General features: G+C 44.2%; 1 protein-coding gene and 2 non-coding genes across 4 annotated transcripts; 1 reads left to right on the top strand and 2 right to left on the bottom strand.

Annotated features, from left to right (window-relative positions):
* Nucleotides 1-73268: 73268 nt before the first annotated feature.
* On the top strand, nucleotides 73269-138894 carry YPEL2 (yippee like 2). Of its 2 annotated transcripts, none has more exons than XM_040244200.1 (5): nucleotides 73269-73421; nucleotides 96669-96982; nucleotides 129126-129169; nucleotides 130186-130294; nucleotides 134144-138894. In XM_040244200.1, the coding sequence occupies exons 2-5, from the start codon at nucleotides 96866-96868 to the stop codon at nucleotides 134231-134233; spliced, it is 360 nt and encodes a 119-aa protein (XP_040100134.1). In that variant the 5' UTR covers nucleotides 73269-73421; nucleotides 96669-96865; the 3' UTR covers nucleotides 134234-138894. The 2 variants fall into 2 exon arrangements, with proteins under 2 accessions (XP_040100134.1, XP_040100136.1); XM_040244202.1 differs by lacking the exon at nucleotides 73269-73421 and adding an exon at nucleotides 82857-83092.
* Nucleotides 95804-95875, bottom strand: TRNAY-GUA. The gene has a single exon. It is a non-coding gene; the product is annotated as a tRNA-Tyr (tRNA).
* On the bottom strand, nucleotides 104892-104963 carry TRNAE-UUC. Its single transcript has one exon. It is a non-coding gene; the product is annotated as a tRNA-Glu (tRNA).
* Nucleotides 138895-144179: the final 5285 nt, after the last annotated feature.

Genomic DNA, 144179 nt, shown 5'->3' with positions numbered 1-144179 from the left:
CCATCTAGTCACCACAACTGTAAAGATAAAATCGCTGCAGTGCATTAGGAAAAGACAACAAAATATAAATCGTAGTGTGTTGCCCTAAGTGTCCAGGAGCGAGTAACGAGAATGAGAGCAGAACACGAAATCTGGTGCAATGGGGCAGGGGGCCTGCCGCCTCTGTTGGACTGAGGTGCAGAGTCCACTCTGAGTCCAGCTGTTGCTCCTGACTGTAGACTACAAAACTTTGCTTGATCTATCTTTCCCAAGACACTGCACTGACATATTCCAGATCTCCTTGTTTTTCGCCAGGCCGTTCCCTCGTGGGGTGGTCTCGGGAACAGTCAGCAAGTGTGTAGGTGGTGTTCATACCTAACGCCAACCCGCTGTTCCAAGGTCCACGCTTTCATGACCCCAGTCATACTCCCTTCTGGGTCTGGCCTTGGGGTCTGTAAGAAGGCTATTATTCTAAGAAAAACGTGAAAAATGTTTTTCATCACTGTTGATACATCATCAACACAGTTTCTTGATATATGCTGTTTTTCCAGGTGCTATTTCTATGAAATTTCTCAAGGCTGTGAGTGTACATTATTAGAAATTCCCACTACAGTAGTGTGTTCTAGTATGAGAAACCATTAACACAAAATACAATATGAATGATTATGCTTTGAGTTATACAACATGGTGGCCCTGGAAAGGTTTTAAAAAAAAAAAGAGAGCTCCACCATGGATAAAAGTAAAAATTTCCTTTTCAGTTAAGGAGAGAGAGCCATGAATACAAGGTTGAAGAATTCATTGTGAATTGAAAGTTGTGTGTCAAGTAGGTGGCTAAACTTAAGACGTTAAGAACTGAAATGGCTGGGCAGTAATATAACATCATCATTTCAGTACCACAAGGAAAATGTAAATAGCAGTCAGAGGCCAGGCACCAAAACAAGATCAGGACTAAAGAGGTCAAGGAGGCAAAGAGTTCAGGATGCTGGGAGCGTACCAAGACAATTCATAAAGCTAAAGTGATGTTTAGCTTTCCTGCCTCTTCTGTATATCACTGACAGGATAATGTTTGAAGAGTTGGGTCATCCTATAATCTGAAATAACGTAAGCCCAGACCAGGTAACTGTCCAGACACCAAGGCAGAAGGCTATATGGATCCAATTAACATGAGATTGCATAAAAATCTGAGAGTAGTTCACCAGATGGAAACTTGCAGCAATCCAGGCAGGAAGTAATAAGGGTCCAGATGAAAGGGGTGGCCATGTAAGTAAGGCAACAATCCATCTACACATCTCTGTAAGGGGAGAAGTAGTAAGAGCTGGTGACTAGGTGAGTTTAAAAGGAGAAGGGGAAGTTCACTACTGACTCCAAAGCTGCAGGCAAATGGGGAACTTGGAGACGGGGAAGCCATTGGGTGGTAAAAATGGTATGTTTTGGATACTCTGAAATGACAGAAAAGCATTTGAATTTAGGTATATTAGCCTTAAGGATGAAAGGATAGGTCTGGAAGAATAGATTTAGGAGTTTTGTGTACATTTTAGGTACTGTGCAGCTAGCACTTCAGATGTGATTTTATACAGTTCCTTCTCGATATTCTGCTTGCAGTTTGAATAGGTTGCTGTGCCACCAGAGGCTGCCTGCATTGTGAATAGCATGATTCATTCTATAGTGAGGTTGAATGATAACATTCTTTCCTGCTCATTCATGTCCTTTTCTTTCAAAACTCTATCAAAAAGTTTTCTTTTAATAGAGAACTCTTAGCAAAACAGGCATAGTAGTGTACCTAGGTCAATATCAATCTCCCAATCCACACCCCCCGCCCCCCGCAACTTGGTATCCAAACGTTTGTTCTCCATGTCTATGTCTCTATTTCTGCTTTGCAAATAGGTTCATCTGTACCATTTTTCTAGATCCAACCTATATGTGTTAATATACGATATTTGTTTTTCTCTTTTTGACTTACTTCACTCTGTATGATGGTCTCATGTTTTATATTATGTGACTTTTACCACAATAAAAAAATGTTCTAAAAAACAGCCATAATTTTAACTCATTGCTTATGAAAAACAATACAAATACATTGGTCTTGTTCGTCCACTAGTTGTTTTTTTTTCCTTCTTATTGTATGTATATCATCCCATTAAAATTCCTGTGTCAGTCCTACAAGGTGGGTGGTATTATTTTGTCTTTTCTAAAAAGGACTGGAGGCTAAATGCCTCTCCAATTCACAATGCTAATCAGAGTCCAGTCTGATACTCAAACCCATGCAGTCTGACTTCAAACCATCTGAGTCTAATCACTGTTTCACTTTTGTGTTTCTAAAATCTTTTCAGTCTCATAATCTGGAGAAATGTGTGCAAATATTTGGAAACAAATATGCACGGACTAGTTTATCGTTTCTTGAAGCCCTGAGACTGGGCCTTCTGCTGGGATGGTTATGCTAACACGGGACTGAGCAAGTAGAGCTGAGCAGGTTTCACAAGAGTTGTTCCCCTTTTTTTCTGTTTCCTATGTGAGTTTCACATAAATTTTGACTTTCAAAAAGAATCCTGCAAAAAAAAATTTTTTTGCTTCTATAATCTTTGATTGAAGATCTTTCTCTCTTCAGCCTTAAGTAGAACCTCCTTCTCTTCTTTCCTCATTCTAAGCCTTTTTCAATCAGTTCCTCAAGGATTTATGGTCCTTTATGGTCAAATAGGAAAAGGAGTACATCAAGACTGTATATTGTCACCCTGCTTGTTTAACTTATATGCAGAGTACATCATGAGAAATGCTGGGCTGGAAGAAGAACAAGCTGGAATCAAGATTGCCGGGAGAAATATCAATAACCTCAGATATGCAGATGACACCACCCTTATGGCAGAAAGTGAAGAGGAACTAAAAAGCCTCTTGATGAAAGTGAAAGAGGAGAGTGCAAAAGTTGAATTAAAGCTCAACATTCAGAAAACTAAGATCATGGCATCTGGTCCCATCACTTCATGGGAAATAGATGGGGAAACGGTGGAAACAGTGTAAGACTTTATTTTCTTGGGCTCCAGAATCTGCAGATGGTGACTGCAGCCATGAAACTAAAAGATGCTTACTCCTTGGAAGGAAAGTTATGACCAACCTAGATAGCATATTCAAAAGCAGAGACATTACTTTGCCAACAAAGGTCCATCTAGTCAAGGCTATGGTTTTTCCAGTGGTCATGTATGGATGTGAGAGTTGGACTGTGAAGAAAGCTGAGCACCAAAGAATTGATGCTTTTGAACTGTGGTGCTGGAGAAGACTCGAGTCCCTTGGACTGCAAGGAGACCCAACCAGTCCATTCTGAAGGAGATCAGCCCTGGGATTTCTTTGGAAGGAATGATGCTGAAGCTGAAACTCCAGTACTTTGGCCACCTCATGTGAAGAGTTGACTCATTGGAAAAGACTCTGATGCTGGGAGGGATCGGGGGCAGGAGGAGAAGGTGACGACAGAGGATGAGATGGCTGGATAGCATCACCGACTCGATGGACGTGAGTCTGAGTGAACTCTGGCAGTTGTTGATGGACAGGGAGGCCTGGCGTGCTGCAATTCATGGGGTCGCAAAGAGTCGGACATGACTGAGTGACTGAAGTGAACTGAACTGATGGTCCAAAACTTTTCAAGAACAGTCAGTGAGTTGGGGATATGAACAGGTAATTCACAAATATTAACCATCAGCAAACAAAAAAAGTTTCACCTCGTCAAAAGCCTATAAATTAAAATGACATTGAGTGAGATACCAATTTCTGACTCTTACAAGGGCAGGAGTGAAAGCCTGTGAAAACAGGCACTCATGAATTGTAGGGGGGAATATAAATTGCAGAAAACTTTGAGGATCAATTTGACAGTATCTTTAGATATATCCTTTCATTCCAAAATTCCACTGCTAGGAATATCCTATGAAAATAACAGGATAAGTACCCAAAGGAACACATGCATAGTGAAAAATCAGAAACAACCTAAATATGCAACATGAAGGGACTGGTTGCATAAATTATGGTAAATCCAAATAATGATATTATTAAAATATTGATGTCCTATATCTACTGATGTAAGATATTATTAAGTAAAAAGACTAAATCATAAGACCATTTACTGTGTGATCAAAAAATATTTATATATATCCATTTAAAAAGTCAATGATAGCTACCCAAGTGTTAGTTGTGGTTTTTATGATGATGGAATTGTGAGTGACTTATTTTTACTTGTCTAAATCTTCTAAGTTTTCTACAACTGAGATTAACTTTTTTTTTTTTTTTTTTGGCTGTGCCTGGACATGCAGGATCTTAATTCCCCACCAGGGATTGAGCCTGTTGCCCCTACATTGCAAGCACAGAGTTTTAACTACTGTTTTATTTTTAAAATAATTTTAAGGCAATTATTTTTAAGATAATTTTTTAAAAGCCCTTCTAGCTAATATAGAATTGTTGATGTTCAGGCCTTAGCAGATAACTCTTCTCCAAACTCTTGAGGAGAGAAACATTTAACTGCCAAAAAATCCAGATTGTCTGCTTAACCACTTCTTTGCAACAAATCAGGAAAGAGGGATTATGGCTTTGCTTTGGATATGATCCAGAAATTATCTGGACCTTTTTAAAAAATTCATAATTCCACAACTCAGAAACATTTTTTAAATTAATTTTTTGCTTTATTTTCTTTGATTTTTTACAGTACATAGTTTGGGAAGTTTCTTTTTTAATATTTATTTTTTACTTGTTTGGCTACACTGGGTCTTAGTTGCAGCATGTAGGATCTTTTTAGTTGCTGCATGCAAACTCTTAGTTGTGCCGTGTGCGATCTAGTTCCCTGACCAGGGATCAAACCTGGGCGCCCTGGATTGGTGACACAGAGTCAGCCACTGGACCACTAACTAGGGCAGTCCTGCTTTGGGGGATTACACATGGTCTTGTTCACACCATATATGTACTTTTTGGGGTTTTTTTTTTTTCCTACTTAATATCACATGAACAGCTTCCCATGTTTTAAATTCTGTTTTTAAAAAGTAGAATGCCATTTAACCAAGTAGATGTGCCATGATTTACTGAACTATTTCCCTGTCGTTGGAAATTTGTTTCCAATTATTCATATTATAAATAAATGCTGTGATGAACATTCTTATATACTAATACGGATATCTCACTCCCTCACATCCAAACAGTCATGAGATCCTAGATATCAACTATATTTACTTCTTTTCAACCCCACTGTCACCATCATCTTGTTGTACAGAACATCATCATCTCTAGACTGAAACAATACAACTTCTTTCTTTTTTCTAATTTTGAAAGTGAAAGTGAAAGTCATTCACTTGTGTCCAATTCTTGTGACCCCGTGGACTATATAGGCCATGGAGTTCTCCAGGCCAGAATACTGGAGTGGGTAGCCTTTCCCTTCTCCAGGAGATCGTCCCAACCCAGGGATTGAACCGAGGTGTCCTGCATTGTGAACTGATTCTTTACCAGCTGAGACACAAGGGAAGCCCAAGAATACTGGAGTGGGTAGCCTATCCTTTCTCCAGTGGATCTTCCCGACCCAGGAATTGAACTGGGATCTCCTGCACTGCAGGTGGATTCTTTACCAACTGAGCTATCAGGTTTTAATGTAATTGATTTCAAATAGGTAATATATTCACTGGTTCGTAGAGTACAAAAGTGTATACAGTGAAATTCCTCTTTCCCCTTCCTATCCTCCAATCACTGAATTCCCTCTCCTGAGGAAGAAGGAAATCAATATTATCACATATTTATGCAGTAGGTATTTACTGAGCAACTCCTATAGGTCAGTCACTTATTAGACCTGGAGCTATTAATATAATGGTAAGCAAGACATATGGAAATAGTATATAGACTCATAGATCTTACATTCAGTTTGAGAATACAACCAAAAATTAATTTCAACTGAAGCAAATATTACGAAGAACATAAACGAGGGACTGAGATAAGGAATAACAAGTCAAGTTTATTCTAGGTAAAATGGTCAAGGTAGCCCTCACCGAGAAGGTAGCATTTACACTGAGATCTAAAGCAAGATGAATGGACCAACTAAAGAACAGGAGGAAGAGCACTTTGAGCAGATGGAAGAGCTTATGCAAAGGCCCTGAGGCGGGAAAGAGATAAAGGACAGAAATGGTATGGACCTAACAGAAGCAGAAGATATTAAGAAGAGGTGGCAAGAATACACAGAAGAACTGTACAAAAAAGATCTTCATGACCTGGATAATCACGATGGTGTGATCACTCATCTAGAGCCAGACATCCTGGAATGGGAAGTCAAGTGGGCCTTAGAAAGCATCACTACAAACAAAGCTAGTGGAGGTGATGGAATTCCAGTGGAGCTATTTCAAATCCTGAAAGATGATGCTGTGAAAGTGCTGTACTCAATATGCCAGCAAATTTGGAAAACTCAGCAGTGGCCACAGGACTGGAAAAGTTCAGTTTTCATTCCAATCCCAAAGAAAGGCAATGCCAAAGAATGCTCAAACTACCGCACAATTGCACTCATCTCACACGCTAGTAAAGTAATGCTCAAAATTCTCCAAGCCAGGCTTCAGCAATACGTGAACTGTGAAATTCCAGATGTTCAAGCTGGTTTTAGAAAAGGCAGAGGAACCAGAGATCAAATTGCCAACATCCACTGGATCATGGAAAAAGCAAGAGAGTTCCAGAAAAAACATGTATTTCTGCTTTATTGACTATGCCAAAGCCTTTGACTGTGTGGATCACAATAAAATGTGGAAAATTCTGAGAGAGATGGGAATACCAGACCACCTGACCTGCCTCTTGAGAAATCTGTATGCAGGTCAGGAAGCAACAGTTAGAACTGGACATGGAACAACAGACTGGTTCCAAATAGGAAAAGGAGTACGTCAAGGCTGTATATTGTCAACCAGCTTATTTAACTTATATGCAGAGTACATCATGAGAAATGCTGGACTGGAAGAAGCACAAGCTGGAATCAAGATTGCCAGGAGAAATATCAATAACCTCAGATATGCAGATGATACCACCCTTATGGCAGAAAGTGAAGAGGAACTAAAAAGCCTCTTGATGAAAGTGAAAGTGGAGAGTGAAAAAGTTGGCTTAAAGCTCAACATTCAGAAAATGAAGATCATGGCATTCAGTCCCATCATTTCATGTGAAATAGATGGGGAAACAGTGGAAACAGTGTCAGACTTTATTTTGGGGGGCTCCAAAATCACTGCAGATGGTGATTGCAGCCATGAAATTAAAAGACGCTTACTCCTTGGAAGAAAAGTTATGACCAACCTAGAATATTCAAAAGCAGAGACATTACTTTGCCGACTAAGGTCCGTCTAGTCAAGGCTATGGTTTTCCAGTGGTCATGTATGATGTGAGAGTTGGACTGTGAAGAAGGCTGAGCAATGAAGAATTGATGCTTTTGAACTGTGGTGTTGGAGAAGACTCTTGAGACTCCCTTGGACTGCAAGGAGATCCAACCAGTCCATTCTGAAGGAGATCAGCCCTGGGATTTCTTTGGAAGAAATGATGCTAAAGCTGAAACTCCAGTACTTTGGCCACCTCATGCGAAGAGTTGACTCATTGGAAAAGACTCTGATGCTGGGAGGGATTGGGGGCAGGAGGAGAAGGGGACGACAGAGGATGAGATGGCTGGATAGCATCACCGACTTGATGGACGTGAGTCTGAGTGAACTCCGGGAGTTGGTGATGGACAGGGAGGCCTGGTGTGCTGTGATTCATGGGGTCGCAAAGAGTCGGACACGACTGAGTGACTGAACTGAACTGAAGAATAAAAAGAAGAGGAGAGAGAAGGGGCTTCCCTGGTGGTCCAAGTGTTAAAAATCCACCTGCCAATGCAGGGTGCTGAGTTTGATCCCTGGTCTGGGAAGATCCCACATACCACAGGATATCTAAACCCAGCAGAGTCCATGCTGTGTAACAAGAGAAGCCAACACAATGAGAAGCGCATGCACCACAACTGGAGAGAAGCCCCAGGAGCAGCGAAGACCCAGCGCAGCCAAAAATTATAAATAAACAAACACTTGTTTAAAAATAAAAGAGTAGAGGGATAGAACATAGTGAAGAGGGTGGCTTTGGCTTTGCATGGGAAGAAGACTCTTCCTCCATCGTAAATGGAAAGAAAGAAGGGACAAATTGAAGGTGCAAATAAAAGCAGGGCTTTGTTCTTTATTGGTGGGACGATTAGATTTTTCATCCAATGGTTTCTAATTTCTTGATGACAGGTGAGCCAGGGGCTTTGCTAAAACTGAGACTAGAGAATGGGGTGCAAAAGTTTTGAGAAAATAGGAGGCTTTCTGTCATAGTCATCTTGGGAAATGGGAATGTGTTCCTATTAGAGAAACATAATGGGGCTCTTGGGATGCTCTGAGTGAAAACTTGAGGCTTGAGATTCTGCCTTGGACATGAAATGAATTCAGCTGTCATTTTTTGAGTCACCAACAGAAGAGTTGATAATTTGAATTAGAAAAAAAAAAAAAAAACTCTTGAAGAAAGTAAGTGGGGAAAGAGGGAGGCAAGCATTACGCCTTAGAGTATGCTCAGAGAGAAAGAGTGGGGACTGAGAAACAAGAAGTAGAGAAGCACAGTGTCCTCAACCACAGGAAAGCAGAGAATTTAAGAAAGAAAGTGTTGGGAATTCCCTGGTGGTCCAGTGGTTAAGATTCCACACTTTCACAGCTGAGGGTCTGGGCTGGATCCCTGGTCATGGAACTAAGATCCTGTTAGCTGAGAGGTGGAGTTTAAAAAAAAAAAAAAAAGGCCTAAACAATTTTTAAAAATAAGAAAGTTGTGGGCTTACCTGGTGGTTCAGTGGTAAAGAATCCACCCGCCAAAGCAGGAGGTACTGGTTTGATCCCTGATCTGGGAAGATCTCACGTTCTGCAGGGTCACTAACCCCAAGTGTACCAACTCTTGAGCCTGCGCTGTAGAGTGTGGGAGCTGCAACTACTGAGCCCACATGTGGCAACTCCTGGAGCCCAGGCATCCTAGAGCTTGTGCTCCACAAGAGAAAGCAACACAGTGAGAAGCCCTCACACAACTAGAGAGGTGCCACTGCTCACCGCAGCTAGAGAAAAGCCCACACAGCAACAAAGACCCAGCACAGCCATAAAAAAGTAAATTCATAAACAAGAAAGTGGTTATCAACAATGACCCAATCAGAACATTGAGGTCTAGGAAGGCGAGGGCTGGACAGGATGACTGCATCTGATTTAAAAGGCCTCCCTAACTGGGGTTCATTCATCCCTAGAGTTGATGGAACTGATACCAGACTGCAAAGGGGTGAAGCGGACTGAATGGCACTAAATGAGGCTGGTAAAAATGAGCCACGTATGCAAAGAAACTGGAGAACCAAGACATTTGAAAAGGCAGCAGTGTCAAGCGAGATATGTCCTAAATGAAGAGGTTTATAAATGTGTGATGGAGAAGGCAACGGCACCCCACTCCAGCACTCTTGCCTGGAAAATCCCATGGACGGAGGAGCCTGGTGGGCTGCAGTCCATGGGGTTGCTAAGAGTCGGATACGACTGAGCAACTTCACTCTCAATTTTCACTTTCATGCATTGGAGAAGGAAATGGCAACCCACTCCAGTGTTCTTGCCTGGAGCATCCCAGGGACCAGGGAGCCTGGTGGGCTGCCGTCTATGGGGTCGCACAGAGTCAGACACGACTAAAGCGACTTAGCAGCGGCATAAATGTGTGAAAAGGAGGAGATAGTGGAGACAGGCTGGAAATATTGGAGAGAAGAAGATGTGAGCAAAGATCCTTTTCAAGACTAAATAGGCTGTAATTTATTCAACAAATATTTATGAACGCCTTCGCAGGCAAGGAGCCTGGATGATAGATATGTGTGAACCATGTAGAAAAATTCTTGCCTTCGTTGGTGTGCATGGCCTAGTTAGCAGCTAATCAAGAGCTGAGAGAGGAGGAGGGAAAGGTATCTTTCTCATACTTCAAGGTAGACTGGGAATATAAAACACTGGGATGTTTTGCACTTAGTAGAAAATAGGAGAACTAAAGGTAGTGTATTAGTCTGCTCAGGCTGCTGTAGCAAAATACCACAGACTGGGGGGCTTGCATGACAGAAATTTATTTTCTGAGGCTGAACGTACAAGACGAAGGTACCAGGAGGTGTAGCAGGGGAGGGCTTCCCTGGTGGTCCAGTGGTTAAGAATCCACCTGCCAATGCGGGGGACATGGGTTTGATCCCTTGTCCGGGAAGATCCCCCATGCTTCGGAGCTCCCGAGTCCACACACAACTACCGAAGTCCTAGCACCGCGGAGCTTGTGCACCGCAAGAGAAGCCGCCGCAATGAGACGCCTGCGCACCAGCGACCCACGGTAGTCCCTGCTCGCCACGGTAGTCCCCGCTCGCCACAACTAGAGGGACTGATATAGGAAAACAAGTCTGGCCAGGGATTGTCAGAAACTGCTGTGTATCTCCCAGTTTCCTAGGATACTTACTTGGAAATGTACTTAGACTGCTGAAACCAAATAAGCCTATAGGTTGCTAGAGAAGGGGGGGAAAAAGTAACCAACCAAATGCCTTTTTATTTTGTGTGTGTGTGTGTGTAATAAAGTTTTATTAAAGTATAAAGGAGATAGAGAAAGCTTCTGACATAGGCATCAGAAGAGGGCAGAGAGTACCCGCTTGTTAGCGTTAGCAATGAGTTTATATACTCTCCAATGAATCCAAAGAATGTCTGGAGGTTGTACAGACCTCACCAGACCTACTCCCATAATCTACATTTTAAAATAACAGAATTAGCCAGAAGGTTTAATCCAGAGACTGTCCTCAGGCAGAATACATTATTGTTAAATAATCCTTAGGAATGTAGAGAAGGAAATAAAGTTTGTCCTTTCTTCCTCCTTGAGAATTCCAGACCCTTCTCTCCTTGGGGACCCCTAGACTTCTTGTCAACCTGCCTAGGAAATGACTCTCTCATGCCTCCCTTTTCTCTTAGGAGAATTATGTTGCCTAGGGAAAAGGGGCGTCATTCTTGTTCCATAACTGCTTCCGAGCTGAGAAGGGGCATTGTCCCTAAATTGGTGAGGCAACATATTCTCCTAATCCTCATATTGAGGATATCTGATCCAGGGGCCCTAAATAGTAGTTGGAGGAAGGTGCAGCAGGAGCAGGAGTTTGAGCAACCATTTGGAACTTAAACGCTTTCATGCAGCTAGAAACAAATCCAGTTACACAGTTACAGATGTAAGGCAACACAGTCAAAATTAAAAGTCACATTATGTCCATAGTTAAAGTGCAAAGTGTTGCACCAGTCCATTTTAGGGTTGGTAGATGTCATCAGATGAAGAAGAGGCATCGCATGTGATTGTTGTCGAAGGTATTCACAGACTTGAAGAAAGTCCCTTCCTTGAAGTGGAGATGTCCACCACAGGAAGCCTTCCACTGATGAAGAGAATCTTTATAACCTCCTTAGCCTGTTCACTATGACAGAGAGAAGCCTCAGTCCATCCAGTAAAAGTATCTACCCAAACTTGTGAGCAAGAATATGCATTAGCTTTTGGAACATGAGTAAAATAAATTTCCCAGTCCTCTCCAGGATACATCCAGATGGGGAAGAGATTTTGCTTCCAAAACCTGTTCAGCAGTCACCACAGCATAACCTGCTTTACGCTTTCCATCCTGAACAAAAGAACTGGCATCTCTAAATATTTCCATGTCAGGATTGTCTAATGGGGTATCCATTAGATCTTCCTGAGAGTTCAAAGGAGTGAGGCTGGAATTGTTAGCTCCCATCTTGTCCTGAAGGATCCTGGTCGAGCCCCCAAGATGAAAGAGTGTTGTTGAATCACGACGCCAGGATTCTTGGCCCCGGAGGAGAAGAATTCAATCCGGAGCAAAGGCGAGGCTTGATCGCTCAGAGATTTTGTGTAATAAAGTTTCATTAAAGTATAAAGGAGATAGAGAAAGCTTCTGACATAGGCATCAGAAGGGGGCAGAAAGAGTACCCGCCAAATGCCTTTTTAAAAACTTAAATTCAAATTAAGCTTCAAGTAACAGTGAGTTCAAAAGTTTTGATAATATGTTACATTTATATAACTAGGTTTTATTTACTTTAACATGCATTTTATATTCTCATGTGTTTCTCACAATAATCTGGTAGAGTAGTTGATACTACAATATCAAATCTCCATTTTTTTGATGAAACTGAAATGGGGGTAATTTATAAAGTCAGCTAGAATTGGTGTAATTGGGTCTTCTTAACTTTTGTGCATGCTAAGTCACTTCCGTCGTGTCCGACCCTTAGTGACCCCATGGTCTGTAGCCCACCAAACACTTCTGTGCATGGGCTTCTCCAGGCAAGAATACTGCAGTGGGCCTCCATTTCCTTCTCCATCTTAACCTTTGTACCCACTCTGATTCTTTAAATTTATCTTCAATTCATTATGATCCTACCAAAAGTAAAATTTCCAAATAAAAGCTGCAGAAAAGAAAATTTCCACACATCAAATGTATGTATTGTTCTTCGACATGACATTTTTTTTTAATTGGAGTTGATTTAAAATGTAGTATTAGTTTCTACTGTATAGGAAAGTGAATCTGTTATTCATATATCTATTCTTTTTTAGATTCTTTTCCCATATAGGTTATTACAGAGTATTAAGAAGAGTTCCCTGTGCTATACAGTAGGTCTTTATTAGTTATCTATTTTATATGTAGTAGTGTTACTTAAACAATGTGACGTGGAGATAGGAATCAATAATTGATGTTCTATCAGTGACCAAAACCATTAAACATGGAAGCAGATGGAAACCTACCACCACTTTTCTGAGCAATTCAGAGATCTCAGATAAAAATAAAAACTAACATTAAACATTTGTGAATCTAACACCCAGGATTGACAACTGTTAATATTTTATTACATATGCTTTAATTTTTTCTTGCAGAAGAAGTCAGACCTTACAGGTAAAATGTTACCTGCTGGGATCCAGCCCCGGTGGATCCAGGGAATTCGAAGCGGGGATGGAGTCGGCGATTAGGAAAGAATTACTTAATTAGAGATATAAAGAGAGATTAGGAAAGAATAGTGTAGAGGAGAAAATAGAGGAGAAAAGAGGCTGTATTCCTTGGTTTACATAGAAAGCCAATAAAGCCCCAAGACAAGGGGCTTGCACCGTCTACGTAGGCCACAGTCACCTGCTTGAATAGCGGAGGGTGCACCATCTTGGGCTCCCTCTCGCGTGGGTCTTAAAAGCCCAGGCAAATAAGTAGACACGGTGAGCCTCTATGCGCCAGATGGGAATTTAGCCTGAAAAGGGAGAATAAGAAAAGAACGACATGGGGGAGCCAAGCATCGGTGCAAGACCCACAAACTTTATTTTCAAAGGCAGCTTACATACCCGAAGTTGTACATAAAGAAATAATGGAATATGCAGAGTTATGCAGGGGCAGCAGTCCTGATCCTTATTGAGATCAGGCTTTCTTTTTGCATACCTTCCCGTATACAAAAGGTCTTAGGTGATTTACATTATCTTCTGGCCAAGAGGCCTGTTAACATTTTTATGGCTATCTTCCTAGATAAATGTCTATCAACCAGAAAACTCATTTTCCCTTGAAGTGTTTTTTCTTTAATCTGCATCACCCTCAAAGTACTAAATAAAGTTACATTCCTGTAGAACAAAGGTGCAGTGGGTTATAACAAAGAAAGTACTTAACTCAAAGATCTAATGTTGCTAATGCCAGGGCTACTACCTGTTTTTTCTACATACCAACTATATCAACAAATAAAAGATATGAAAACTTGGCAGCAAGTATTGGCTCAACAATGAAACCCTTAATCAGTCCTATTCTAATGATTTTGACTCCTCAGAAGCGCCTACATTCCTAGGATGTTTTAACCTTCCTGTGCCTCTCGCAGTTGGGAGGCTGTAAACAATCACATGCGTAGCTGCAAGAGTCCAGATAAACCTGTCAGGCAGGCTAGAAAACCATCAGAGGGGTTTTGGGATTGAAACACTCTTATTATGCCCAGGAAACTTATTATCTAAAAGCTGTAAATTAACTTTTTCCAGAAAAAGGTGGTGGGGGGACAGCCCCCTGTTAATGTCAGAGGAGTGGGTGGAAAGCATAACACAGTAAAGCAGGCAGACTCTGGTTTTGGGGGTAGATGCTCGAGAAAGTCCAGGGGGACCCCTGAGGCCTGATCCCACCTTTGCGTTTGTCAGGCCCCTTTCCTCATGACCTTTGCAACAGGCGAGATTCCCTATGCTGGCTCCCAGCAGTTATCGGATCCCTATGCCTACCTGGAGTCTCCTTCCTGCTTGGCCAGTGGAGAGCCCCAGTATGAGATGAGACAGAACAGAGAGAGTGCATGGTATTGCTCTCAGGTTCCTTTCCATAAAACCAGTTTGGGCTGGCTGAGTCCTTTATCTGAAGGGCAAGCTTACTTCGAGATGGCTCTGTCTCCAGAACCCTTTCCTCTCAGGTTCCAGTAACAGCCCCAAGTTTTCTTCATTCTCTGGGTGGTAAGAGCACTATGACTAGTCCTCGGACATTTTACTATCCTTGTGGTTTCCTCATACCTTTGTAAATTAGCACTCATTAAACAATACTCAGACTAGTCTAATTCAACTAGGCATGTGTTTCCTATTCATTCCCCAACCGATTCACCTGGGAAGTTAGTCAGAAATGCAGATCTTCAGACTTCCCTGGTGGTCCAGCGGTTGAGGACACAGTTCCTGCCAATGCAGAGGACACAGGCTCTTCGTCCTGGAAGATTCCACATGCCTCAGAGCAACTAAGCCCGTGTACCACAACGACCGAGCCAGAGCACCCTAGAACCCGTGCTCCCAGCAAGAGAAGCCACCACGATGAGAAGCCCACACACCGGAACAGAGTATCCCATGCTCGCCACAACTAGAGAAAGCCGAAGACCCAGCACAACTGAAATTTAATAAATGAATATTTTCAATGCAAAATTTCAAGGCTTCCCCCCACTTTTTTTTTCAGCAAAGTAATTTAATAAATTTTTTATTTTATTGAAGTATAGATGATTTACAGTGTGTTAATTTCTGGCACAGAGCAAAGTGATTCACTCATATATATATATACACACACACACGCATATTCTTTTTCATATTCTTTTCCATTATGGCTGATTACAAGTTGTTGAATATAGTTCCCTAGGTTATACAGTAAGGCCTTTTGGCTTATCCATTCTATATGTAACAGCTTGCTTCTACTAATCCCAAACTCCCAATCCATCCCTCTGCTCCTCCCCTGCAGCCACTATGTCTGTGAGTCTGTTCCTACTTAATAGGTAAGTTTATTTGTGTCATATTGTAGATTCCACATATAAGGGATATCACATAGAATTTGTCTTTCTCTTTCTGACTTCATTTAGTATGATGATCTCCAGGTCCACCCATGTTGCTGCAAATGGTATAATTTCATTCCTTTTATGGCTGAGTAGTATTCTGCCGCGGCCAGCACTGCAAGGTTTTTCCCCTACCCGGGAGACACGGGAAACGGAGCTCGATCGCTGAGAAAAGAAAGAGACTGAGACAGAAAGATGGGGTTGAGAGGATCAGACCAAAATGGCTGATGGCTGATAGTCTCCTTTATTTCAGTAACAATATTTATAGTGCAGCCTACGTGACATATGACATTTCTCAAGCAGTATTTACAACAATCAATAATCAATCAACAAGATCACCGGACTCCCTTTATTGTATACAGGCAAACAATACTTGTTTCTGAAGAATGGCAATTGCTTAGACTCCCCTGGAGCTATAAGGTCATGATGACATTCTCAGGAGGGGCGGGACAGGGCGCTTAAGGAACAAGTCCTTAGGGCTCGGCAAACAGCAGCTCCCAGGACTTAACCCATTACGGGCAGTCCCCCGCAGTATTCCATTGTGTGATCTATGGCACATCTTCTCTAGGTATTCATCTGTCAATGGACATTTAGGTTTTTTCTGGGTTTCAGCTATTGTAAATAGTGCCGCTGTGAACACAGGGATGCGTGTATCTCTCCGAATTGCTTTTATCCAGATATATGCCCAGGTGTGGGATTGCTGGATCATATGGTAACTCTATTTTTAGCTTCATGAGGAACCTCCATACTGCTTTTTCCGTAATGGCTGCACCAGTTTACATTCCCACCAACAGTGTAGGAGGGTTCCCTTTTGATTAGATTCTTTCTGTACCTCAGCTTGTTAAATGTTATGTTAACTCTTTCATTGACCAGTTTGAAAACCAACCTTACTGTTTTTTAAATTTATTTTCCTTTTTAAAGAAATAATAGACTTGGTTTTGTGTGAGCAGTTTTAGGTTCACAGGCAATCAAGCCAATAGCGTAGAATGCCCTTATATACCCTTTTCCCCTTTCTCAGTTTCTCCTACTGTTAACACCTAGCATTGTTGTTGTTCAGTCACTCAGTCATGTCTGACTCTTCGTGACCTCATGAGCTGCAGCACGCCAGGCTTCCCTGTTGTGCCCTATCTCCCGGAGATTGCTCAAACATATTCATCGAGTTGGTGATGCCATCCAACCATCTCATCCTCTGTCGTCCCCTTCTCCTCCTACCTTCAATCTTTCCCAGCATCAGGGTCTTTTCCAATGAGTCAGCTCTTCCAGGAGGTGGCCAAAGTATTGGCACTTCAGCTTCAGCAACAGTCCTCACTTAATTCACTTAGTTATTCATTCAGTCAACAACTCTAAGTGCCCCCATGTGCCTTTCATTGGGCCAAATGTTATGGATACAGAGGTAACAAGACACAGTTCCTGCCCTTAAAAGAAGATATTCAACTGAGAGGGAAGCAACTTAATCATGGCTAATTAGGATGCGATAGAAAATTGAGGAAGCAGGTAGCAACTTCAGTGACCAGGGAAGGCCTCCCTGCAGAGGTGGCCTTTTCAGCCTGAAGCATGAGATAAAGCCTGAGGGAATAGTGCTTTTGGCAAAGGAAACCACAAGTGCAAAAAGTGGGAGAGAGCTTGGTGCTTTCAAGGAGCAGAAAGGAAGCCACTGTGCTTAGAGCCAAGTAAACTGGAGATGCACTGTAAACTTGGAGAGCTAAGTAGAAATCGGGGCAGGTCATGGTAAAGTATCTGTATTTTATTCCAAGGGTGCTGAAGTGCCATTAGGAATTTTAAGTAATAGAAGCATGCATATTTTTAGAGATTATTCTTGCTGCTGAGCAGGGGTAGTTTGGAAAAGGACAAGATGGAAATAGAACCACAAATAACAAATGTCGGTGAGAATGTGGAGCAAAGGGAACACTTCCACCCAGCTGATGGGAAGGTAAATTGATGTACCCAGTGTGGCAAATAGTATGGAGTTTCCTTCACTCCTGGGTATATATCCAAACAAAAACACTAATTCGGTAAGATTCCTGTACCTCAATGTTCATAGCAGCATTAGTTACAATAGCCACGATACGTGAGCAACCTAAGTGTCCATCAACAGAGAAATGGAAAAAGAAGGTGTGGTAGGGCTTGCCTGGGGGCTCAGTGGTGGAGAATCCGCCTGCCGATGCAGGAGACATGGTTTCATGTCTGGGGGGATCTCACATGCTGAAGAGGGATTAAGCACGTGTGCCACAACTGTTGAGCCTGTGCTCTAGAGCCTGGGAGCCACAACTGCTAAAGCCTGCACACCCTAGATCCTGTGCTCTGCAGCAAGAGAGGCCATGGCCATGAGAAGCCTCCCAGCTCAACAAAGAGTGGCCCCTACTCTCCACAACCAGAAAAAAGCCTGAGCAGCAACCAAGCCCCAGCACAGCCAAATACCTAAAATTATTTTTTTTCCAAAGATGTGGTATGTGTATGGACTTGGAGGGCATTATGCTTAGGGAATTAATTTGGAGGAAGATACTGAATGTTATCATTTATAAGTGGAAACTGAAAACTAAACAAATGACTATAACAAAAAGAGGGAACCTCCCTGATGGTCCAGTGGCTAAGACTCTGCACTCCCAAAGCAGGGGACCCAGGTTCGACCCCTAGTCAGGGGACCAGATCCCACGTGCCACAGCTTAGAGCCTATACGCCACAACTAAGACCTGCTGCAGCCAGAGGAATGACTGAGTGAATAAATAAATAAGGAAAATGCAGAAATAGAGATATGTCAGTGACAGTGAAGGCAGAGAGAAGTGGCTGGATTTGAGAGCTATTTTGGAGGTAGCATCAGTGAACCGAGCAGATGAAGAAAGGAAAACTCTAGGTTGGTGGGAAGGTTTCACCTCCACAGCTGGACAGTTGGATGGTGGAGCCATTTACTGAGACGGGAAAGATATTTCTGGAGGGAATACGGAAATTGCGACTCAAGTCATTCTTTGAGAAACATTGTCCAGAGCCCAAGAATGCAAGCTTAAAGCTCTGCAAAATAACTAGACAACTCCAACCCTACTTTGGAAAAAGGAGCGATGTTAACTTTTCTCCAACACTTTTTATATGCCAAGGGCTATCATACCTATTATGTTATTTAATCTTTATCATCAGTTCAGTTCAGTCGCTCAGTCGTGTCCGACTCTTTGTGACCCCATGAATCACAGCACACCAGGGCTCCCTGTCTATCACCAACTCCTGGAGTTCACTCAGACTCACGTCCATCAAGTCAGTGATGCCACCCAGCCATCTCATCCTCTGTCGTCCCCTTCTCCTCCTGCCCCCAATCCCTCCCAGCATCAGAGTCTTTTCCAATCAGTCAGCTCTTTGCATGAGGTGGCCAAAGTACTGGAGTTTCAGCTTTAGTATCAGTCCTTCCAAAGAACACCCAGAACTGATCTCTTTAGAATGAACTGGATCTCCTTGCAGTCCAAGGGACTCTCAAGAGTCTTCTCTAACACCACAGTTCAAGAGCATCAGTTCTTCGGCATTTAGCTTTCTTCACAGTCCAACTCTCACATCCATACATGACCACAGGAAAAACCATAGCCTTGACTAGACAGACCTTTGTTGGCAAAGTAATGTCTCTGCTTTTGCATATGCTATCTTGGTTGGTCATAACTTTCCTTCCAAGCAGTAAGCGTCTTTTAATTTCATGGCTGCAGTCACCATCTGCAGTGATTTTGGAGCCCCCAAAATAAAGTATGACACTGTTTCCACTGTTTCCCCATTTATTCCCATGAAGTGATGGGACCAGATGCCATGATCTTAGTTTTCTGAAAGTTGAGCTTTAAGCCAACTTTTCCACTCTTTTCTTTCACTTTCATCAAGTTTTTAGTTCCTCTTCACTTTCTGCCATAAGAGTGGTACCATCTGCATATCTGAGGTTATTGATATTTCTTTCTCTTTTTTTTTTACAGTACATGCATAATTCAATTTTATTTAGTGGAAGAAACTTTCCTTAAATCCCTTTCAAGGCCTTAAGCTACACAGAAAGAAGAGAGCACCTACAAACCCTGGCGAGGAGATGGGCCACGTGCCTTGTGGAATAGTGTTTAAAGCACCCACTCTGCTAGCTCAGTTGGTAAAGAATCTGCCTGCAATGCAGGAGACCCTGGTTCAACTCCTGGGTCGGGAAGATCCCCTGGAGAAGGGAAAGGCTACCCACTCTAGTACTCTGGCCTGGAGAATTCCATGGACTGTGTAGATCATGGGGTAGCTAAATCAGATCACCACCTGAGTGACTTTCACTCACTCCAGGAGACAGTTAGGTTGCTGCAGACGTACCAAGTCATCTGGTCAAAAGGCATATATTGGGTTGGCCAAAAAATTCCTTTGGTTTTTAAGAGACACATTTTTTGTTTTCACCAAGAACTTTATTGAACAATGTTAATCACCATTTTGTTCCATCACCTTCTGCCAATTTTCAGGCAACTTCATAATCCCATCTTCCCAATACTTTATCCTTTTAAGCAAAGCAAGCTGTTCCAGGTACCTTAACAGTCTTCCAGGGAATTGACATTTTTTTCCATTAAGAGAATTTTGTCAAGACCCAAATACGTGGAAATCCGAAGATGCAATGTCTGTTGAGTACAGTGGATGAATCAGAACTTCCCAGTCAAGCTGTCACAGTTTTGCCTGATATCAAAGAAACGTGATCTGATGGCAGATGACGCACTGTCTGTTGACTAATTCCAGATACTATTTGTCGAGCGCTACTTTCCCTTGGTCTAACTGGGAGCAGTACGCTTGTTGGAACTGTTTGGTTTTCCAGAGGAGCTCATAATAGAGGACTGACTCCCTTCCAATCCCACCATATCTACATCACCACCTTCTTTAGATGAAGACTGGCCTGAATTAAGTGTGGTTGGTGGTGGTTCATTTCACTTGCTCCATGATCTCTTCTGTTTTACCTCATGGAACAGTATCCACTTTTCATTGCCTGTCACATTGCCCATTTCTGTTCTAAAAATGAATGTTTTCATTAAAGTGGAGGATCATGTGCAGAAGTACGGTCAAGGTTTCTTTTGCTTAACTTATGTAGAACTCAAACATCAAAGGGAATAACATAATCAAACTGGTGCAACTGATTTTCAAATTTGAGTTGGATATTTTGAAATATGTTGGCTATCTCCTGCATGGTATAATGGCGATTGTTCTCAATGTCTCGATTTGATCGCTATCAACTTCAACTGGTCTGCCTGACTGTGGAGCATCGCTCAGCAAGAATCGCCAACTTCACAAACCTCTTTTGACACATTCCATCAGGCAGAACACCTCCATACACTGCACAAATCTTTTTTTGCATTTCAGTTGCATTTTTACCTCTCTTGAAATAATAAAGCATAATATGTCGAAAATATTTTCTTCCATTCTCAAAGTGAAAGTGAAGTCGCTCAGTCATGCCCAACTCTTTACAACCCCATGGACAGTAGCCTGCACCAAGCTCCTCCGTCCTTGGGATTTTCCAGGCAAGAGTACTGGAGTGGGTTGCCATTTCCTTCTCCGGTTATTGATATTTCTCCCGGCAATCTTGATTCCAGCTTGTGCTTCTTCCAGTCCAGCATTTCTCATGATGTACTCTCCATAGCAGGGTGACAATATATAGATAGCGTTGACATACTCCTTTTCCTATTTGGATCCAGTCTGTTGTTCCATGTCCAGTTCTAACTGTTGCTTCCTGACCTGCATACAGATTTCTCAAGAAGCAGGTTAGGTGGTCTGGTATTCCCATCTCTCTCAGAATTTTCCACAGTTTATTGTGATCCACACAGTCAAAGGCTTTGGCATAGTCAATAAAGCAGAAATAGATGTTTTTCTGGAACTCTCTTGCTTTTTTGATGATCCAGCAGATGTTGGCAATCTGATCTCTGGTTCCTCTGCCTTTTCTAAAACCAGCTTGAACATCAGGAAGTTCACGGTTCACGTATTGCTGAAGCCTGGCTTGGAGAATTTTGAGCATTACTTTACCAGCATGTGAGATGAGTGCAACATGTGGTAGTTTGAGCATTCTTTGGCATTGCCTTTCTTTGGGACTGGAATGAAAACTGACCTTTTCCAGTCCTGTGGCCACTGCTAATATCCTGTGATATTATGTCTACTCTATAGATGAGGAAACAGAAGCTGACATGGGTTAAGTGACAAGTAAAACACTGCAAGCTTGTAAGGTGGTGAACCCGGTGAAAGTGAAATTGTAAGTCGCTCAGTCGTGTCCACTCTTCTTGACCCCCTGGGGTGTGGTCCATCAGGCTCCTCTGCCCATGGGATTCTCCAGGCAAGAATACTGGAGTGGGTAGCCATTCCCTTCTCCAGGGGATCTTCCCGACTCTGGGGTCAAACACTGGTCTCCTGCATTGCAGGAAGATTCTTTACTGTCTGAGCTATCATGGAAGCCTGGAAAACCTAGTATGCAAACCTGTTTCTTCACAGACGAAGTTCAAAGCTCTTTCACCACACAACACTGCTGTAAATGGCAGATTCTTTCCTCATAGCCTTTGTCACTGAATTTCTTAAATATGACCATGTATCCGGTTGTGTTTTGCAAAACTGCTAAATGTTTCTTATTTCCGAATCTTATTTCTTATTTCCACATCTTATTTCTTATTTCCACACCTGGTAAAAGGAATTAAATTAGCTCTTATGTAATTGCTTTCCTTTCTCTTGCAAGGAATAATCTTGATTAAACAAATTAATATTTGATTTACATCAGTGCTGGGCCTCTTTCAAATGTCATATGGTGTTACACAGGGGATATTTTTTTTTACTTCCTCATTCTAACTATTTTCACCATATTATGAAATAAAGAAATTTGAGCTTTAAGAAATCCAAGAGTCTCACCATTTCTCTCTTCTGTGATCTTTGAGGTCAAATGTTAAATCTTACCAATGAAGACACTACAGTTCTGTGTACTTAAGTAACGGTTATGATGAACTGTTCAACACTTTACAAGTTTTTGCCCAGTCCCTTCTCCTCTGTGGCTGATTCATTTCCCCTCTTCTTGGTTATATTCCTGCAGTCATCATGTTGAGTTAGGTCTTGTGATTCGGAAATAAGAAACGTTTAGCAGTTTTGCAAAACACAACCGGATACACCTGGTCCTTTTAATGACTAACAGCAATCCAAATGTGACCTACCAAAAACCTAGATAAATGATGTCATCTTGGAAGAAAAATTCATCTTGGCTCAGGTAGGAAATGCTGAGAACTACAGCAAGCTTTTGCTTCTGGAAAAAAAAATTTGTCTTTTTCCAAGTCACCAGTTTTTAGAATAACTTCACCCAAACACTTGTTTTAAGAAGTTATCAAAAAAAAAAAAAAAAAAGAAGAAGTTATCAAGAACTTCCCTGGTAGTCCAGTGGTTAGGAATCTGCCTGCCAGGGCAGGAGACACAGGTTTGATCCCTGGTCTGGGAAGATTTCATATGCCTCAGAGCAAGTAACCCCATGTGCCACAACTACTGAGCCAGCACTCTAGAGCCCGCAAGCTGCAAGTACTGAAGCCTAAACACCGCTACTAGAGAGTAGTCCCTCTTGCTGCAACGAGAGAGAGAGCTAGTCTCTGCTTTTGAATATGCTGTCTAGGTTGGTCATAACTTCCTTCCAAGGAGTAAGTGTCTTTTAATTTCATGGCTGCAGTCACCATCTGCAGTGATTTTGGAGCCCAGAAAAATAAAGTCTGACACTATTTCCACTGTTTCCCTATCTATTTCCCATGAAGTGATGGGACCGGATGCCATGATCTTCGTTTTCTGAATGTTGAGCTTTAAGCCAACTTTTTCACTCTCCTCTTTCACTTTCATCAAGAGACTTTTTAGTTCCTCTTCACTTTCTGCCATAAGGGTGGTGTCATCTGCATATTTGAGGTTATTGATATTTCTTCCAGCAATCTTGATTCCAGCTTGTGCTTCTTCCAGCCCAGCATTTCTCATGATGTACTCTGCATAGAAGTTAAATAAGAGATTACAAAAGTGAAGTGAAAGTTGCTCAGTCATGTCCTACTCTTTGTGACTCCAAGAACTGTATAGCCATGGAATTCTCCAGGCAAGAATACTGGAGTAAGGAGCCTTTCCCTTCTCCAGGGGATCTTCCCAACCCAGGGATCAAACCCAGGTCTCCCACATTGCAGGTGGATTCTTTACCAGCTGAGCCACAAGGGAAGTCTAAGGGAGCCTGTAGTTTCTGCTAAAGTATACTACCTTACTCATTTGAAGACAAAATGCAAAAGTCTATCTGTGTGTAATTGGCCAACTGACATTTTATTAAAACTCCATCCAAAACAAACAAAAATTAATATAGTAAATTTTGTGTTATGTGTATTTCATCACAATTAAAAATTAAAAACAATTTTAAAGTTATTAGTAGGTCCAATAAGACTGACAATTTGGAGAGATAAATGTTTATTTCATCTGCCTTTTGGTGTGTGGGGGGGTGTGGTGTCACACTGTGCAGCTTCTGGAATCTTAGTTCCCTGACCAGGGATTGAACCCCAGCCCTCAGCAGTGAAAGCACTGAGTCCTAACCAATGGACCACCAGGGAATTCCCATTTTGTCTGTCCTTAGACAGAATTGGGATAAATGGAAATATTTTAGATTTTAATACCTTTAGAATTTTAGCATTTACTGATCATCTATTCCAAAATTATCCAAACAGAAATACTTCTATCCCTGATCAAAGAGTATTTACTCTCTAATTATGTTCTTCTAGCAACTGGGAGCTTTTATAACGATGGGAGGCAACTCATTCCAGCTCCTTGATGCTCACTTTGGTTTATAACTCAAATTTCTTATGCTTTGCTGCTTTGTCCACATCTAATCTACAAAAAAAGATCATCTTGTTGCACTCTACACTTTATTAATGAATATACTTCTGGTGTCTGTGTTCTAACTTACATGACTTTTCTGGCATATGTTTTCTAGTCTTCAGGAAATATAATAGGGTAAAAATATTATACTTTTAAAATACATCAATTACAGACCATAGAGTAAAAAAAAAAAAAAAGGATCACCCATTCTTCATTTAGCTTCATATCCCAAAAATGACAATTGTCTGTCATGTGTTTGGAATATTTTCAAGTATAAACAAATCATTCCATTGTATCACAAATTATATCACACTATTCATATTGTTCTATAGCTTACTCTTCTCTTTTTGTGGTCTATTCTGTGTTAATTATCTAAACTTATTCTGTTCATGGGATATTTTGAGTCATTAATGTGGCTTTCCTAGTGGTTCAGACTGCAAAGAATCCACCCACAATGCGGGAGACCTGGGTTTGATCCCTGGGTCTGATCCCTGGGTCTGGAAGATCCCCTGGAGAAGGGAACGGCTATCAATTTCAGCATTCTTGCCTGGAGAATTCCATGGACAGAGGAGCCTGGCAGGCTACAGTCCATGGGGTTGCAAAGAGTCAGACATGATCGAGTGACTAACGTTTTTTTTTTTTTTTTTTTTTTTGGTGAGGCATTAGTGAAAACATATATTGTTATGACCATAATAATGCATTGGGAAGGATTTTCATGATACTGCTCTGTCTTGCCTCTTCCTTATTCAAAAGTGAAAGTTTCCTTACAAAACAAGTTTTGATTTGAATAATATCTAAACCTGAACTCTGATTAAAAATAAATTTAAAATCTGGCAAATTGCTTTTGAAGAGTTCCTATGGGAGAGTATCAGAATTAATGAGCTTTTACTGTATTTTGAATTTCTGGTGTCTTTTTTTGACTTCTTGAAACTGTTAGCACTAATTCTTGAAAAAATTCCCAACCAACAGAAATCCTGTAGCCTCACTGGTACCCTATTTTTTTCTGAGGATATTAATTGCTTCCTTCTGCAGAATCAGATAGAGGTCACTTTTTTGTTCCATGATCATTAGAATCACATAGAGGTCACCTTTTTGTTCCATGATCATTCTCTACACTATCTTTGAAATATTGTTTACATTTTGCTCCTTAACCTCTATTCTCCTATACAACTGGTATTTGCTTTAGGGTCAAGTCTGAGATTCTGCCAGGCTTGGAAGAAATATCTTCTATGACATTCCTGACATACAGTCATTTAAATTGTAGGTGAAGGACTTCCCTGGTGGCCCAATGGTTAAGAATCCAACAGTGTAGTAGACACAGGTTCTGTCTCTGGTCTAGGAAGATTCCACATGCCACAGAGCAACTAAACCTGTGCTCCAGAACTATGAGCCTACACTCTACAAGAGCCCCGACTTTGGAGCCTGTGGGCTGCAACTACTGAAGCCTGAGTTCCCTGGAGCCCGTGCTCTGCAACAAGAGAAGTCCCTGCAAAAAGAAGCCAACACTGCAGCTAGAGAGTAGCCTCCACTCTCCACACCTAGAGAAAAGCCTGCACACAGCAATAAAGACACAACACAGAAAAAAATAAAAATAAGTAAATTTTTTTTAAAGGAGAGAAAGTCCACTGTTGTCTGACAGAAAAAAAATTCATATATTGAAATCTGTTGTAACTCTATACATTTACAACTAGCTATCAGAAGAAGAAATTAGGAAAACAATCCCATTGACACTTACATAAAAAAGAATAAAATTCCTAGGTATAAATACAACTAAGAAGGTAAAACACTTGTATTCAAAGAACTATATAACAATGATGAAAAATTGAAGACACACACAAAAAGATGGAAACATACATTCTGCTCATGGATTGGAAGAATTAATATTGCTAAAATGATCACACTGCCCAAGGCAATCTACAGATTCAATGCAATCCCTATGAAAATACTAATGATATTTCTCATAGAACCAGAAAAAATAATTCTAAAGTTTGAATGGAAACACAATAGGCAAACAATTTGAGAAAGAACAGAGCTGGAAGCATCACACTCCCTGATTACAAATTATATTATAAAACGACAGTAAGGGGAAATTAACAATAACACAATAATAGTGGGAGACTTTAATACCCCACTCACACCTATGGATAGATCAACTAAAGAGAAAATTAACAAGGAAACACAAACTTTAAATGATACAATAGACCAGTTAGACCTAATTGACATCTATAGGACATTTCACCCCAAAACAATGAATTTCACCTTTTTCTCAAGTGCACACGGAAACTTCTCCAGGATAGATCACATCCTGGGCCATAAATCTAGCTTTGGTAAATTCAAAAAAACTGAAATCATTCCAAGCATCTTTTCTGACCACAATGCAGTAAGATTAGATCTCAATTACAAGAGAAAAACTATTAAAAATTCCAACATATGGAGGCTGAACAACACCCTGCTGAATAATCAACAAATCACAGAAGAAATCAAAAAAGAAATCAAAATATGCATAGAAACAAATGAAAATCAAAACACAACAACCCAAAACCTGTGGGTCACTGTAAAAGCAGTGCTAAGGGGAAAGATCATAGCAATATAGGCATACTTCAAGAAACAAGAAAAAAGTCAAATAAATAACCTAACTCTACACCTAAAGCAAATAGAAAAGGAAGAAATGAAGAACCCCAAGGTTAGTAGAAGGAAAGAAATCTTAAAAATTAGGGGAGAAATAAATGCAAAAGAAACAAGAGAGAACATAGCAAAAATCAACAAAGCCAAAAGCTGGTTCTTTGAAAGGATAAATAAAAGTGACAAACCATTAGACAGACTCATCAAGAAACAAAGGGAGAAAAATCAAATCAATAAAATTAGAAATGAAAATGGAGAGATCACAATAGACAACACAGAAATACAAAGGATCATAAGAGACTACTATCAGCAATTACATGCCAATAAAATGGACAATGTGGAAGAAATGGACAAATTCTTAGAAAAGTACAAATTTCCAAAACTGAATCAGGAAGAAATAGAAAATCTTAACAGACCCATCACAAGCACGGAAATTGAAACTGTAATCAGAAATCTTCCAGCAAACAAAAGCCCAGGTCCAGATGGCTTCACAGCTGAATTCTACCAAAAATTTAGAGAAGAGCTAACACCTATCCAACTCAAACTCTTCCAGAAAATTGCAGAGGAAGGTAAACTTCTAAACTCATTCTACGAGGCCACCATCACCCTTATACCAAAACCTGACAAAGATGCCACAAAAAAAGAAAACTACAGGCCAATATCACTGATGAATATAGATGCAAAAATCCTTAACAAAATTCTAGCAATCAGAATCCAACAACACATTAAAAAGATCATGCACCATGACCAAGTGGGCTTTATCTCAGGGATGCAAGGATTCTTCAATATCGGCAAATCAATCAATGTAATATACCACATTAACAAATTGAAAAATAAAAGCCATATATTATCTCAATAGATGCAGAAAAAGCCTTTGACAAAATTCAGCATCCATTTATGATAAAAACTCTCCAGAAAGCAGGAATAGAAGGAACATCAGTTCAGTTCAGTCGCTCAGTCATGTCCAACTCTTTGCGACCCCATGAATCGCAGCACGCCAGGCCTCCCTGTCCATCACCAACTTGCTGAGTTCACTCAGATTTACGTTCATCAAGTCAGTGATGCCATCCAGCCATCTCATCCTCTGTCTTCCCCTCTCCTCCTGCCCTCAATCCCTCCCAACATCAAAGTCTTTTTCAATGAGTCAACTTCGCATGAGGTGGCCAAAGTACTGGAGTTTCAGCTTCAGCATCATTCCTTCCAAAGAAATCCCAGGGCTGATCTCCTTCAGAATGGACTGGTTGGGTCTCCTTGCAATCCAAGGGACTCTCAAGAGTCTTCTCCAACACCATGGTTCAAACGCATCAATTCTTTGGCGTTCAGCTTTCTTCACAGTCCAACTCTCACATCCATACATGACTACTGGAAAAACCATAGCCTTGACTAGATGGACCTTAGTCGGCAAAGTAATGTCTCTGCTTTTGAATATACTATCTAGGTTGGTCATAACTTTTCTTCCAAGGAGTAAGCATCTTTTAATTTCATGGCTTCAGTCACCATCTGCAATGATTTTGGAGCCCCAAAAAATAAAGCATCACTATGAACAAAGCTAGTGGAGGTGATGGAATTCCAGTGGAGCTATTTCAAATCCTGAAAGATGATGCTCTCAAAGTGCTGCACTCAATATGCCAACAAATTTGGAACTCAGCAGTGGACACAGGACTGGAAAAGGTCAGTTTTCATTCCAATCCCAAAGAAAGGCAATGCCAAAGAATGCTCAAACTACTGCACAATTGCACTCATCTCACATGCTAGTAAAGTAATGCTCAAAATTCTCCAAGCCAGGCTTCGGCAATACGTGAACCGTGAGCTTCCTGATGTTCAAGCTGGTTTTAGAAAAGGCAGAGGAACCAGAGCTCAGATTGCCAACATCTGCTGGATCATGAAAAAAGCAAGAGAATTGCAGAAAAACATCTATTTCTGCTTTACTGACTGTGCCAAAGCCTTTGACTGTGTGGATCACAATAAATTGTGGAAAATTCTGAAAGAGATGGGAATACCAGACCACCTGATCTGCCTCTTGAGAAACCTGTATGCAGGTCAGGAAGCAACAGTTAAAACTGGACGTGGAAAAACAGACTGGTTCCAAGTAGGAAAAGGAGTACGTCAAGGCTGTATATTGTCACCCTGCTTATTTAACTTCTCTGCAGAGTACATCATGAGAAATGCTGGACTGGAAGAAACACAAGCCTGGAATCAAGATTGCCAGGAGAAATATCAATAACCTCAGATATGCAGATGACACCACCCTTATGGCAGAAAGTGAAGAGGAACTAAAAAGCCTCTTGATGAAAGTGAAAGTGGAGAGTGAAAAAGTTGGCTTAAAGCTCAACATTCAGAAAACAAAGATCATGGCATCTGATCCCATCACTTCATGGCAAATAGATGGGGAAACAGTGGAAACAGAAGGAATATACCTCAACATAATAAAAGCTATATATGACAAACCCACAGCAAACATTATCCTCAATGGTGAAAAATTGAAAGCATTTCCCCTAAAGTCAGGAACAAGACAAAGGTGTCCACTTTCACCACTACTATTCAACATAGTTTTGGAAGTTTTGGCCACAGCAATCAGCAGAAAAAGAAATAAAAGGAATCCAAATTGGAAAAGAAGAAGTAAAACTCTCATTTTTTGCAGATGATATGATCCTCTACATTGAAAACCCTAAAGACTCCACCAGAAAATTACTAGAGCTAATCAATGAATATAGTAAAATTGCAGGATATAAAATCAACACACAGAAGTCCTTTGCATTCTTATACACTAATAACGAGAAAATAGAGAAATTAAGGCAACAATTCTATTCACCATTGCAACAAAAAGAATAAAATAATTAAGAATATATCTATCTAAAGAAACTAAAGGCCTATATATAGAAAACTATAAAACACTGGTGAAAGAAATCAAAGAGGACACTAATAGATGGAGAATATACCATGTTCATGGATCAGAAGAATCAATATAGTGAAAATGAATATATTACCCAAAGCAATTTATAGATTCAATGCAATCCCTATCAAGCTACCAATGGTATTTTTCACAGAGCTAGAACAAATAATTTCACAATTTGTATGGAAATACAAAAAACCTCGAATAGCCAAAGCAATCTTGAGAAAGAAGAATGGAACTGGAGGAATCAACCTGCCGGACTTCAGGCTCTACTACAAAGCCACAGTCATCAAGACAGTATGGTACAGGCACAAAGACAGAAATATAGATCAATGGAACAAAATAGAAAGCCCAGAGATAAATCCACACACCTATGGACTCCTTATCTTTGACAAAGGAGACAAGAATATACAATGGATTAAAGACAATCTCTTTAACAAGTGGTGCTGGGAAAACTGGTCAACCACTTGAAAAAGAATGAAAATAGAACACTTTCTAACACCATGCACAAAAATAAACTCAAAATGGGTTAAAGATTTAAACATAAGACCAGAAATGATAAAACTCCTAGAGGAGAACATAGGCAAAACTCTCTCCGACATAAATCACAGCAGGATCCACTATGACCCACCACCCAGAATACTGGAAATAAAAGCAAAAATAAACAAATGGGACCTAATTAAAATTGAAAGCTTCTGCACATCAAAGGAAACTGTAAGCAAGGTGAAAAACAGCCTTCAGAATGGAAGAAAATAATAGCAAATGAAGCAACTGACAAACAACTAATCTCAAAAATATACAAGCAACTCCCACAGCTCAATTCCAGAAAAATAAGCGACCCAATCAAAAAATGGGCCAAAGATCTAAATAGGCATTTCTCCAAAGAAGACATACAGATGGCTAACAAACACATGAAAAGTTGCTCAACATCACTCATTATCAGAGAAATGCAGATCAAAACCACAATAATAAATAATAATTTGATGCCAGTCAGAATGGCTGTGATCCAAAAGTCTATAAGCAATAAATGCTGGAGAGGGTGTGGAGAAAAGGGAACCCTCTTACACCGTTGGTGGGAATGCAAACTAGTACAGCCACTATGGAGAACAGTGTGGAGATTCCTTAAAAAACTGGAAATAGAACTTCCTTATGACCCAGCAAGCCCACTGCTGGGCATACACACCAAGGAAACCAGAATTGAAAGAGACATGTGTACCCCAATGTTCATCGCAGCGCTGTTTATAATAGCCAGGACATGGAAGCAACCTAGATGTCCATCAGCAGATGAATAGATAAGAAAGCTGTGGTACCTATACACAATGGAGTATTGCTGCTGCTAACTGCTAAGTCGCGTTAGTCATGTTCAACTCTGTGTGACCCCATAGATGGCAGCCCACCAGGCTCCCCCGCCCCGGGATTCTCCAGGCAAGAACACTGGAGTGGATTGCCATTTCCTTCTCCGATGCATTAAAGTGAAAAGTGAAAGTGAAGTCGCTCAGTCGTGTCTGATCCTCAGCGACCCCATGGACTGCAGCCTACCAGGCTCCTCCATCCATGGGATTTTCCAGGCAAGAGTACTGGAGTGGGGTGACATATACACAATGGAGTATTACTCAGCCATTAAAAAGAATACATTTGAATCAGTTCTAATGAGGTGGATAAAACTGGAGCCTATTATACAGAGTGAAGTAAGCCAGAAAGAAAAACACCAACACAGTATACTAATGCATATATATGGAATTTAGAAAGATGGTAATGATAACCCTGTATGCGAGACAGCAAAAGAGACACAGATGTATAGAACAGTCTTTTGGACTCTGTGGGAAGGGGAGAGGGTGGGATGATTTGGGAGAATGGCATTGAAACATGTATAATATCATATTTGAAATGAATCACCAGTCCAGGTTCGATGCAGGATACAGGATGCTTGGGGCTGGTGCACTGAGATGACCCAGAGGGATGGTACGGGGAAGACGGTGTGAAAAGGGTTCAGGATGGGGAACACGTGTACACCCGTGGTAGATTCATGTTGATGTGTGGCAAAACCAATACAATATTGTAAAGTAATTAGCCTCCAATTAAGATAAATAATTTTTTTTAAGCTACAGTAATTAAAACAGTATGGTTGTTGTTCAGTCGCTAAGTTATGTCTAACTCTTTGCAACCCTATGAACTGCGGCACACCAGCCTTCTCTGTCCTACACCATCTCCTGGAATTTGCTCAAACTCATACCCAGTTAGTCAGTGATGCCATCCAACCATCTCATCCTCTCATCCCTTTCTCCTGCCCTTAATTTTTCCCGCATCAGGGTCTTTTCCAATGAGTCGGCTCTTCACATCAGGTAGCCACAGTACTGGGGCTTCAGCTTCAGCATCTGTCCTTCCAATGAATATTCAGGATTGATTTCCTTTAGGATTGACTGGCTTGATCTCCTTGCTGTCCAAGGGACTCTTGAAAGTCTTCTCCAGCACAATTCAAAAGCATCAATTTTTCAGTGCTCAGCCTTCTTTATGATCCAAATCTCACATCCATACATGACTACTGAAAAAACCATAGCTTTGACTATATGGACCTTTGTCAGCAAAGTGAAGTTTCTGCTTTTTTATATGCTGTCTAAGTTTGTCATAGCTTTTCTTTCAAGGAGCAAACATTTTTTAATTTCATGGCTGTACTCACCATCTGCAGTGATTTTGGAGCCCAAGGAAAAAAAAATCTGTTACTGTATCCACTTTTCCCCCATCTATTTGCTATGAAGCGATGGGACCAGATGCCATGGTCTTTTTATTTTTTTTTATTGAAAGATAATTGATAATTGCTTTACAGAAGATCTTCGTCTTTTGAATGTTGAGGTTTAAGCCAGCTTTTTCATGCTCCTCTTTTCACTTTCATCAAGAGGCTCTTTAGTTTCTCTTCACTTTCTGCCATCAGGGTGGTGTCATCTGCATATCTGAAGTTATTGATACTTCTCCCGGCAATCTTGATTCTAGCCTGTAAGTTATCTAGTTTGGCATTTCGTATGATATCCTCTGCATAGAAGTTAAATAAATAGGGTTACAATATACAGGGTGACAACTGAACATCTAGAAGTTCTTGGTTCATGTACTGCTGGAGTACTTGAAGGATTTTGAGCATTACCTTGCTAGTATGTACAATTGCCTGTGCAATTGAATGGCAGTTTGAACATTCTTTGGCATTGCCCTCCTTTGGTACTGGAATGAAACCGACTTTTTCTAGTCCTGTGGGCACTGCTGAGCTTTCCAGCTTGTTGGCATATTGAGTGCAGCATTTTAACAGCATTATCTTTTAGGATTTGAAATAGCTCAGCTGGAGTTCTATCACCTCCACTAGTTTTGTTTGTAGTAATGCTTCCTAAGGCCCAAATGACTTCACACTCCAGGATGTCTGGCTCTAAGTGAGTGATCACACCGTTGTGGTTATCCAGGTCATTAAGACCTTTTTTGTAATTCTTCTGTGTATTCTTGCCATTTCTTCTTAATATCTTCTACTTCTGTTAGGTCCTTGCCATTTCTGTCCTTTACTGTGCCCATCTTTGCATGAAATATTCCTTTGTATCTCCAGTTTTCTTGAAGAGATCTCTGTTCTTTCCTGTTCTATTGTTTTCCTCTATTTTTTAGCATTGTTCACTTAGGAAGGCTTTATTATCTCTCCTTGCTATTCTCTGGAACTCTGCATTCAGGTGGGTATATCTTTCCCTTTCTCCTTTGCCTTTCACTTCTGTTCCCAGCTATTTGTAAGTCCTTCTTAGATAACCATTTTGCCTTCTTGCATATTTTTTCTTGGGGATGGTTTCCCTGATTACAAACTATATTATAAAGCTACAGTAATGAAAACAGTATGGTATTGGCACAAAAACAGACATATCAGTAAATGGGACAGAATAGAGAGCCCAGTTGATTGGGCAATTAATCTATGGCAAAGGAAGCAAGAATATACAATGGGGAAAAGAAACCCTCTTTAATAAATGGTGTTGGGAAAATTGGATAGTTACATGCAAAAGAATGAGACTGAACTATTTTCTCACACCATGCACAAAATAAATTTATAATGGATTAAAGACTGAAATGTTAAACCTGAAACCATAAAAGTTCAAGAATAAAACAGAGGCAGTAAGCTTTTTGACACTGGTCTTAGTAATATTTTTTTGGATATGTCTCCTCAAGCAAGGGAAACAAAAGAAAAAATAACCAAATGTGATTATATCAGATTAAAAAGTTTTGCACAGCAAACTACAACAAAACATAAAGGCTGCTTACTGAATGGGAGCAAGTATTTGCACACAATATATCTGATAAGAGGTTAATATCCAAAATATACAAAGAAGTCATACAACTCAACATCAAAAAAATAAACAACCTGATTTAAAAATGGGCAGAGGATCTGAATAGGTATTTTTCCAAAAAGGATGTACAGATGGCCAACAGATTCATGAGCATCTTTGTTCAGCACCACTAATCAGATATATGAACTTTATGTTCATTGCAGCATTATTTAATAGCTACTATGTGGAAGCAACCTATGTACACATTTGTAGATGAATGGATAAAGATATACCATATATACATATTATGTATGATGAAATATTACCCAGCCATGAAAAAAAGAATGAAGTGTTGCCATGTGACAACATGAATGGACCTAGAGGGTATTATGCTAAATGAAAAGTCAGACAAATACTATATGATTTCACTTATATGTGCAATCTAAAAAACAAAATAAATGAACCAACAGAACAAAACAGAAGTCATAGATAGAAAAAACAGACGGTTGCCAGTGGCAGGTGAGGAGAGGAAGAAGTAGATGAAAGAGATTAAAAGTACAAACTTCCAGTTGCAAAGTAAATGAGTCATGGGTATGAAATATACAGTGTTAAGGAAACAGTTTATAAATGGTAGTTCAGCTGGTAAAAATCCACTTGCAATATAGGAGATACCGATTTGATTTCTGGGTGGGGAAGATCTGCAGAAGAAGGGATAGGCTACCCACTCCTGTATTCTCGGGCTTCCCAAGTGCTAAAGAATCCACCTGCAATGTAAGAGATCTGGGTTCGATCCCTGGGTTGGGAAGATCCCCTAGAGAAGAGAACCCACTCCAGTATTCTGGCCTGGAGAATTCCATGGACAGAGGAGCCTAGGAGGCTACAGTCCATGGACTCGCAAAGAGTTGGACCTGCCTGAGTGACTTTCAACACCTTTGTGTGGTGACAGATTGTAACTAGACTTACTGAGGTGATCATTTTGAAATATATAGAAACATGAAATCACCATGTGTAACAGGAACTAACATAGTATTGTAGGTCAATTATACTTCAAAAACAAACAAACTCACATAAAAGGAAGTCAGGGCTTAATTGGCATGGTCCTGTTGTTAAGACTTCATGCTTCCAATGGAGGGGATGTGGGTCCGATCCCTGGTCTGGGAACTAAGATCCCACATGCTGTGTAACACGACCAAAAACAAAACAAAACAAACAAACAAAATGAGCCAGAGATCAGATCTGTGGTTGTCTGAGAGGGCAGGGGCAGGCAGAAATTGAATGAAGGCAATCAAAAGGTACAAAATTCCAGTTATAGGATAAATAAGTACAAGGATGTAATGTACCACATGAAAAATACAACTATCACTGTTATACATTCCATATGAAAGTTGTTAAGAGTGCAAATCCTGAGGTCTCATCACAAGGACAAACTTTTTTTCTATTTTTAAAAATTTATATCTATGTGAGATGATGAATTTTCACCACAGTTACTGTGATATTCATTTCATCACGTATGCAAGTCAAATCATTGCTGTATACCTTAAACATACATAGTGCTGTATGTCAATTACATCTCAATAAAACTGGAAGAAAATCAATAAAACACAAAAGCAAAGAAGACTGATACATTTGACTACATGAAAACCAAACTTTCTAGAATTGTATGATACATGAGTTATATCTCAGTGAACTATTACAAATCTGTTATTTCCTATGTGTCCAAAACTACCCTCAAGTCAAACTGAGAATTATTTGGAGCACACATGATAGTTAAAAGGGCTTCCCAGGTAGTGCTAGTGGTAAATAATCTGCAGGAGATAATAATGCAAGAGACGTGGGTTCCATCCCTGGGTCGGGAAGATCCCCTGGAGTAGGAAGTGGCAGCCCACTCTAGTATTCTTGCCTGGAAAATTCCATGGATGGAGAACCCTGGCAGGCTACGGTTCATGAGGTTGCAGAGTTGGACACAATTAAGCACGCACACACAGACACACGGAGTTGAAAGATGAAGTTCTTTAGTATACACAGCGCTCATACAAATGATGAAAGGAAAGACGAACAATCCAAAAGAAGTAGGGTCTAATAATACAGATAAGTTAGAGAAAAACAGAAAAATTTGAAAATAAACTTTTTGTTTTAAACCAAACGTTTTGAGGGTATTTGATCTTTGGAATTTAACCATGCTGCTTCCCACGCCCAGTGCCTCCAATCCTCCTTGATCTTTTAATTTACCTGATGTCTTTGCAATTGTTCTATGTGGTTAGTTTAATTGATTGGAACCTGAGTTAAAGAGATGCTGGTGTGACTTTGAGCCCCATCAAAATTAGCCACTTCTTGCTGAGAAGAACTATTTCATATCACACAACTTTGGCTGCCTCACAAGCGTGTGCCGTTATTCTCAGAAAATTTGAGAGAAATGTGGCTGGGTTGTTGCAAACTGTTGAAAGCAGTTTGTTGGAAACTTGAAGCATAATATCCAACTTATGCTGTTAGTAAAAGTGTCTTCAAAATAAAAGGCATCAACACTATCAGTCTTGGAATGACTTTTTCCCTTAAAAGTGCACATTCAATTTCCTTAATTTATACACTCATGTGGAGTGACTAATGTGCATAAAACTCTGTGATTGGGCCCTACTTTCAGGAAAATAATGTTTTAATTATATATTTATTTAGGTTATTTATCTTTTTATTATTAAACATTTTTATTGACATCTAGTTGATTTATAATGTTGTGCTAATTTCTACTGAACAGCAGTGACTCAGTTGTACACATATAAACATTCTTTTTTTATATTCTTTGCCATTATGGTTTATCTCAGGATATTGAATATAGTTTCCTGTGCTATCCAGTAGGAGGTTATTGTTAAGGAAAACCATAGTTTAGAGAGAAAGACTAAAAATAAGAGCTTAATAGTCCAAGGACAGTTTCTAACTTGGCATCTTATATTCAGTTACTACCCTGTTATTAATCTAGAAACTCAGAGAAACAAAAATTGTATGACTTCACTCATATATAAAATCTAAAAAACCCAAATAAAACAAAAGCTAACTCATAGGAAAAAAATCCACAAACTATAGTAAAAATTTGCTATAAAACAACTGGTACTGACGTAGTAAAGAATTCCTTCATTCAAAATTAAATATCTTCTAGGTAACAAGCACTGTCCTAGACATTGGGAATTTGATAAGGAATAAGATGCTGTCCTTACTCCCCAGGGAACGGTGAAGAATTATAATTTTAAAAAATATTTATCTATTTATTTGGCTGCATGAGGTCTTAGTTGTGGCACTCGTGATCTTTGCTAAGTCATGTGAGATCTTTTGTTGCGGTGCACAGACTCTCTAGTTGTGGCATCTGCGGTTACTGGTTGTGGCGCGTGGGCTTAATTGCTCCAAGACATCTGGGATCTTAGTTCCCTGACCAGGGATTGAATCCTTGTCCCTTGCATTGCAAGGCAGATTCTTAACCACCAGACCACCAGGGAAGCCCCAAGAATTATAATTTATAAGGCATATTTATATACATTGCTTTCCTTGATTCTCACAGAAGTTCTATGAAGTAGTCATGAAGAGACAGAGGCTCAGAGAGTTCCAGGGATTCCGCAAGGTTGATGATCAAATAAATCATAGACTATTCACACTGAGGTTTTTCTGAAGGCAAAGTTATACACAATAAGGATTAATATTTTGTGTCTGAACCTGGAGAAAATCTGGTGATCTGAGTGCTTGCTTTGTATTTCCTTTCTTATTAGGGTAGGCAAAAGGAAAAATTTATTCTTAGCTAGTAGAACATTTTACTTAATATTTGGAAAACCAACACTGTTCTGACTGTTTATCTCTTGAGACTACTTAGACAACAATCTTTGAGAGATCTTAAATGATAGCATAAAAACTCTAAAGTTTTCTCGTTGGAATTTTTGTTGTTTTCATAAAACTAACATAAATTCTGTTTAATGAAGTAGAGATTTCTTTTTATTTTTTTTTCTTGTCTGTAATGTGTTCAGTTCAGTTCAGTCACTCAGTCGGGTCCGACACTTTGCAACCCCATGAACTGCAGCACTCCAGGCCTCCCTGTCCATCACCAACTCCCGGAGTTCACTAAACTCATGTCACATCAAGTCGGTGATTCCATCCAGCCATCTCATCCTCTGTCATCCCCCTCTCCTCCTGCCCCCCAGTCCCTCCCAGCATCAGAGTCTTTTCCAATCAGTCAACTCTTCGTATGAGGCGGCAAAAGTATTGGAGTTTCAGCTTTGGCATCATTCCTTGTAAAGAACACCCAGGACTGATCTCTTTAGAATGGACTGCTTGGATCTCCTTGCAGTCCAAGGGACTCAAGAGTCTTCTCCAACACTGCAGTTCAAAAGCATCAATTCTTCGGCATTCAGTTTTCTTCATAGTCCAACTCTCACATCCATACATGACTACTGGAAAAACCATAGCCTTGACTAGGTGGACCTTTGTTGGCAAAGTAATGTCTCTGCTTTTGAATATACTATCTAGGTTGGTCATAACTTTCCTCCCAAGGAGTAAGCGTCTTTTAATTTCATGGCTATAGTCACCATCTGCAGTGATTTTGGAGCCCCAAAAAATAAAGTCTGACACTGTTTCCAGTGTTTCCCCATCTATTTGCCATGAAGTGATGGGACCAGATGCCATGATCTTCATTTTCTGAATGTTGAGCTTCAAGCCAACTTTTTCACTCTCCTCTTTCACTTTCATCAAGAGGCTTTTTAGTTCCTCTTCACTTTCTGCCATAAGGGTGGTGTCATCTGCATATCTGAGGTTATTGATATTTCTCCTGGCAATCTTGATTCCAGCTTGTGTTTCTTCCAGTCCAGCATTTCTCATGATGTACTCTGCATAAGTTAAATAAGCAGGGTGACAATATACAGCCTTGACGTACTCCTTTTCCTATTTGGAACCAGCCTGTTGTTCCAGGTCCCGTTCTAACTTTTGCTTCCTGACCTATATATGGGTTTCTCAAGAGGCAGGTCAGGTGGTCTGGTATTCCCATCTCTTGAAGAATTTTCCACATTTTATTGTGATCCACAAAGTCAAAGGCTTTGGCATAGTCAATAAAGCAGAAATACATGTTTTTCTGGAACTCTCTTGCTTTTTCAATGATCCAGCAGATGTTGGCAATTTGATCTCTGGTTCCTCTGCCTTTTCTAAAACCAGCTTGAACATCTGGAAGTTCACAGTTCACTATCGCTGAAGCCTGGCTTAGAGAATTTTGAGCATTACTTTACTAGCATGTGAGATGAATGCAATTGTGTCGTAGTTTGAGCATTCTTTGGCATTACCTTTCTTTGGGATTGGAATGAAAACTGACCTTTTCCAGTCCTGTGGCCACTGGTGAGTTTTCCAAATTTGCTGGCATATTGAGTACAGCACTTTGACAGCATCAGCTTTCAGGATTTGAAATAGCTCCACTGGAATTCCATCACCTCCACTAGCTTTGTTCGTGTGATGCTTTCTAAGGCCCACTGGACTTCACATTCCAGGATGTCTGGCTCTAGGTGAGTGATCACACCATCATGATTATCTTGGTTGTGAAGATCTTTTTTGTACAGTTCTTCTGTGTATTCTTGCCACCTCTTCTTAATATCTTCTGCTTCTGTTAGGTCTATACCATTTCTGTCCTTTATTGAGCCCATCTTCGCATGAAATGTTCCCTTGGTATCTCTAATTTTCTTAAAGAGATCTCTAGTCTTTCCCATTCTGTTGTTTTCCTCTTTCTTTGCATTGATTGCTGAGGAAGGCTTTCTTATCTCTCCTTGCTATTCTTTGGAACTCTGCATTCAGATGCTTATATCTTTCCTTTTCTCCTTTGCTTTTCACTTCTCTTCTTTTCACAGCTATTTGTAAGGCCTCCCCAGACAACCATTTTGTTTTTTTGCATTTCTTTTCCATGGGGATGGTCTTGATCCCTGTCTCCTGTACAATGTCACGAACCTCCATCCAGAGTTCATCAGGCATTCTATCTATCAGATCTAGGCCCTTAAATCTATTTCTCACTTCCACTGTATAATCATAAGGGATTTGATTTAGGTCATACCTGAATCATCTCATGGTTTTTCCTACTTTCTTCAATTTAAGTCTGAATTTGGTAATAAGGAGTTCATGATCTGAGCCACAGTCAGCTCCCGGTCTTATTTTTGCTGATTGTATAGAGCTTCTCCATCTTTGGCTGCAAAGAATATAATCAATCTGATTTCGGTGTTGACCATCTGGTGATGTCCATGTGTAGAGTCTTATCTTGTGTTGTTGGAAGAGGGTATTTGCTATGACCAGTGCGTTCTCTTGGCAAAACTATTAGTCTTTGCCCTGCTTCATTCCTCATTCCAAGGCCAAATTTGCCTGTTACTCCAGGTGTTTCTTGACTTCCTACTTGCATTCCAGTCCCCTATAATGAAAAAGACATCTTTTTTGGGTGTTAGTTCTAAAAGGTCTTGTAAGTCTTCATAGAACCATTCAACTTCAGCTTCTTCAGCATTACTGGTTGGGGCATAGACTTGGTTACTGTGATATTGAATGGTTTGCCTTGGAGACGAACAGAGATCATTCTGTCATTTTTGAGATTGCATCCAAGTACTGCATTTTGGACTCTTTTGTTGACCATTATGGCTACTCCATTTCTTCTAAGGGATTCCTGCCCACAGTAGTATATATAATGGTCATCTGAGTTAAATGCACCCACTCCAGTCCATTTTAGTTCGCTGATTCCTAGAATGTCAACGTTCACTCTTGCCATCTCCTGTTTGACCACTTCCAATTTGCCTTGATTCATGGACCTGACATTCCAGGTTCCTATGCAATATTGCTCTTTACAGCATTGGACCATGCTTCTATCACCAGTCACATCCACAACTGGGTATTGTTTTTGCTTTGGCTCCATCCCTTCATTCTTTCTGGAGTTATTTTTCCACTGATCTCCAGTAGCATATTGGGCACCTACTGACCTGGGGAGTTCCTCTTTCAGTATCCTATCATTTTGCCTTTTCACACTGTTCATGGGGTTCTCAAGGCAAGAATACTGAAGTGGTTTGCCATTCCCTTCTCCAGTGGACCTCATTCTGTCAGACCTCTCCACCATGACCCGCCCATCTTGGGTGGCCCCACAGGGCATGGCTTAGTTTCATTGAGTTAGACAAGGCTGTGGTCTGTATGATTAGATTGACTAGTTTTCTGTGAGTATGGTTTCAGTGTGTCTGCCCTCTGATGCCCTCTTGCAACACCTACCGTCTTACTTGGGTTTCTCTTACCTTGGACTGGGGTATCTCTTCATGGCTGCTCCAGCAAAGTGCAGCCGCTGTTCCTTACCTTGGATGAGGAGTATCTCCTCACCGCCGCCCCTCCTGACCTTGAACGTGGAATAGCTCCTCTAGGCCCTCCTGCGCCCACGCAGCCACCGCTCCTTACACCGCTCTGTAATGTGTAGCATAGGAATATATTTCATTTTCCCTTGGGGTGTTGCAGTCACACAGACAAAATACAACTGTTATTACATGAGCTTCTGGAATGCAAGAAGTTCATCTCATTCAGCTCTGTTATGTCCCTCTTTCCCAACTTGGCAAAATGCTATGAGGTACTTGGTAGATCTTCATTTAAACCTCAGGTTGAGGGACTTCCCTGGGGGTCTGGTGCTTAAGAATCTGCCTTCCAATGCAGGGGTCACAGGTTCCATCCCTGGTTGGGAAACTAAGGCCCCACGTCCATGGGGCAACTAAGCCTGTGTATCACAACTAGAGAAGCCCTACCTGCCGCCAACAGAGAAACCCAGAGCAGCCAAAGAAGCAAAAAACAAGCCCAACAATAAAACCCTTCAAGTTGAAAAGAGTTAGGAAAGAGAAACTGAGTTATAGAAACACTCTTTTGGGGGACACAGCAACATTCTTCAGGGTTAATATTTCAGATAATGTAGTTAATTCCAAATTTGCAATAAAAAAAATTAGCTAAAGGATCTATGAGTTTCTTTCAGTATTTAGTGAAAATAAAGTGCGGATGAAATGGCTTCTCTGTGTAAATAAGAGCATTCTGGTTTGAGTTTTGTGTTGGCCAGTATTTACTTCCCACATAATTGACACTTTGAAAAACACTTCAAGAAGGAAAGAGCTTTGACTGCAGAAAGAGGAGGTGGAGAGGCTGAGCAGCATTGTCAATGTGACTCTGTTTACACCGCCCCACGGACTGTCTAATGTTGGCCAACCCAGTAAGCTGGAATAAGAAACAAATCTTTCTGTGGAGTCTTTACTCGGTAATAACTATACTTGCCCTTTGACATAAGCACGGAGAGGGAGACAAGGGGCCACTCAGATCTTGAGGATTCTAATCCTGAAGTAGAGCAGAGGTCTCAGGTGTTGCTAGTCCATTTTCCCCAGGGCAATCAGAGGCCGAGAACCAGATGTCTCATTTGTTGCTTGAAGAAAATACCAGATCTAGTAGCCAACTTTCTTCGTAAGTGTGTGCAGATATTTGAGTGCTTAAATGGGGAGGTTGTAGTGTACTTCCAGAGTGGCACTAATGGTAAAGAACCTGCCTTTCAATGCAGGAGACGTAAAAGACAAGGGTTCAACCCCGGGGGTCAGGAAGATCCCCTGGAGGAAGGCATGGCAACCCAGCAACCCACTTCAGTATTCTTGCCTGGAGAATCCCACGGACAGAGGAGCCTAGCGGGCTACAGTCCACAGGGTCACAAAGAGTTGGATGTGACTGAAGCGCCTTAGCGACAGTGTACAGCAGTGGAAAAAGGCAAGCAAGGTCTCTGCTCTGAAAACATTCTCTGAAAGTTTTAATCCAACTATGTGCGTGTTGACTGAATTGTCTATTATCTGAGTCTAAGCACCCTTTGTCTTTTACTAACTCACCATGAAAATGAACAATCTGAGAGCAGAAAGCATGAATAGTATCAGATTCTAGCTGATAAAATGGATTCGGATCCCTTTCCTTTCTTGGAAAAGTGATCACTCTCCTTTCTACTACCTGGAAAGAATGAACACCATACGCGGCAGGTCAAAGCCAGATTCATGCAACATTAATGAGTTTCATTTCTGTGCTTTTCCATTTCTAGGATGTGTCCTCAATTGCATTTTGGAAATGTAAGTTTTTCAAGTGTGATTTCTATCTTGTATATACCAGTGTGCCCATGAGTAGGGAGCTGGCAAACTTTCTGCAAAGGATTACATAGTATATATTTTAGGCTTGCAGGCTATAGAGTCTCTGTCATGACGACTCAACTCTGCTGTTATAATGCAAAAGCAACCAGAGAGACTACCTAGATGGATAAGCTGGCTTGTGTTCCCATCAAAATTTATTTATAGACACTGAAATTTGCATTTTATGTAATTTTCCCATTTCACAAACTATTTTTCTTCTTTTAATTTTTTTCTTCAACCATCTAAAAATGTAAAGACCATTCTTAGCTTGTGAGTAATCAAAAAAAAAAAAAAGCTATGTTTAGTCCATAAATCATAGTATGCTAATCTCTGACAGAAAGGACTGGTTAAAGTTAATTAGAACCTGGCGATGAGGCCAAAGCTGTGGATTTAATCCTCATGTGAATGATCAAACCAACCTTTTGCATTCTCAAGTTTCACCCTCGGTTCTGGCTGGTGACTTGAAGATGTGGGCACCATGATAAGCCAGCAAAAGACACCACTTCCTCTTGCTTTCATTTCTAGGGGAGCTTGCTGATGAGTATTCACACTTTTCCCATCACTTGAAAGTTTTTTTCAGAGTAGGGTGACACAAACTGTTGTATGCATTTGACTTATCCCTTATTAAAGCAGGAAAGTCAGGAATCCATGAGGTCTTGTTGTTGTCATGTAGGGAAACTGGGTCCTAAGCATTTTGGATAATTTTCTGAGAAAACCCAACAGCTGTGTTATGCATACTTAATATTAATCTTGAACTTTTTATTGACCAGGAACATTTCATTCTGTGAATGCCCTAAGCAATTCCCTTAGGCTTCCTCTTGCACTAGGAAATAAGAGGAATACTTTTGTTTCCTGTTTAGGTCATCTTTGAACAGTTCTGTAAGACTCAGAGTTCTATTTACATTAACTAAGCATTGCGATTAGCTTTGTGCTATTTTCTTATCATTAGCTTTCCTGACCTAAATTTTCATGCGTCTTTCATGCCTCGTGATTTTCCGCTTTTGAAATGGCTTTGTTGTTGAGGTGAAGAAACTGGCAATAGGGGATTTGTGAAGCATTTTAGAGCCCTTGGAAGAGATTTAAAAACAAAGCCACTCTTTGTCTTTTATAACTGTAAATTGGCTTAAATTTCTCTGGTAGAAATGATTTTTCGATTACAGGTTTAAGTAGGTTCAGGGCTATTCCAGAAAGGTTTTGTCATGGGAAACATTTCCTAAACTTGATGTTACTATTTTGAGGTTTGAAGGACTGACTCCTGCCAAATTCTCTGTGTCATCGACTACACAAAAATGCTTGTGCAAAAGACCTGGGTTCAATCCCATTCTGCTCAGTTTTGAAAACCCGAGATAATGCTTGATACTCTCTTTTTCTTCTACCCCAATTCCATGAAAGAACCCTGTCAAATCTGCCTTCAAAATGCATTCAGAATCAGATCCCTTCTGACTTCTTTCTACAATGCTGCAACCCTGACCCAAGCCCAAACCTTTCCTCTCCTGGGTTACTGCAAAAGCTCTCCCTGCTTCTTCCCTGCTCTGCTTATTACATTGCTCTTCTTCAGTCTTTGCTCAACAGAGCAGCCGAACTGTCCAGTTAAAACTTAAGTCAGGGTCTTAATCAGGGGAATGGTAAGATGGCAGAGTGGGAACTCGGCTCACCTCCTCCCATGGGTCCACCAAAATTGTAACTATTTACAGAGCAACTATTGGTGAGAAAGACCTGAAGACTAGCAAAACAACATCTTCTACAACTAAAGATATAAACAAGGAAGCACAATGAGATAGGAGGAGGGGCGGAGATGCGGTATAGTCAAGACCCACAGTCTCAGGTGAACAACCCCTAAACAAGAGGATAGTTACAATCTCAGAGGTTCTCTGCAAGGAGCAAGAGGTCTGAGACATACGTCAGGATCCCAGCCCAGGGGTCCTGCCCTGGGAGGATGAGCCTCCAGAACCTGTGGTTTTAAAGATTAGAGGGGTTTACTTTGGGGAGAGCCAGAGGGTGATAGGAACAGAAACCCTCCTCTTTTTTCTTCTTTTTTAAAAAATATTTAGTTAGTTAGTTAGTTAGTTAGTTGCTCTGGAGAAACTCCTCTCTTAAAAAAACTCATTCATAGGACTTGCCCGATGGTCCAGGGGTTGAGAATACTGTTTGTACTCTGCTTCTATTGAGTCTGTCTCTGTTTTGTTACATTTGTTTGTTTCCACGCATAAGTGAAATCATACAGTATTTTTCATTTCTTGTCTGATTGATTTCATTTAGCATAATATCCTCCAGAACCATTGACGCTGTCACAAATGGCAACGCTTGATAACAGGAACTAACATAATGTTGTAGGTCAGTTGTATTTCAAAAACAAACAGACTCATCCTCCCAGTGCAGGAGAATCCGCCTCCCAAAGTAGGGGACACGGGTTTGGTCCCTGGTCTGGGAGGATCCCACGTGCCTCAGGGCAACCAAGCCTGCGAGCCACAGGTACTGAAGCCTGAGTTCCCAGAGCCCATGCTCTGTAGGAGAGGCCACCACAATGAGAGCCTGCACACCACACTAGAGAGTAGCCGCCGTTTGCTGCAACTAGAGCAAGCCAAGACCCTGTGCAGCCAAAAATACACAGACAAATAAAAACAATTTTTAAATATTAAAAAAAAAAATCATTCGTGGGGAGTTGCCTGGTGGGCCTAATGGTGTGTTGGCAACAGATCTGAAGAGAACTCATATGCACTATCGGTGGGAATGAAAATGGGTTGCATCCATTATGGAAACCAGTGGAGATTCCTCAAAAATTTAAAAGCATGGATATTCCTTGGTGGTCCCCTGGTTAGGGCTTGGTGATTTCACTGCTGGGGCCCGGGTTCAATCCCCACAAGTCATGTGTTATAGCCAAAAAAAAATAGAACTACCCAAGTAATCTAATAATTTCACTCCTAGATATTTATGTGAAGAAAATAAAAACACTAATTAGAACAGATATATGCACCCCATGTTCACTGCAGCACCATTTACAATAGCCTCAGTGTGTGTGTGTGTGTATATATATATATATGGATATTACTCAGCCATGAAATGGAGAAGGCAATGGCACCCCACTCCAGTACTCTTGGCTGGAAAATCCCGTGGATGGAGGAGCCTGGTGGGCTGCAGTCCATGGGGTCACGAAGAGTCGGACACGACTTCACTTTCACTTTTCACTTTCCTACACTGGAGACAGAAATGGCAACCACTCCAGTGTTCTTGCCTGGAGAATCCCAGGGATGGGGGAGCCTGGTGGGCTGCCATCTATGGGGTCGCACAGAGTTGGACACAACTGAAGTGACTTAGCAGCAGCAGCAGCCATGAAAAAAGAATGAAGTCTTGCCATCTGTGACAGCATCAATGGGTCTGGAGAATATTATGCTAAATGAAATCAATCAGACAAGAAATGAAAAATACTGTATGATTGCACTTATGCGTGGAAACAAACAAATGTCACAAAACAGAGACAGAGTCAATAGAAGCAGAGTACAAACAGGAGGCTGCCAGAGGGGAGAGATGGGAGGAGAAGGTAAATACATAAGGAAGATTAAAGGTACAAACTTCCAGTTATGAAATAAATGGGTCATAGGTATGAAAAGTACAGTATGAGGATATAGTTGATAATTATGTAATATCTTTGTATGATGACGCAGATCATAATAGACATTGTGGTGATCGTTTTGAAATGTATAGAAATATGGAATCACTATGTTGTGTAACAGGAACTGACATAGTGTTGTAGGTCAGTTGTGTTGCAAAAACAAGCAGACTCACAGATAAAGAGATCAGATTTATGGTGGGGGAGGATGAAGGCAGTCAAAAGATACAAACTTCCAGTTATAAGATAAATAAGTACTGGTGTGTTCAGTTCAGTCGCCCAGACGTGTCCGACTCTTTGCGACCCCATGAATTGCAGCATGACAGGTCTCCCTGTCCATCACCAACTCCCGAAGTTTACCCAAATTCATGTCCATTGAGTTGGTGATGCCATCTAACCATCTCATCCTCTGTCATCCCCTTCTCCTCCTGCCTTCAATCTTTCCCAGCATCAGGGTCTTTTCAAATGAGTCAGGTCTTCACATCAGGTGGCCAAAGTATTGGAGTTTCAGCTTCAACATGAGTCCTTCCAATGAACACCCAGGTGTTACCACATGATAAATATAATTAACACTGCTGTGTGTTGTATATGAAAGTTGTTAAAAGAGTGAATTCTAAGAGTTCTCATCACAAAGAAAAAAAAATTTTTTTCTATTTCTTTAATTTTGCATCTTTCTGAGATGATGGATGTTCACTAAGCTTATTGTGGTTATCAGCTCATAATGTATATAAGTCCAACCATTATGTTGTACACCTTAAACATATAGCAGTGTATGTCAATTATAGGCCTTACCCGGTGACTCAACTCTAATCTGCCTGCAACAACATAGAAGACAACACAGGAGACACTGGTTTGATCCCTGGGTCAGGCAGATATCCTGGAGGAGGAAATGGCAAACCACTCCAGCAATCCTGCCTGAAAAATCCCACAGTCAGAGGACCCTGGTAGGCTACAGTCCATGGGGTCACAAGGAGTTGGACACGATCAAGTCACTGAACACGAACCGCATGCATGTCAATTACATTTCAAAGATACTGGAAGGAAAAAAGAGGCTTAAGTCAGGTCATGCATGCATGATCAGTCCCTTAGTTGTGTTCGACTCTGCACCTCCATGGACTGTAGCCCCCCTGGCTCCTCTGTCCATGGGATTCTCCAGGCAAGAGTACTGGAGTGGGTTGCCATTTCCTCCTCCAGGGGATCTTCCCGACCCAAGGATTGAACCAACGTATCCTACATGTCTCCTACATTGCAGGTGGATTCTTAACCACTGCGCCACCAAGTCAGGTCATATCTGCTCTTAAAACTCTTTAATGATTTCTTCTGTATCTCAGCATAAAAGCCTAAAAGTCTCTGATGGCTTTATCCTTCACCCCAGGCCCCACTTCTCTTAACTTATATCATTTAACTTTCCTTATTGTTTACTCAGTTCCAGCCACACTAGCTTCCTTTTTTGCTTCTCAGACAGCACACTACTGCCCTGAGGCCTTGGTACTTCTCTTCCAGAGGCAAATGTTCCAAGCAAAGTATGCTTCTTTCAGATCTTCGCTTAAAAGTTATTTTTACAAACACATAGAATGGCTAAAATGAAGAAGACTGAAGGAGTTCCCTGGTGATCTAGTGGTTAGGATTTGGCACTTTCACTGCTGTGGCCCAGGTTCAGTCCTGGAGCAGGGACTGAGATCCCGCAAGCCACAAGGTACAGCCAAAAAAAGGAAAAGACTGACACATTCATATTTTAGCAGAGATGTGGAGAAGTTTGAACTTCTCTTCTGGTGAGAGTATGAACTGGTTCAATCATTCACTATTGATCATTAATTACTAACACTAAACATACTTTATGGCAGAAAGTGAAGAGGAACTAAAAAGCCTCTTGATGAAAGTGAAAGAGGAGAGTGCAAAAGCTGGCTTAAAGCTCAGCATTCAGAAAACGAAGACCATGGCATCTGGTCCCATCACTTCATGGCAAATAGATGGGGAAACACTGGAAACAGTGTCAGACTTTATTTTGGGGGGCTCCAAAATCACTGCAGATGGTGATTGCAGCCATGAAATTAAAAGACGCTTACTTCTTGAAAGGAAAGTTATGACCAACCTAGATAGCATATTCAAAAGCAGAGACATTACTTTGCCAACAAAGGTCCATCTAGTCAAGGCTATGGTTTTTCCAGTGGTCATGTATGGATGTGAGAGTTGGACTGTGAAGAAAGCTGAGCACCGAAGAATTGATGCTTTTGAACTGTGGTGTTGGAGAAGACTCTTGAGAGTCCCTTGGACTGCAAGGAGATCCAACCAGTCCATTCTGAAGGAGATCAGTCCTGGGTGCTCATTGGAAGGACTGATGCTAAAGCTGAAACTCCAGTACTTTGGCCACCTCATATGAAGAGTTGACTCATTGGAAAAGACTCTGATGCTGGGAGGGACTGAGGGCAGGAGGAGAAGGGGACAACAGAGGATGAGATGGCTGGATGGCATCACTGACTTGATGGACATGAGTCTGAGTAAACTAGGAGGCTTCTTCAGAAGCATACAGGTTTGTCCAGCTCAGGGCTACAGAAAGGTGACACCACAGCTCTTCCCCAGCTTGGGGAATACATGTCTACGACCTAATGCTAATTTAAGGCAGGAAGCTTATTCCACAAAGCCTCCTTCACCTCAACATAGAACTTCTCAGGCCCTGACACCTTAAGACACACAACCAACCCTCAGGTAAGTATGAAGTTTCACCAGATCATCAAATAAACCACAAAACTTGAGGAAGATTATACAAGGGCTGACATTTTTGAACCTGTCATAAAATATGACGAGACTATAGATCTCACTGTTCCTTTAAAGGAGGTGGTTATCAGGAAGGAAGTAGCTGATATCATTAGTTTTTCTTTTAAGGCATCAAGAGTCTTGACTGGGTCTTAAGCTATAGAAAAATGCCAGTATACATGCCATCTGTCATCTGCTGTCTTTTGGTATAAGCTGTCTTGGTGGGAAGGAAGAATTGGTTAGAAATAGACACAGTGTGCACATGAGAATATGTGTATCAAATAACAAAGTCAGTAGTGAAGCAATGTGTCTAACCATAATTAGGCTTCTAAGATCCAGATTCTGGGTCACTGAGCAATTGTGTTCCTTTCCTCTGAGTCCTGTCTGTCTTTTTTCATCCCCTCTGATAGTTTGTGGGCTGAGCTAACTTCCAGTCCTGCACTAAACATCACCCAGAGAATCTAAACACAAATACCCATTGGGGCTTAGCTTCCATCTGGGGAGGGAACTGTATGGATTAATCTCACAGATATTACGTTGAGTGGAAGAGGCCAGCTTCAAATGATATATACTTTCAGTTCAGTTCATTTCAGTCACTCAGTCATGTCCGACTCTTTGCGACCCCATGAATCGCAATACGCCAGGCCTCCCTGTCCATCACCAACTGCCGGTGTTCACTCAAACTCACATCCATCGAGTCAGTGATGCCATCCAGCCATCTCATCCTCTGTCGTCCCCTTCTCCTCCTGCCCCCAATCCCTCCCATCATCAGAGTCTTTTCCAATGAATCAACTCTTTGCATGAGGTGACCAAAGTACTGGAGTTTCAGCTTTAGCATCATTCCTTCCAAAGAAATCCCAGGGGTGATCTCCTTCAGAATGGACTGGTTGGATCTCCTTGCAGAATTCCATTTATCTGAAGTTCAAGAACAAGTAAAACATCAGTGGTAATAGAATAGTAGTGCACTCCTAGACTTTATTTTTGGGGCTCCAAAATCACTGCAGTTGGTGACTGCAGCCATGAAATTGAAAGACACTTACTCCTTGGAAGGAAAGTTATGACCAACATAGACAGCATATTCAAAAGCAGAGACATTACTTTGCAACAAAGGTCCATCTGATCAAGGCTATGGTTTTTCCAGTAGTCATGTATTAATGTGAGAGTTAGACTGTAAAGAGAGTTGAGCGCTGAAGAATTGATGCTTTTGAACTGTGGAGAAGACTCTTGCGAATCCCTTGGACTGCAAGGAGATCCATCCAGTCCATCCTAAAGGAGATCAGTCCTGGGTGTTCATTGGAAGGACTGATGTTGAAGCTGAAACTCCAGTCCTTTGGCTACCTGATGTGAAGAGCTGACTCCTTGGAAAAGACTCTGATGCTGGGAAAGATTGAGGGCATGCGGAGAAGGGGACGACAGAGGATGAGATGGTTGGATGGCATCACTGACTCAATGGACATGAGTTTGGGTAGACTCTGTGAGTTGGTGATGGACAGGGAGCCCTAGCATGCTGCAGTTCATGGGGTCACAAAGAGTCAGACACGACTGAGCAACTAAACTGAACTGAACTGCACTCCTATAGGGGCATAAAAGAACCTTCTGGGTTGCTGTAAATGTTCTATATCCTGACCTGGTCTGTGGTTACAACATGAACATATGGAAAAAGTCATCAAGTTGTACATAGCTGTACACTTTATATACTTTATATTATGTATATTATACTTTAATGATTAAGAAGAGCAAAAGTAAGGGACTTCCCTGGTGGTCCAGTGGTTAAGAATCTGCCTTCCAATGCAAGGGATGTATGTTCGATACCTGCTCAGGGAACTAAGATCCCACAAGCCACGGGGCAACTAAGCTGGTGAGCTGCAACTAGGGAAAAGCGCACGCACTGTAACTAAGACTCAGTGCAGACAAAAATGAATAACAACAAAGAAAAATAAAAGAAAGAAACAAATTCAGTTGTCTAAAATAGCTCCTTCTACCTTCTCACCTCTCCCTTATGATCTGGTTTATTTTTATGCAATAGCACATACAACCAGCTGACATACTTTATCTATAGTCATGTATTGGCATTTCCATTATTCATAGCTGTCTCTCTCACTAGGATGTAAGCTCTATGGGAGCAAGGACATTTTCTGTTTACTGCTGTACCTCAGAGCTTAGAACAGTGCTTGGCACATACAAGAGCTCAATAAAGATCTGTTAAATAAATGAGTTGCTATATTGCAGCTTCAGCACTGAATCTACTTACAAGTCAGTTTTTATTTGGCATATGAGATACTCGTCTTTCCCACTAATCAGCACTAAAATTAATTTACAAACTGATTACAGATTGAAAAATGGGTTTCAGAACAGTAATGTCAGTCTTTAGATTGAGCTGCAAGTGCTGAGTTTTTACTGACAGAGATGATAGTTGGTTGATTTCTGGGCCCAAATTTAAGAAAGCAGAAGAATGAGGGTATCAGTTCACATTTCTTTACCAAGACAGTTGAGTTGTTCAGTATAATTTTCTCAGAAGCCAGAGATGAAAAAGAATAAGCCTTTGTCTCCCTAAGCTAAATCGCTGTGCTGTCATCAAGATCTTTGACCCTAGAAAGAATTAGCAACGCAGATCTTAAGAAATGTGATATTGTAAAATGGACAGGATAGCAGCAGTGGTCTCTCCAGACCTAGAAAGCTCTTGTTGATTTCAAAAGTAAAACACAGGGAGAGGATAAGGAATACACAGGATAACTAAGCCCACGCGCCAAAACCGCTGAGCCTGTGTGCTGCCGCTCCTGAAACCTGCCCGCCTAGAGCCCTCCCACCACCAGAGAAAGCCCACACGGAGCAGCAGAGAGGCAGCATAACCACAAATCTCAAAAATAAATAAACAAATACATTGAAAAAGAGAAATACCTGAGTACGTGAAGAAATAAACCACATTTCTGAAGAATATTACTTGGCATAAAGATATTGATATTATCAAATTAACTTTTAGTGTGGGTTCAGTTCAGTTCAGTTCAGTTCAGTCGCTCAGTCGTGTCCGACTCTTTGCGACCCCATGAATCGCAGCACGCCGGGCCTCCCTGTCCATCACCATCTCCCGGAGTTCACTCAGATTCACGTCCATCGAGTCCTAGTGTGGGTTAGTATCCACCAGATCCTCATAGAGGAATTTTTTATATTTTTGAGTTTTTATTTGAGTTTTGAAACAAATTACTTTAAAGTGCCTTGGAGTATTCACTGTATAATTCTTTCAAACTTTCTCTTCAAAAATTTTCAGAACTAGTATGGATGTAGAGGAGTGAGCAGGCAAGACCAACAAGGAAAGTGTTACCAAAAAATAGTGGATATGAGTGTGGGCTTGCCCTTTCAAATTTTAAGAATGCTGTTTCCCTAATAAAAACTGGAACAGAAACCAAGACAGATCAATGAAATACAAACAGGTATCCTTGAATGGACTTTAGGATAGATAAGTCCATGACATTTTCATCATAGTTACTAATCAAACATTCATTCAAAGCTCACTGTGTGCCAAACACTGTTCTAGATTCTTTACATATATGTACTCATTTATTTATTTTTAGGTAAACATCTCTTTATCTTTATTTTCATTTAAGCTTTTTATTTTATCTTGGGATGTAGCCAATTAACAATGTTGTGATAGTTTCGGGTGGACAGCAAAGGGACTCAGCCATACCTACAGATGTCTCCATTCTCCCCAAACTCCCCTCCCACCCAGACCGCCACACAGCATTGAGCACAGTTTCCTGTGCTACACAGTAGGGCCTTGTTGGTTAACTCATTTATAAATTAACTACTTTCATTAAGAATGGGTCTCTGGAGCCACACTGCCTGTGTTCAGGATTCTGTCTCCCATTTACTACCTGTGTGACTTTGGCAAAGTTATTGAACTTCTCTGTGCCTATTTTCTTAGCTTTAAAATGTGAAAAATAATAATTACCTATCTCAGGGTTCTTAAGAGGTTCAGTTAAAGTTGTATACAGGACGTATCACAGTAGGTAAGAAATGATATCATCAATTGTGTGAAGAAAATGGGATAAATATACCTAGTTGGTACCATATACTGAAAACAATTTCCAGAACCTAAAGAAGTATATGTTAAAAATAAAAGCGGGGAATTCCCTGGCAGTCCAGTGGTTAGGACTTGGCACCTTCACTGCTGAGGGCCTGGGTTCATTTCCTGGTTGAGGAACTAAGATCCTGAGTAAGCTGTGCAGCACAGGAAAAAAAAAAAAAAAAAAAAAAAAACACCAAAAACCAGGAAGTATGCATTATTTAGAAGAAAATGTATATATTTAATTAATCCTAAAATGAACAGGTTTCTAAGTATAAAAGGAAAAAGAAATAATAAACTTAAATATATCAAAAATTGAAAGTTAAGAAAAAGAAAAAACTTGGAAATAGAATAAATGGAATAGATGATGAGTGAATACACTTTTTAAAAAAACTGAAGTATAGTGGGGCTTCCTTGGTGGCTTCATGGTAAAGAATCCACCTGCCAATGCAGGGGACATGAGTTCGATCCCTGGTCCAGGATGATCACACATGCCTTGGAGCACCTAAGCCCGAGCACTGCCGCTGCTGAGCCGGGGCTCTGAAGCCTGGGAGCCGCAGCTGCTGAGTCCACGTACCCTAGAGCCTGTCCTCCACAACCAGGGAGGCCGCTGCAGTGAGAAGCCCTCGCACCACCACTGGAGAGGGTATCCCCACTCTCTGCAACTCGAGAAAACAAGCTCGCAGCAACAAAGTTCGATCACATGCACTAAATAAATTAAATTTAAAAAATGAAGTATAGTTGATTTACAATGTTGTGTTAGTTTCACGTGTACAGCAGAGTGATTCGGTTACACATATATGTATTTATCTATATTACTTTTTGGACTCTTTTCCAAGTTCTTACAAGATATTGGCCACAGTTCACTGTGCTACACAGTAGGTCCTTGCTGTTTGCCTATTTTATATATAGTAGCGTGTATCTGTTAATCCCAAATTTCTAATTTATCCCTGCCCCCAACCCCTGCTATCCCCTTTGGTAAAAATAAATGTGCTTCCTATGTCTGTGAGTCTTATTTCTGTTTTGTAAATAAGTTCATTTGTATCGTCTTTTTAGATTCCATGTATAAGCGATACGATATTTGTCTTTGTCTGACTTCACTTACTGTGATAATCACTAGGTCCATCCATGGTGCTGCTGATGGCCTTATTTTATTCTTTTTTATGGCTGATTAATATTCCATTGTATATACATATTGCTTCTTCTTTATCCATTCATATTTGATGGATATTTAAGTGTTTTCCATGTCTTGACTATTATAAATAGTGCTGCTATGAACACTGGGGTGCATGTATCTTTTCAAATTAGAGTTTTCATCTTTTCTGGGTATATGCCCAGGAGTGGGGTTGCTGGATTAAATGGCAACTCTATTTTTAGTTTTATAAAGAACCTCTGTACTGTTTACAATCCCATCGATAGTGGAGGAGGGTTCCATTTTTTCCACACCCTCTCCAGCATTTATTATTTGTAGACTTTTGGATAATAGCCGTTCTGACAAGTGTGCAGTGATAATTCATTGTAGTTTTTAATTTTTCCATTTCTCTAATAACTAATGATGTTGAGCATTTTGAATATGCTTTTATAAATCAGAAAAAAAACAGGCAAACTATATAAACATTTACAGAAGAAAAAATACAAATTGCTTAATGGCTACAAGCAGATGGAAAAAAATGTTCAGTCTTCCTGATGAAATATAGCTCATTTAAATCAATGAGATAATCAACTAATAAATTGGTTTGGATTAAAAAATAGAATGTTTAATGTTGACAAATGCATCATAAGACAGGCACTCATGTAAAGAATAAATGTGACATGACCTTCTGGAAAGTATTTTGGCAGATTGTACTGAGAGTTGTAAAATGTTACATATGTTGATCTTGTGATCTATTTGTTACGGGTTGAATTGTTTCTATCCAAGCAGCATGTTGAAGTCCTAACCCACAGTGCCTCAGAATGCAACCATATTCTAAAACTAGGTCATCACTGATGTGATCAGTAAAGACGAATTCATACTGGAATAAGGAAAACTATGGCCTCAATATGATTAGTGTCCTTTTAAGAAAGGAGTATGCCATAAGATGCTTCCCAGGAGGAACAGTGGTAAAGAATCTGCCTGCCAATGCCGGAGACACAAGAGAGACAAGTTCAATCCCTGGGCCAGGAAGATCCCTTGGAGTAGGAAATGGCAACCCACTCCAGTATGCTTTCCTGGAAAATTCCGTGGACTGAGGAGACTGGTGAGCTTCTGTCTATGGGATCGCAGAGAACTGGACACGACTGAGCAGGCACATGTGCACCCACGAAGGCACACGCCCTGTGAAGACACAGGCAAATAGAGAGAAGAGGGTGGAGTGGCTATGAAAGCAAAGAGTGGAATGATGTTATCTGGAGGCAAACCAATGCCAAGGATTGCCATCAAACAGCAGAAGATTGAAAGAAGCAAGGAAGAATTTCCCCCTTCAGCTTTTAGAGGTGCTATGGCCCTGCCAACACCTTGAACTGCTGGTTTCCAGAACCATGAAATGACGCATTTCTGTTGTTGGAAGCCACCTAGTTGGAAATAGTTTATGGCAGCCTTAGGAATCTAAAAATATTATCTTTGGGGAATGATTGATATGAATAAAGATATGTCCAAAGATACTTATCACTAAATTATTTATAATTATGAAAGTTTAGAAGTGACCAAAATATATAACAATAATAGAATCATTATGTGAAATATATTTAGAAGGCAGAATATTATGGTGCCAATAAAAATCATATTTTTGAAAATCTGGATAAATATTTCATAATATAATAAAAGTGACAAGAGGTAGCAAATAACACGGCATATACCATAAGATTCAAACTTTATTTTGAAATCATAATTTTACATAATTATATATTTATAGAAAAAAGCTGGTGGTAAATACAGGATCAATAGTGGTTAGATTATTTTCTATAATTTTAGATTATAGGTTATTTTCTATAATTTTCTACGGTTATCATTGCAAAGTATAAATATTAGAAATGTAAGAAAGAAGAGACATAGTATATTTAAATTTGATGGTCTCAGAGACCAGAAAGAAAAAAAAAAAAAAAGGAATTACAGGCATCCAGTTTATACTATTTCATTTCTTCACACAGCTGGGACTTGTTTTCCCCTCGAAATACAGCCTATTTCTAGAGCACAAGGTAGCAAGGACTTAATTCAGGCCCAAGCCCATGTTCCTAACTACAGAAACAAGGTCAGAGGCCATCAATTGGACTCTAGTATTTCATTTTCTTTACATCGTAGACTATAGAGACTAAGAAAAACACTGAGAAGATTCCAATGAGATACAGAGGATATTCATTCTCACTTGAAATGCTCAGTTAAATTTAATGATTACGTTTCTGTGACTTCCCTGGTGGCGGTCCAGGGGTTGACTCCACTCTGCCACTGCACAGAGCCCGGGTTCAATCCCTGGGTGGGGAACTAAGACCCCCGCAGTTACCGATCTTAGGTGACCCCAAGTGCCCAGCAAGGAGTGAAGCTTCCAGGCCTAGAGGAGCCACAGGAATAGGCATTTTCAGGAGGCAGGGTATGATGCCTCAGCTGCAGGTGCCGTGGGCTCCAGCAGGGCAGCGAGGCCTGCATGGCGGTTCGGTTACTTCACCCCACTGCAGCCTCCCAGAGGGATACAATCTCATGGTTCTCTTCCCTCCCTCCCCTCTCCCTCTCCTTCCCTCTGTCTCCCCTTCCCCCTCTCTTACAACATAGTGTTTTTCCACAATGCAAGTGCTTCCTTAGGATGCCTTTCTTTTGTTATTGCTGTTGTTGTTGAGTCGCCGAGTGTGCCGACTCCTTGCGACGCCATGGACTGCCGCGCACCAGGCTTCGCTGTCCTCCACCGGCTCCTGGAGTTTGCTCAAACTCATCAATGAGTCGAAGACGCCATCCAACCATCTCATCTTCTGTTGTCCCATTCTCCTTCTGCCCCTCCCCTCCCCTTCCTCTCTTGAGTTTTTTGCCTTCCTGTGACATTGTAACTTGGTATACTCTTGTGGTAAGGTGATATGACAATAAGTATCAAGAGCTTTAAGTTAAGGAAAACAAGAAAAAGGATAATTACAACCGTAATTTGTCTACTTGCCAGTTCTGTGCCACGTACACCACATACAGGATCATAACCTCAATCCCCAGAGGATCTGGGAGCTGTAAGCAAGGCATTCAAGTCACACAAGGGGTAATAGGCAGGGCTGAACTTATACCCAGGTGGTCTAATTCCAAATTCTGTGTTCCTATCCACTCTGCTACTTTGCCATACTATTCATACTCTTTGACTCTGGATTCTGACTCCTAGAAAGGTATCCAGTAGTCAAGTATGGATGTGAGAGTTGGACCATAAAGACAGCTGAGCTCTGAACAATTGATGCTTTTGAACTGTGGTGTTGGAGAAAACTCTTGAGAGTCCCTTGGACTGTAAGAGATCCAACCAGTCCATCCTAAAGGAAATCAGTCCTGAGTGTTCATTGCAAGGACTAATGCTGAAGCTGAAACTCCAATACTTTGGCCACCTGATGTGAAGAGTCGACTCATTAGAAAAGACCCTGATGCTGGGAAAGACTGAGGACAGAAGAATAGGGCAACAGAGGGTGAGATGGTTGGATGGCATTGTCGACTCAACGGACATGAGTTTGAAAAAACTCTGGGAGATAGTGAAGGACAGAGAAGCCTGGCGTGCTGCAGTCCATGGGGTAGCAAAGAGTCAGACACAGCTTGGAAACTAAACAACAAACAACAATAACAAATAAAGGAATCCTAAGAAAACCCTTCAGTTGTAGAAAAACAATGTTGTAGTGTTAGAAAAGAGAAAAATTTGAAACAATATTATTGCCTAACAATAGAAGAATGCTTGTTCTATGGTGCACTTATATTATGGAAAATCGTATAGACTCCCATGGAGACTCTGGAAGTATGAAAAAAATATTTCAGATACACTATTTGGTGAAAACAGCAGAATATGAATGGTTATATTCATCAACGGCAGCAACATAAAAGCATGTATGTATAGGAAATATAATTGAAAGTAGTTGTGGATCGTGGTTGTTTAATTGGACTGGCTGAATTTTTTTCCCTTGAGATTGTTTTCAGTTTTAAAACAATGATCTGAAATGAACAATCTTCTCACATAATCCCCTTCTCAGTACACTAGCTTCAGTCCAGTTTCTTTCTTTACTTGTTCCTCTTCTGCTCAGAACAGCTCCCCAGTTTCCATTTGCTTCTGCTGAACTCCAGAGCATGAGCTTTTGACACTCAGGTCCGTGTGCACAAGACTGGCCCAAATAGGAGCCACACATTTCCAAAAAAAGAAAGAAATTGCATATATCCAGAACTCACTTCACCATTTCTTCTATCTCTGCTGTGATCAGCAGTGTTGAGCTGCAATTTTTTTTTAATTTGTTTTATTTTTAAAGATATTTATTTGTGCCAGGTCTTAGCTGTGACGTGCAGAATCCTTTTTAGTTGCGGCATGTAAACTGTTAGTTGCAGCATGTGGGATCTAACTCTCTGATCAGGGATCAAACTCAGAATCCCTGCATTGGGAGTATGGAGTCAGTCACTGGATCACCAGGGAAGTCCTGAGCTCCAGGTTTTATTGAAGAATTTGTCTTTCTTTTTTTCCCCTCCACAAAACAAGGTCTTCCCCGCCCCACACCCATTATAACAATATTCCTTTGAGGACAGTTGTCTCCTTTATACACTTGCATACAGCTATCGGCCACAGGGCTTCTCAACCTCAGCATTATTAATATGTCAATTCAGGTAATTCTTTGCTGTCTGTGTCCTCTGCGTTATAAGATGTTGAACAGGATCCCTGGGCTCTTACCAGACGTCAGTAGCATCACTGCTCAAAAGTGTGACAACCTAAGACGTCTCCAGATGTTGCCAAATGTCCCCTGGGGCTGGAGGGCAAAATCACTCTGGATTGAGAACCACAGCAGCAGCAGCAGGATGATAACCCAGGGAATGCTGGCAGCATAGTGAGAACACGTAGCTGACTGTTATGCCCCACTTTAACCACAAGAGGTCTCCCTAGACCCAATTATGGTTCTATTCTGGAAAGCCCAGGGTGATGGCCACTACCAAATAGGTTAATCGTCATGATTTGGTGGGTGGCAGGAGCAAAAGGTTTACAAACAAAAGCATTTGATCAGTCTTCTGTGCAGAATTCCAAATAAATTAAGGAGACATTTCACTCGAAAAGAGGGAGCTTTATTCCCATAGTGCTGTCATTCAGTCATTAAGTCAGGTCTGACTCCTTGCGACCCCACGGACTGCAGCACACCAGGCTTCCCTGTCCATCACCAACTCCCGGAGTTTACTCAAACTCATGTCCATCGAGTCGGTGATGCCATCCAACCATCTCATCCTCTGTCACCCCCTTCTCCTCCTGCCTTCAGTCTTTCCCAGCATCAGGGTCTGTTCCAAGGAGTCAGCTCTTCCCATCAGGTGGCCAAAGTACTGGAACTTCAGCTTCAGCAACAGTCCTTCCAGGGAATACTCAGAGTTGATTTCCCTCAGGATTGACTGGTTTGATCTCCTTTCAGTTCATGGGATTCTCAAGAGTCTTCTCCAGCACTAGCCTCAATTCTTTGGCGCTCAGCTTTCTTTATGGTACAATTCTCACATTCGTAGCTTTGACTACATGGACCTTTGTCAGCTAAGCGATGACCCATAGTGTATGCTGTGCATTACTGATTTGCTGTCAAAGAAAGAGGAATGGAAAGTAACTGTAGTGGAGAAACTCAGCAAACATGACCTCAGCCAGGTGACTGAGGCCAACAGCAACACTGATAAATCATAATGATAGTACCTACCCTTGACATACATGATGAAATGGCACTTTACCTCTGTGATCTGCCTCCGCAATACCCTGTGACCCCCGTATAATCTTGAGAAAAAAGACAGCAGACAAATCCGAGTAGAGGGCATCCTACAAATACCGGGCCAGGACTACACAAAACTGTGAAGGTCATTACGAACAAGAAAAGCCTGAGAAACTGTCATAGCCAAGAGGAGCTGGGAGACGTGACAACTAAAGATAAGATGGCACGTGGATGCTATTCTGGAACAGAAAAAGAACAGCAGGCAAAAACTGAGACAATCTGCTGCTGCTGCTAAGTCATTTCAGTCATTTCCGACTCTGTGCGACCCCATAGACGGCAGCCCACCAGGCTCCCCCGTCCCTGGGATTCTCCAGGCAAGAACACTGGAGTGGGTTGCCATTTCCTTCTCCAATGCATGAAAGTGAAAAGTGAAAGTGAAGATGCTCAGTCGTGTCTGACTCTTAGCGACCCCATGGACTGCAACCTACCAGGCTCCTCCATCCATGGGATTTTCCAGGCAACAGGACTGGAGTGGGGTGCCATTGCCTTCTCCGGAGGAAATCTGAATAACTATAAATTTTAATTAATAATAAAGTGTCAGTGTAGGTTCATTAATTAGAACAAATGTACCATATGCTCAGATGCTCAGTCGTGTCCAACTTTTTGTGACCCCAGGCCCCTCTGGAGTAGTAGCCCACCAGGCTCCTCTGTCCATGGGATTTTCCAGACAAGAATATTGGAGTGGGTTGCCATTTCCTGCTCCAGGGGATCTTCTCGACCCAGGGATAGAACCTGGGTCTCTGGCATTGCTTATGATAATACTAATACAAAATTTTAATAGTAGGGGAGACTGTCTACAGGTGTCAGGTTATATGGGAACTCTGCACTCTGCCTAATTTTTCTTTAAAACTATAAATTAAGTCTATCAATTTTTTAAAAAGCATCCGATCAAGCGCCACATTGGTAAAATAAGTGAAGGAGATCTTAAAGTGGTGGATTTGCTAGAATTCTGATCAAAAAGGAATCATTTGATGCCTAGTGAGAACCAGTCAAGCCCCTTGCTTTCTGCCACAGTATCAGGTAAGAAAGGCAAAGACTGATACTGAAGAAAACTTTGAATGGAATAAAGGAGCCCAAATAACATGTAGGTAAATGCGCCCTGATCATACAATGAGAATATCAACTATTTATATCTCACTGATACCCCCTTTAAAGTTGGTACTATATTCCAGTTGAGGAAAATTGAATCTCAGCAAGATTATATATCTGCCTAATATCATAGAACTAATATATGGCAAAACTAAAGCTCAGCTTTTTACATCTGATTTTACAATCTCTGCTTTTGACTCCTGTTCAGTATTTCCTCCCTATATGTGACAGCCAGGGTTATTCATGTCTCTGTAGAGTGTATATTATGTAATTTTAAAAGCGTTGAACAAAAACCAGAAGTCTGCATCCTCGGGTGGCTCAGGATACCAATTTCCTTACCAGAAAATTGTGGATAATAATACCTGTCTTGCTTACTTCACAGCGTTATTTTAAGAGTCAAATGAAAGAATACATGAGAAAATGTCTTGGAACCTGTGAAGCATGGCATTGTACCCTTAACACATTTTCACTCATGCAGCTTTTTGCAAAGATGTCTGTGAGCTAATTGCCAGATGGAATTTGTGGAGCTGACGGAAGGGAGCTTTAGACTGGAAGGCTTAGAAGAGGACTGTGTCAGCCTCAAATCCTTCCTTGGAGGATAAGATCCCAAGCCTGTGGTCTTCACCACTGACTGCACATACCACCTCGGGTGCTTTTAAAAGGCAATGGCACCCACTCCAGTACTCTTGGCTGGAAAATCCCATGGACAGGAGAGCCTGGTGGGCTGCAGTCTATGGGGTCGCGAAGAGTCGGAAATGACTGAGCGACTTCACTTTCAGTTTTCACTTTCCACTTTCATGCATTGGAGAAGGAAATGGCAACCCACTCCAGTGTTCTTGCCTGGAGAATCCCAAGGATGGCAGAGCCTGGTGGGCTGCCGTCTATGGGGTCGCACAGAGTCGGACACAACTGAAGCGACTTAGCAGCAGCAGCAGCATGCCCAGGTTCCACCCCAGACCAATTAAATCACGGGCATTGCTCTGTTGGGAAAGCTCTCCAGGTGATTCTAATATGCAACCAAGGCTGAGAACTGCCATCCTAATTAATCTAAAGTTAGCCCAGTTCCATGGGGCCTACCCTACCCTTCCCGAGTAGGCTGTTCTGCTCTTCCAGAAATTGCTGGTGTTGGCACATTGCCATCAGGCAGTGAGGCAAAAATAAAAGTCTGGTCAGCCAAGCTGCTGAGACAGCTGATGATATTGTCATTTGACTAAAGGAAATAGGTCTGTGTCAGTTTTATTCAAAGAAAGAAGAGTCCAGTCACGGGAGGAAGAATGCTACAGAGGCTAGCTTTGCAATCCTCCAGCACTCTGCTGCAGCAGCAGGCCAGGAGAGCAGAGAAGCTGCTCAGAGCCTGTGTAAACTCAGCTCTGTGGGTCAGTTTATCTTGGCTATTGTGTTGTCTGAAGAGCTTTTTTTGTTGGGAGCCTGGGCCTTGGGGCCTGGCAGACCAAAGCAACAATCAGCTTTCAAGTCAGTGAATTAACACTGTTCAAAAAGTGAGACCAAAGAAGAAAAAGCTGTTGAGCAAGAATAACATTAGATGTGCTGTAGAGTGAACACAATTCAGAGCTAGAAACTCCCTTGTTTTAGAAACAAGGCCCAGGTTCTCATATACTACTTTTTCAGGGTCTTCGGCAGAAGGATTTAGGTTACCGCAATGCCAGAGAGAGGACTGAGATGAAGTCATCTGGGGAAACTGAGGATCCCTGTCTTCTAGGGTCTGGGCATCACGTTGACAAATTCAGGAATTCATTTTGCTCTTTGTTTGTTTTTCTGGGGAAGGGGGCTGTTCCGCAGCATGGACCAGGAGCCCCCCTGCATTGGAAGAACAGAGTCTCTAACCAATGGACTACCAGGGAAGTCCCAATAATTCATCTCGTCATAACTTAGAGGTGAGCAGTCTCTTGGGGACAGACCCACATTAACCAGGCTCACAAGAGTCCGATGTTGAATTACACCATGACGCTGAATGGTACGTTCTCAACCATCTGTAAGAAAGACAACATGGGGAGCCATGTTGGAATCATAAATGATACTTGAAAATCAAGAATGGAATTAAGAAATGAGTTAGGTGATCTTACAAGGTGGTATCATCAAGCTATAGTAGCTGAATTCATTCAGCCTTTCTGCAGGGGTGAACAATTAAACAGAATAAAATACCCCAGACTCTGGCTGGGTGTCTTCTCTCTGAACCACCTTGCAGTTGCTGACAAATTCTTGCTCTTGGGGAGTCATTTTTTCAAACTAGGGGCCTCCAGACTTTTTTGGTTGTACTTTCCTAACAGCAACAACAGCAATTAAAGTCAGTTTTTCAAATCATCTGTGGATAATTTTGATTTTTTTTCCTACCATCTTCTTGTCACATTTGACAAGACAGTTATTGCTTTTTCCTGAGTAATGTGGCTGACAGCTGATATTAAAGAGTAATGTCAACCTCACCATTTTCTTGTTTGCTTGGGCTTTAATTATTAGCATTATCTTTAATTTGTGGTTTCTCTGCAGGAAACTTGGTAAGCTCTTGTCCATTTTGTGAGGGTTAACTTAATGGAAACTGAACACGGTAGTGTAAGATTACCTGTAAATCCATTAATCAGGGCGCAGGAAACGGCAAGGTGCCTCAGGCTCTGCTGAGAGGAAACCAGTAAGTGAGGCGCCACTGCCAACATTTCCAGTGCGGAATTCCCATTCTTTGCTCAGATACCTCAGCAATGAATGGAGCTATTCTTCAGACCATATATAACACAATGCATTCACTCAGAGACTAGAATATTTTATAGCTTTGGATACAGTAACAATATACAACTGTTCTTATTTAGACATTGTGCCCTCATCCCCATATGGAAAGTCCTAGATCTCTATCTAGGCCTTCCCTGGTGGTAAAGAATCTGCCTTCCAATGCAGGAGACAAGGGTTCGATCCCTGGCTCAGGAAGATCCCCTGGAGAAGGAACTAGCAACACACGCCAGTATTCTTGCCTGGGAAATTCCATGGACAGAGGAGCCTGGCAGGCTACAGCCCATAGGGTCACAAAGAGTCGAACAAGACTTAATGACTAAACAACAACACAAATCTCTATCCATTTGCTGACTAGGGAAGTCTTTTGTGTAGACGTCCAGTCTCTTCCATCAGTCACGGTTTGATTCTCCTTATTGTTACTGCTGGAGGGGAACTTTTCTCTGAAGTTTTGGAAGTGCCTAAGGAATACACTGCTCTACACAGAACCATAAAGTGAGCATGAGAGAACCATGAGCATCGTCTCATTTCACTATTAGGAGAATGGTTTTATTTAAACTCAGAAGCAAAACAGCCCAAAGCAGAGCTAATTCGGTTGAAGGGATCAGGATGAACTAGTTTTTCCTCTCTCTCTTCAGAGACCTCCATTCCTGGGAAACTTTCCATTGGGTTTGAAAATTATGGCTCTGGAACATTTAAAAACTGGCTAAGATGAAATTTTCTTTGTAATTGGTGTTGTGCTATAGGTGAGTCTGCAGGCATTTGAGACATTTGTCTGCAATGGATTAACGACAAAAGAAAGTCTCCTGATTCATGGCTTTCTCCCAAAGATAGCACAGAATTTGGACTCTACAGTCAGACTGTGTTGGGTTGTTTTTTTATTTCCTCTGTAGAGAAATTAACTTTATTTTTAATAGGTGCCACATACACATGGTACTAAATGGTAAGGCTCCCTCCCATTCCTCACTCCCAGGCTCTCAGTTCTTCTCCCAGCAGCAAAAACAGGTACCAGTTTCTTGAGCATTCTCCTAGAGATAGTAATGGCATATTCAAGCATACTTCTATACATCCTACATATGTTTATATTAAAAAAAATAAACAGTGGCATACTTTGTACCATTGTACTGCCCCATGCCTCCCCTGCCATTTGTAGAGTTTGTTTACTCCATTCATTCATTCAACATGTATCAATATTTACTGAGCACTATGCTAGATTGAAACATTGTTCTCTACTCCTCATCCTGCTCTCTGCCTTGTGACTTTTGAGGCTCTTTCACCCAAAAAAGTGAAGTATACTCCTCTTCTCTTGACTTTGGACTTGATCACATCATTTTCTTTGAATAGTGGATTGCAGACCCAAGTGACAATGTGTCAGTCAAGGCAGAGGCTTTAAGAGGCATCACATATTACCATGTACTGCTTTTTTTTTTTTTTTTCCGATGCAAAAGCAAGCGTCTTTATTACCAAGCTCTAGCTGGGGCTCCCACCGTTACCGACGCAGCGGCTATAGGCTACCATGTACTTCTTAAACATGCATCAGTGATCCCTAAATGAAAAGACACTAGAAGCCAATTTCAACCCAGCCTGTGACCCTCAGCCTGGAGCATAGGTGCCTGAGAGATTCACGAGAGAAAAAATCAATGTGTTTTGCATGTATGGGTAAGCTACTGATATTTTGGTGGTGTTTTTTATGTGCATACTCAGTCATGTCTGACTCTTTGTGGCCCCACAAACTGTAGCCCGCCAGCCTCCCCTGTCCATGGGATTCTCCAGGCAAGAATACAAGAGTGGGTTGCCATTTCCTCCTCCAGAGGATCTTCCCAACCCAGGGATCAAACCCAAGTCTCCTGCATTGCAGGCGGATTCTTTAACATCTGAGTCACCTGTCTGTTAGCCAGAAGCGAACTAAGACCACTATGAGCCCAGGGACTATTCTAGGTGCTTAGGTTCATTGGGGAACCAAAGACCCTTGCCCCCATGGAGTAGCTATGTACAAACCTGCCTCTTTATAATGGTTTCATAGTATTCCTTCAGGCAGAGACACTGTAATTTATTCAATCAGTCCTTCACTGATGGATATAGATTATTTCAAAACATTAGTTTTAAAAGATGAAAATCATATTTTCAGTATAAATGCATAGAAACCATATATTAAAGTTTTATTTAACCCACTAATGAAGAAACCACCAGGATGACAAAGTTGTTTCAAAACAATATACAAGTTGAAAATCATAAAATCAGTGGATAAAAAGAAATTTTGAAATAGCAATTATGGTAGATAACTGGCTAATGTCCTACAGGGTGAAAATAATAACATTTGAGGTTCTCTACTATTGAACAGAAAAAGATAATCATCCCCAATTATCTGTTTTTTGGAAGGTATTTTCTGGTGGCTCAGTAGTAAAGAATCCTCCTGCCAGCGCAGGAGGTACGGGTTTGATCCCTGGTTCAGGAAGATCCCCTGGAGAAGGAAATGGCAACCCACTCCAGTATTCTTGCCAGAAGAAATCCCAAGGACAGAGGAGCCTGGTGGGCTACAGTCCATGGTGTCAGAAAAGAATTGGACATGACTTAGTGACTAAACTAAAACCTTATCAGGTTTAGAGAGTCGTAAGATTTCGGGCTTTAATCAATTGTAAAGTTACATTTCCCAGAGAGTCAGAGTTTTTGGTAAAACTAACGATTTTACAATATCCTTTAATGTCCATCTTTGTGTACATGTGTGAGTCCATCTTAAGGATAAATTCCTAGAAGTGAAATTTCTGAGTATATGAACTTCTTATTTTAAGAGAGGGTATCAAATTGCCCTTCATAGAAATCATACCAATTTACTTTATTGCAAACAACATACGAGTGTGTGTGTTGTCACAGCTTCTCCTATACAATGTTTTTGTTTTGGGGTTTTTGTTTTGTTTGTTTTTATTGGAGTATAGTTGCTATACAATGTTATGTTAGTGTCTATTTTACAGCAAATCCAGCACAGTGTTACTGAGCTTTTTACTACTTGTCAATCTGATAAGATAAAAATAGTACCTCACTGTAATTTTAATTTACTTTTTTCTTGTTTCGTATGGTTGAATATTCATATCTTTACAAGTTATTTCTTTTTCTTCTACTGTGAATTGTCACTTCCTATTTTTGCCTTCAGAAAAACTAGCCTTTAGGCTGTCACATGTGTTCCAACTTTTTTTTTCCACAGCTGCAGACTATTTCTAATTGTAGTTCTACTATTTACTATCTGTATCACCTTGGGCAATTTACTTAACGTCTTTGAATCTAAGTTACTTATCTGTAAAGTCGGGATAATACTATAGTCCTCAGTCCCACATTTGAAACCCTGGCATAGATGTGTTTTAAACTCTAGAATCATTCAGTGCATATACTGTATATTACACAAAACTGCAGGGAGTATGAGCTCTTCCAAATATTAATATTCCAGTAAGAAATATATGAACATGTCAGATGGGACTAATAAAGCCTATGAATGTCATGTCAGTTGAAGCTTGCCATCAAATGAGCTATGTCAAACTTAAAAAAAAAAAAAATCTTGAGGACTTCCCTTGTGGTCCAGTGGCTAAGACTCTGTGCTGCCAGTGCAAGGGGCCTGGGTTCAATCTCTGGTCAGGGAACTAGATCCCACATGCCCTAACTAAGAGTTTGCATGTGCAACTAAAGATCCCCACATGCCACAACATAGATTGAAGATCCTAAAGCACGAAGCCCTGGAACAGCCAAATAATTAATTTAAAAAATCTTTTATGGTTTTTTACATCAGTTTAAAAATTATGCAGAAGAGAGGCACTGTAATTGATTGTGAGGCATAACCTATTAATTATACCAATATTGAGACTAGCCCACCCAGGAAGGGCTGAAAATGAAAAGACACTCAATAAGAGTGAAAATAAAGGAGGAAAGTGCAATTGCTTGCATCCTCCCAAATATTTTTTACCCTACAGATTTAGCTATTGAGTACCACTGCTTTGTTATTGTTAGTGACACAACCCCATATGGATTGTGTCAAATTTTTAATTTTTTAAAGCTTTTTGAATTTTGCAACTGTGGGTAAGGTATGTAACTCCCCTTCCCCACAGGGGCAGATCTGTTCCCCGGTGGAATGGTAGGTAGGTATGTAAGGTTAGTACACCTGTGTTATCTTCCTCATAAGATTATTGTGATGATTGGATTAAAATTGAACAATGCGTGAAAAGTGTCTGTATCAGCTGTTGCATTTAAGATGGAAGTTCTAAACCTTTACAACTCTTGCTTCTGGGCCCTTTGAGTTTTGCTTTGTGGGAGTAATCTGCTGTTCGGATGAGTTTCCTGGTCAAAGTGATTGGAATATTTGAAGAGAAGAGGAGCGAAGCCTTTGTCCTCTTTGATGGTGTAGAAGAAAGAATGAATGGGCTTTGATGCCAGATAGATCAGAGTTCTAATTCCATAGGATCAGCTTCTGTAAAAAAAAAAAAGAAAAGAAAAAAAAATGGAGGAAAATACCTATCTTGCAGGTTGCTTTGAGGATTAAATATAACGAGAATAGGAACTGCTCTGTCCACAACACGTGCTCAACAAATGAGAGCAGCTGTTTTGTTCGGCGCGTGTTCAGGAGGGCTGACACATAACCCTTACTCACTTGCAGCCTGAAAAGCACATAATCAGCCACTTTCATGACTGAAAGTGAGGGACTTGGACAAGGATCAGAGAAAGCATTTATTGTACGTAAAGAAACGAAGCACTGTTGCCATGATGTGTCTGCAGGAAGATGGCACCAGGCCCTCCTCTGTGATGTAACGTCATGGGACTTTCCATGTTGGGGGAGATGGGAGGAGGGGTGGAGTGCAGCCTGGGAGGAGAACGCCCCCTCCCCACCCTGGCAGAGGGGACTGTTTCCCAGGTGGTGTGGCAGTGTGACAGCCTATAGCCTTTAGTGTTCAGGAAGTTTCCATTGTGCTGTGATTTTTAAGTGTAGGCAGCTCCTTTTGTGACAGAATATCCTGAAGTTTCAGGTTAATGTGGTCACACTGTCAAGCCAGACCACTATCTGTTGATCAGCGGACTCTGAAGACAGAGCTTATCCATTCCTGCTTGGATCCCGACTGGCTTCAACTCAGATATAAACCTGGAGGGAAGGCCTGTCATGTGCCGGGTGCTGAAAATATAAAGACGATCTGATAAGGTTCCAGCCCAGGAGGGACTGGCAGAGAGAATGGAGAACTGAGAACTCTTAACAAGGAGTGCAAAGTGTGGAGTGATGTGATAAGAGTTATGAATACACTGCTGTGGAGGGTACTGAGGGGAGAAAAAAGGGGGAAACTCCTCCAAAGAAGTGACATTTGATCTTTGGACTGAGTCCTCGAGTGAAAGGCTTTGAATGGGATGAGCAAAGAGCAGAGAGGGAGGGGGCATAAAGCAAGTGTGCCAGGCACTGTTCCAGGCGCTCGGGAGACAACAGGAAGAAAGAAATAGTCCCTGATCCGATCATGGAGTTTATAGTTTAGAGCTGGATGAGACAGAAAAGAAATAAGGCAATTTCAGAGAGATACCTGTTATGAAAAGCTGGAAGTAGGTAGAAGAGAGAGTACCTTGGCTTGGCGGGGGAGGGGAGCATGTAACGACTGGGGGGCCTCTAAGAAGGAAGTATTAAACCTCGGAACCAAGCAGTGAGAGGCAACCTTCTAGTGTTTCAGGTCAGCAAACGCTGACACGGGAACAAGACGAGGCTCGGTGTGGACTTCGAGTCCCCCTGTTAGGACCCCCACTTTCGCTGTCAGGGCCCTGGGTTTGATTCCTGGAGTGGGTGGGGGAGCTAAGACCCTGCAAGCCGAGTGGGACAGCCAAAAAGTAAATACATAAATAAAATTTAAAAGAAGAAGAAGAAAAAGACGACTAGGCCCAGAGTATTTAAGGAACAGAAACAGGGCCAGCTTGACGGGAGCAGTGTGAGCAAAGGGGAAAGACCGGAGAGGTTGGCTGGCCTGCTTAGCAGGGCCTTGTGGCCATCGCAAGGGGGTTGTTTAGAGGAAGAACCATCCAGCTGCTGCGGAGAGAATGGATTGGAAGCAGGGAGATCAGTTGAGAGGCCGTGGCTTACTCGGGGCAAGAGATGCTGTGGCTCCAGCCGGGGACGCGGCAGTGGAGACTGACATGCTCAGAGGAAATAGAGTTTGTATTTTTGAAGTTCAGCTGACAGGACCCGCCGATGCACTGCTCTGGGGGTGAGGGAAAGTAAGAAAGTGTGAAAGTTTTGGTCGTGTCCGACTCTTTGTGATCCATGGACTACAGCTTGCCAGGCTCTTCTGCCCATGGAATTCTCCAGGCCAGAATACTGGAGTGAGTAGCCTTTCCCTTCGCCAGGGGATCTTCCCAACCCAGGGATCGAACACAGGTCTCCCTCATTGCAGGCAGAGTCTTTACCAGCTGAGCCACTAGGGAAGCTCACCATGAGCATATACAAGTGACCTTTGAGACTTCCCTGGTGGTCCAATGGTTAAGACTGTGCTTCCAACACAGGGGGCATGGGGTCATCCCTGGGTGGGGAACTAAGATCCCACACTGTGAGCAGCATGGTCATAAGGGGAAAAAAAAGTGACCTTTTCACAGTAGCAGTGATGTCAATATGGCAACGGTAGGAATGTGGGGCTGGGGAGAGCGGATGCTGGAAAGAATGGCTGTGAATAGGAATGAACGAATTCAGCCACACACAGAGGAGACAAGGGTCCCGGGCCACTGACAGAGGCAGGCTGATACCTGTCTGTGGGGTTATCTGAACGAATTTATGTACATCTCTCCCTGTATTTTTCCATCTCATTTTTGCCCTATGGGGTAAATATCTGTCCATTCTCACACACTCTCCATAGGCTCAGCTGTCTCTCCTTTGGTAGATTCTTTAGAAAACTACCATTCAAGCCAATCAGGCAAGGCGGCACAGAATAGGCCCTGAGTGAATGTGTACTGAGAGGCCATTCAAGGTGCTTTCAGAGGAAGAGAAGTTGTTTCTGCTACTTTGTTTCACTTCTACCTTCTCTGGGAACAGTTCACAATGCTTGGCTCTTTTGACAAGGAGGAGGCATGATCCGGCTTATTTCATCTTTTTGGTTGGCTGCCTGGCTTGTTTCTATTGTCTCGGGTCTTGCAGTCTGGATGCCTCTTTCCAGTCTCCGGCATACACACAGCCGGCCTGCAGGGGTCCTCAGATTTCCCTCTGATGCACCTCACCAGGCTCGTCCTCCTTAGCTAACATTATCTTTTATTTAAAACAGTAGCCACCAATCTTGTTACATAACATACCAATATTCCAGGGTGTTAAACTCATGCAGGGCCTGCGGTTGGGGAGTGGTGATCTGGCAACAGGAACATTCACTAGGATATTGTTGAAACATTGTAACAAGTTTGACTTTCTGGACCTGCTTAGATTTTACTGCCTGGAGGGGACTATTTCAATCTATTTCAATCTTCTTTGTTTCAAGCTGTGGCTACTAAAGTCTGGAAAGAGGAAGATATTTGTCCAAGAGGCAGATTAGGGCAGAAATCAAGATCTCAGTAATCTAAAGAATCTACCACTTCTTCAAAGATAAGGATTAAGTGCTAAACCTTTCTTGAGTCTTTATCTGATAAGTATTTAAAAATTTTTTTGTTTTAAACTTTCCAAGTTTATCAACTGTGAGCAATGACAAGGTGATCTTGTTTACACTGAAAATGCTTACACTGAGACTGATACTATGTGAGATGCTGATGTGTTTCAGGTATTTTTTTTATAGTTTTTACTAACATTAGGACTGGATTCACATCCAACCATGCAACATATATTATCGGAATACAATCCAAATGAGAAATATATTAACCGAATCAAACGTATTTTAAAGACAGCTGGCTGGAGTTTCAGTGAAGTTTGAACCACCTGGGGATCTGCCTTGGGTACCATTCTCCACTTTCGGGCAAACCAGCGTGGAAAGGGGTTGAAGACAGCAGCAGCTCTAGAAATGTCTCACATTCTGACAGCAGCTCAATAAAACCCAAGGTTTCCTACTGCTCTCAGAGCAACTGCAGAATCCCAGAGGCCAAATGAAAAGGCTAAACTGCTCTCTGCCCCAAAGCCCTGGCTGCATTCTTTCTCAAAGTGACCTGTTTTCTTACTGGGAGACTGCCCCACTCCGCCCACCTGGTGCCTCCCTAGATTTCCTGATAGCCCTGGGCTTATTTTTTAACCTTCTCTTCCGTGAAAAGCACCGCTCCACTGACCCAGACTGGGCGCACCTCCCCGGTGGTCACTGACCCTCCCGAGTGTCCCGGGTGAGTCGTTTCTCTTCAAAAGCCTTAGAAAACCAGCAGCAATTGGGGGCGAGGGGTCTCCCAATGCCTGTAAATGCCTCTTATCCTGCGTTTAATACGCCGGATTTAAGGAGAGCAGAGAGACAACGGGAAATGACTTGCTGCTGAGTAGGGCCTGGCGGGGGCCCCCTCGGGCTGGCGTTATCTTTTTACACTCAGCTGCCCTGGGTCCCGAGAGCCTCTCCAGGTAACTTAGACTGAGTTGGGGGCGGCTAAGGCGTGAGGACTGAGTTACTGTCTTAGCTCCTCTAAGCAGAAGCAGCACTAGAAAGCGGCCCCCCCCCCCCACCCCGGGTTCTAGAAATCCCAGCCTTGACCTGGAGACAAACTCCAAACCCAAATAAACGGTCTCCGCCCGGGCGCAGAGAGCCTGCCCATCGTCATCACCCTTCCTCCCCGTTCGTCGGGCCAGCCGCCCCCCGCCTCGCCAGGCGCGGCGGGCTCAGCTTCCTCGGGGCCAGACCCCGCCGCCCGCCTCGCGCCCCGCACCCCGCACCCCGCACCCAAGCCCGGGGGGGCCCGAAGGGGGGGTGGGGGGTGGGGGGCGGAGGTCGGGGAAGCAGGAGGCGGAGTTCCGTCCTTCGCTGATTGGCTCGCAGCGGATGGGCTGCGGCCGGGCGCAGCCAACCCGCGGCGTGTTGCTATGTGCTGAGCCGAGGGGATAGGCGCGGGAGCGCGTCCGTCACCCGGCAGCCCCCGGCCCGGCCCGGAGGGATGCGGAGCGGCGGCGGCGGCGGCTGTGGCTTTAAGAGCGCGCCCGGGGCCCGGGATCCGGCCGGGCGGTCCTTCGCTGCTGCGCATCCCCGCGGAGCCTACCGCGGCGCGGGCCGGACGGGGCTGCTGGCTGCCGGGTGAGTGAGACGCGAGCGCGGCGCGCGTGGGCGTGGGGCGTGCTGTCAGCGCGGGGCGCCCGGCTGGAGCGCGGGGCGCCCGTCCCCGTCCCCCTCCATCCCGCCCCGGGGCCCCGGCGGCCCGGCTCCCTTGGAGCGAGCGCGGCACCCTCCGCCTGGCGCGGCCGAGGTGGGGTCCGGCGAGGGGGTCGCCCCGGGGCGAGGTGGGGGGGCCGCGGGCACAGGGGGCGGGGAGCGAGCCGCCGGGGCCACGTGACCGGTTTGTTTACAAACACTGCCGGGGCCCCGGCTGCGGCCCGCGGCGGGCGCCGAGGGAGCGCAGGTCCCCGGGTCGGGGCCGGGGACCCGGGCGACGAGCCGGGCAGGTCTGGAGCGCGCAGGGCAGGGGCGGGGGGTGTGAACCTGGAGACCCGATGGCCGCGCCTTTCTCAGCTTAGTTCCCGCGGGTTGGGACGAAGTGGGTTGGGGGCCAGGGTGGGAGTTTCAGGCGTTTTCTGTCCCCGATGTCGCTGGGTCTCTGCTGGAGACACTGGGTCCGGGGGCGCCGCCCTCGGTGTTCCCCCCCCCCCCCTCCCGCCTTTTGGGAGACTAGCCGCCGTCAAGATTCCGAGGAGCGCTTGGCCGGCCGCGGGCAGAGGTAACCGCAGCCGAGTTCCTGCCTGGCCGCCTCCCGGCGCCTCCCCAGCGCCCTTGCCAAAGAGGTGGGCGCGAGTTCACTCCTGCCCGACGGAATCAGGGGGCCTCTCCAGCGAGTATCTCTCGGGAAGTGGGTCTGGCGGGGCACCCCGGACCTCACTGCTTCAGGTGCGCCCTCCCTGGCCGCTGACCTCGTCTGGGTATCTTTACCCCAAGTGGTGACTTTTCTCTTGTTGGCGAGGGTCGGGGGGAGGGGAACCACCTGTTCTTTTGGACCGGGCCCAGGAGCCTGCCACCTCGGACTTCACTCTCGGCTTACAAGAGCTTACAAAGCCAAGGGAGTGAGCGCCCTCCGTTTTTCTGTGTGATGTAGCTGACCCGCCCGCAGTCCCGCGGCTTTGAATGGCCCGGGGAAACCGCCCCTGGGCTTCGCTGGGTTTTTTTTTTTTTTTTTTTTTTGAGCTCAGTTGCTCTCCTCGAGTCTTGAGGCTGTTTGCAGTAAGTCGTTGCTTCTGATGAGTTTAAAAGCCGAAAATACAGCTAGCTACTTTTTTTGGCCACATCCTGCTGGCAGGCGGGATCTTAGTTCCCCTACCAGGGATGGAACCCACGCCCCCTGCGATGGCAGCTGGAGCCTTAACCTCTGGACCACCAGAGAAGTCCCAGCTATTCCTTCTCCCCCTGGCTCTTTCTCCCATGGTCCTCTCTTCTGGTGCAGCAAGATGGGGCTGCGTGTCCTAGAGCATTGGGCAAGAAGGGATGCTTGTGTTCCACTTGCTCCCAGAACATTGTCCACACAAGGAACCTAGGGGATTGAAAAGCTAAGTGACTTGCCCAAGGCAACCGATGTCACTGGTTCTGGGGTGAGACGTGACCTCACATGCCTGATGCTGTCCAGATTCTGAGAGCTCAGAGCCTTGTGGTCAGTGGGCCTGGATTCACCCTTCCCTGACTTTCCTTTGACCTAGTTCCTGCCCCAGGACTGCATTGATGGATTGAACCTGAGTTCTCTCTATTCCTTAGACTGAGACTGAGCCTCCCCCGCCCCGGGCTCCCTACCCCCTCATAAGGGAACATTTCAATTCTTCTAATGTGTGATAATGAGTGTGCAAGTTCTTTACCAAGGAACAGGTCCAGCCTGGGGAGAGTTGTGCAAACTTCCCTTTGGTATCTTTCCGCATCCCCAGCTCCTTGAGAAGGGTCTGGGGCAGGAAGGAGCCTTGGGCTGACCCGCCTACTCAGTTTGGCATTGCCTCATCAGTTTAGGATTTGATAACAGCCTTTGTGTCTTGATAACTTGTGCTTGACCTAAAATCCAGAAGCTTGGAATTAGGGATGAAAAATGGGAAATAAACACCATGCATAGGAATAGCATAAAATATTCCGTAAAATATTTCTTCATCCCTCTAGGAGAGTGGTTTTCAAACTGAACCACAGTGATGAGTACATTTTACATCACTGTACAGAGGTCCACAACTGCCTAAGTTCCCAGAAACAATAATTGCCCTGACTACCTGCAGTGTGTTCTATTTATAATTTTTTCCTACTTAATTAAAAAAAATATCAACTGCTGGTCATGACTCATGGCCCACAGTTTGCAGAAACATTGCTGAAGTTCTCAGACTTAAATGTGCATGAAGACAACCTGGGTAGTGTTTAAACATGTAGTTTGTAAGTCCAGTCTGGAGATGTTTATTGTCAGTGGGGGACATTTTTAATAAGTGGGCCATGAAGTTATGAGGCAGATGGTTGATAAGAAACTCTGAACTAGTGGGAATTTGGGGCAGTGAACAATGATATGCAAAGCCTTGATCAGATTATATGACCCACTGTATACAAACCCAGGGCCACTCATCTGTTGCAGGCCCAGGCTTTGAAACGTAAGGGTATAGTGTTTGCTTTCAACTGCCTTGAAGCATTGGCCCTGAGAGGTAGGCATAGGCCCTGTTACTCCCGCAGCACCCTGCTCCAGTCCATTTGAGGGCTGCTGATCACTATTCTGTATGACTGGATGTTTCTAAGTGTGTGGGGTTGGGGTTTTGAGTAGTGCCGTTGAACCTCCTGCATTATCCCCAGATTTAGGTGAATTTTCAGTGTTTTAACGATTTTAATTATGTTGAGTTAATGATAACAGTCATTGTGCCTGGGACATTAACAGTCTGGCCAGCAGGAAAGGTTGATTTTGTTTAGTATCTGGGTGTTCCGGGCTGTGTAATCTGGAGGAAGGGCATACTGGTGATTTTATTTTTTTGTTGGGAGTGGGGAGGGGAGCCATGGGTTTGTCTGTTAATAAGAAGTGACAGCAAGTTTCCATGCCCCCTTGCCGACCTCAGCCCAGCTTTCCTGGGTGATGATGGCTCGGCTCCTGTGTGCAGTCACCGTTTTCTGATGCTGTTACCTGTCTCTGTTACCCGTTCCCTGGTAGCTCAGTTGGTAAAGAATCTGCCTGCAATGCAGGAGACTGGGGTTGGATCCTGGAGAAGGAAATGGCAAACCACTCCAGTATCCTTGCCTGGAAAATCCCATGGACAGAGGAGCCTGATGGGCTACAGTCCATGGGATCGCAAAGACTCGGACACGACTGAGAGACTAGCACTTTCACATCGCTTTACCTGTCTCTGCTTTCAAGCAGAAACATACACACCTGTTGCTTCCACATGTTGGATGTTTCCCACTTAGTTCTTGTGTCCAAACACGTTGGTATAAGAAGTTTCCTCGAATTAATCAAAGCTGCAATTTAGCTTCAGAAAAGATTCAAATTCATACTTCTGTGGTCCTTCCTGCCAAGGGTATGCCTTATTTGGGAAGGCTAACAGTGGGATTGTTGAAATTAACTTTAATAATATTCAGTTTGGTCAAGCAGCTCACATGGAGAGTGTTGAGTTTTGAGCCTTTGGAAAAGAAAAGAAAGCAACAAAAGGATAGCCAAGGATACGACATTCTAGGATAGGAAGAGCAGGTGGGATTCAAATAGAGGTCTGGATCAGTTTTCTTTGTAAATTATCTTGGTATTTCCCTAGAGTCTTGTCAACCAAACCACCAGTTGCTCTGACAATTACAACTCTGGAAAAGGAACTCTTTTTTACTTTTAGCATCTAGTGATGGAAAGCAGGTTTCCGCGGCAGCTCAGTGGTAAAGAATTCGCCTGCAATGCCGGAGATGCCGGTTCAATTCCTGGGTCAGGAAGATCCCCTGGAGAATGAAATGGCAACCCACTGCAGTATTCTTGCCTGGAGAATGCCATGGACAGAGGAGCCTGGTGGGCTACAGTCCATGGGGTTGCAAAAGACTTAGGGACTAAACAACAACAAACTGTGGAAAACCAGGGCCTACAGGCTAAAGGGATTCCCTTACAAGTTTTGAGTTTGGTGCTACTATCCCTAACAAAAGTGGTACTGCATCTCTCTGGATTTCCCTTGGAGCTTTGACTTCCCTTGGAGCTTCCCTTGGAGCCTTGGAAACTTTAAACTAGGATTATGCCATTACCCTTCAGAAAGCATCCACCTCCTTTCCCTGTAGCCCCGTCTCCCATCTTCTCCCACCTCATTCCCTACCAGTCTTCACTTAGTCTGTTCTACTTCAGACTGGCTTCAGTCTGCTGCAGTGGCCTTCCTGAAGTTTCTAAAACATGTAAGGTTTGTTTTTGTCATTGGGCCTTTCTGCTGGTGCCTGGTCTCCAAATTTTTGCATGATTGAGTTTCCTCACTTGCTGCTCAGAGAGCCCCTCCCTGACCTGTTATCTAGAACAGTTCTCCTTCCCTTCCCCTCAGCCTCTCTTAATCCCCTTAATTTTTTTTTTTTCAAAGCACTTTAATACTATCTGGAAGTGTATTGTCTACTTGATGGCTGGATTGGAAGCTCCTGTGTCTTGCTCACTGCTGACAGTGCCTGGCAGGGAGTAGCACAGGGTAAATATCTAATTGTTGCTGGAGTGAATGAATGAATGAATGACCAAGAGAGCCAAAATTTAGAGTCTTTTAAGAGTAGAAACTGTGAACAAAGCTAGTGGAGGCGATGGAATTCCAGTTAAGCTAATTCAAATCCTAAAAGATGATGCTGTGAAAGTGCTGCACTCAATATGCCAGCAAATTTGGAAAACTCAGTAGTGGACACAGGACTGGAAAAGGTCAGTTTTCATTCCAATCCCTAAGAAAGGCAATGCCAAAGAATGCTCAAACTACCGCACAGTTGTACTCATCTCACACTCTAGTAAAGTAATGCTCAGGATTCTCCAAGCCAGACCTCAACAGTACATGAACTGTGAACTTTCAAATGTTCAAGCTGGATTTAGAAAAGGCAGAGGAACCAGAGATCAAATTGCCAACATTTGCTGGATCATCAAAAAAGCAGAGAGTTCCAGAAAAACATCTACTTCTGCTTAATTGACTACACCAAAGCCTTTGACTGTGTAGATCACAATAAACTGTGGAAAATTCTTCAAGAGATGGGAATACCAGACCACCTGACCTGCCTCCTGACAAAGCTGTATGCAGGTCAGGAAGCAACAGTTAGATCGGGACCTGGAACAACAGACTGGTTCCAAATCAGGAAAGGAGTATGTCAAGGCTGTGTATTGTCACCCTGCTTATTTAACTTATATGCAGAGTACATCATGAGAAATGCTGGGCTAGATGAAGCAAAAGTTGGAATCAGGATTGCAGGAGAAATGTCAATAACCTCAGATATGCAGATGACACCACACTTATGGCAGACAGCAAAGAACTAAAGAGCCTGTTGATGAAAGTGAAACAGGAAAGTGAAAAAGTTGGCTTAAAGCTCAACAGTAAAAAAACTAAGATCATGGCATCTGGTCCCATCACTTCATGGAAAATAGATGGGGAAACAATGGAAACAGTGACAGACTTTATTTTTTGGGTGTTCCAAAATCACTGCAGATGGTGACTGCAGCCACGAAATTAAAAGACGCTTGCTCCTTAGAAGAAAAGTTATGACCAACCTAGACAGCATATTAAAAGCAGAGATATTACGTTGCCCACAAAAGTCCATCTAGTCAAAGCTATGGTTTATCCAGTAGTCATGTATGGATGTGAGAGTTGGACCACAGAGAAAGCTGAGCAGTGAGAATTGATGCTTTTGAACTGTGGTGTTGGAGAAGATTCTTGAGAGTCTCTTGGACATCAAGGAGATCCAGCCAGTCCATCCTAAAGGAAATCAGTCCTGAATGTTCATTGGAAGGACTGATGCTGAAGCTGAAACTCCAATTCTTTGGCCACCTAATGGGAAGAACTGACTCATTTGAAAAGATCCTGATGCTGGGAAAGATTGAAGGCAGGAGGAGAAGGGGGCGACAGAGGATGAGATGGTTGGATGGCATCACTGACTCAATGGACATGAGTCTGAGTAAACTCCGGGAGCTGGTGATGGAAGGGAGGCCTGGTGTGCTGCAGTCCATGGGGTAGCAAAGAGTCGGACACAACTGAGGGACTGGACTGAAGAGTAGGAAATGACTTTCTTTTCTGTTTTGTTTTGTTTTTTAAGTTTTCTTGGAGTATAGTTGGTTTACAATGTGTTAATTTCTACTGTACAGCAAAGTGGATCAGGTATGTGTGTATAATACATATATCCCCTCTTTTTTGGATTTCCTTCCCATTTAGGTCATCCCAGGGCATTGAGCAGAGTTCCCTATGCTGTGTAGTAGGTTTTCATTGGTCATTTATTTTATAATATTTTGTTTTCAAGAGAAGAGGAGGTTTTCTCTTCCTTTTCTTGAGGATTCCTGTTCCTGTAGAATTACTTTCTTTTGGGATTGCTGCTTCTCACAAATTTTTCATCCTTTTATTCTTTTTGTAGGTTGCCAAAGTCTCTAAAAGCTCCACTGTTATTTTTTTGTTGTTAATAACTCTTGCCTGCTCTACTAGCCTCACTCTAGGCTTCATTGTTCGGACAAACATAGTAATCGTGTTTCATTAATACTAGGCACTATAAGTAGAGCTAAGAATCTTGACTTTGGAACCAGAAAACTCTGTGACCTTGGACATTTTCTCTCAGTCTCTGCTCTTTATTTGTTAAATGAGACTAATGGTAGTTACTATCACACAGTGTTGATGGGAGGATTAAATGAGAGAGTGCACAGGAACCCAGGCCCGGGGCCTGTTGCATAAGCACTTGGTATTAGCTATTAATAGCAAGAGTAATGTTAACAGTTAGATTCTCTCTCTCTCTCACTGTCAGGAATTCCCATTGATTTCGGAGTGCAGTAAGACAGGGAAAACTACCAAATTTTAAATTAATGTAAGTAAATGAAGACCAGAAAGGTCACTTAGATTTATCAGAACTGGAATGGAATGTAGAAGTCATCTAATTGGAAACCGCTAACCAACTCTTAATAAACATCCATGTGGAAGAAGTAATATTTATAGAAGTGTTTGGAAGAACAAGTTGTCTACCTGGTCTTAGTTTTATCCTTGACTTAAGTTGGGCCAACTGAAAGCTGCATACTTGGGCCATGTTAGCTCAGCCCCACCAGAATTACTTTCACTGAGATGAACTTGAGATGGGTGTCCTGCCCTTTGCTTTATGGACTGATGTTCTTCAAAATAGCTTTATGTAACTTGCTACTATATTTCTTGTAAGAGTTTACATAGTTGAAGACTTAAGGTACAGCTTCACTTAATGTCTCTGTTAAGTTAATTGGAGAAATTTTCTTTTAGAATCTGGTGCCAGGAAAAGCTTTGCCTCTCCCAGGGAACTGGCATGACTTTCCTTTGTGGACAATCGGGTGTAACTGATCATGTTTCTCTTTTTGCTTTGGCTGCCAGGAAGCAGAGAAACAAATTTGTGGCTTGACTTTAGTAACTGTCGGGCCCCGTATCCCAATTTTTTCCAGTGGTAACTTTATCCTTTTATTTTCCCTGCTTTCAAGCTGATGGTTTATAACTCTGTATTATTTAGATATTTGCTGGATGGGGCATTCAAACGTTGAGGCTCAAACAGGCAATAAGAACTTGCTTATTAATACACAGAGCTAAGTAGGGCACATGATGGACTCTAAACTGTATCTTTCATTTCTCAGGTCCGGGCTCTTACAACTCCTGTGCATTCTGGAAGAGTACCAACTCCTGACTTAAACTCTAAAGAACTCATAATGTCTCAATGCTAGGCCAAGCCTCCCTTCTCTCTTGGGGTGGGGCTGAGCAGCATCTGCCAGTGAGGTGTGGCGCTACCACCTGAATCCCTGTTTCCTGGCTGGGTCACTGACCTCTCCGGTCTCCTGTGTTACGGGGCAGTCAGGCCTCCCCTGTGGTCTTGGGAATGCAGTATGTCCAGACTTAGTGGGCTTTAGCTGAAATGAGAGTCCCTGCTCAGGATGAAGTCAGCCTCTAGTGTCTGGAGTTCCCTTGGCTGTTTCTGGCCATGAAAGAAAGGCTTGATATTCAGATGGCAGATGAGTGCCTGATGCTGTTTACTCGCTAAGTCGTGTCTGACTCTTTGCCACCCCATGGGCTGTTGCCCACCAGGCTCCTCTGTTTTCATGGGATTTCCTGGGCAAGAATACTAGAGTGGGTTGCCATTTCCTTCTCCAGGGGATCTTCCCAACCCAGGGATAGAACCCATGTCTCCTGCTTGGCAGATAGATTCTTTACCACTGAGCCACTGGGAAAGCCAAATGTGTTCCACTGAGGCTCAAACAGAGCCCACTGGGTGTGAACAGTGGTTGAGATCAGTTGGGCAGAAGAAAGTGGCTTTATTTTAGCTGATGTGAAATTTTGTTACAGGAAATATTGACCTGCCTAATGATTAGTTTTCCCATGGTGTTCTGGGTGGGAATACCTGGGGCAAGAGAACATATCCTGCCTGAGTCAGGAAAATTTTGATTCCTTTTTTGAGATCGAGAAAAGGAACCTCTGGTCTGGGGCTGAAATTCAACCTTGGTTTTATTTTTCCCTGGGTAATCATCATTCAACAGATGATAAGACCTTTGGGAGAAAAAGATAAGTTATAATATGGCCCCTAAGAGCATATCCTCAAATAGGAGTGATTAAGGCATCTCTGTCAATAACCAGAGTACAAGGTAGAAAGAGTTTAAAGTCCTTACAGCGATACAGAAAGAAGGGTAGGCATTTTGGAGATAGGACTGGGAAGAACGAAGAGGATTTCAACATTCAGAAAGAAACATGCCAGGGGAAAAAGTATGAGCAAAGGCAGGGAGGTATGAACATGAGAGGTAATGTACAAGGAATGCCAGGGGGCACGTGTGATACAAGGAGAAATTGCTTAGGCTGCCATTGCCGTCGAGTAGCTCCGCAGAAGTGGACGGTGACTTACATTCACAGTAGAACTCTGGACGATGAAGACCTGTGAACAACGGCCTGCTGCTCAGTCACTTCAGTCGTGTCCGACTCTGTGCAGCCCCATAGACGGCAGCCCACCAGGCTCCACCGTCCCTGGGATTCTCCAAGCAAGAACACTGGAGTGGGTTGCCATTTCCTTTTCCAATGCATTAAAGTGAAAAGTGAGAGTGAAGCCGCTCAGTCATGTCAGACCCTCAGCGACACCATGGACTGCAGCCTTCCGGGCCCCTCTGTCCATAGGATTTTCCAGGCAAGAGTACTAGAGTAGGGTGCCATTGCCTTCTCCGGAACAACGGCCTAGCTGACATAAATAATTGTTGTTTAGTTGCTCAGTTGTGTCTGACTCTTTGCAACCCCATGGACTGCCGCACTCCAGGCTTCCCTGTCCTTCACAGTCTCCCTGAGTTTGCTCAAACTCCTGTCCATTGAGTCAGGATGCTATCCAACCATCTCATCCTCTGTCACCCCCTTCTCTTCTTGCCCTCAGTCTTTCCCGGCATCAGGGTCTTTTCCAGTGAGTCAGCTCTTTGCATCAGGTGGCCAAAGGATTGGAGCTTCAGCTTCAGCATCAGTTCTCCCAGTGAATTTGATCTCCTTGCTGTCCAAGGGACTCTCAAGAGTCTTCTCCAGTACCACACTTTGAAAGCAGTTCTTCAGCGCTTAGCCTTCTTCATGGTCCAGCTCTCAGCATCCATACGTGACTCCTGGAAAAACCATACATAGGTAATCGGCATCCTCAAAAGTGAGACTGTCCCTAGGGATTCTCAACCTTGATTGTCTTTAAGAATTCTTGGCCCAGCTAAAGACCTAGAGAATCAGAATTTTCAGGATAGGGAATCTAATAAGAATAAGCAAATAATACCCCTGCATATCCCCATTTCCTAGATTTTTCTACACAGCCCATCTCACTCTGTCTGGAAATCACTAAGGCAGTTGCTCTCCCAGGCAGAAACCAGCTACTAAACCTCCTTAACCTTTGGCCTCCTTTCCCTTAGTTTCTGTGTTTGCTTCTTCCTATTCTTCTTTTGTCTGTATGTCCCTGTGTATCATCCATTGTATTTGTTTCCCCTTAATCATTTTCTTTGACCACTTTCGTCTTTGTTGGGGTGTCCCTACCTAAACTGACCCAGCTCCAAAGGGACCATAAGGTAGAAAGGATTCGCTTTCAGTATTTGCTGTGCTAATGGTATAAACATGTGTATTATGTAAATATATATTAGATAGGGCTTTTGGTTAGTTTTGCTTACATGATTCTTAATTTGTTTTCTTCAGGATTTGAGGGGAAAAGTATTTCCACCCATGACCACAGCCTGAAAGCTAAATATCCCGTTAGCATGAAGAGATGATAAGAACTGAAAACTAGCTTTTTCTGCCTAATTTGTTGTCCCCGGAGAAGGCAATGGCACCCCACTCCAGTACTCTCGCCTGGAAAATCCCCTGGACGGAGGAGCCTGGTGGGCTGTAGCCCATGCGGTCACTGAGAGTCAGACACGACTGAGCGACTTCACTTTCACTTTTCACTTCATGCACTGGAGAAGGAAATGGCAACCCACTCCAGTGTTCTTGCCTGGAGAATCCCAGGGACGGGGGAGCCTGATGGGCTGCTGTCTGTGGGGTCACACAGAGTCGGACATGACTGAAGCGACTTAGCAGCAGCCGCAATCTGTTGTCCCACCTTCTGATTCAGGTTATTCTCTTCCCTCATTTGTTTTCTCAGGTTGCTGCAATTAAAGGTTGACGCATTGGGCCAACCCTGGGAGTCTGAAGATGTTTTGAGAGAACTTGACATCTTTGTTTCGCGTTGTCATTAATTGACTTAGTGTCTCTCTCTCCGGGAGGTATTGTCTTAGAGGGCTCAGGACCAAGGATGAACCTCTTCAGATCACTTTCTGTCATGTCTTGGTTGAAGGATCCCCTGGAGGGGGGATGGTTCCCAGATTCAAATCTCAGTTCTGGTACTTTCTATTTAAGCCACTGGTGGCTCAGACAGTAAAGAATCTGCCTGCAGTGCAGAAGACCTGGGTTCGATCCCTGGTTTAGGGAAGATCCCCTGGAGAAGGAAATGGCAGCCCACTGCAGTATTCTTGCTTGAAGAATCCCATGGACAGAGGAGCCTGGAGTCCTGTGGTTACTGGGGTCACAAAGAGTCAGGTACGACTGAACAGCAAACACTTTGAGTTCACTTTTTGGTACTTTCTAGCATAGTGACCTCGGAGAAGGCAATGGCACCCCACTCCAGTCCTCTTGCCTGGAAGGTCCCATGGACAGAGGAGCCTGGTGGGCTGTAGACTTCACTTTCACTTTTCCCTTCTACGTATTGGAGAAGGAAATGGCAGCTCACGCCAGTGTTCTTGCCTGGAGAATCCCAGGGACGGGGGAGCCTGGAGGGCTGCTGTCTATCGGATCGCACAGAGTCGGACCCGACTGAAGTGACTTAGCAGCAGCAGCATAGTGACCTTGGGCAAATTGCTTGACTTCTTTTGGGCGTTTTCATCATCTTTCAACTAGGAGTTATCATAATAATACCTGCTTTTCTGGGTTGTTGTGAGGATTGAGATAATACATATCAAGTGCTTTACTCCTCATGGGCCCATAGTAAGAAATTAATAAATTGTGGAGTTCTGGAGAGTTTCTGACAGTTGCTGAAAGGCCTCAGTGACTCTTCCTACCTCCTTTGCTCGTTTCCTACCTTCCTACTCTGAGCTCTTAGTGCCAGCAGGGCTTTGGGCTAGCTATGACAGATAATTAACCGGATATGGTTCCTGGACGTGATCGGGAATGACAGACAATCTAGTGGGAAGATTAACCCATAAACTAGTAGCTTTGTGGAGGCCTCTTAAAGTATATGAAAAGGCTGCACCAGCAATATGCTTGGCCCCCCCTTAGTATGCCAGGCTGAAAAGGAGATGAGGCTTTCGTTCTTACTAAAATCTGCCATTCCCATAACAGGAAGAATCCAGAAATTTGCTCTAGAATGAATCTGTGTCCCCTACCCTGTTCTTTTGCATTCCTTCAATAAGTGGCCACGCTAGGTGACAGTTTAATTCTTAGAACAAAATGCATCCATCTTTAGGGTGGTGATGGCTGGGACTTTGGACATACAGGCAGCCTTTGGAAAGTGCCTCTGCCCTTTTTTTCTCCTGAGTTTTAAGTCCAGTTTCCAAATTCCAATCGTGGAAAGGCAGGGAGCCCAGCCACAGATGTCAGAGTCGAGTTTTGGATTTATTTGAATTGGGAGATTAAAGTGAGAAAGCCAAAGGCATGCTGACAGCGGAACAATAGAATGGTATTGGCAGATTTGGGATGGATGGTTTGTAGCTAATTGGGGCCCCAGCTGTGCCCTAGGGGAGCAGCAGTTAAAGAGAAATCAAGGTCACACAGTGCCCGTGTTCCAAAAGACATTCATTTATTCAGTAAATAATATTGGATCTTTGAGTGTGTGAGACACAGGCGACAATCAAATAATCATCTCAGTAACAATGATGACAAGTGCTATCACGCGGAGTTGGGGGCCTGTCCTTGTGGTGGTTGGAGGAGTCTAAGGTGAGGGTTCCCTTGGGAAGTAATCTGAGGACTGGCCATATCTTATTCTGCTTTCCAAGACGTTTTCTTTACAGATCTTCTAAACGGCTGCTTTACATAGCAGTTCACGTGTAGCCTTGTCTGGGACAGAGGAATGGGCTGGATCCCTGTCTGGGCCCCAGATCATGGGAGGAATGCATTCATTTTGTTTTAACCAGGATTATCCTCTGAGCATGGCCAAGCACAAAATGAAGGACTGACACTGAAGGTGACAGCCCCTGGGGACTGGCAAGTGGGTAGGTCTGGTTTCTTTGGAATGTGGAGCAGAGGCAAGGTCAAAGGACCCTTTTCTTCTTGGCCTGAACCAAGTCTGACACTGCATTTTCTCTGACTCATTCTTACCAAGAGCAGCAGCTCAGACTGCCCTGAGACGTTAGTAGGGTCCATCCTGGAAGAGAAGGTTCCTGGGTGGGAAGTCTGGGGGTTTCTCTAGGGGTCTGGAAGCCACTGCCAGCCTGGGGAGGGTGCCTTGGGAAGTTGCCCTAGGTGGGCAGTGGTGGGAAGGGCCAGGGGAGGCTGAATGGGAAGTATTCCTGCCAGCAGACAGCAGCTGGGTAAAACCATCAGAGGTTTTTATGGTGGGGCCTATCAGAGATAGGGCTCCACAGTCCTGAGTTTCAACCTGCCTGCCCAAGTGAGTTTACATCAGAAGAGTTTGTGGAACATTAATGGTGGGTGCCCAGAATTCAGTATTTTAAATGTACTGGATAATGGCAAAGTAAGGAGACTATAAAAAATATCAGCTTTATAGGTAGCACAGAGCCAATGACGGTCATTCATTTTACTCAGTTAATTAACATTTATCAAAAATCTCCAGTGTGCTGGAGACCAGGAGTCCTTGGGAACCAAGGAGGGTGGGCGGGTAGAGACTGGACCTCTGATTGCAGAAAGTTTCCAGTCTGAGAGTGGAAAGGTACCATTCCAGAGAACAGTTTTTTTGCATGCTGGATGAAGGGGCCCCCTAGCTCTGCTTAGGCTCTCTTTTTCTTTTGGCCTGTGAGACACGTGAGATCCTAAGCTCCCCAACCAGGAATCGATCCTGCGTCCCCTGTATCGGCATCACTGGACTGCCAGGGAAGTCTCTCTTCAGGATCTTATTTGAGCTGGGTATTAAGGGATGAGTAGGTATTTACTGGGCAGAGAAGATAGGTTAAGGCTTTGCAGGAGGCTGAAATAACTTGAGAAAAGGTAATGAAGGAGCTCGGTCTGCTGGGGAAACAGGTTTGCAGCAGTGTGGGAAGCTGACGAGAAGATACAGAGAATTGGGCCCAGGTTTCAGTGCCACCTAACGGGGGTTGAACCTTGTCTTGCAGGCTGCTAGGAAACCACTGGAGGTTTGAAACAGGAAAGCACTGTGATCAGATTGTGCTGTATAAATAGAGTTCTAGAACTGTTGGGTTGGAGAGGTGAGAGCTGAGTCAGGGGGCCTAGTTCAGGAAGTGCAGGGTGAGAGAGAGCCTGGCCTGCAATGCTGCGGCTGTGACTGAGGGCGACAATGGGAGGATGGGTTGTTGAGGCAGTCAGCTGTGTAGGGGACAGACAGGGTGTGTGCGAGTGACAGAAGGGAGAGAGAAGAAAGGGTGTTTCCTGCCTGGGCAGCTGGGCCTCCAGGAGGAGGGGACAGAAGAGGGGGCAGGGCGATGGGATCGGGGGAGGGGGAGAGATGGTGCTGGCTTTGGGAATTTGAAGCGCTTTCCTAGGAGCCAGAAAGGGGTCCCCCTGTAGAGAGGAATCCACGGACTTCCCTTGTGGTCCAGTGGCTAAGACTCCACGCTTCCCCTGCAGGGGGCCTGGGTTCAATCCCTGGTCAGGGAAGTAGATCCTGTAACTGAGACCCAGTGCAGCCAAATAAATAAAAATAAAGAAATATTAAAGAAAGAAAGGAATCCAGAGAGGTATTTAGAAGACTTGAGTGTGGATGAGAATGCTGGAGGGGGGGGGGGGCAGGCAGGTAGGCATATGGTGGAACTCCTCCTCCGAGGAGGAGGATGGAAGAGCTGCCAGGGAGACGGGCTCAGAGAGGCAAGAGGAGGCCTGTAAGGGAGAGTTTCAGAGGAAAAAACAGCCCAACGAGAGAGCTGAATGCAGCACCAGGGCCAAATAAGTGCTAGCATTCAAAAGTATTAGTGTTTGGACTTGGCATGTTGGAGGCTGCCCATATTTTTGTTACTCAAAAGCCTGGTTGTGATAAATGATATTCGTGGAGCGCTGCCAGAAGGCTGTGAAGCTCTCCCATTCCTCCGGAGAGTCGATATCGCTGGATCCAGCCAGACCATCCGAAAGCCACGTTCTTGGGCCGCCCTCATTTGACCCCGTGTAGAATCCCAGTTACTGAATCGCCCTTCAGTGTTCCTTACGCTGTCCATTTTCATGGAGGGACCTCTGAGAAAGTCTTGCAAGAGAATTCCGGGGTGGAAAGGGCTGACGCACTGGGGCTCTATCCCCTGGCTTGCTCATTGTCTCCTGTGACCACCCAGAAGAGAAACTACTCTCAGAGAATCTGTATCCTGAACAACCAAGATGCTTTTATTTCATAGGAAATATAAAACGTCTAACTGGTATTTTCTTTTCCTGCCTTGGTTCCTGGGGAGCTCAAAGCCAAATCTGCAGTTGAAATTCAGTAAATCTTTAGCAATTTAATAGCGTGCGTTTGTGTCCTAACTCTTTTTGTGTTAATTCTTCCGACCCTAATTTCTTAATTTATTTTAATAGTATTGTATGATTTGTGCTTTTGTAAAGCCCCCTTAAATCCTTTTTGGATCTTGGTGTTGTATAAGAAAAAGAAGGAAGCCATCAATGAACCTGAGCCAAATGTGCTTGGTAATGAATCTTCAGACAGATCATATTTGGTTGGAATTGTAGAAACAACCCAAAGTCATATCTGATCTCTTCCTAGCCAGCTAGCAACAGCTATTTGTATGTAATGAGCAGTAAATTACTTGGAAGTTTCAGAATATTCAAGAGGAAGTGCCTCTTCTCTATGCAGGTGTTCTAACAGATGTAAGCCTCACATGGGGGCCGCCCAGGCAGAGTGCTGAACTAAGGGCCATGTGGTAACAGATGTTGCAAAGCACTGTCCAGCCAGTGGACTCTGTGAGGCTGGTGTGTTTCTGTGACCTCGCGAAACAGAAGGTTGGTGGGTGGGCACTTTCCTCTGGGGCAGGGTTCAGCTGGCAGAGACATCATTGCAACATGAAATCAGGATTTTAAGAGCTGAAGGAATCCTAGAGACCATGTAGGATTATCATCTGACAGATAATCCCCCTGAAATCAAGACTAGACCCTGTATCCAACGTAGAGATGAATGGTTGGTTTCACTTATGAAAGAGTGGTCTCCTGAATATCCAAACGGTTTATTTATTTACTTATTTTTTCATCAACTAGATGGATTTAAAGTACCACCTGAGTTCAGAGGTATAAAGTGGTTAACCATGAAGTGATAGCATTGTTTTTCCCATGTGCCTTGCACATCAGCTTGTGGCAGTTTTAATGCAGAGTTTCAGTGAGGTTTTCAGTAGCAGCCCCCTCCTGGGATTAGTAGAGTCAATGCAGACGGCAGAGGTAACTTCCATTGCATGAAGTGATGGAGTGGTCTGTTGTTCACAATGATACTGCAGTAATGTCAGATCCCAGCTAAGCCACCAGAACCTGCTTAAACCACAGTATACCTTTAAGTGGATTAATTTAGGCCTAACCCTCTAACCACCGTGAGTCAACCTGGCAGACAGGAGTACCGCTCATTCGGGTCTTGTGAACGCTCATTCGGGTCTTGTGAACAGGAAGGCTTCCTGCGTTTTTTTCTCTCTTGCTGATGAGGATGATCGCAGCTTTTCAAGGTTACGGAGTACCAGCCACATGCCAGCTGCTCTGCTGAATGCTTCACTTGCATTATGTCATTTGATGCTTTTGTCTCCCCCACAAGGTAGGCACTGTTAGCCTCTTTCAGGCAGCTTGCCCAGTGGCGATGCAGCTAGTGAGAACCAAGACAGAAAATCCAAGTCCATCTCTAATCCTGTCCTACTCACCCGGGGAAGGTACCACCACCCACTTCTCTCAGGTGGCAGCCCAGGGAAACTGGGCCCCCCTGCTCCCTGGTCAGGGTCGAGGATTCTGGTGAGATCAGGAAAAAGGGGAAGAGAGAGGAGTATCTCCTGGGATAGAGGTTTTCCACAGCCATTCTGTCTCTTCGTTTTCTCTGTCTCCAGTCCCAGAATGGCTCACCTGTCCCCTTTCCACTGCAGCCTATTTATTGCCTCCAGTTGGGTCTTCTCTCTTTCCTCCTGGAACAAGCTAGTCAGTCATGCGCCTACCCTCCTGTCCTTAAAGCCAGCATGAAATCCTCCTTAGGATTCCTAAGAGTTGCTACAATAAGTGCGTCTGTGCTCAGTTGTGTCTGACTCTTTGCGATCCCATGGACTGTAGCCTAGGCTCCTCTGTCCATGGGATTCTCCAGGCAAGAAGGCTGGAGTGGGTTGCCATTTCCTCCTTTAGGGCCTACAATAAGTATAAGATGGAAAAGATGGAAAATGGTTAAGCTGTAACCTCAACAGATACATATATATATATGTATGTATGTATGCGTTTATATATAGATAGACAGCTTCCGTTGGTGGCTCAGTTGGTAAAGAGTGCCAGCAATGCGGGAGACCCGGGTTCAGTGTCTGGGTTGGGAAGATCCCCTGGAGAAGGAGCGACCGAGCGACTTCACTTTCTTTCTTTCTTTCTTTCTTTCTTTACTATATGCCAGGTGCATATGTTAAGTACTTTATAGGTTTTAGCTTAGTTAATTCTCACAAGAGCCTTATGAGGTCTTTATTAGTGTTCCTAGATGTTGATGAAGAGAGCAAGGTCCAGAGAGTTAAAGGTCACACAGCTAATAAATTATTGGACTGAGATTTGAAATCCTCAGAGTCTGGTTCCAAAAACCCTTTCTTAAAATAGGGTTGTAATTAATTACATATTGCACAATATGATATTAATTTCAGGTATACAACATGGTGATTTAATATTTTTATACATTATGAAGTGACCACCACAGTAAGACCTGTCACCATACAAAGTTATTACCATATTGTTGACTGAATTCTCTGTGTGTACGTTTCATCCTCATGACTCATGTATTTTATTGCTGGAAGTTTGTATCTCACCTGTTTTATTTGTGCCCCTACACCTCTCCTCTTTGGCAGCCACCAGTTTGTTTTCTGTATCTGTGACTGTTTCTGTTTTATTATGTTGGTTCGTTTGCTTTGTTTTTAGACATATAAGTAAAATCATATGGTGTTTGTTTTTCTCTGACTTATTCTACCTTGCACAATACCCTCCAAGTGCAACCATGTAGCTGCAAATGGCAGGATTTCATTCATTTTTATGACTAATATTCTATTGTGTTTGTATATAAATAAATAAATATATATATATTATATACATACCACATCTTTATTTATCCATCAATGAACACACTTTGCTTCAATATCTTGGCTTTTGTAAATGGTGTTGCAGTGGACATAGGGGTACATAGATCTTTTTGAATTAAGTGTTTTGGTGGTTGTTTTTTTTTTTAGTTAAATATCCAAAATTCATCTGTTCACCCACTGCCTCGTATTGCCTTTATGAAGGATATGAAAGTGATGAGATGGTCAAATCTGCTTTTTAAATTCTTGACACTGGCTGAAATGCAGAAGGTGGGTTTAAGGGGGAAGGAGACTCAGCTGCCTGCCAGGGCTGTGTGCATCAGTGATGCTGTGTTCCTGGCAGTGCTTTAGGGCCTTTGAGCATGGCCATGAGGGAAATCGCCCCTTAGGGGAAGGAACACTGCTGCGGTTCCTCCGGTGTGCTCACCACCTTGAGAGGAAAATTCTAGGTTTAGAGAAATGTCATCCCAATGATCCCAATGATACCATCTACCTTGCTTGAAGACAAGCTAGACAGTCCTAACGAAGCGGCAGGAAAACCATGTCTGTCTCTGAACTCTCTGGCCTCCTTTTTCTTTTTCTTCTTTTGAAGCAGCAGCATCTTTTTTTTTTTTTCCTAATTCATCGACCACTAAAAATAGTAATAGCTGCAATTTTGCTGTTTTGTGTGCCAGCACTGTGCATGTACTTACATCCTCTCGGTTGATCCTCCTCACCCTGAATATGTCGGTTTTATTAGAATTGGGGAAGCTGGGGGTAAGAGGAGTTGAATAACTTGCCACAGTCACTCAGCTACAGTGGAGCAGAACCAGTTTCTCTTTTTAGTTTACCATTTTCACGATTTTATTTTTATTTTATTAAATTTATATTTTTGGCCAGCCTGTGGGATCTTAGTTCCTCGACCAGGGATCGAACCCACACCCACTTCATTGGAAGCATGGAGTCTTAACCACTGGACCACCAGGGAAGTCCCCTACCACTTCTTTTACAGGCAGTCTTTGCCTGCCTTCCTCCAGAACAACACCCCACAAGGAAGCGACAGCACTGACGCACACCTCGGGGTGGTCCTGTCCTGTGGCTGGCGGTGGAGGGGGGGTCACCTCCCCCGGTGAGTTCTGTCCTCCCCGTTGCTGGGGCTCTGTGAGATCAGAAGCAGCCTTGTTCGACCGGAGGGCTCAGTACCTCCTTCCCTTCCCTCCTGGGTTCTGTTTTGAGTTCCACCTGCAGTCGTGGCTTCTGGTGGAAAAGCCCAGTCCATGAGGTGGGATGTCTAGGTTCGCTGTGCGCTCCCTGTGAGTTTGGCTCTCAGCGGGGTGTATCCGAGGTCTTTGTTTTTAATCATAATAGTTCACATCTTTTCTTTCCACACTGACCAGCAGGGGCCAGCTGGAGGTGGTAGCAAATCTCCCTTTAATTTCCACTGTGATGGATTATTACTTCGCTTAAAATGGTGTTTAATTTGTACACGTGCCCTGAGGCTTTTAAATATTGAGCTCATTTGATTATTGTTGGAAATCAATTTAAACTCCACAATGTGTTCAGCAAGGTGGACTCAGGAAGCCCCATGGAGCCTGTGGCCCCATTAGCAGGTACTGGAGTCCAGAGATTAAAATGTGGTGAGCTCTACAGCCCTGTAGACTTAATTTCTTCCTTAAAAAAAAAAAACAAAAACAAAGCTATTTCATCTTCCTTCCTAACAACTGACTTCTTTTTACTTCCTTTTAAAAAACTGACTGCTTTTTAAAGAAGCAGCTTTTAATATTCGGCCTTAAGAGGGGAGGAGACAGTAAGTGGTGATTATTTTTTGGTCTCCAGCTCTTCACTTTTTCTGACTCAGCCCATTCTTTCCTTTCTTCTCAGGCTCAAGGACCCCCGTCTTGATCCTCCTTCACCTTGCTTTCCACTTTCCCCCTCTTATTCCTTCTCGTTTGCCCTGCAGCAGTTGAACAAGATTCATATTTCAGCAGGCCACTTTTTCTTTCTATCTGTCTTGGGGAAGGAGTCACCTTTTGTGGGTTCCTGTCAGTTCCTAGGAATGAGTGGAGACTTTGCAAGGAGCAGAGCAACTGTAGAGCAAAGTCCAAGGCTGTTAGGGGCTTTTCCAGCACGAGGCAGCCTGTGATGTTGCTTGCATAGTCCATTTTTCTCTTCTTAAGTTCTGCGCTGCATGAATGTGTTCGATGTGACACATGCCTGTTTAATGCAGACCATGAGTGCCAGTTTCTCCAAAGGTTTGCGTAAGTTTTGAGATTCACATTTGAAGCTGAGCAAAACCAGAAATCCCTGCCTGTGAACTTTTTTGGGGGGATTTCCTACAGAAGAGAAGTGAGAAAAGAAATAATTCTGCTCTGGGGAAATGCATAATTCAGAAGCCGTCTGCGTGTGTAAGGAAACAGACTCTGGGGCTGCTCTGTAAACCCAGACTGGCAGCCAGGGCTCACTGTTTCCTTGCCTTCCCGCAAGTCTGGATAAAAGGCGGACAGGCCAGCTGGTGCTCCTCCTGCTCTCCACTGGGCAGCGGGGGCCCTGGCCTTCAGGAGCTCCTGGCCTGGGGCAAGCCTCCCACCTGCTTCCCCTGCCCTGGCTTTCCTGTTCCTGACCCCTACCCCCTGACCTTTCACCACTTCCTTTCCTGGAAATGCTGCCATTCCTCAGAATGACACAGGAGTGTTGCAAAGTTCTAGGATCTTTCAGGAAACCCCAAGCAGGGTCCTTGGCTCTTTCTACCCCCTGCAACACTTCAACAGCCAACAGCCTTGGTCTACCGTGGGCTTTGGTTTGGACCACTCACCTTAGCGTTTGCAGAGTAAGCTTAGGGTGAGATGCGGGGCCTCTGATCCAAGGGGTCGTGTTGTCTCCTGTTACGGCCAGGCCGCATGCCGAGGCAAAGCTGAGTGAATTCTGACCGCCATCCATGCACGTGTGCTGAGTTACTTCAGTCATGTCCTACTCTTTGCAACCCCATGGACTATATATAGCCTGCCAGGCTCCTCTGTCCATGGGGTTCTCCAGGCAAGAGTACTGGAGTGAGTTGCTGTGCCCTTCTCCAGGGGATCTTCCTGATGCTAGGATTGAACCCTCATCTCTTACATCTTCTGTGTTGGCGGGCAGGTTTTCTTTTTTTTTTAACCACTGGAGCCACCTGGGAAGCCCCTCTTACCCCTGCCCCTCCCATATTCAAGTATTTCTATGATGCTCAGTTTAATCTGATGACTCTCTCTTTTTTTTTTTTTTATATTTATTTGGCTGTGCCGGGTCTTAGTTGCAGCCCATGGGTTCTTTTTAGTTGCGGCATGTAGGATCTAGTTCCCTGATCAGGGATCAAACCCAGGCCCCCTGCATTGGGAGCGCGAAGTCTCAGCCACTGTCCTGCCAGGGCAGTCCCTGATTACTCCTCTTTAAAATTAGCCGTGGGAGACTCGGGCAGCCAAGACCCTGTGCCTGGGCCCCTCTAGGTCTGAACCCCTTCAGCAGTTGGACATTTCAGGTGAGCACTTGGTCACTCTGGATGTGGAGCTTACTTGGCTCAGCTCTCAAGGGACATGCAGGGCGAGAGATGGTGACCACTACTGTCCTTGAGCCTAGTGCTGCCCACGGGTGTTCGCCACTCAGGAGGCTATAGAGTGCCCCAGGGGCATAGAGGCCTGCAGTGATGCTGCAGCGGGAAGGATGCCAGGGAGGAGGGCGGCTTTCCTGCTGAAGCTTTGGTTCCAGTGGAGGTTTAGAGGGAAAAGACTGTGATTGGCGGGCTTTGTCCGAACAGCCAGATGGATCCCAGGCATAATGCAGCAAGGAAGATCTGAGTTTGTTTGTCTTCCTCCCCCGTCTCTCTAAATAATTTTATCTTCAAAGCATGACGCAGGCGTTAATTAACACTCTGGCTCTCCTGGGAGGTAGGCAAGTGGGAACACCACCCCCGTTTGTGAAGAGTGAAGCCCAGGAAATAGGTAGATCCAGAAGCTTCAGGTATGTGAGCCACAGAGCAGCAGAGTGGGTCTCAGAGCTTGGGGTTTGCCCTCAGACCTTTAACTGGACATACCCTGGGAGCCACCCCTCTTTCTCTGTGTCCTGGTTCCCCATGGGAATCACAAAGCTGAGGCTGTGGTAGGAGAAAGGCTTGCTACTGTGTGGTGAGTAATGGAAAGTTTGAGTGTTGAAGAGAAATTCTGGTCAGATTCACTGTTATTGTGAATTTGAGATGCAGGAGTCTGATTCTGCCATCAGTTGCCTTCATTTTACTTGCTTAAAAACAAATGCGCTGAGCATCTCCTTCTGGGCAAGGTATTACAGAGAAGAGAAGCGAAGCTAAGCTAAGTGAAGTTACTCAGTTGTGTCCGACTCTTTGCGACCCTGTGGACTGTAGCTGACCAGGCTCCTCCATCCACGGAATTCTCCAAGCAAGAATACCGAAGTGGGTTGCCATTTCCTTCTCCAGGGGATCTTCCCAACCCAGGGATTGAACCTGGGTCTCCTGCGTTACAGGCAGACGCTTTACTGTCTGAGCCACCAGGGAAGCCCATATATTACAAAGAGAATCATTTCTCAAAAGGACTGCCTGGCCAGGAGGGATTCTCTTGGTTGGGAACTTGATCCTTTGTATCCTGTGTTTCCTTTATACGCAAAAGAGACTTGGGGTTTGTTGCCTCTTCAGATGGTGATTTCAACTGCTGGAGGACTCCTGGCATTTGGAGAGGAATACAAATCTGTGATTGTTGACTGTAGGAAAGTCATTTATCTTGGTTGGATCAGGAAAACGGGACCCCCAGGGGTCCTCTCCTGGGGCTGCAGGTGGCATATCTTTAAGCCTGGCCTTTTCTATAGCTGTGAGTTTCCCTGCAATGCAGGAGATGCAGGTTTGATCCCTGGGTCGGGAAGATCCCCTGGAGAAAGGAACTGACAACTCACTCCAGTGTTCTTGCCTGGGAAATCCCATGGACAGAGGATCCCAGCAGGCTACAGTCCATGGGGTTGCAAAAGAGTCAGACACAACTTAGCGACTAAACCACCACCATGTCTAGGGCTTCCTGGGGGCTGGTGATCGTGCCAGTTTGCTGGATATTGGCAGGGTAACTCCTGAGAGCCCTGAGGCAACACTGAATCTCCAGCTCTAGAACTGCAGCAACAGTGGGATCTCCACTGGTTTCTTTCTTACTCATTGGGCATCTTGGCACAATGTAAGAACACAGAAGGGGGATCATTTTAGGCTGTAAATGTTGCCCTCTCTCAGGTGGCAGTTGGACTCTACCGGCTCTACAGGAAGCCCGGCTCCATCTAGCTAATGATATTCGCTTATCTTGGCCCCGCAGGCTGCTGAGAACCAGCCCGAGACCTCTGCTTGAGGGTCCTTCCTCTGAAGACATCACCAGTGTGTGGAGCCTGCCGCACACCCACCCCCCGCCAAACCACGGCCTTTACCTGCGTCTTCCGGTGTTTCCCGTGCGACCCGTCCTGTGGGAGTGCCTCGTGGGCCACCCCAGAGTTCACCCCCGGCTCAGCAGCGCCAATGGTGAAGATGACCAGATCCAAGACTTTCCAGGCTTATCTGCCTTCTTGCCACCGGACCTACAGCTGCATTCACTGCAGAGCCCACTTGGCCAATCATGATGAACTTATTTCCAAGGTACATGTTCGCTGGAGGCCTTCCTTGCTGACCTCGGGGGAGGGGGCTTCTGGGTTTGCAGACGTGGACAAGCTCTCCCAAAGGGCCCGGGACATTTGTATTCCTCCTTTTTGTCCAGGGAGGGCGGATCTGCATGGCTGTCTCACTCAAAACTAAGAAAGAACTTGGAGTTGGGGGGGATACAGTACTAGTTTAATCTGTAACTGTGGAAAGTGGGTGTCATCCCTGTTGACATCCCCAGGTCGTGGGGAGAGGGGCCAAAGAGTGATTGAAGCCTTGCACCCAGGTGGCCTGGCCTGGGTTGGCAGGTGAACTCACCGTAGGGGGCTGCCTGCCTGGAAAGGACTTCTAAGAAAAGTGGTAGGTAGGAGAGAGAAAGGTAAGGGCAGTTAATGGCTGAAATGAGAGAGGGAATATTGCTTTTTAAGCTCCCAGGGACAGTTACCAGATGATTTCGTTACTAAAGTGGGTGACCTTTGGGTGAATCACAAGTGGCTTGGTGAAGAGCTGACCCACTGGTTTGTGGGTCCCTGTAAGGCTTCTACATGAGGTAACATGGCATGACATTTGATCACAATCAGAAGAAAGACAGGAACCCCGTTTTCCCTGAGGAGCCTTGGCAACCGCTCCCTAAAGCTGGGGTGGGGGATTATTATTCATAACAAACAACCGAGTGTCCCTGTGGTAGTCCAGACCCCGGCTCCTGCAAGCAGCATTCTCAGGGTGCTCCCTCCCTCCTGGCTCTAACTTCCCAAGGGAGGAGAAACAGCTTAGCTAGGCTGCATGAAAAGGAAGAGGAGCTCAGGGGGCTTGTCCCTTTGTAGGTGGCCCGTGGGAGCTGGTTCCGTGTATGAGGCAGGGACCCCAAAGCCAGTGTTCCTGGCAACCTCGAGGGGTGGGCTGTGGAGGGAGGCTGGAGGGGGGTTCAAGAGGAAGGGGATATACGTGTCCCTGATGCTCCTACAGGGTGATGTGTGACAAAAACCATCACAATTTTGTAAAGTAACTATCCTCTAATTTAAAACAAAAAAAAGCATTCTTTGAGAATGGCTGCCCACTCCAGTGTTCTTGCCTGAAGAATTGCATGGACGGAGGAGCCTGGTGGGCTACAGTCCACAGGGTCGCAAAGAGTCGGACACGACTAAGAACACCACTTTCACTTTCACACTTCTAGAATGTAGACTTCATATCGTTGAAGTAAAAAAAAAAAAAAAAAATTTTTGTCCTAACCCAAACAAAGAAAAAAAAAAAAAAAAAAGTGTTTTTGATCTGTTTCCAAGAAGTGCTAGAAAAGAGGGCGCCCCGCTCCCCGCCTCTGGCTCGGTAGCCCCCGCCAGAGGGAGGGAGGGAGGTCCGGCAGGCATGGAGCGGTGCCGTCCAGCTGGCCGGCTTGACAGGAAGCGGAGGAGCCGCTCCAACAGCCGCGTCTGGTGGCGGCGGTCCTCAGGTCAGAGCTGCGGCCAGAACTGCTCCTCCGAGGCCCCTCCCAGGCTCGGGGGTCACCTCGGAGGCCAGGCCCAGGGCCCGTCTGCCCTCCTCTAGGTCTCTGCTGTTCACGCTTCTCGGTGCCCCCTCGTGTTCTGGCCAGTCTGTAGCTTCCTCCCCTGTGAACCGACTCATCTTCTCTCAGATTCCTCTTGGATCTTCTGGGAACCCCCTGAGTCTGGAGGTTTGGATGTAGGGAGGCTGTGTCAGTGAGAGGAGAGAGAAGTAGTCAGTCCTCTTTGCTTTGGAGGGGGAAAAACATGTGAGTCGTCCTGTTCCTGGAAGTCTCCAGAGAAAGAGGAAGCCAAGATGTCTTTTTAACTTCAGGGAGAGTTGCTGTGTGTCCTAAGAAATGGAGGTAACTGTGTGTAGGTACCTTCAGAGTACAAAGGACTGCTGCCTAACACTGTATAAATAGTATCTCACTCATCCCTCCTAAGACGCCTTTGAGGTAGGTGATGCAAGTCATATATTATATGGATGGAGAAGTGGAGATGCATACAGGTTGTCCAAGAACTCAAGTCTTGAGTTCTCAAAGAACAGAGGGCAATGACTTTGAGCGTGTTTGGGAAGAATTTCTGGAAGAAATTTGAGCTGGGCTTTGTAAGGTGAGCAGAAGGGAGTCTGTGGGGGTGGTAATGGCCTTGAGAGTTGATGTCTTGGCCTTAGATGCCCTGGCAGAGCCTAGCTTTAGAGTTAGGGTTCCTTGCTTAATGTTCTAGTTCAATTCAGTTGCTCAGTCATGTCTGACTCTTTGCAACCCCATGGACTGCAGCACGCCAGGCCTCCCTGTCCATCACCAACTCTCTTAGTTTACTCAAACTCATGTCCATAGAGTCAGTGATGCCATCCAACCATCTCATCCTCTGTCATCCCCTTCTCCTCCTGCCCTCAATATTTCCCAGCATCAGGGGCTTTTCCAGTGAGTCAGCTCTTCACATCAGGTGGCCCAAAGTATTGGAGTTGCAGCTTCAGCATCAGTCCTTCGAATGAATATTTAGGACTGATTTCCTTTAGGATGGACTGGTTGAATCTCCTTGCAGTCCAAGGGATTCTCAAGAGTCTTCTTCAGCACCATTCAAAAGCATCAATTCTTTGACACTCAGCTTTCTATAGTCCAAGTCTCACACCCATACATGACTAGTGGAAAAACCGTAGCTTTGGCTAGATGGACCTTTGTTGGCAAAGTAATGTCTCTGCTTTTTAATATGCTGTCTAGGTTGGTCATAGCTTTTCTTCCAAGGAGCAAGTGTCTTTTTAATTTCATGGCTGCAGTCACCATCTGCAGTGATTTTGGAGCCCCCCAAAATAAAGTCTGTGAGTTTCCATTGTTTCCCCATCTATTTGCCATAAAGTGATGGGACCAGATGCCACGATCTTAGCTTTCTGAATGCTGAGTTTTAAGCCAAAGGGTCATCGTTGATTCCTTTCTTACTACTGCCCCCTTTCCCCCTCCTCCTGCACTCCATCCCCATATCTAATCCACAGGTAGGTCCTGTTAGCTCTGCCCTGAAAAAAAGATATTTCAAATCTGGCCAGTTTTCACCCTCTTCCCTTGTCTGGACTCCAGCAATGAGCTCTTTACCTGGCCGCCTTACTTTCACTCATGCACTTCCGAGAAGAGCCACAGTGAACTTTTCAAAGTGTAAATCAGGTGTTGCACGTCCTCTGCTTAAAATCCTGAAGTTAGAATAAAGTTCAACCTTCAAGGCCTTACTCGCTCACACACCTGCAGTCTCACTAACTTTTGTCATGGCCTTAGATGATCTGGCAGAGCCTAGCTTTAGAGTTAGGGTTCCTTGCTTAATGTTCTAACCTCTTGGCATAGCCAGCAGCGTTTCCCTGGATATGCAGATAGGGGTATTTCAGGCCTCTGTGCCTCAGCCAGGAGCATCCATTTTTCTTTTTTTGGCCGTGCTGCACACTATTATGCGATCTTAGTTCCCCGACCAGGGATTGAACCCATAACCCCCGCATTTCTGAAGCATAGAGTCTTAACCACTGGACTATCATTTTTCTTTACCTCCTTCCTCTCTCCCAGGAGCTCTTACACATCCTTTTCCTCCTGGAGCCGTATCCTACGAGCTTTGTATTTCTGGGTCAGAACCGGCCCACGTCAAGAGCTCAATAAATGATCAAATAAACAGAGGGATGGCTCTTGTTGAGCCTTGGGAGAAGACAAGTGATGAGCAAAAAAAAGACTTGATGTCCTCTTTCCTGCCCGGTTTTGGGGTAGAAAGCCTCCTTCACAAGTCCAGGCCAAAGTCAGCACAGGCTTCAGTTTCATTGGCTACAACCGGTGCACAGATGGGGCGCATTGGGGCTTGATGATTTAAAGAGCTGGGTTAAATTCCTGACTGCGGGGAGAGCGAGGGAACTGTGGCTGGCATCGCACAAAGATTCCTTTATTTCATTCCACAGCCACCCCCGGTGTTAAATAATCTATAGATTTCTTATGCAAGTCCGCTTAACGGAAAGATCATTGCCCCAGCCCCCTCCCTGGAAAATAGGCCTTTCTTTTCATTTTGTTTCTCTCTTCCATTTAAGAAAGTTCAGGGAGAGAATGTTTCTCCTGTTCTCCCCTCTTGACATAATCTCCTCTGTGGTTTCAGAATCCACCCAGTGGGAGTTAGGAGCTGGGAAGCAACTAACTGGAGCAGCAGTGTAATTAAATGATACTTTGTCCTTGTAATAGAGCCTTTCATCTGGAAGCTTGACATTCCATTGTTTGGGTTTTTGTTTTGTTTTAAGTGAGTCTGCCTTCATTATGGAGAAGGCGACACAAAGGTACAGAGAACTAAAGCTCCGGGGCTAGCAGAGAGCTGGGAACAGAATCGGGACTTCAGGCTTCCTTCTTATCAACGTAGCTAAGCCTCCATGGAGATGTGTGGTTGTCAGGTTTTAAACAATTAGGGTCCGTATTGATACGGTGGTGGAAAGACTCCTGCACTAGGCTTTCTGTCTTCCCAGCTCTCTCTAGATTCCTAGAGGCCTCATTGCCTGGAATCAGCTGTCCAACCTCTGAGTCTCAATTTCTCACCAATAAAATGAGTAATATTTGCTGTGTCTATGGCTAGTAGTTAGCACTTGTTGCGTGCTTACTTCGTGCCGTGGCCCTAACAGCCCTAGGAGGTAGCCCTGCCTTATTTGAGTGTCGGGGGAGCAGGTTTACCTCATTAGGTTGTTTTGAGACTGAATGAGATCATGGATGTGTGGGTGGTTTGCAAATCACAAAGCTCTATGCAAATATAAAATTGTCCCTTTGCTTCTCTTGGCCTTGATATCCAAAAAAAAAAAAAAACCTAAAAGGCAAGGAGATGGGTGGACAGGATTGTTACTGCCTGACACTAAGCAAATTGACTTTATACCAAGATAGTTTTGAATTAGAACGTGGAGCACAGGAGTTGGATTTGCAAGGCTAAGAAGAGGACAGCAAAGCTGTGTGTGTTGGCAGAAAGGTAACAGCATTTGCTCTGTAGGATGCTGGGGGTGGGGGTGGGGTTGCCGGGAGGGGGTGCTGCTTTTTGAATTGATGACAGAGCTATCTAGGGAATGTGCTGAGGCCTCCTACAATTGCTTTCTTAGGGGGTGTTGTGGTCTAAATGCTGAAGTGTTTGCACTCATAGGTATTTTGAGTTGGCACGAGGAATTGCTCACGCTGTTGTTTCTCACTTAATGGTGCAAGTCACAGTATAAAAATATACTTTGGTTATAAAATAATAATAGTTTCCATCAGAGCAGTTTTCCCCCCCAGTGAAAACAATCTAATGCTCACTTCAGTGGGTACTATCTATTCCGGCAACCTGGATCTTCACAAAGCCTTTCCTGAAAAACTCTTTCGTCCTTCCCTCACCTCCTTCCTGCTAGCCCTTGGCTGGCCTGGCAAGGAGGCCACTTAAGAACGGTGAATTGGACTAATCTCCCGTGAACCCACTTTGGGCACATTGACTTCATTCCAGGACATAGGTTGCTCTAAGCGCCCTGAGTCCTTAAAGGGAAGGTGTCAGAAGCTGGTAACTCCGTGACCAGCCCAGTCTCCACCTCACCCCCCTCCACTGCTCTGCATGTGAGCAGCTGGGCCTCCGTGTGAGGCTGCAAGCCTAATTAGGAGGCAGATTCTTTTTGTTCCCTGTGGGGTTCCTTTGGGCTCACAGTGGTGGCCTTGGGGTTTTTCCTTCCTGCCTAGACACTACATGCAGCATCACTGAGAAAAGTGGCAGGGAGAAGGATGCTCTGAAGTCCTGTATTGACCTGGTGGCAGCTGAGAGGCCCACTCACCCAACCGCCACTTCTCGGCACTAGCATCCTACACCAGTGACTCCCAAAACACAGGGACAACTTAGAGACTGTGGACAAAAGCAGGGTACCATCCAGTCCTATAGCTCTACCTGTCACGGACATGTCTCTCTTCGTTCCCACCACCCGCCAGCTTGTCTTCAACATGTAATAAAACTAACTTTCCAAAATGTTAATGCAGTTATTTTTGTCCTGAAAACCTCATGTGAAAAATAAATACAGGAACAGAATTTCTAAAAAACAAAAAAAGAATACACATTTCTTTTTCTCTCCGTGCCCTGGAAAATGTTATAATGAGCAGTGGATTGCATTAGTTTTATTAGTGACCGCTATGTCACATTAAATGGCATAATTCCTAAAGAACACATGCAGTAAAACATGGGTCTTGAAGATAATTCTGTGAGCTTACCTAATTTGCAAAATATGTCCAATTGTAATTTTATTAGTTGAGCAGTTTTGGTATCCAGGGATGACAGTTATTTTTGACAAAAAAAAAAAACAAATTTAGTAAATTCATTCTAGCAGGAGGGGGAAGAGGCAGATTGCATATAAACATGTAAATGTCTGTCTCATTAAAAATGTCCTTTTTTGTTTCTAAAATCGTGGAGACCCAGGACCAGAGTGATTGATGGGTTTTAAGAAACAAAAGGTTGAGAACAATCGCCATTTCGGGACCCATGCCAAATAGCAGGTGCCTTTGCTTCTTTTGCAATGTTTGCAAAACACTGTCACATGTTTGTCAGTTTCCTAAAGAGCATTTCTGAGGCGCAGTAAAGGCAGAAGTGATAAATTATGGAAGTGTTCCAGCATACACCAATACCCCAGTTTAAAGACAGAATCAATTTTGCTTTTGTAAAGAGAATCACATATCCAACCTAAAGCTTCTTTTGCTCAACTATTTGATCTTTGAAAGCGCTAATCTCCTGCTAATGAAGTGTTAGTCCTGGGGGCGCCCGCCCCCCCGCGCGGGGGGGGGGGGGGTGGAGTTGCAGATGAGCTGTTGACCACCCAGGAAGGGGTGACAGGTGAATCATGTCTATACAGCAAATCTCCAAACAAAGGAATGTGGTTATAGTGTTTCTTGGTGGAATAATCTCTTTCTGTATCTTCTCCCCATGAGGCAGAGATTGAATCAATTCAGGGTAAGATAAATCATAAGTTAGGCTGGTATAATTTGTATAGCATAATTGTTCAGAGTTGGGACCACCTTCACTGGATATCAGAGGCCTCTGGTACACGTGGGTGATGGCAGTGGGGGCTGTGCCTGTAACTCGGTCATCTGTTTCATTGGCTGTGTTCTGTTATTGCATGAATACGAAATATGTATTGTGGGGTGGTGGCGCACGGTACTAGTTATGGGGTGTGTGTGTGTGTGTGTGCATGCGTGCATGCGCATGTATGCACGTGTCCAGCTGTTTGCGACCTCATGGACTATAGCCTGCCAGGCTCCTCTCTCCCTGGAATTTTCAAAGCAAGAATACTGGGATGGGTTGCCATTTCCTACTCTAGGGAGTGTTCCCAATCCAGGGACTGAACCTGCATCTCCAGCGTCTCCTGCATTGGCAGGCAGATAAGTCATTCACCCCCCCCCCCTTTTTTTTCCCCCTTAGAACAATTTAACAAATTATATGTATATAGCAGGCTTCCCTGGTGGCTCGTAGCTCAGTTGGTAAAGAATCTGCCTACAATGCAGGAGACCCTGGTTCAATTCCTGGGTCCGGAAGATCTTTAGAGTCTTTATTGAATTTGTCACAATATTGCTTCTGTTTTACATTTTATTTTTTTGGCCACAAGGCACATGGGATCTTGGCTCCCCAACCAGGGATTGAACCTGTGTCCCCTGCATTGGAAGGCAAATTCTTAACCACTGGACCACCAGAGAAGTCCCCAAACTCCTTATCATAGTTTCCACCTTGAATCTACTAGTTTATATGCAAATACTGTGCCATTTTTATATAAGGAACTTCAGCATCCTTGAATTTGGATCAGTGAGGTGGATTTTTTTGATCTGTGAGGTGGACCAGTCCTCTTCAGATACAGTAGAATAACTGTCTTTTACCTTATGTTTATCTTAGGTGCTCTCTCTCTCTCATCTTTTGGCTGTGCCTCAAAGTTTATGGTATATTAGCTCCCTGGCCAGGGATTGAACCTGGGCACCAGCAGTGAAAGTGCCACGTCGTAACCACTGGACCACCAGGGAATCCCACACCTTATGTTTATCTTGAAACATTTATCATAGTGTAATGATTTATACCTCCCAGTAGCCTGTGAACTACTCATGGAGATGATTGTGATGTCATCTTTGTGTTTCTAGCCCCTGGCACAGCTCTTAACTACTGGCCAATTTCCAGTGAATATCTGTGCAAATAACTTGTTAGTTCTCTCAGAGAAAGACAGAATAAGGGGCTCTACATCTGGGGTCCCTGAAATTGTATGTTTAATTCTGCATATGTGTATATTTTTCTAGGGAGGGTTCCATTGCTTTTATTAGGTTCTCTAAGGATCCTTGATCAAAAAACCCCTTGAGGTCTTATCTTTCTAGAAACAAAAGTTCTGGGAAGACTTGGTAGGAGTGACACTGAGATGTCCCTTGAAGCAAGAACTTAGGCGTGTGGAAGTGGATGGGGAGGGACTCGTAAAAGGAGCATTGTGAACAAAGAGGTAAAGGCCCTGAGTGTTGGGGAGGAGCCATCCTTTTGGGTAACATAATGAGAAACTATGTGAATACAGCTGAAGCCAGGTTGTTGGGAGAAGTTGGGACTTTATTCTGCTGGCAGTTGGGTGCCACTGAAGGCTTTTGAGCAAGTAATGATCTGACCAGAGCCTGGCTTTCAGGGGGCAGATATCATGGTGTCGCAGCTGAACTACTGAAGAAGAAACTAGACGTGGGAAAACGCGTGCACACGCACCGCAGTGGTCTGCAGGCGGTTCGTGTACGTGGTGATCCGGTGCAGACTGTTGACCACTGCTTGGGAAAGAGCTGTGAGCATTCTAGGGCTTAGAAAAATTCGCTCTATCGTTTATAGCCATGAACAAGAGGAATTGAGTTCGGGAAGTCACCCTCTTTGGATGGAAGGCAGACCTGTCCTATACTCTGTGAAAATTAATGATCTGGGCATAAGCAGAATTGCTCACCAATTTATTATGAAAGGAGCTGCTGGAGATCAAGTCGAGTGAATCATCTTGTGTTGTTTGCTGCAGACTGCAGGCAGCTGGAGCACAAATCTGCTCAAGTGCGGTCCTTTCTGTGTGGTTGCTTTAAATACCAAAAGGAAATGTTGACTTGAGCTATGAGGCGTACCCTGAAAATTAACTCTGTGGTTTGCAGATGCCTGTAAGGTTCCAATCCTAAGATTGGTCTGTGCATTTGTGTGTTGGCCTTCAAGAATGACACCAGTGATTGCAAGCTTTGTTCCTCGTGAAAATCCAAACTCTTCATCAGGGCACTCTCCCTGGGAAGCAGGCGGTGGATGCAGAACCCCATCCCCATGTTTTTTTGTTGGAGCGCCCACACTCCCGAGGTCTCTGTAATGGTAAAGCTGCCATTGCTTCTTTGGTCGTTTGTATTTGGGGACCTGACTGGAATCCACCATCATATGCTGATTGTTCACTTCAGTAATATTTTTGTGTGTTTCAGATGACATGCCAGGCCTAGGCTGGGTGCTAGGGATAGGGAGAAGTCGTCTACAAAGATCACAACATTCAGGGAGCCTGTGATCTCTGGGGTGCATGGAAATGTCAGGCTCACAAAGGAGGGCACAAGAATGGTACAGATGAGGTTGTATTGGTGACCTAAAAAACACAGGATGGAAATCTACATTGTTGCTGTTAACTATTATTTATTGAGGATCTACTATGTGCTTGGGACTCCTTACTTTACAACAGCTCTTCAAGGGGGGAATTAAGTGACTTGCCTAAGGGGATGGGGTAGTCCAAAATGGGATACAGGTCTAGATGAGTCTCTGCCCTCTTAACCATAGTTTGACCTAGGTAGCTCCTTTACCACTGACTATTTTCTGGGTCTTGCTAATGTTGGTGGTCAGTCCGATTCCTCTCCCCCTCCTGTCATTCTTCTCGCCTGGAGAATCCTTTTTCTCTAGCGTCTGCTCATTCTTGAATACCAGCTTACGTATTTTCTAGGATGTCTTCCTTGACTATAGGATCCTCTCCCTCCACTGAACATCAGTAGTACTCGCTGCCTGGTTGTTCATTCAGCAATTAGTCATGACTGTCTTGTAATAATATGGTCTATATTTTTGTGGTTAACCTGTACTTTTACGTGTAATCCTCTGGTTTCCTAATAAGATTCTAAATGACGTGGAGTCATAGACTCTCCGAGTATTAGAGGCTTTCAATCAGGGTTTTTCTAGTTCTACTCATCATGTTACAGGTTAGGAAACCAAGGCCCGGAGAAACCGAGTGCCTCTTGGCTCTGCACTTTGCCACCTCCTCCCCGGCACACACACCACCTACCACCTTCCACATAACTGGCACTCGAAAATGCTAGAGGCAGCCCTGGAGCGCTGGCAGCCGGGAGGACAGGATCAGGCTGTGCGATCTTGGGCAAGACTGTTCTCTCAGGCTCTCCTTTTTCTTCATCCATCCAAACGAGGCATTAGATCAGAAGTTTCCTTCCACCTTCCCCATCTTCTGATTCTATTAATAAGACAGCAGCGGGAGAAGATGCGAGGCAACATAACTCAGTGGTTAACAGTGTAACATTTGAGTCAGGCTACCCAGGTCCAAACCTGGCCTCCTCACCTAAATAGTTATGTAGCTAAGCAACTCCTGCGTGTCTCGGTGCTTTCATTGGGAAAATGGGAATCATGTTCATCTTAGATGTCTCTAAGATTGTTTTGTGGACATTAAGTGAGGTGATCAGTATAAAGTACTTTTCATGGTGCCTGACCTGTCAGAAATGCTCGGTAAATGTTATCTGCACATCACTAAGCAAACTGAAAGCGTTAATTGCTCAGTGGTGTCCCACTCTTTGCCACCCCGTGGACTCTAGCCCGCCAGGCTCTTCTGTCCATGGGATTTCCCAGGCAAGAATCCTGGAGTGGGTTGCCATTTCCTCCTGCAGGGGAAAACTCTGAGACCCAGAGATAGAACCCAGGTCTCCAGCATTGCAGGCAGATTCTTTACCATCTGAGGCACCGGGGAAGCCCTAAGCAAAAACCAAACAGAAAGAGATGCAGGTCCTGTCGCTGTCACCTGTCACGGTGCTGGGCTGACAGCCGCAGCAGCAGCTTCCATCCTGCCCTTGGTGGGGTTTACCTGCAGGTAGCTGGGAGGCCTCTCTAGAGTTTAAACAGAAAAACCAGCCCCCTGCCCCCTTCCCCTCCAATCTGCACGGTGGTGTGATTTTGCCTGTGAACCACACATCAGGCAGTTTCAGAGACCTCGAACTACCACGATAACAGCAGCAGCCCAAGCAGCTGGGGGAGAATTCGGGGCCTCAGTGTGTGAGCAGCAGCTCAGAATTGCTCATCAGTTTGGTTCACCTTGTGATGCTTCACAGTGGGGGTAGGGTGAGATGCTGTTTTTCTTATCTTTCAAAAACAAAACCAAGAAAACCATCTCTGGTACCTTTTTTTTTCCAAAGCACTCAGCCAGCTCCCCAGGGGAGGATTTGACCCAGTGACCCAGAGTATCATCTCTGGGGTCAGGGCTGTCTTGCCAAGGAGAACCTCAGCTCCGGATTCCCTCCCCTCCCTGCCTATTGCTGGTGGCTGGACAGTGACTCAGAGGAGGAGGAGGTGGGGAGGAAGAGAGGAGGAGACGGCTCTGCCAGCTGCTTTGAAAAACATCTCATCAGTCCATCACCTCCCTCCCCTCCAGACCACAGTGATGACAGGGGGCAGCGCAGATGGCCCTGACTCTCCCCTACCCCTCACTCCTAAAGCCTTTGGGTTTTTGAAGGGACAGTTTACAGTTGTCAAAAGGGAAATATTCTACCTTTGGAGGGCCCGGGAAATTCCTTTTCTTCCCTGTTAGGACTGGTTCCACCAAGAGCCTTCACTGTAACTTCAGCTCTTACGAATGACGTGCTCAGAGAAGCATATCCCCTGGCTGGGGAAATGGCAAGCCAACTCCAGGATTCCTGCCTGGAGAATCCCATGGACAGAGGAGCCTGACGGGCTGTGGTCCATAGGGTCGAAAAGAGTCGGACACGCCCGGGACACACAGAAAAGCAAAATGTCTTGGTGTGAAACCTCCTGTACTAAGTAAGCCCTGCTGGTTTGGAGTTCAGTGAGCTCCCCCGACCTGTCAGATACTGGGGAGACAGTGGCACGTAGACGTATGCCTTGCCCTCACCCAGCTTGCACCCAGAATCCTTTGATTCCTAACAAGCCCACCGTCTGAAGAAGCAGCCGGTAGCAGCACAAGTGGGGAACTCCATCCTGAGGGTTGTCCGGAGCAGCTGAGAAGCCAACATTTCCATATCATCTTCTGTCCCGTTTGCCGGGTTTTCAAGAGATGCCAAATGTGTCCAGCTCACCCTCTGATTGCCCCGGCTCCCCTCTGCAGCGTGGACCCGAGCTGTAAAACTGCTGCCTGGGCTCTCACTGGCGGTATGAGGTGGCCACTGAACCAGGCCTGCCCTCCTCATGTGTCTCTGGAGGAATGTCTCCTCTTAGGATCAGGCCTCTCTCTCGCCCTGGGGTAGTGGCTGCCTTGCTCGCTTCACCCACAGCCGGTCCCTCCCCTGTACGTGTCAGACGTGCCACTTGGCAGGCGGGGCTCCGAGGAGTCCTTTGAGGTCCATCCCAGACAGATTCACCCAGGAAACCCAAGGGGAGAGGAAGTGAGAAAAACCAGACTTCCCGGAGCTCCTCTAAGCTCCAAGTCTCCGTATATCTTGATCCTCCCCTTTGCAGGAGGGAAAAAAAAAAAAACAAAGTATATCTGTGGGGAAGGCGAGAGGTCTTCCCAGTCTCTCCCCTTCTGTATAAGAACACCAGGCCAGGCTGCCCTGGGCACTGTGGGGGCCGGTGCTGGGTAAGTACAGAGGAAGGAAAGCTGATAAGATAAGGTCTGACAAATCTAGGTCACCAGGCTGCTGCCAGACACCTGTGTGACTAGTCACCTTGAAACTGACGGTGGGGGGGGTGGACTTTTGTTCAGGGTTAGGGGCCCAGGCTAGCTGGACTTCACAGGCCTTTGTTTGTCTGTTTATTTAATAAACATTGCTTGAGCACCATTAAACCAAGCCAAGTCATGTGCTTGGGTGCCCCGGGCCCCTGTGTGTGTGTGTCTGGTAGGGAAAATCTCCTCCTGGATCCCAGGCCTGGAACCAGAGCTAAAAAAAGCAATGACATCATGCAAAAGCCAGTCTGGTCCACTGACTTCCAGAGTGGGGGCAGCCAGTCCCTTGGTATCAGGACGAGCCTGTTTGGAGTCTTCACTCCCTGTTCCTTCAGCTAGATCAGGGGTCAGCAAAACTTTTCCTGTAAAGCCCAGAGAATACATACTTAAGGCTTTGCAGGCCTTATGGACTCAGCTCTATCTATGTGTGTGCATGCCAAGTCGCTTCAGTCGTGGCCGACTCTTTGTGACGCTCTGGACTGTAACCCACCAGGCTCCTCTGTTGATGGGATTCTCCAGGCAAGCATACTGGAGTGGGTTGCCATTTCCTTCTCCAGGGGATCTTCCCAACCCACGGATCGAACCCGTGTCTCTTAGGTCTCCTGCATTGGCAGGCGGGTTCTTTTCCGCTAGTGCCACCTGGGAAGCCCCTCAAGTCTGCAGTCCTAGAAAATACATAAACGAGTCAGCCTGACTGTGTTCCGGTAGCACTTTATTTACAAGACGGGTGAGAGGCCCCATTTGGCCCTAGAGGATTGTTTGCTGACCCCTGAGTTGATGATTGGAATGACCGTTACGAGATCGGTGTTGGAAAAATGGGTCACTGTGATTTCAGGAGGTGTCCCAGATCAACAGGGGGACTCCATTTGGTAGGGATAGTATAGGAGTTGATGGACGCTGTTCAGTGGCATGGTCTGATTGGGGCCAGAGAATTCCTCTGCACGGGCCAAACTGCAGCCTCAGCCATCTAGTGCGCTGGTCCCCACCAGAGGTTACACAGTGCCCGAGCCAGACAGTGCCCATAGTTTCAAACAGTCTCATCACTTCCATGGGAAAACAGTGTGGGGCCCTGTGGGCAGCGAGTCATTGGCACCCCCTTACGAGCCCTGAATGAAGAGCCGGGCCGCCTCTGCCCTAGGGCCTGGCTTTGCCACTGAATGTCGAGTGTGGCCTTGGATAAGGCACATGACCTTTCTGACCATTCAGCGTTGCCTGAGTACTGCTCTATGAGGCACTGGGGATGCAGAATAGGACACGATAAAATTCTTGCCCTGAAGCAGCTCATGATCTAGTGTGCAAAAGAAACAAGTTAACTATTACAGGATGTAGTGAAACACAGGCTTTGAATAGGTGATTATTTAGGCTGCTTACGGGGGCAGAGAGCAAGATTAGTGTTCACTAAGTGAACAAGGAAGGGGAGTCCATTCCCAGCAGAGGCATAGAGACATTGCAGAGAAGATCCAGCCTAAAGAACCACAGGTAAGAGGCGGAGAGGGCAGGTAGAGGGAAGCAGGAAGTCAGCGTGGGTGGATCACATGGGCCCAGAAGGCCAGGGAAGGAGTTTAGATGCAGTTTTGCATGCTGCATGCTCTGGAGAGCCAGGGATAGTTTCCAAGCAAGGGAGTAATAGACTTTGGTTCCACTCAGCTTCTCGCTAACTGCTCTAAACTGTATGCCTATGAGCTTTGTGTGAAGAGGAATGTTGATATTGTATAAAGTTAATAAGTGCTGATAATTAAGCCAGTGGCTGTAATTAATAACCAAGCTCGGTCCATTCCTGGCGATGCTGTCAGCTAAATGGCAGCCAGATAAATCACTGGCCAACACCCAGCACCCGTGACTCTGAGATGAAAGCCTCTCAAAGTACTCTGGGACCTGGGTTATCTGGTTCGCTGGGTGAGATGCTCTCTCTCGTGTGAATACCTAGCTTCTTGAGCTCGCTCACTGAGCAGCTCACTCACTCACTAAGCAGGCAGTTGCAGCCTGCATGTATGGATTTTTTCCTATTACTTTCAAGGGAGAACTGAGTTGCAGAATTCAGATGACTTTGGTGTATGTAGTTTTGAGGTATAGGCCAGGGAAAAGTGGAGGAGATTGAAGTGGCTTCTACAACCTTCATGTCTTTGGCCTGAGAGTAGTTGAAACTGGCTTTGGAAAAGGGAGATGCTTGGGCAGTGATTCCCAAGTCAGAGAGTACATCAGAGTAACCTGGGATAAAATGGCTCGTTTCCAGGTCCCAGAGATTCCTATTCTGTAGGTCTGAATGTCACTGGGAAGCCCCTACTAGGGGAAGGAAACAAGTCTCCTAGGACACCAGGTTTAAGGAGGTACTCTATTTGGGCTAAAGAGTCGGAGACGACTGAGCGAGTAACACTTTCACTCCGTTATAGGCTGTTGTAAGCTTGAGTATCATTCTCTGTGCTATACAGTAAGTCCTTATTATTTGGTGGTAGTGGTTTAGTCACTAAGTAGTGTCTGACCCTTGCGACCCCGTGGACTGTAGCCTGCCAGTCTTCTCTGTCCATGGGATTTTCCAGGCAAGAATACTAGAGTGGATTGCCCTTTCCTTCTCCAGGGGATCTTCCTGACACAGGAATCTAACCGGAGTCTCCTGCATTGCAGGCAGATGCTTTACCAGCTGAGCTATGAATGAGTGAGGGAAGCCCTCATTATATATAGGTTATTGTAAGATATTGAGTATAGTTCTCTGGGCTGTACAGTAAGTCCTTATTGTTTACCCATTTTATATATTCGTATGTATCTGTTAATCCCAAATTCCTAGCTTATCTCTCCCTGCTCCCTCACCACCACCCTTTAGTAAGCTTTCGTCTGTTTTCTGTGTCTGTGAGTCTATTTCTGTTTTGTAAATACTTTGTTTGCATCATGTTTTTAGATTCCACATATAAGCGATTAGCATGGTATTTGTCTTTCTCTGACCTGCTTCAGTTAGCGTAGTGCCCTTCAAGTCCATCCAGGTTGCTGTACATGGTGTGATTTCATTATATTTTAATGATTGAGTGATATTCCAGTGAACCACATCTTCATTCATTTGGCATGGACACTTGGGTTGCTTCCACGTCTTGGCTCAGATTGTAAATATGGGCTTCCCAGGTGGTGCTAGCGATAAAGAATCTGCCTGCCAATGTAGCAGGCAGTCTTGGGTTCAAGACTTGGGTCCAGTCTCTGGGTTTGGGAAGATCCCCTGCAGGAGGGAGGGCATGGCAACCCACTCCAGTATTCCTGCCTAGAAATCCCATGGATAGAGGAGCCTGGCGGACTACAGTCCATAGTGTTGAAAAGAATCAGACACGGCTGAAGCGACTCAGCACACACATGAACATGGAGGTGCATGTGTTTTTTCAAATTAGAATTTTCTCCAGATATATACCCAGGACTGGGATTGTTGGATAAAGAGGCAGATCTCTTTTAGTTTCTAAAGGAGCCTCCGTACTGTTTTCCACGGTGGCTCCACCGGCACATCCCCATCAACAGTGTAGGAGGGTCCCCTTTTCTCCTCTTGTTTCCATTTTCAGGTGAAGAAAGTGAGGCTTGGGTGAACTGAGTTGACCAAAGGGGACTCAGCTAGGAAATGGAAGTGGTAGAACCAGAGTTGGAATTCAGATGGGGTGTGCACCCCGTCCCCACCTCCTGGCCCCCTTCATTCCCCAGCCCACTCCCCTAAGAGCTCTACCTTGAGCCCTGTTTCTTGCTCTGAATTAGCAGAGGAACTGAGAGCCCAGCCTCCTCTCTTGGTCCTTCCCTGGCTGTCTGCCTGGCTCTGAAATCTCCAGGTAACTTCCTGTTCCTGGGGTTTAGCCCTTGGACCAAACCCAACACCCCATGTTTCCTTGGGGTGTTTTTTCATTTGTTGCTGGGTTTCCCGGTACATACACAGTTGTGGCAAACTGGGGAAGGGGCAGAGGAAGGGCACTGGTGATCCTCAGACAGGCACAAGAAGAGTTCTTCTTTCTTAAGCTGTTTACCGATTAACTCCCTTTGCTCCTGAAACTAGAAAGAAGAAGAACTCGAGTCAGCAGGGCTCAGAAGCCCTAATTAATTTGTGGTCCAACTGGGTCAGGGGGAGTGACCCTGGGCAGTGGCCCCTTTTTTTTTTTTTCCCAAGGACCCGTCTGCTGAGGCTCACTGGGTTGGATTCCCAGCCCTGCTGTCTCCCCACCCCCCAGCCTGGGGGAGTTAGATCTCCTGTGAAGCTCACCTCTGCCTATTCCATCCCTTCCTCCCCAGCCCTCTGGCTGGGCGCCTCCGGTGTTAAGTTGCCCCAAATACCCAGTCTCTTATTTCACATTCTCAGGCAAAGATCCCGCAGCCAAGGTGCCCTTTCAGCTTAGCTTTCCCATCGGCCGCTCGCTGACAGATAAGCTCCTAAGAGGAGGGCGGGGTTGGGCTGGAGAGGCTGGTAAAACCAGCAGGCAGACCCCGTTGTGCCCTTTGTCATGGGGCACACTGGGCCCCGCAGTGCCACTGGAGGGTTTGATGGGGTGAGCCCTGGGTGGGGGCCCCCGGCCTTAGTTGGCAAATGGAACTTGACTTGGCTGAGGCACAGTCATACATACACTTAGGTTTTACCTTCGGCTGGAAATCGGAGGCAGAAAGCCTGAGCATCCAGAGACAGGGAAACTCTGTTCCATGTGCGCGCAGGCTGGGAGAAGCCCAGCCTGTTTGAACCTCCTCTGCCACGGCTGTGCCAGACTCCCTGTCCAGGCCTCGCAGTAACGTCTCGTTCCTTGGGCTGGCGGGAACTGAGACACGAGGGCTGCTGCGGGTTGAGGGGGGAAGAAGCCAGTGGACAGAATGTTCCTGCGCCTGGGCGGACCAGCCAGCCACAGCACAGGCCGGGTCCCTGGGAGCCGAGCTGAAACCTTGCTCCTTTCTGTAGCCAGGCCATATCTTGAGTCACGGTCGAGTCCCTGCCAGAGGAACTGGTGTTAGTTCAGCTTTCTGAAGTGGTAGATGGACTGAAAAATGAGAGTGACGGGGAGGTCTGCCCTGGTATCTTCGTCAGTCTCACTGCTCTGGGAAATGGACGTGGAGGCTGGACTTAAGCTACCACCTCTTTTGTCTTCGCTTCCGCCTTCATTTGCAGCCAAATCAAATACCTGGAAGCTGGTTGTAGGGATTGCTAGGGTGTGTGGAATTAGTCCATCCTTCAAACAGTCCCAGGGAATTTTCCCAAGAAGGGAAAATACAGGCCAACCATGGCCTCCGAGGAGGTAGGTGTCAGTGTGAGAGAACCCAAGAACTGGGCCTCTGTATATAAGTTGGTGTCCAGAATATATTTAAAACAATACCCCAAGTATCCAGAGACAGGTTTAAAAATGGGTTCAGAAAGGTAGCAATTTAATGTTTCTCTTGGAAGAAGCCTGGCCTGTGCATTCTCCCAGGAGCCTTTGCCTAGGGAATATGATTAAAAATAGATCTGAGTAGCACTTCCTGCTTGGCAGATGGCTGATAGCAAATGCTAGGGCTTGCAGCTGACCTTTCCTTTCTGAAATCTGCTCTGTGTTTCCATGATGCTAATTGAGTCCCTCACTAGACCTAATCAAAGAGCTGGTTGCAGAAAAACAGGGCTTGCTGTCCTGGGTAGGCTCTGTTCATGGAGCAACTTGAAAGCACTGGAATTTGCATGGGAACACCCACTCGGTGGTCCAACTGGCTGGTCCTTGTTTAAAAACTAACAAGTTCTGCTTTCAAAGTTGCTGTCCAGTGCCCTTAAGGATCCCACACCCTCTCTCCACCCCCATCAACAGGAAAGATCAGTGGGTAGGGGAGTGATGTGTATACAATAGACCAGGCTGACCAGCACTTCCAAACAAAGGAGCTGCCCCCCGGGCGGGGGCGGGGGGGGGTGCTTTTGAGTTTGACTTCTGGGTGTGGCTCTGTCCTCATCAGTTTATCTTTTAAAAAATTATTTATTTATGGCTGCACTAAGTCTTCGTTGCTGTGTAGCTTCTCATTGGGGTGGCTCATGTTCCTTGCATGAGTAGGCAGATTCTTTACCACTGGACCACGAGGGAAGTCTCCATCAGCTGTCTTATAAAACAGGGATAATACCTGAGACAATGCCCTGAGGTGGTATCAAACTAGGGGAGATACAAGATACTATTGTTTTTCTTATTATGTAGCGAGCATTTGGGGTCTGCTGCTCACTGAGTTATTATCCATCCCTGGGAAAGAGGTGCGCATAGGCAGGTTGTGCCACGGCTGTTTCAAGTCCTCTTTGTCATCTTCACCTTGGAGGAAAGCCCTCTGCTGGAGTTTAAGCATCTTCGGGACAGACTATTTATACCCTCTGGGGCTACGCAAGGTCTGGGACATTAAATATTTGTTGATTTAAAGATGCGGAGGTGCAGCATTCTTTCTTTCTTTTGGCTCTGCTGGGTCTTCATTGCTGCACAGGCTTTGCTCGAGTTGTGGCAAGCTGAGCCTACTCTCTGCTTATAGTGCACGGGTTTCTCATTTGCGGTGGTTTCTCTTGCTGCAGAGCATGACCATAGGGCACATGAGCTTCAGTATTTGCAGCATGTGGCCTCAGGAGTTGTGATTCCCTCTCTGGAGCACAGGCTCAGTAGCTGTGGCACGTGGCCTTAGTTGCTCTGCAGCATGTGGGATCTTCCTGGACCTGGGATCGAACCTATATCTCCCGCATTGGCGGGCCGATTCTTTTTTTCTTTTTTGCAGGCAGCTTCTTTACCACTGAGCCACCAGGGAAGCTCTCAGCCTTGTCTATATTATTGAACAGTTAGCTCTCACCCCACCCCATGTCTCCCTATTTTTAAAATATCATAGACTGTGTTACTGTGGGAAAATCTCTTTGCCCAGGAGATGATTTTCCAGTGCCTGATATTTCAGTGTGCCTTAGGTTTTTCTGTTGGCCAGGGAAGAAGGTTGAGCACCAGAATATGTGGCAGGGATTTAAGCCTCTAAGTCTTGAGGATGAGTCTTAGGAATTAGATAAGATAGACCAGCTGATGAGCAGAAAAGACCTTTTATCCAGATAAACAGGAAATTGAAAAAACACCAGAAAAGAGGTCTGACTCAGAAATGTTCGTTCACTGTGCAAGGCGTCTACTCCCTGGAGAATATGGACTCATGGAATATTCACCCTCGTAAGAAACCTCAGTCAACCCCCTCATTTCACAGATGATGCAACTCCCAGTGCAAAGGGGCAGGGCTCTGCGTGAGGAAGGCATGGAGTTGCAGGCAGATGATGAAGCCTTGCCTGGCTGGGGCTGGGAGCAGGCCGGCTGGTTGTTCTGACCCGCTCGTATTCTGTCTCTAGACGGAATACTGAGAATCTCCAGTGCCCAGCTTTTGCACTTTGGCAAGCACGTAGTGCACAGATCTTTTTAATATTTGTATCCTCGAGTCTTTTTCATAAGAGCTCGCTGGCTGTGATTTTTTCAAACCCTTTTAAATAACATTGTCTATTCCTTCATAACTATTTCCTTAAGATGAAATGAAAAAAATCAGGTTAAGAAGACAGTGAGAGACTCTGTGAGAGTAAAACCGTGCCGCGTACAGGAAATTTGAAGGATGCTGCCACTTTTCAAGGGCCTGGCTTATGCTAGTCACTTTACTCTCTGCAAGGTGGGTACTATTACCCCACTTGACAGGTGAGGAACTTGAGACCAGAAAGGGGAGCATCTTCAAGAACACACAATAGCGAAAATGCCAGAAATGGGATTTGAATCTAGTTCATCTGCTAAACTGGCAAAAGCGTAGGCCGTGGAAGGAAACGGCGGTGTAAAGCTATTAGCAGAAGTACTTTTTGGCACCAGAGGATGTAAAGATGAAGGATTATCTGAGCGGCTAGCAGCAGAATGGGGTTCCTCGGGAGGCAGGGTGTTCACTATCCCTGAAAGTATTTAGGCGGAAGTTTGGTGGGAATAGGGCTTCCCAGGTGGTGCAGTGGTCAAGAATCTGCCAGTCAATGCAAGGGGACAAGAAGAGATGCAGGAGACAGGAAGATCCCCTCTAGAAGGAAATGGCACCCCACTCCAGTATTCTTGCTGGGAAATCCCATGGACAGAGGAGCCTGGAGGGCTACAGTCCATGGGGTTGAAAGAGTCAGACACAGCCGAGCACACTTTAGTCTTTAGTGGAAATGTGGACAAGAGCCCTGCATCAGGTGAGTGGTTGACCCCGGGGCTCCGCAAAGCCCAGTGATCTCTGAAATTAAAACTGGATAAAGTCTACATATATTTTGTTTTGTTTGGAGATCCTCCATGGCTGTGGAGGCCTTTTGCCACTATCCCTAACCTGCAGTCCACTTCATGAGATTCCTACGGACTGTAATTAGTTACTTCTCTTTTTGAAAGCTCCCCGAAGCATTCTTTCAGCTTCTCTGCTCATTCTGCATCATGCAGTCCATGAGCCCAAAGAAAGGGGAGTGGATTTTTAAGGACTTCTTTGCTTTTCTTTTTCCATGGTTTGTGAAATGAGAATCATTCATTCACTTGTTACCTGGGAGGGCTGGTTCCAGGCTAGGTTGCAGAGAGCATTCTCTTGGTGGCCCTCAGTCAGCCTTAAGCATTGTTAAATTTACAAATTAAATTTTATCCATTCTCCCAAGAGTGACCAAGCCCTGGTGAAATGATTCATCCTAACATAACTCACAGGAAGCTAATTGGTAGACCAGAATTCTAATTAATTTACAGTGGAACAGATAATCCCGAAAGCTTGGATGTGTGTTATCTTCCTTGAAGGTAAACCCACTGAGCAAATGAATTAAATTTAGGCAGTTGCTGAGTAAATATGGAATCAGAGCAGAGGAGGGTGAATAGCTTAAGAGACTTTCATCAGTTTTGACAGCTTGATCCATCCTTCTTTTTCAAAGAGACAGATTTTCCAAGTGAACACGTTCTAGAAAAATCTTGGGACCTGGAGTCAGAAGCTGTAGATTTATGTATTGACCTTGACTTACAAGCTTTGGGAAACTGGGTAAGTCACTTGAACAGCTCTGGACCTCAGATTCTTCCTCTTTTGTTTTGGAGGTAAATCAATTAATATATGTGAAAGATCTTTGTACATTCAGAAATCCTTTAAACATGTCAGTATTAGTCTAATTCTGTTGAGCTTCTTTCTTTTAGGAAGTCACTTGAACAGCACCCTTGTCATTCATCCCATCTTCATTATTCGTTAGATTTTGGAGCCAGACTGCCTGGGTCACTGTCATCTGTTGGAATTTGACCCTGTGTTGGCATATGTTTTAACCTTTCTTTGTCTTGCTGTCCTCATCTGTAAAATGGGATTGATGAAAGTACCTCCCTCATTAGATTGTTGACAGAATTAAGTTACCTGGCTTATGTAAACAATTTTGAATCCTGTCTGGCATATGTTGGCTTAGTTGCTCAGTCCTGTCTAACACTCTGCAACCCCACCGACTATAGGTTAGCAGGCTCCTCTGTCCATGGACTCCTCCAGGCAAGAATACTGGAGGGGATTGCCATTCCCGTCTCCAATGAAAGTCGCTTAGTCGTGTCGACTCCTTGCAACCGCATGGACTGTATGGTCCATGGAATTCTCCAGGCCATAATACTGGAGGGGGTAGCCGTTCCCTTCTCCAGGAGATCTTCCCAACCCAAGGATTGAACCCAGGTCTCCTGCATTGCAAGCGGATTCTTTACCAGCTGAGCCACCAGGGAAGCTCTGTATGACATATAGCGAGCACTATGTAAACATAAGCCATGACTATTATTATTTCACCATTTCCAATTTATTTTAATGAGCCATCTCAATTTGGGCTTCCCCAGTGGTTCAGTGGTAAAGAGTCTGCCTGCAATGTAGGAGACAGATTCGCTCCCTGGGTACAACCCTCCCACCCACCACCCACCCCCATAGCATGTGGCTTCAGTCTTTCAGGGAACCCTTTCTGTCTGGATTGCCTGCAGGGGAAGTCTTGCCTTGAGAGTCTGTAAGTTTTGCCCACTGGCTTTCCAGAAATCCTTTGTAGTGTCAGGACGTTTTTTGTTTGCCAACGCCCAGTTGGCTTTGGGAACTGAAGGGTATACTGAAACCTAAATCCAAGAAACTGATGATGTTCTTCCTAGATATATTAATTTGCTTTCTTTTTAACTTCAGGGGCTCATAGTAAATTGTTTTTAAAGGCCTGAAAAGGTTTCACACACATGATTTCATATGATCTCAAAATAACCCTTTAAAAAAAAAAATCTCTCTCCCCTTATATTGCCCCTCCCTGCATTCCTCCCCACCAGTAACCACGAGTTTGTTCTCTATGTCTGTGAATTTGCTTCTTCTGTTTTATTCTCTAGTTTGATTCCACATATAAGTGATATCATACAGTATCTTTCTTTGTCTGACTTCACTTAGAATAAAAGTCCATCCATCTTTCTGCAAATGGCAAAATTTCATTATTTTTTATGGCCAAGTAGTATTCCATTCTATATATGGAGAAGGCAATGGCACCCCACTCCAGTACTCTTACCTGGAAAATCCCATGGATGGAGGAGCCTGGTAGGCTGCATTCCATGGGGTCGCGAAGAGTCAGACACGACTGAGCGACTTCACTTTGACTTTTCACTTTCATGCATTGGAGAAGGAAATGGCAACCCATTCCAGTGTTCTTGCCTGGAGAATCTCAGGGATGGGGGAGCCTGGTGGGCTGCCATCTGTGGAGTCGCACAGAGTTGGACACAACTGAAGCAATTTAGCAGCAGTAGCAGCAGTATGTATATAAATAACATCTTCTTTATCCATTCATTTATTGGTGGACATTTAGGTTGCTTCTATACCTTGACAATTATAAATAATGTTGCTGTGAACACTGCGGGTAGGGAAGGGTGTGCACGTATCTTTTTGAATTAGTGTTTTATTTTTCAGATAGACACCCAAGAGTGGAAGGATCTGATGGTTTTAAGAGAAATTTGAGCTCCATTATTTTAGCCCGCTTATAAGTTTTATTTTTATTTATTTATTTTTAGGTAACACTATGCAGCACGTGGGACCTTAGTTCCCCAGCCCGGGATCGAACTGGGGTGCAGAGTCTTAACCACTGGACTGCCAGGGAAGTCCCCCCTCCAGAAGTTTCAGTTTTATATTTGAATTGCAAAGGGCCCAGCTTTAATGACTGGCTGCCATTGCATCCTGGTTCCACCTGTTATCTCTCTGTCTCAGAAGCCATCCCCCCGCAACAGACATGTCAGGCTTTCTCCTGTGGAGGACAGGGGCTTGTCTGCTCATAGAAACCCCCTCCTCTGTATCCTTGTGGAGAATGCAAGTGTCCCAGGCCTTCTTTGTGGAGAGAGAGGAAGAGTACAGGTTGTAGGGAGCTACCAGCATCTGCTGAAATTGAAAGGTCTGATCATCAAGTAACTTAGATCCTGAAGTCTCCACATCAGCAATAAAATGTGGTACCCAGGCCCCACACCACCTTTTGTTTTTGCCATTCAGTTCATTGGATCATGTATGCTCCCATGCCCTTGGAATTTCATGACTCCACACTGCAGATATTTCCTCCTCTAGAGCCAGTCCCTTCCCTGCCCCTCCCTTCATCTGGTTCAGGAACGGGAGGACCTCCCAGAGCTCAGAGGCAGCCAAGCTTCTGCCCCTAGGCAGCACACACATTGCTTTTTACCCCATGTAGACCTCCAGACAGATGTGTGAAAACTTTCTGCAAACTATAAACACATACAAATGGCTTTATTCTTTCCTAATCTTTCCTGGTGACCTGTGTCCCAATGTGGAAGTCCTACACAATCAGGAAATTCTTCCCTTATAATGAACCCAAGTCTCTTATTTCCGTATCAGTCCGCTTCCTCCTTTTTTGCAGAGAAAAGGGAAGAAATCCCCTTTGATTGTCTTTCCTCTTAGCTAATTGCTCAGAGTCTTTAAACTGCACTTGGGTTCTAATTGTGGAAGTTTTCCTCATTTTCATTGTTCTTTATTATTACCCTTCCCACTTTCTCCATATGCTTCCTCAAGGGTGAAATTCAGACAAGATTATTTTGCTTGAGTTTCAGCTCTTTGGAATGGAGCCTGTGGTTTACTTTGACCCTGAATAGCAAACTCCACCAGACTTGGATGCAGAAAGGAATGAGAAAGGAAAACTGACCTGACCTTCCCCAGGAGAATGTTGAGGTGGGGTGTTCAGCCAACACCCAAGGGAGGAGTTTTACTTATCCTTTACTGCGTCTCTATCTAATACCTATGTTACCTTCTCCCTGACAAGGTACAAAGTACAGCATATAATACCATGAGCAAATCCGTAAAGACAGAAAGGAGGTTTGTGGCTGCCAGGGACAAGGGAAATGGAAGGTGACTGGTAATGACGCAAGATTTCTTTGTAGGGTGTGAAGATGTTCTGGAATTAGATAGTGGTGATGGTTGCACAGCCTTGTGAATATAGCAAGGGCCCCTGAATTGCATGTATTAATGGTGACTTTTATAGTAAGGTTCTGTCTATCATGCCATGAAGTGTACACAGTATTATTTATTTCTTATACAAATCTGGTGTGAGTGTGAATACAGTTTTATTGTGCCCATTTTATAGATGAGGAAGTTTAATCTCAGAGAAGTAAATTGGCTTGACCAAGTTAGTAGCATTGTGAGTGTATGGCCACGCCAAGGCTCCAGCTCTAGCAGCTCCATTTCTTCAAAGCCCGTGTGCTGGACACTGGGGCTGTGGACGGTGCTGTAACTGGTAAGGGTCATCGGCAGCTGCGGTGCTATCCCTGTATTTTTATGGACTTTGAAGAAGCAGATCGAGTCAACCTTCTCTTCTCTCTGCTGAAGGCTCCTGCAAAGGCCAGAGAGGGAAGGTGGAGAACTCATCTCCTTTTCCCTCTGCACTTGGTTTACCTTGTTTTACTTCTTGTTCTCAACAACTTAGGACATGGGCATGTTTTCCATCCACAGGTGTAAAAGATGTGGAAGCCCAGAGGGTAGATAATTCTCCCACAGTCGAGTAGAGCTAAGTTGAAGTTGTGAAGCCAGGATTTTATGCTGAATTTCTGAGATGAGATCCTCTCCTCGTGTGCGGATACCCCAGGGCAGCTCCGGTGGTTACAGCTGAGTAATCAGGTGGGCCTCTGCCTGCCTCATCCCTGGGCACCTCCTGGGGCACGAACTCAGTTGATCATGGGTGACCTTCCCAGAGAAAGGAGGCTGAGAGGCCCTCTTTATGCTAGGAGGACTTCACGCCTGAGCCTGTTTGAGAGAAGGAGGAATCCGCATGTTTGCTCTGTTGCCACCTCCCCCGACAAATTTTCAATGGTCCTCCTGCATTTGAAAGGAATTGCTGCTTTCCAGACTTTCAAAGGGGCCAGAAATCAGTGGTTTTGGCTACCAAACAGGAAACTCAAAGCCTTTCCGTTCCTTTGAGCTGGCTGGAAGGGCTGGGTCTGAAACTATAACTTTCCTTTAAGGACAGAAGAAAAGTTTGGGGTAATTTTTTTAAAACAACAACAACAACAAAAAAAACCCCTTTCCTGGAGTCCTGAATACCAGCCTTGGTTGATGCACAGCATGGAAAAGAGCTGCCTTGTTGCCTGGCAGTCACGACAGCAAACAAATGTGTCTGGCCGTCTGTCTGGGATCTCCTGGTCTGAAATCCTGTTTGCTCCATTCTGATTGCTCCCTTCACTGGCTTTCAGGCTCCCCACCTTCGGTACCACCCTCCCTCAAGGGAGCGCCAGGCCGCGCCTGGCCGTGCCAGGCTGGGCCGGGCCCCACAGGATACAGCGACCCAGCCGGGCTATTCTTGTCTGTGTCTATTTGCAAGATGCCTGTTGTTCTCCGTGAATGTTTTTCTCATCATAAATGTTGGCTTGGCAGCGGCCCAGTGTGGAAGCCATGGTGGAAGAGCTTGCAGAATCTCTCTTGTCCTCAGAGACTCAGCTCGTCCCGGGTGCGGGGCTGGGGAGACAGGCTCATCGATGCTGTCGCTAGGAGGGTGCCTTTGTAGGTATCACCGCCTGATGGGTTCAGCAGTCTTTGCAGAGCATGGGCCGCTGCCAGCACACCCTCGGGAGAAGACCCCTGGAGTGGCCTTGGGAGGCGCCTCTGGGTCTGATTGAAGACTCTTCTCCATGTGCCCTCCCCCACCCCACTCTCTAGAAATTCAAATGTGTGTCAGGCTAGAGAAAGCCACTCTTTTTTTTTTACTTTTCATATGATGTTTTTTCAATTAATTTATTCTTGCATTCCTATACAGTTAACAATGAGAAAACAGAAAGAGAAATTAAGGAAACAATTCCATTCACTGTTGCAATGAAAAGAATAAAATACTTAGGAATAAATCTACCTAAAAAAACAAAAGATCTAGATATATAGAAAACTGTAAAACACTGACGAGAGAAAGCCAGTCTTAGCCCCTGCCTTAGAACCCCCAGAACAGTCACCTCCGAGTATTTAAAGTCACATACACCTACCAGGAAAGTGTTTTGAGCATGTACTCCTAATATGTCTATTTATTTATAAATGGTATACATGGGGTTGCTAATTTGAACATTATAAACATTTACTAGAAATTTTATGCAATTTAAAAGGATGGAAGAAAACACAATTATAAATCTTATTTTATTGAAGGTATATATGATTGAATATGCTCTCTTTTCGAGGGGGGGGAGTCTTCATTTGTCGCTTTCTGATTCAGTAATTCAGAAAGTGAAATTGTTAGTCACTCAGTTGCTTCTGACTCTGACCCCATGAACTAGGACCTGCCAGGCTCCTCTGTCCATGGAATTATGCAGGCCAGAATACTGGAATGGGTAGCCGCTCCCTTCTCCAAGGCATCTTCCCAAACCAGGAATCAAAACAGGATCTCGTGCACTGCAGGCAGATTCTTTACCATCTGAGCCATCAGGAAAGCCCTCAGTAGTTCAGAGGTGTGTCCTAAAGACAGTCCTCTTCAGTACCTCATTTTAACTGTTGCCCTTACTGAAAACTTCTTTACAAAGAAAGGTAGATTCAAATGGAATCTTTGTGGGAATTCCCTGGTGGTTCAGTGGTTAGGACTTGGCACTTTCACTGCTAGGGGGCTGGGTTCAATTCCTGATAGGGGAACAAAGATTCTATTGGATTTTACTAACAAGAGTATATTTTACTGTATGTAAAAATAATTTTTAAAAAAATCCAATGAGTTTTGACACATGCGTAGTCTTATGCACCACAAAAATCAAGATGAGAAAATAATTCCATCTCCTATGTTACTCCTTTGTAGTCACTCTCACCCCTTACCTCTGGCAACCACTGATCTTCTTAGCCTAAAGCATTTCAAGCTCATCCATGTTGTTACGTGTATTAACATAGGTTTTCATTACATTTGAGTAATTGAAACTGCCAAACTCTGTCCAGATGTTGCCATTTTGCAGTGTCCCTGAGAGCACTTGGTTTTGTCAGTTAAAAAAATTTTTTTTGAATCATTCTAATAGGGCTATGTCAGTTGTTTTTCATTTGCATTGACTTTATTTTGGGGGGCTCCAAAATCACTGCAGATGGTGACTGCAGCCATGAAATTAAAAGACGGTTCCTCCTTGGAAGGAGGGTTATAACCAACCTAGATAGCATATTCAAAAGCAGAGACATTACTTTGCCAACAAAGGTCCATCTAGTCAAGGCTATGGTTTTTCCAGTAGTCATGTGTGGATGTGAGTGTTGGACTGTGAAAAAAGCTGAACGCCAAAGAATTGATGCTTTTGAACTGTGGTGTTGGAGAAGACTCTTGAGAGTCCCTTGGACTGCAAGGAGATCCAACCAGTCCATTCTAGAGATCAGTCCTGGGTGTTCTTTGAAAGGACTGATGCTAAAGCTGAAACTCCAGTACTTTGGCCACCTCATGCGAAGAGTTGACTCATTGGAAAAGACTCTGATGCTGGGAGGGGTTGGGGGCAGGAGGAGAAGGGGACGACAGAGGATCAGATGGCTGGATGGCATCACCAACTTGATGGACATGAGTTTGCGTGAACTCCGGGAGTTGGTGATGGACAGGGAGGCCTGGCGTGCTGCAATTCATAGGGTCATAAAGAGTCGGACAGGACTGAGCGACTGAACCGAACTGAACTGAATGGCTAGGAATGTTGAGCATCTTTTCATGGGCCTGTTCTCATCTGCTTATCTTTGGTGAAGTCTCTTCAAATCTTTTGTCCATTTTAAAATTGGATTTCTTATTTTATTATTGAATTTTGAGAGTTCTTTATATATTTTAGATACAAATCCTTTGTTAGAAAAGCAATTCATAGATATTTTCTCCCAGGATACGATTTATTTCTTAGCAGTGTTTTTCAGAGCACAAGTTTAAAATTTTGATGAAATCTAGCAGTTTTTTTCTTTTATAAATTGTACTGCTGATGTAGTATCCAAGAAGTCTTTTCTAATGCAAAGTCACAAAGATTTTCTCCTGCATTTTTTTTCTTAGTAGTCTCCATTTTGAATTAGTTTTTTTGTACAGACATTTCAATTTTGAACTACAAAGATCATATAAGATGAAAACATTGCTAAATACCAGTTGTCTCTGTAGTACAAGTTTCTTTGGAAAAGGAGTTAGGTTTCCATTCCCTGTCAAAATGTTGCCTTTACTTTGAAGGGGCAGATTTAGTGTGCGTGTTTTTTTTTTTTTAAATATTGCCAAGTCAGTATTGTCAGCAACTTTTTGTCCAGGTAGTTTGGAATGTTTTTTCGCAAAGGGAAAATGCATAACTTTACATTTTTAAGTACTTGGGTATAAATGAACCTCTTTGGGCTACTCTGAAGGTGAAGTCGCTCAGTCGTGTCCGACTCTTTGCGACCCCGTGGACTGTAGCCTACCAGGCTTCTCCATCCATGGGATTCTCCAGGCAAGAATACTGGAGTGGGTTACCATTTCCTTCTCCAGGGGATCTTCCCAAGCCAGGGATCGAACCCGGGTCTACTCGCATTGGAAGCAGACGCTTTAACCTCTGAGCCACCAGGGAAGCCCATGGGCTACTCTATCCCATTATAAAAAATTGCAAGGATCCTACTTTTATAACATCAGTCTCATTATTGACGTCTTAAAGCCCAGAAGCAGCAATTTTTTTTTTTTTAAAGGAAGTTAGAGGCAGTTGACTCATGGGATAAATATTTTGTAAATGATGCCAGATTTTTCATGCTATGTGTTGCGGGTTCAGAGAGACATTGAAGACACAGTTCATGTCTTCAGGGAGCTCACAGTCTAGTGAGGGAGTTAGTCAGACAGGCAGTTGAAATCAAGTGTGCTGAGAGCTAAGAAAAAAAGGAACAGGCAATGAGCAAGACAGGTCCCGTCCATGGGTACCAGTGGGTACCTCTTCTTGGGGAGGTCAGAGTAAGCCTTACGAAGGAGAGGAGGCCGAGCTGAGGCTTGAGATTGGTCAAGTGAAGGAACCTCCCCATCTTAGGGAGGATCGTGGGCAAAGTTGGTGAAATTCAAGTTCCAGGAATTGCGCATGGTTTGGCCTGACTAGGGGAACAGACAGTGGCAGAGTAGGGAGAGAAGAGACTGCAGGGGGTGGTGGGGCCAGATGGTGAAACTTTTGCCATCCTGGTGGTGCTTGGGTGTCTGTGTGCTCCAAGACAGAACTAACTGGTTGGCCAAATCTATGACCTGTTACGCTGAGACATTGTCTCATCTGAGCATGTGGCATGGTCTCGAGGCTGTAACACTTGTATTCATGCTCAATTCTAGCCTGGAGCTCATGTGTTCCCCGGAGATGCTTCAAGACCCAAAGGAAAGAGAGCTGGTTTTGCCCGAGCAGCAGCTGGGAAACACCTGCTTGCTCCTTGGAGCTGTACCCGGGAGCCAAGGCTTCTGGTGCATTTGCACATTGGAGGCAGCCAACCATCCAGCTGCCCCAAAAACAGTTTTTCCACAAGTCAAGAATTTTAACCCTTCTCTATGGCTGGTGGCCCCGATCCCTAAAGTCCATTGCTTCTGGCAACAGCTGTCTTGGGCGCAGTGATCTGTGTCCTGTCTGGTTTTCCCCTGCCCTCTGGTCATCTGTTAACCAGCCAGCCCTGGATCTCTCCAGCCACTGAATAACAGAGGTCACGGGAGAGTCCCTTATTTTGTCTGGTTGTTTCTTTTCCAAGTGGTCTTCAGAGCAGACGAGGATGTTTAATTCAGGGTACAGTTGTCAAGCCACATTAAAAAATGCAGGCAGCCGTGCAGGACATAGCTGGCTCATGTCAGCCAGACATTCCAGTGCAACCAGAGGAGGAAACACGCCCAGGGCCCGTGTTAGTGGAAGTATCGCACGGTGAGCTTTCAGGCTCCGGTTTCTCCCAGTCCCTGCCATCCTCCAGCCAGAAGAAAGACACTCCTATTTGTTGTTGTTCTTGTTCAGTTACTAAGTTGTGTCCAACTCTTTGTGACCCCATGGACTGCAGCATGCCAGGCTTCCATGTCCTTCACTATCTTCTGGAGTTTGCTTAAACTCATGTCCGCTGAGTCAGTGATGCCGTCCAACCATCTCATCCTCTGTCTCCCCACTTCTTCCCCTGCCCTCAGTCTTCCCCAGCATCAGTCTTTCCAATGAGTATTCAGGGTCAATTTCCTTTAGGATTGACTGGTTTGATCTCCTGGCAGTCCAGCTCCTATTTAAGCTAGAAGTTAAGGTGGGATCACCCTTTAGTGGGCATTCCTGTGACCTGGAGATCAAGTTGCCTACACCTCAAAAAGAGAGAACTCCGCGCTGCAGGTTTTTCTTTTTCGTTTGGCTGAACAGCATGTGGGATCTTAGTTCCCCAGCCAGGGACCAAACCTGTGTGCCCTGTATTGAAAGGTGGATTCTAAACCACTGGGCCACCAGGAAAGTCCTCGTGCTGCCAGTTAGGAAGACAGTGACTGTTCGAGCAATTAGGGTCTCCGAAAAAGTAAGACCAGCGAGAAGTGTGGGTTTGGTGGTTCATTCTTACCTTGGGGATTCTTTGCTGACTCCTGAGGGTTGTACCAAGAGGGCCTGGAGAGGTACTTGTGCCTGTGGCTGTGCCCTGGCCGACTCGAGGAAAGCTGTGGGCAGCACAGATGGCCAAAATCATATGGGTCCAGGAAAGGCCAATGTGGATTAATGCTGTCTTCTTGCCAATCCAAGTGTGGGCTGACCCGGGTTCCGTAGCTCTGTTTATTCTGCCTTCTCCTCCTCCCACCATGCCATCTGCCAGCTGGACAGTTAACTGGCTCACTGCTCCCTTTTAGCTGTGTCAATCCTGCAAGGTCATGACTGTTGTGCTTTGGGGTTGGTTTCCCCCCTGGGTGGGTGAAATGGATCTCTAACCATCGATTTGTCTTCTTGCATTTCAGTCGTTCCAAGGAAGTCAAGGACGAGCATACCTCTTTAACTCAGTGTGAGTGTCTCTGAATGGTACATCCATTGTTCCGTGCAAATTTTGAGGGATGGGGAAAAGCAACACTCTGATGATTATACAACGGAACCTGTCCTCTCTGACACACACACACATATGCACAACCCCATGGAACATTATTTACCACACATGTTAGCCAGTCATCCTTGGGGAATTCAGCAGGGGGGGATCATCTTGGGCTAAAAATAATGTAGGCAGTACTCCAGTAAGCACAGAGGCCTATAGGCTCCTAGCAAAGAAGCTGGAGTGCTTCTCCTGAAGCCTGACCACGACGGTCTCAGAACTAGACCTGAGACATGTCTCTGAGGAAGAGAGGAAGATGAACAGAAGACCCCGGGATCCGCTGGAGGACAGGCTGGAGGAGGCTTTGTAAAGTGGAAGGAGCTAAGAGCCTCCATGCCCTCGTATGGTCTGCCACAGCCCTCAGCATCATTTACAGCTTTCTCTGGGAAAGCAAGCCTGATGAACTGTGAAAATGGAAATCTAGCATGTCTAGCTTGAAATAATAGGTGCTCCGTGTAGGAGTCTAGAGAGCTGATGGATGGGGCTCATCCGTCCCTGTGATGAGGGCAGGACTCTGCTGTCACGATTGACATCTCCAGCCACAGTCCGTCCTCAGGAAGCTCTGCGGACCTGTGCTCATGGCTGTGGGCTTCGGTGTGGTTATCAGTTTGTCCCCTTAAATCACAAGCCTAAAAGCACTTGTTAAGAAAAGCTCTGAAAAAAGAAAAATTCTAAGCAAAATCTCAACCATAAAGACTATTTTGAGTCGACTCAGTGAATCAGAACTTTCAGATCTGACAAACAGCTCAATGGAGATGTTTCCATGTGGCTGCCTTTTGGGAGTTTGCTACTAGTTTCAGTTAGAGATGATGCTCTTAGCGTTAGCTTCCCTTGGGGCAGCCGTCTTCAGTTAATCTTTTGCTGGAAGTTCAGCTTCAACAACCGACGGGCATTTGCCTGACTCCCCGCTCTCTTTCTCCCCGTCCCTGGCACAGAGTTAACGTGGGCTGCGGGCCGGCGGAAGAGCGCGTGTTGCTAACAGGACTGCACGCCGTCGCAGACATTTACTGTGAAAACTGCAAAACCACTCTGGGCTGGAAATATGTAAGTACTGAGGCGTCTGGTTGGTGGAGAGTGTGCTGTAAAGAAACTGAGAGTCGGACACTGGAATGCATTCTCCCACTTGCTTCCCCTGGCCTTGTGGGATTATCTTCAACGAGGATGGGAAACTGAGTTCAAAGAGCAGTTCCTGGAACACAAGCATCCTCTTTGCATTGATAGTCCACTCTTGCTACTCAATCCTTCACCTACTCCTGACACACAGACACACAGTCACGCACCCTCTCAGTGTAATAATAGTGAAAAGTGAAGTCACTCAGTCGTGTCCGACTCTTTGCGACCCCATGGACTGTAGCCTACCAGGCTCCTCAGTCCATGGAATTTTCCAGACAAGAGTACTGGAGTGGGGTGCCATTTCCTTCTCAGGGGATCTGCCCGACTCAGGGATCGAACCTGGCTGTCCCGCACTGCCGGCAGACGCTTCACCCTCTGAGCCACCAGGGAAGCCCAGTCAGTAGTAATAGTGGTAGTAATGGCAATTGACATCTCCCGACCGCTTACTGTGTCCCAGGCATACGTTATTTTATTTACTCTTCACAGAATCCTTAGAGTGTGAGCCATATTTTAATCCCTAGTTTACAGATGAGGAAACTGAGGCTTAGGCAGGGTAATAATTTTTATTTATTTTTATTTTCTGACCATGCCATGCAGCATGCGGAATCTTAGTTCCCTGACCAGGGATTGAACCCACACTCCTTGCGCTGGACTGACAGATACTTGTAATGTCTCCTTGGCAGCTAGGAGAGTGTGCAGAGCCTTGCCAGGGTGAGAGGAGGTACGTGTGTTCAGTGAAAGGCAACTTGTATTATGGTTGTTGTTGCTGCTATTATTATTGGTAGATCTTTTCACAGTGCTTTTCTCTCCCCTCTCTATCATGGTGGGGATGTTGAAAAGGCAGTCTTCCTGTTTCTGGGAGAGAACTTCATTCCATGTTGTCTCAGAGGGTCAGTGTGGGGCTGGCTCATAGGACCCTGCTTAGGAAGGCACCTGAAGGAGCAGTCAGAACCTCCTGATAAGGATGTGTCATGTAGGTTGTTGATGGCAGCAAAGACACCACTCTGCAGGACTTTGCTGGTGGGGGAGCTTCTGCATATGTGGGAGCAGGGAGCATAGGGGAAATCTGTGTCTTCTGCTCCTTTTTTCGATGAGTCTAAAACTGCTCTAAAAATATGAGTCTGTGTGAAAAAAAAGACGTTGAGCAAGAGAAGCCAGCCATGAAAGTATGATTCTGTTGAAATAAAGTTTAAAAATACTCAGATCATAAAAGCTGCAGCAGGTTGAGTCCAGGGAAAGAGCACAGCCTTTAGAGTCTGTCTTTCATGTCTTCCCTGGAATGTGCAGAATGAGAACGGAAAAACCTAGACACTGTGTTTCACGATGCTGAGAAGGTTTAGCCACAGGTTCATCTGGGAGAAAGGGCCTTGGCCGTTCTGATTGCTGTGTGGCCGCTGGTCCCCGCTGTGTGGTCTGGGGGTCTCAGTTCTGGTTTTGATTACCCAGAAATGTTCTGCCACTTCTTTGTTTCCCAACTTCTTGATTATCTTATTCCTTGAAGATGTGCTGGATCATAGACAGAAAATAATCCTGAGTTGGCCGGCTTGGCTCCTGATTAAGTCCTGAGGACTTCCCTAGCAGACCAGCGGTTAAGAATCCACCTTGCAATGCAGGGGACACGGGTTGGATCTCTGCTTGGGGAACTAAGATCCCATATGCCACACAGTGGCAAAAAAAAAAAAAAAAATCCAGTCCTTTGACAAAGCTTTATTTAAGAGCCTTTGTGTTAGATACAAAAGTGAATGAGAGACATTCCTTGCTCTCAGGATGCTTATAGTCATGATACTTGGGAGGAAAGCCACAGGTGACAGTCAAACAGCTGGACAGGACAACAGAAAAACATCCATCTCCCCAAACATTCCCTGATCCCCTCTCACACACCAGGGCCAGTGCTCCAGCCTTTCATTCTATTATTCCTTCTGATCCTTACGATGACCCTGTGAAGTACTTGTAGTTATCCCAACTTTGTAAACGGAAAGCTTATAATTTTGCAAACTATTAATGGAAGGCAGATGCTTAAATGATGCTTTTGATGCTGGGAAGCAGTAGGAGCAGGGTTTAATTTGCGATGTTTGTGTCAACTCCAGATCCTGTTCTCTGTCTCCTGGAGTCCACTCATGACATTTTGCAAGTGCCTTGAGGCTTGAGGGGTGGGCGTATTGGTTTTCTTTTCCCTCTCTCTCTCTCTTTTTTTTTTTTTTAAATAGGGACACGCTGTCACTTTCCTAGTTTTATTTCTTTCCTCCCCCTGTATTCTGAACACACTATCATGGAACAACAGGTCTTGTTCCTAAACCATATTCCTGTGTTGTGTACACATCACACTCATGCAGACGGAGCTGGGGAATAATGAGTGTCAGGGAAATTACTGCTGAGCCCACAGCTCTTGTGTTTGTGTGTGTGTGTGTGTGTGTGGTGTGTTTGCACTTTCTCCTGGCGCCCCTCCCCTCTCTGCTACGGGGGATGACTCCTCTCTGAATGAGAGACTCAAGTCCGAACTCGCATTCTGAGCCCCAGAGCCCCTGAGCTCTAGAACAGAAGATACAGTTAATACAAATGCTGCCCAGCACCTTTCAGCAGTAGGATTTAGCTCCTTTTCGATTTGGGGGGCCCAGAAGGGAGAGTTTTTCCGCTGTTCTGCCCATTGAGCTTCGCCATCTGATGACTCTGACACCCACTGTTTTTTAGATAACACACCAAGCTGGCTTTCTGTATCTGCAAACAGGATATCACCTTGATGCCACACCAACGCAGGACTTGTTTCTGTGGGGCTTGTTAGCTGGGAGAGCCTGCGGAGCTGTGTTTCAGATGGGCACCTCCCAGCTGGTTTGTGCTGGATTTGCCCTCTGGAGGCCTCGCAGCTGAGTGGGGCTCAAGGGCTGGCAGGTCCTTCAGCCTGCAGTTCATACAGCTTCTTTCTCCCTGGAGAAAGGCAGTGATGGAAAAACAAACTTAACCCATCTGACATGGAAATAGCAAGATAAGAAATAAAAGAGAGACCTGTTTGGCAATACAGTACACTTTGTTCCTATCCCCAGTGTCTTTTCTCTCAGCCTAACAAGCACAGTTTAAAATAATGGCACAGTGGGCATTCCCTGGCGGTCCAAGGGTTAGAATTCCATGGTCTCACTGCTGAGGGCCCAGGTTCAATCCCTGGTCGAGGGACTAAGATTCCAGAAGCTGCTTGGCACAGCCCCCCAAAATAATAAAAATTTGAAACAGAAATTCTACAGATACCTCCATAGGACAGATTTCTGGTTAACATCAAAAATGAAGTGCCCATAAGATTTTACAAGGCGGACAAAACACAAAATAGGTATACAGTGAACAAGACGGACAGACACAAAATAGATACAAGTTATGCTGTATGTTTGAATGTGGTTAAGTGCTGTGGAGAAAAGTAAAGCAGGAAGTGACAGGGGCAAGGGGGGTGGCTGCAGGGGAGGTTGTGGTTTTCAATAAAGACCTTACTGGGATGATGACGTTTGAGCAAAGATGCTAAACGAACTCTACTGCAAATACTGAGAAAATATTTAGAATACTTAAATTTTAAAATATTTAAATTTTATTGTAAATGTGGAGACAGCCCTGGTGATGCCTCAGTCCTGCAGTTAAGCCAAGGGGGCATGGAGTGCTTGAGCGGTGGGCCTCCTCAGTGAGGCTGGGGCCAGACTTCAGAGGCCCCGAGGCCTGTCGTTGGCCCTGCCTTTGCTCCTGTACGCCAGAAGTCACCTGCGCGTCTTTGGTCATTCCACCTTCTCTTCCTTTGTGTTTCCATAGGAACACGCCTTTGAAAGCAGCCAGAAATATAAAGAAGGCAAATACATCATTGAGCTAGCGCACATGATCAAGGACAATGGCTGGGACTGATGGGAGAGCATCCAGCCAACCCCGCGTCCACGTGAATGCCATCCAACCGAACATTCTACCCAAGCGTGAGAGAGTGACTGAACACGTGGTTCCATCCATTTAGGGGCCTTGCCATCTGGGGCATTCGCCCACCCTGACGCCATCTTTCTGGTGACCGGCCTCTAAACCGCTGTCTCTCTGTCTCTTTGCTTTGTATCTGTTTGTGAGTTGATCCTGGCTTCTCTCTCTGTTCTAGTGTTGGCTGAAAAAAACAAAACAACAAAAGGAACAGACGCCTGCCCGCATGGCGGCAGCCCACTTGGACGAAGGCCCCAGGGCCCTTGCAGAGCTGCCTGAAGGCCGCTGGGCGGGAGCACAGTGGCCCAGCCCGGGGGTGTGAGGGTCCCGGGTGGGCAGGGGACGGGAGGGGAGAGGTAGGAACAGACTTGTGCTGCTCCTGGAGACCTGGGAACTTAGGCTTGAAATAATCGACTTGTCTAAGAGGACAAAGAGGAAAAAAAAAATACCTCATGACTGCATTCTCTCTGATCAGAAGCTTCTGTTCCTGCCACCAAATGTGCCAGGTTAGCGAATGAGGGCGCAAGAAGGATGGCCCCTAGTCTTCGCTGGTGGGGCAGGGGGCCGGCCTGGTTCTCCCAGGCCGAGCTGGTGGGGGGAGCAGTGTGTCCTGGCAGCCGGGGATGACTTGGGAAAAGCCCAGAAGGTGTTGATGACTGATGCCTCACTGCTCCTGTGGGTGATCTCTGCCTCTTCAGCCACTGTAGGTGACAGGAGAGGGGACTGTCATTTGCAATGTGCGCGAGATGCAGATATCCCAAAGGCTTTGACCAGCAATCAAGTAAAAAAAAAAAAAAATCAATGAGGATAACAGGGAACACAGCAGGGGGAGGTGCAGTTGGGGAGCTAAAATGGCCTTGATCTTGGGCCAGAGAAAATAAAAAAGTAGAACCAGTTAGCAATTCCGACTGACCTTTTTTTCTGAACCTTCATAAGAGAAGAGTACTGTGGCAAGGAAGTGGGGGTGGGTGGGGCAGAGCCTGGAATAGTTTAGGTTTGAACTGTTACAGGTTAAGTGCATCTTTTTTTTTTCCTGTATGCATTGGCTTCACTGAGAATAGCAGTTCTTTATGCATATGAGTTTTTGGGTGTTTTCCTCCAGTTCTATCATTGTAGTCGCGGAAAACAAAGTCCCAAGGCTTCGAGTTCAGTGACAACCTGGCTGGCAGATTCCTCATGCCCCTAGCTTGTTCTCTTTGTACTTGAATGTTTTTGTGTGGAGAGAAATCTGTCTGTGTGATCCAGCAATGGGAAGGTCTTCAATTTGATGTCAGACGGCAAGTTATAAATTCCAGTGTTACACCCCACCCCGGACCTCCCCATCCAAAGCTCATTATATTAGGGAAGTGGGGAACGCATCTCTGTGAGGCTCATGAGAGAAGAGTTTGTTGCATTTAATCAACACTGTGAAGTCTGTTCTACAGCAATTTAACCAGTATGCAGTGCATGACCGAAACTCATTTAACTGAGATAATTTCATTGCTTAGACTGAAAATATTATCATTGCTAAGATATGTGTAGGTTATGTTAGGTAATTCTCAGCATCTCATTCTCCCAGTAGGCTGATCCTATAGGAAAATTCACCTTAAAAGTCACAAGAGAGTGAGTTGAAGGAGACGAGAACCTGTAAAATTGTTAGGCAAGATTAAAGCAGCCAACCCGGGATGTTTTCAGAATGGAACCAGATTCCCAGAGAGGGTGAGTCTGTCGTGGAAATGGCTTTTTGTGTCTCTCTGGGCTGCTAGTGGAGCGCGGGGCCTGAGATGCTCATGGTCCTGCTCTGGCAGTGCTGGGTGGAGAGCTAACGGGAAGCCAGGTAGCCCCGCTTTTAGCAGCAGACAGCATCCGTGAGACAAAGAGGGTTCTGCAAAACCAAATTTTGTTCCCACAAGCTTCTTGGCCCACATCGTTCGGTGCTTTAGCAACCCTGGGAGATTAAGTTGTTCTCTCCACGTTACTAAAAAGCAGACCGAGATTTAGAAGTCTTTCATTTCCAATCCCAGAGAAACAGTTCCTTTGGCTCCCAGGCCCAAGATCTCAATTAAAAAAAAATCATTTTCAACTTTCACATTCCTAAGCTGGTTTACCAGCCCAGAAATCATAAATTCCCCTCTGCATCCCTGCTGAAAGTAGTGGCTCTCATTTCTGTGTTTTGATTAGCCCCTTTACTCAGGGAATGTCCTGGCTATTGATAATCCTTTCCAGGAAAAGAAAACAGGCAGGGTCAGGGTGGGGGGAACATGTAGGTGTGTAAAAACCGAGCATGGTCATATACTGGATATGAGGTGCCCTAGAATGTTCAAGGGGCAGAGGAGACTGGAGTGCCACTGTTCATCTTTGGGGATGGGGCCTCTGACTCTTGCATGGATCAGAGCAGGCTCCAGTTAGACCCAGGTTCTGTTGTTTTGTTTTGCTTTAATTTAAATTACTATCCATTGAGCATCCAGTGGGCACATGGTGCAAGAGAGCTGAACAAAATGCTGGTTTTTCCATAATGACAAGGGTAAAAAACCCAACTCATTAGGCTTTCCCTAAGAAGAAGAACCAAAAGTGCTTCTTATAACTTGAGCTCCATTCATGGCTTGTCTACTAATGTCTGACAGTATCGTAGAGACCGCAGCTGAGTGAGGGAGATGCCTCAGTCGGTTCATTTTTTAATTTCCTCACCAAATTTTGGACTCAGAGCATAACCAAAGACCTCATCCGTTCACCCCTGGTGGGTTTGGGGAACTGGAGTTTGATGGTAAAGTTTAGGGGTGCCCAGAGTAGGAAAAGGAGAAGGGGAAAGGAAAAAGGCATGCCGTGCTAGACCTCAGCCAGCAGCTGCCTTCCTCTTCAGCTGAAGTCCAGCCGGCAGATTCTAGTTCCATCTCCCTCGTGCCTCCCCAGGTCATATGGCGTGGGCGGCCCTGGATTACACCCAGCCCGCTGGGATGTTAGTCTCAGCCGCTGATGGGTTGATTTGATGTGTATCCAACCCAGCCGAGCTCAGTGTCCACGGAACATCAGCTGGGCCTGCCCAATTCCCCGGACAACAAGATGACAGAGAGAACATAGAGTCAGTCTTTACTGGTGGATCAGAGACAGGTGTCCCCTTTATAAAAAGATTTTCAAGAGGATATATAAGAAACAGTTGCTTGTGAAATATACTTTTGTAAATAATATTTAATTTTTTAAATAATATATTTGGTGCTGTTTTCTCAGATCCCCTGAGAGCACTTTTTATTTTCATTTTTAAATTCTCTAGTTTCCTCTGCATTTCTTGAAGTATATTTTAAGGGAAACAGTGATGACCAGTATACTCTTGCAAAAGAAAAGGAAAGAAAAAAACAAAAGATCTCCATCACTTTAGTCTGGACAGAGGCAATAAATGAAGCAATGTCTCTGTATTTCTTCCCAATAGACTCTGCAGTACATTACCAGGTTGAGAATTGAAATATTTTGTTGTACCGCTATTGGCCAGAAAAGAAAATAAATCAAATAAATTTAGTAACAACTTAGAGCGATTCCTCTTGTTGGAAGAATTTCCAACAGATTGGAGTCTTGTTTTTAATTGTTTGTGTAAGTATGTGTGCGCCCATGTGTGCGTGTGTGTGCGTGTGTGTGTGCGTGTAAAGCACTTTGCATCGTGCCTGCGGTTTTCGTTTTTGGGGGGGACACTATACCTACAGTTTACACCTTGGGCACGTAAGAGTTTTCTTCTCTTTCTCTCTGCTGGCTTTGTTTCTGAGTGGACCAACAGCACAACCCTCGAGGAGTTTGTTTCCCCGAGCACGGAGCTGTTGCGTGTTGGCTCCTTCGCATGCTCAGCTTTTACAGACTGTAAAGGAAATCTGTGTTTGTGAAGACCCAGCAGTCACAGCTGTGTCCCTCCCTGAGAGGTGAGGGTACTCATCATGGGCCCAGGGCTCCAGTTGTGGAAGCCACATCATGTTAAACATTCAGCTGGTTTGGTTGAAAAGAATGTCAGTAAAATAATACACATATTTTGTAGGTAAATAGCTTTTTTTTTTTTTTTTAAGGTCACATTGCCTCCGGTTCAGGAAGAGGCTGGGAAATCAAATATTGATCACAATCAACTTAGATATTTTTTTTAAAAATGAGTTTGCCTCAAATGAGAAAACATGCTAGTGATCTAGGTCGAGGAAAGAGATATATTAATGTTTAATATTTAAAATTAAGATAACGTCATGAAATCAGCCAGCAGTGAAAGGTAAAGGCCAAGAAGAAACAAGCCATTCTCATAGTATCAAATTCTACCTGCCCGTATGTTTTTGTATAACATGTGGGTGAAAGTGAGAGTCAGTTCCCTTTTCCAGCCTGCAGAGACTATCTTTCAGTACAGACTCTGCCTATTTATGCTTGTGTTTACAAACTGTATTTGTTGGGTTTTGTTTTTCTTTTATCTTTATTATTATTATTTTTTTTAGTGGCATTTTCAGGTCACTTTGCTTCAGTAACAAAGAAAATTATTTTCAAGTAATTTGTCTTCACCATTTCCTGTGTTTGTACATAGTGATTCAGTATTAGAGAAAACCGCGTTTCTGTCATATTTCCAATCTGTGTTGGTGCTCATTTGAGAAAATAAAGTTTTCAAATATGAATTCTTTGCAGGGCTCCTTAATTGACCCAACATGTTTTATCTCGACATTTAACACAGAAGTAACTGAAAGGTCAGAAGGAGGACATCTGTCTTAAGGCCATTCACCGATCTGTCAACTGAGGCCCTAGGGGGTTATTTTCTCTAAGGACACTTAGCTGATTAATGAATAAAAATCAGGTCTCCTGCTTATCTATAAACACTTCTCCTGGTTTTGGAGATCAGAAGTGCAGGAGTGACCTTTATCATTTCTGTCTACTAAGCTCCATGTTAGTCTGCAACCTTTTCTGTTTACACCAATTTTCTTTGGAGACAGAATTGCATTAGGCCAAGGGGGAAAAAACAGGTGAATCAATAAAATAATGTCAAAAAGAGGCAACATTACCTCTGAATGGTTGACTAACAAAGGGAAATAAGCCTAGTTACAGTATATGGAAAAACAAGTCTTCTCACTCACTGAACAAATAAGAAACATCTATTCAGTTCTAGGCAGCTTCCCTGGTGGCTCAGACTATAAAAACGTCTGCTTACAATGCGGGAGACCGGGGTTCGATCCCTGGGTCGGGACGATCCCCTGGAGAAGGAAATGGCAGCCCACTCCAGTATTCTTGCCTGGAGAATCCCATGGACAGAGGACCTTGTGGGCTACAGTCCATGGGATCATGACTGAACAACTTCACTTTCACATTCAGTTCTAGGGACTGGGTGAGACAATTCAACCATCCTAACATTGCAGCTGTTTATTTCCCAAATACCTTTCCCTCTAGTCTTGTCTATATGCACACACAGCCTTGCATAGCCAGTCATTGTAAGTACAGTTTTAACAAGGCTCTTTTTACCTAAACATCATCAGTTTATTCTATATTTTAAAGCATTTTTTCAGAAGGTTGCATCCACAACTTACAGAGTTCACACCTTGTGCAAGCAACCTAAAGAGCAAAGAGGATATTAAAGCCACACAATTATATGTGATGTATGTAATAATATTTTAAAAGACTATTCCCTATTAAAATAGATACCATCTCTACTTTCCTGGACTTTTTACTTACCTATTCTGGCCTCAGCTACAGTTGACTTTTATTTGTCCTTGAGTGCATTATCTCCTTCCTGTGACCTGTTTTGCTTCAGTGGCTACCCTGTTACCATTTCATTTGTGTTTGCCTTTGGCAGCCAGGGAGGGGAGAAAAGATAACATGGGCAGGAGAGGACCAGACTCAAACCACGGCAGCTGTCCAGATCAGGCTGGAAGAGGGGGTTGTTGTTTAGTTGCTAAGTCATGTCCAACTCTTTGCAACCCCATAGACTGTAGCCCACCAGGCTCCTCTGTCCATGGGATTTCCCAGGCAAGAAGACTGGAGTGAGTTGCCATTTCCTTCTCCAGGGGATTTTCCCGACCCAGGGATCTGAACCCTCTTCTCCTGCACGGGCAGCACTCTTTACCACTGAGTCACCAGGGACGCCTCCCAAAGAAACGGAGGGGAAAGCAGGGATATTCATGGAGTGCCTGGTTTGCGTGAGAACCTGTGTTGGGCTCTCTGCTTACATGACCTCACGTAGGATGTTCACAAGGAAGTCCTTCCTCATATCATCCTAGGAGTTCGTGGGAGAGCAGGGCAGACGATTATTCTCATTTTGTAGATGAGGAAACCAAGGTTTCTCATGATAGGGTGAGGAATTGTAGCCCATCTGACCTTACGCTCTTGGTTCCCTACACCGTGTCCCAAATGTTAGCCTCTGTCTTCTCCTGCCCTCATTCTAGTGTGGTTCACAAAGACACTTGCCCAGCCTGCCCACCATGACTGTTTAATAAATAAGGATTGAGGAATGCAAATTAGAAAAGCAGTGAAACAAAGCCACAAACCTCAGTTCTACCTGAAAAGTATTGTGTATTCCATACCTGAATATAAGCTGAGCTTTGTTGCTTCTTTAATACTCAGTAATGAATTACATATGTAATCCTTGGCCCTTTGATTAATAGGAGGTCCTTAATAAGTGCTTGGTGAACACTGAATTAATGTGGAGAATTAACAGGTTTTTTTTTTTTTTAATCTCTTTAACATGTTAGTTTCCGTAAGAGAAGAATGGAGGTTAGTATTAAATGTTCCATAAATTGTTACACCATGAGCAATCAGTTTATTAACTTGCATTTATTTATTCAGCAAGCACTTTGGGGGCATCTATTATGTACCTAGTCTGGTCAGGAAACTAACCCCAGGGAGGAGAAGAGCAGGGGTACCAATTGTGTTGAGTGAGAACAAAAGATTATGCATGGCTTTCCCTACCTTTGGCCAAATACCTAGCCACAGGGACCAGGACCCTCAGGCAGCTGTTTCCTGCAGAAGCAATTGCTCATAAATCCTTTCATCTGAACCCAGTAAATGGCTGTGTCCTAGAGCAGGGCACAGGGCAAGCACTGGAATTAGAGCACCTGGTTTCAAATACTGGTTTCCCTTCATTAAAAAAAGGAATCTATGGAAAGAGTTAGGCCAGCGCCAGGGAGGAGTCAATGATATTAAAATAACTGTTATCATTACAGACTGCTTAAGTCCATTTTGAATTTGGAGTGGGGGAAAAAGGAATACTGTGTTTTGCTCTTTATGTGTATTTTGTGTTTGATTTCACAACAATCCCTTGAAGCTTCCCCGTTTTACAGAGGGAAAACCTGGAGGTTCAGTGAGCATAAATATATACATGGAAGAGCTCTGAACTGGTGTTCTGATTGTGAAGTCCACACCATATCTGGTCCAGCTTGCCGTTCAGGAAAAAGGAATAACTACCAAATCGGAAACTCTGGCAGGTCTGATTAAGCACACACCCAAAATGCCATGCTATTTTGTTCTCTTATATTTTATTCTTTTTTCATGAAATGGAAACCCTGGCTTTTCTGTTAGAAGCCAAGAGCTTAGAACCGAGGAAGCATAGTTTGTTAAACCTTTATTTCACAGGATTTCATGACTATTGATTTCAGTACTATGACTTCTTATTTCTTTTGAGGGGAAAAAAAAAAAAGTATTACTTTCAGTTCAGACTGAAAGATAGAAACCTCAAAACTTACCCATCTGGACGTGACTAAAGTGTCCTAACACGTGGCATTTCTTTGGAGCCATAGGGGGCGATGCTCCAGGCCTGTTTGAACAAGCCAAAGATTAAAAGTTCATGTTGCATGAAGATTCTTCTAATTCCCAAGGGATATGGGATCATTTTAATGAGAGACAGGATACCTAGAGAAGCTGAATTTTTCAAGGCCTGAGCCAATTATTTGAAAACTGTAACCGAGCTATTGAGTTATATTTATTTTGAATTAAAATCATATTAATGATTTCTCCCAAGCTGAGATATTAGCAAGGTCAAATAAAAAGATGGTTACTTTGCAGTTGGACAGATGGGGGTTTGAAACCTGACTGTGTGCTTATAGCTTCCCCGATGGCTCACTCGGTAAAGAATTCACCTGCAATGTAGGAGGCCCAGGTTCGGTTCCTGGGTCGGGAAGATCCCCTGAAGAAGGAAATGGCAACCCACTTCAGTATTCTTACCTGGAAAATTCCATGGACAGAAGAGCCTGGCAGGCTACAGTCCATGGGGTCTCAAGAATTGGACATGCATTGATCACTTTGAAGAAGTCACAGAAATTCTCAGGACTAGTTTCCATCGTTTGTTAAGTTGGGGCTACCAGAAACCATAAGTTATTGTAGGAATCAATAACAGCCATAAAGTGTTCAGCACTTTGCCCAGACCAAGTAGGCCTTAGGTGTCACTTGTCCTTTATTTGCTGAGTAATTGAAACTCACTGTGATGGGTACCACTAGCACATGGGATTATTATTATTATTATTATTGGCCCTGATATTATCTCAGCATTCAAAATCATCATTCTTCAACCAGGGTTTGAACCCATGCCCCCTGCATTGCAAGGGCCAAGTCTTAACCATTGGACTGCCTGGAAAGTCCCAGCACATAGGATACTTAAGGTTCAACCATCATCCTTCCCATCTCTACCAAGGAGGCTGGCACTCAGAGAGGTTAAGTAACCTACACTTGATCATGGGCCTGCTATGTAGCTGGAACTGGAACCCAGAACACCTAGGCAATCAGACTAGGAGTCCCTGTACCACACTACTTACTTTTAGTTTGAGAGGAGAGTGTGTACCTTTAAAAAAGAAAGGGTGGCAGCTAGGAAAGCATCCTTGCATTTTAGGATCCTGCTTGAAATGTACCCATCTTTGGTCATCTTCCTTACAGCAAAATTCGCTCGTTATCCTTACACCCGAGACTGATGTGCGGTCAGCTTGTAGGGGAAGCAAGATGTTCTCAGACGGGCTTGCCTCCCCAGCCTCCCCAGGACTGCCCGCCTCTGATTCTGCACCACTTTTCCAGAGCACAGCCACCGACCGAGCAGTTGAATCGGGGATGTTTTATTTATGACTTTAATAATGGAGTCTCTTGGGAAAACTGGTTTCCCATTCCCAGAAGCGAAAAAATCATCTACAGAATGTTCTTAATAGAGTTTCAAACGTCCCTTCACAAAAGGAGGATAATTTGAGCTGATGTTCATTTGGCTGGTATGTTCTGTACCAAACCAGCGCAGTGTCAGGAATGGAGGATATAGGTTGATAATGTGGCTGCTGATACAATCCTAAACATGGTGTTTATTACCAAAACTGCCACTAGGCCGACAGGGGCTTGTTTTAACTTTGTCTGGTTCCCAGAGCCTTATTTCCACACTCATTGGACGAATAGTACCCACATCTCCTGGAGGCACTCAGGCTTGAAGTTGTTTCCATGGTGATGGGACATGCCCAGGGCTCAGGTTTCATTCTGTTCTTATTTCTCAATGATATTATAAAGAAATAGTACCAGAGAGAATGTTAACCACATGAGAAAGAGAAGTTGAAAAAAGGAAGCATCACTGAACTTCTGGGGCCGTGGCTATAGGAGGGAACTCTGGAAGTTTCTGTTTAACCAGGGGGAGTTAGGGAGTCATCTTGGGAAGATCCCCTGGAGTAGGAAATGGCACCCCACTCCAGTAATCTTGCTTAGAAAATTCCATGGACAGAGGAGCCTGGCAGGCTACCGTCCATGGGGTCGCACAGAGTTGGACACGGCTGAGCACAGACACAAGACTTGCAAAGAAAAGGTTAGAGTTATCACTGAGCTAAGTGGTTTGGACCTGTTGTGTCCTATACATCAGATATTTCTTCTTGCCTTGGGTAGAGCTAGATTTAGCCTAAGGGAGACTTACCTGTAAAAGCAGATAAGGCAGGCAGAACTCAACATTAGAAAGCCTGTAAAG

The sequence above is a fragment of the Oryx dammah genome, unplaced genomic scaffold (assembly GCF_014754425.2).
Source record: "Oryx dammah isolate SB20612 unplaced genomic scaffold, SCBI_Odam_1.1 HiC_scaffold_8, whole genome shotgun sequence".
NCBI lineage: Eukaryota > Metazoa > Chordata > Mammalia > Artiodactyla > Bovidae > Oryx > Oryx dammah.
The sequence above is the reverse complement of the archived record's forward strand: the minus strand, read 5'-3'. Positions and strand labels throughout refer to the sequence as shown.

Excerpts from the sequence above, each read along its gene's own strand:
- YPEL2 (XM_040244200.1), top strand. The coding sequence starts at position 96,866 with ATGGTGAAGATGACCAGATCCAAGACTTTCCAGGCTTATCTGCCTTCT. Across the intron at positions 129,170-130,185 it reads GCATACCTCTTTAACTCAGT|AGTTAACGTGGGCTGCGGGC; the intron begins GTGAGTGTCTCT and ends TCCCTGGCACAG. Across the intron at positions 130,295-134,143 it reads CCACTCTGGGCTGGAAATAT|GAACACGCCTTTGAAAGCAG; the intron begins GTAAGTACTGAG and ends GTGTTTCCATAG.